The following is a 144,179-nucleotide window of genomic DNA, read 5'->3' as shown; positions in this document are numbered from 1 at the left end:
CTTGCCTGCATATTGTCTTTCTCTAAATGAGATTGTAAAGCATCTCGAAAATGGTCTTGTCTTCTATATGTGATCCATGTGCTGTATTAGATCAGTACAAAAGTAAGAGTTAATGCAGAAAATTGTTTGGGTCATATGCCCCATTCCCCCCCCCCCCTCCCCCCATCTATTTTGTGTAACTTTTTTTGCTAGTGAATTGTGAGGATACTATTTGTGAGAACAGCAGGAAAAATATTCACACAGTGGAGAAACTGTAGTTCTATCTACTTTTGGCATAATGATCTAGTGCATCTCAAAATAAGCAAATGGTGCTAAGGACAGCAGAGTAACACGGTGCTAAGGACAGCAGAGTAACTTATTTTTTGGGGTTGCTAATTAATCCAAGGTAGTTTCAAGCAGAATTTAAGACAAGGCTGTTGGAATTCAGTAGAATCAAAATAAATAAATGCACTCCTTAATATTTTTTTTCTTTTTGAGACAATAAAAATCTGTCTAACAGCATTCTGCAAATTTTTTGTACTGTGGCCATACCTACTGTCATGATACTATGTCTTCTCATTCGAAAGTTACTTGTTTTCTATAGCAAGGTTAAAATTGAGGTCCACTGGCTGCCACTTCACTTTTGGTTTTTAGTACATTTAACACCCAGTCAGAACGAATTAAACGTATTCCTTTTGATTTGTGGAAAAGGCATTCTCTCAGAAAGGGAAAAAAATCCTTCTTTTCCCTAAGTTGGATTTTTGCTGGCTCTTTGAAAGATGTCAGCTGAAGTCTCCTAGGGACGCTCATTCCAAGGGCTTGCAGTCAGTCACCCTTGAAAATAGCACTTGATTGATCTGTCTTGGCCAAGGCTGAAGCAAGTGCAGTTTTGATAAAAATGCCAGTCACTGCTGGTTGGCCAGCATGCACTTAGCTGATAGTTAAGAAATATTATTTCTCCTAAGGAAAATGAGAGGGACCAGCATCCGATTTGTATCGGGGTCCTGAGTTTGGCTGAGGTTTCAAACCTGCCTGCAGGCAGTCCTGCACCCTCGCCTGCCCTCTGTGCACCTCAGCCTCTCCCCATCACAGCTGGGGCTCCCCGGGCAGCCCTGCAGGCCTGTGAAGGACGCCCTTCCCGCAAATTACCCATCTGGTCTGACGCTGAACGGTCCTCCCCACTCCAACAGCAAGGAATGCCAAAGCCCTTCCCAACATCACTTCTGCTTTCTGAGCGTCTTTGTTCCATGCTGCCTGTGGTGAGCACAGGAGGTGTGAGGCTGTGTGGAAATTGCTGCTACTAGACGAGAGAGGCATAAAGTACACTCACCAAGTCTCCAAAATCGTTGATCCGATGAAAGATTTTTCATTCCTGCTGTGGCTAAGAATGCACTATCTGTTCTGTAATAAGCCCTTTATTTTGCTTTCACCTTATCCTATTTCATCTTTTCCCCCCTCTCCCTTTCCTTTTATTGTATTCTTTTCTCCCTCTCCTTATTTTGACTTCCCCATCCATCTTTTTCTTTTCTTCTATCACTGAGTGTTTACTTGTAACTGAGCAATTGAAGTTAAACGTGTCCATCAGACCAGAAGAGAGATATTGAAGAGCTGCAGAAAGAAAACCTATCCTGGGGTCACTGCAGACAGTGGCACACCATGCTTTCATACCCCAAACATTTTACCAGGGCACTCCGAATCACATCATGCCAACAGGACTGCATGGGACAGTTTATGGCCACCCTCTTTTAAACTTACTTCTTATACCTAAATCCACATACCTCATCGCTTCAAAGTGCAATAGGCAATGTGAAGTGTGGGGAAATAGAGCAGAACCAAAAGCCCTCTGCTGTAAGATATTCTCATTCAGGATGGTACTGTGTGGCCTCAGGGGGTCACTGAGCTTTCTGCACCTGTAGCAAACAGAATATGTGAATCAATCATGCTTTATGCTGGGTCAGAGGATCCAGGTTAAATCTCTGCTGACCATGGGTAACGCAGAGAGGCAACATGAGCTCAAGATGCAAATACACTTTCTCACTTCTGCTTCCAGATGGCTTCCTGAGGGTTTCTCTGTGTGCATGCGCTGCAGATGACAGAATTGGCTGATATCTGTCCTTCGGGCCTGCATGGCTGTTTGGGGGACCCACCATGCTCTTTGCAAGCTTCAGTCCTGGGTGACACTTTTGCAAGCACTGCTGAAGCAAAGGATCGGTCCCTCATCATGGACCCAGACTAATGGATTGCAGCAAGTGCCACTGGGTCAGGGGTGTAGGGAACCTCCTCATGGAGTCTGAACTACTTGCAGACACAGGTTCCCCACACTAGTACCCATACCCTACTGATAGTGTGTTCTCACATGCCACAAACTGTCATGGCCCCTCCAGAAACTCATGCTACAATCATGTTCTTGGTGTGTTACAGGACTTTTCGAGTCTGCCTGCATTAAAAGGCAACTGGCAAAGCTGGCTTGTCCCATCAGAAGACCTGGGACTCTGAACAACAGCAAGCTGGGACTCTCGCTCCCCTCCTGCAACCAGTGCTGGTTGCTCTCTGGGGAAACGGGGTCCAGAAGCACAAGAAGGGCTCTTCCCTGGAACTGTGCTGACCAGCTGAAGTAGGTAAACTAAATGTCATGTAGATACCTACAAACAACTTGGAAATTTTATGATTATAGCATTGAGACATGCCCCAGCTCATTATTTATTATGACAAAATGTAATGACAAAAAGTGAGGATCAAGGATCTGGGCTGTTTGATGCTATTCTGGTAACTGAGTGTATCGTCCAGCCCCTCCACGCCTTCATCTACATGTCTGCTAGTGGCTCTAGTAGCTTCTTAACTTCCACTGAGCTGCTAGCTAGATGAACAAGGACACAGAAGTCACAACTTGCTCCCTCTGTGTGGCAACTGGGCTACAGGAGGTCCTCTGGTCTGCAGAGAGAGGAGCAGGTCACCAGCCGGTGTGCGACAATTCACACGGTGTGGAGGTTTAACAGTATGCACAGTGTTTGAGAACCCGTGAAAGCTGACCACAGTTATTTTATGATCACACCTAGCTTAAGTCTGGCATTGGTATTGCTCTGACAAAAATGGATTCCCTCACGCAATTTAAATTAAAAAAAAAAAAATCAAACAAAGGAAAACCAGTTGTATCATATCTGACACCACAGGTGACAAACACCTTGGCCTGGCAATTCTCACAGAGTGATCTTTGCGGGTTGATTCCCAAGATGGTGATTAGCTCTTTTGTTTTGCCATTAGCTGATGGATCTCACATGAGTGAGATCTGGTGGAGGTCAGGCAGTGATGGTGGGGCAGAACTGATAAAAGAGAAATGCTTTTGTATTTTGGACTCACCCTGGCAGAGGCAAGAGCAACTTTCTCTTAACCTGCCCCATCAGTGACCTTGGACCTGATCAGAGGGACCACCCTCAAGTCTGGACGCGAGGTAAGTTAAATTACATGCTGCTGAATACTGCCAACATTTTGGGAAGAAGTTGTAATAATGATAAAAAAGCACCCATGTAATGGATACCATCATAACTCTGTAACTACAGTTTAGGTTTTGAAAATTACAAATATGTGTTTAACTAAGGCTAACCAGAAAGTACTAGATGGTGCTTTAACTGTGGCCAGCTGTCTAGTATTTAGAATGTTTTTCCATTCCAAAGTGGAAAAATTGCTTTTCATTTGTACATATTGAGTGGGTGACCATTTGTCCAGCTCTACGAGGAAGCATCGGGTTATCTGTGGTATCAACAGATGACAAAGTACTTTGTAAAACAACTACACAAAACATAAGGAAAAATGGACTTGGTAGACTTCAATTTATGATGTGCTTCACCTCTTATGGATTCAAGACCTCATTTGCAGCCACTAAATCTCACAGATTTATTATTTTTTTTTCCCCAGACTCCATCAGTTAACAGGTTGTGCTGGTTATGGCTGGGATAGAGTTAACTTTCCTCATAGAGGCTGGTGTGGGGCTGTGTTTTGGATTTGTGCTGAGAACAGTGTTGATCAATCAGGGATGTTTTTTTCATTGTTGAGCGGTACTTACACAGTGTCAGGGGCTTTTCTGCCTCTCACCCCACCCCACCAGCGAGCAGGATGGGGGTGCTCAAGAATCTGGGAGGGGACACAGCCGGGACAGCTGATCCCAACTGCCCAGAGGGATATTCCATACCATATGGCATCATGCTCAGCATATGAATCTGGGGGAAGAAGGAAGGGGGGGGGAACATTTGGAGTGATGGCATTTGTCTTCCCAAGTCACCATTACATGTGATGGAGCCCGGCTTTCCTGGAGATGGTTGAACATCTGCCTGCCCATGGGAAGTAGTGAATAAATTCCTTGTTTTGCTTTGCTTCTGTACGTGGCTTTTGCTTTACTTATTAAACTGTCTTTATCTCAGCCCACGAGTTTTCTCCCTTTTAGTCCTCTGATTCTCTCTCCCATCCCATGGGTGGTGTGGATTGAGTGAACAGCTGTGTGGGGCTTAGTTGCCAGCTGGGTTTAAATCACAACAGAGGTCAGAGTAAATTTTGCTTTCTTTAGTAATGGTGAGTTTCATTTTGTACTGAATTATAAATGAGTGACATTACAGTGATATTTCTTCAACTCATGCAGGTGACTGTTCTTTCCAACTCATGCACCATTGGCTGCTGATCTCTCTGTAAATGTTTATGATTGATTTCTTTTTATCCTTAACCTGAGTAAGCCTCACATCTGACCACTTATTCCACTTCCTCCTCCTTAAGTTTCTCAGATGTGGAATAGCTAGGAACATGGAAAGAGTATTTCAGCTGCTGATGTCTGTATCAGTCAAACAGAAATGAGATGTTCTGCTCCTATAAGCCGCTGTGTTTGTAGAGCTGCTGGCTCGATGTCAGACAGAGACCCAGTGAAGAAGGTCATGTGGATGAGGTGGGCAGATAGGTGCAGGAAAGTACCTATGTTAGCAAGCCAAGAAGCAGGCATTAATACAGTCTGCAAATGTGGGCTTTCCTGAACTCCTCCTAGGCAAAGGTTATACTGAAATTGTTGGTGGTTCAGGCTTGGCTTTGTTTTTGATGTCTGGCCAAACAGTTAGCTGATAGGTGTGGGTGGCTGAAAGATTGCTCTCATTGAAGGGCATTGACAAAATGAACTTTTTTTTTCCTAAACCCACAAGATTTCCCAGAGCTTACTGAGACAGGGTTAGAGGAGCTAAAACAGAGCTCCATGTCTAGGCTAAAGATGGGCTTACCTAGGCGGGGGCAGAAGGACTGAACAGGCACAAGGGGTCAGATGAAGTAGGATCTGGAGATCCCCTCTTCAGTGGTGGTTTTGTACATGATACTTGGTCTAGAGGCTGCCTCTGCAGGAGCCTTTCTATAAGGAGACCGGAGGGAGAACAGCAGTTCAAAAAACAGTGTGGTCAGCAGGGTCTCTCTGACATTGCTGCAGCAAAACTCACCTCCACTTTCTCTGGACCCCCGTCTCCTCTGAAACATGGAGGTAGTGGGTTGGCGAGACGAGCTGGCCACCTGGTGCATCCTCTTTTCCATGGCAGTCAGTTATGATCTAGCAAAATGGAGAGACCACTCCTACTGAAGCAAGGAGGAGGAAAACCATGAGCCAACAGGATTGATCTCCCAGCCAGGACATGTTGGGCAGAGCTGGACATGTGGCTGTGCACCATTCAGAGCTGGTATGTGTGTAGGGGTGTCCAGCAGCAGCTGAGAGGATCTGCATGAGCCCATGGAGGGTAGGAAAGCAATTGTAATAGGGGAAAGGGCTCATTGAGCCTTTGCTTTCTACACACGAGGTGTACAGGGAAGCCACACTGGCTCCACACTGTGCCTATTGTAGCAGACCTGGCTTCTATCTGCTCAGCTGCTGTGGCAGGGGTCTGGATGGTCTCTCCAGTGCAAGCCATGAAGGTCTGGTGGTGGTTCTCAAGCTATCTAAAGCAATATTATCCAATTATTCTTCATTACTGCACGGGGGTCTGGACAGTCTGACTTTTATTTCATCTGATGGCAATAATACTAAAAGCTTAAATCGGTGTCTATTGAAGTTAATGAGAAGTTCATGATTTGTCATCACCCAACATTATAAAGAAACCTTGGGCAAGTGTTTCACCTCTTCACACCACGTTTTACCCATTTCTACAGTCTATAGAGACTGTGTAGATGGGTACCTGAAAAATCCATGTTATATTAATAAAAGCAGGTAGTACCCTTGAGTGGCAGAGACTCCAAGGGAGAACATGCAAATTTTATTAATTGGTTTATCTTAAAATTTGTATATAACTAAAGAAATATATTAATACTGGTTTTGGAAATGTTTTTAAATTAATAATCTAGAAACTTCACAGAAACAGTGGAAAGGCTGCCTGGGACCGCTGGGGAGGCCAATAAGAAAAGTATCTTGCAGTCCTGAGCTCCGCAGAGACCACAGCTCTGCACCCACGTTGCTGACAGGTTCTCAGCAACATGTATGAACAGGGTGGCTTTTGTGGGCTGCTGTGGGCTGCAGTGAGATACCCTGAGCTGGGAGGATCCAGAAGGAGTGGCTTGATCCTGCAGAACCAGTCTAAAGGCTCAATACCCTGTAGCACAGTGCTCCCACCTGCAGCTCTTGGTCCCTGGGCCCTTCTTTCCTTGAACTGACAAAGGTCTTTACAATGATGTAAATACTTGCGTTTGGGGCGGAATAAGTAGTTTTCTCCCAGTGAGTGAGCAAGTGGGAAGCAAAGGTTTACCAAGCAGCAGAGCCAGCTGCGAGGGAGGAGAGGCAGCGTCAGCCTGGGAGAGCAGAGGCCATGTTGTCAAGCCAACTCGTAAGGAAGTGGTGGCTCCCTGGCCACCCATCTTCAGTCTGAAAACACCTGCTGATGGAAGTGCAGGTCTAACTGAAATGCAGCTGTCTGAAGTACAAGTAAGACAGGGCTTTCAATCTTAAGGAGTAGTCTGAGGTCTCCAGGGAATTTGAGTTGTTAGCTCATGGTGCCCAGGCGCAGAGGCTCCTCCCCAACACACCAGTCCCTGTGCATTAGCCCCCTGTAGCCTTCAGCTAGCCCACCCAGTCCTGCCACGATGACCCCAGGTAGGCTGGTAAGCAGAAGAGTTTGGTTTGAATTTTTCCTGTTCCCCTCCATGTGGGTCCAAGACCACATGTTGTGAAGGTGGACATTGTCAGAAATACCACTGTCAGCAAGGACCTGATGGGTGGGATTCAATTGCTGAACCACGGGCTTCTAGTGCCAGATGTCTCTGATACACTGAGACATCTGTGTGCTGCTTGGGACATGACAGAGGACTTCCAGGAGACCCACGTCCTTCTGGAAGAGGGCGGAGATGAGGGGCTATCCAGGCTGTCCTAACTGCCTGAATTTTGGCATCTGAACCCCATACCCAGTGCCTGGTCCAGGGCACCCTAAAGCACTGAGTCCTCCTGAGGGCTGCTCTGGTGGGAAGACCAGGGTGGACACAGCTGGTACGGCCAGATCTAACCCGGTGGTGCTTTTCTCTGTCTCCAACAGACAAGAGCTGGCTTTATTTATATGGGGCTGGGTTCAGTCATCTGTGTCAACAGTTCTACCACTGAATTCAGCAGAATAAAAGCCAACACAGCTTCATGCTGATGGGCTTTCATAACCATATGTCAATGAGCCACTGTAAAAGGGAAAATGAGGTTTAATCTAACAGACATAACATGAAAATACAAAATTGTGTAGACAAAAAAAAAGGCTGTTTTCTGTCATCTCACCAGTTTCTCAAAGACAATAGATGATAGGAAAAAGCAGATGCTGTCAGAGGAATGTGTCTATAAGCAATGAAACAAATTGGAGAAGATTTTTTCCATTATTATCTTACTTTGCTGGAAGATGGACTATGCAGACCAGGAAGTGACTAAGCAAAGAAGCTGACAATGTTCAATCAAGACCTGACCAAAACTGAAGAACAATGTAGGCAGAAAGACTAAACAAGGAGCTGGGGAGAGCTGGCAGTTTGAGTTTTCTTTTCCCTTTTTCATCTGATTAAAGTAATTTCAGCCCAGTGGGTTTACACTTAAGCGGTTGAGTGACTGCCAGCTAGTATCAGTGCAACTGCTCAGGTGAGAGAAAAGCATTTGATAGCTACCTGTATGTAAATCAGATAACGAGTTATTTATAGACCACAAACTCCAGTGTATGAATGAGAGGTGCTATCACTTGGCTGGTTCTTGTCAGAAAAAAAAAATTAGATCTTCCAGTCTGCCAGAATCTGTACCCAGGGAGACCTCTGTGCAAAGTACCTCTGAGGGTCCTGTGGGATCTGTCTTTGAGGATCTATCAGTAGGAACTACTAACAGAAGGCTAGGAAGTTTAAATCCTATTGTTTTTCTGTTATGTATGAAAACCTAGAATTTTTACCCCATTCACAGAAAGCACATAAAGATGATGCTTCAGCATGACTTACTCATGAAGCCCAAATGAAATAAATCTCATCTTTTAAGTCATGCTATTAGTCTCAGTTAACTTGCATCTTTTATTAAAATCATATTTTTTAAAATATGCATATAAAATACAGACATTTTTACAAAAATAGATCATAATAAATAGAGCAATTCAGGAAACCACATAAACTGTAGGCCATAAATAAAGACCATCGCTGTCTTGTCAGAGGAAACTCAGTCATTGAAGGAACTCAGTTCTATCTCTAATCTCTCCTGCCCAGTGAATCGTACCCGAGGGCCAGCAAGGGTCTGTGACTGAATCTTCTTTTAAAAAGGCTGTTGAACTCAATTCACTCTGATATCACTGTCTTTTTAAAGCTCGCACCAGCTTCCATAAATGCAAAACTCTAAATCACCCTATTCTGCTCCATTTAACTGGAATTTGAGGACTTCAGTCAAAAAAGAGTCTGAAAAAATAATCTTATTCTATTGACAGATCCCCAGACTGGGAGAGAAGCTGCAGTCTTGATTTGACAGGGAGAGAGGCTGGTTTAAATGCTTGTTTTCCTTCACTTCTGCTCCCGATCATGAACACTTGGAAAAGTAAACACAGATGAGGTAAATGCAGTGAGGAATAGTGCTCATTCTGAGAGAGGATGTCATAACAAAACCCAAAAAAGATAAAACATAGCTATAACCGAATTAGCCATGACCAATTTACAATGCTGTGGTGGGGGCCATTAGATACACAGAAATTCAACAAATCACCTTCAAACTACAGGTGCCTCACTCAAGGTTTTAAGTCCTACATGTGTGAGATTAAAGGAAATCTGAGAGTCTAATTATTTGCAGTATATTAAAGAGTTTACATTAGATTTTTGAAGGAGGAGTTTGTAAAAGCAGGTATATTATAGTCTGTTTACAGGCTAAATACCAACCTGGCAATTATTTTCTGCTTATTTAACTTCCTTTGCAATTGTAATTGCATACACAAGTCTTCTTCCTTCCTGCCCTCTGCAGCTCTTCAGTGCCTGCCATGCTCTTTCACATTTCTTTGGAATATTGTGTAAGCCACCATGCCGATGTAAACAAGCACTGCTCTGTTCTACAGCTAGTAAATGTTATATGAAATTTAATTCATGCTAATATAAGGAGCGCTCAGGTAACTGCAGCCCTGTGTCTGGTTCATAAATGTAACTTGCTAAAATAACTGAGTAGCATCCATCTCTGAACTTACACTGCACATACGTCTTGTCCAGACAATACGTTTTTATTCTCCTCCTGTTGCAGTTCATGGCCTGAATTTGCTTTCTTGAAGTCAATGGAGCATTGCCATTAATTTTCACCAGAGAATTTCATTAATGACTGAACCTCTCTCTGTTTCTCTTTTCCTACCCCCGTTTTCTTTTTTTTTTTTTTTTCTTCTACAATGCTAAATGCATTAGACTCTATAACACAACAACCTTATGCTTTATTTACCCAAAAAGAAGCTCTTGGGGGAAGGGGGAGGGGGAAGGAATACCCAACAAATATTTGTGTGGATCTGAAACCATTTTCCACATGGCCAGATTTCTGAAGATCTGCAGATGCCTGGTGAGATTGTCATAAGAGTCAAGACAGATCAGCTATCTGTGATATTTAGGTATGTCAATTTTTTTTTTTTTTAAACTTAGCCCTTAATCTCCTCAAAATTTGTCTGTAAAAAAAATAAGGTATGTACAATGGTATTTACAGAAAGGCATTTTAAAAAATACCATTCTTGCCTGACTAGAACATGAAAATAAAATATGTTGGGTTTGCTAGAAAGTAATGTACTTTCCCACTGCCCACCCTTAAATTTAAACCAGATATTATATATGTAAAACTTGAAGTAAATTGGCAATAGCTTTGGCCCCTCAACTGGGCTGAGGAATAGAAATGCTGATATCCTATAAGATACAAAGGCAATATGATTCAACTAACTGTAAACCGCCTACACAGCAGAGCAAACAATTACTTGTTAAACACTGGAAGAAAGTCTACAGATGAAATGACTGGCAGCCTCTTCACCTTCAGCTTATGGTCAATAAATCTCATTTGAAATTTGATACTGCCAAATTATCCTTTCAGCACAAAAAGACTGTCATCACCATGCTATATTTCTGGCCTCACAGTATTTGCACTGCTGGCCTATTATTAGTCAAGTTAATACCATCATCCATGACTAAGTTGGTTTGTCAGAAGCCAGTGGGTGGAATTGTCCCAGGTCACTGTGGAGCTCATTGATGGAAATAAAAGCACTTTTCTGTGGGGAAGAAAGAAAGATGAGAGAGACAGGTCTGTGTGATGCAGGGGCATCTTGTTTGACTGCAGCTGGTGACAGATCAGATGTGCATCCTGATATGAGGCTATATGTAGCCCAAGATATTTGGACGCAGGTTATAATTGCCTGCTTAATTGTGTTACATGTCTCAGAGAGGTAAGAAGCAGCTCAGGAGGGCTGAGTTTTATCTTTACGCTGCCCTTAATGCTCTCTCTGTCCTTGAGTAAGTTGTGTAGGCTTTTTCTACACTAGCAAGCGGTGAAGCATGAAAGGATCAGATCTGGAGACTGAAACGGTTGAAGGTAAGGAGTTGATGTTCACGCTCCACACACAAACCCTACAGGCTGGGGTTTTTTTTCAGAGAAAAAGTCTAGTCTGATCTGTAGCACAACATCCGTGAGGCTGGAGCACATTAGGAGCCCTCTTGGTATGCAACTTGATATAGTTTAATCCAGGATGAATCCAGCTGTTACTCTACCACCTCTCCGCAATATAAATGAAAGCATAGTGGGGGGGACAACCAGGAAATTAACTTCAGAAGTGCACTAATGGTGCAAACAGAAATGCTAAGTCTGATAAACCTTTTACTCCTGCTGTCTCATTTGCATATTGCTATACTAGGTTCATTTATGTGTGACCTGGTTAGCTACTATGATAATGATAGTAGATGTGAGAGCATATTGTATTTCAGCATTCACTTGACAATACATAAGTAAAAATTAAATGATGTTTAGTAGGTGCATAATTAGCAGAGGTTAGGCTGAAATTGAACAAGGAGGTGGTTTCTTACACAATGGGTAATTAAGCTGTTTGGTTCCTTGCTACAGGGTGTTGTAGATACTAAAACTTCACAAGGTTACAAAAGTGACTGCACAGATTCCCAGAAGGAAAATTTACAGAGGGATATTTTTCAAAAGATTTTTCCTGTGTGTTGGGAACTCCGAGCTGCAAACTGTTGGAGGACTGGAGAGTGTCTTTGGGAAGAATCACTATGTGCTTGCCCCAAGTACCCACTATTGGCTGCTGCCAGAGATAGGGTAATGGAGCAAGACAGACCTCTGATCTAACATATTACAGCAATTCTTGAATTGATCACTTCTTTCTTTAAAAGGCTTTAGATTTTTTTCAAATTTAATCATTGAAATAATGATTTCAATGATCCAGGTTTTGAATTATTTTTATATGAAATATAACTTTTTGGAAATTATATTGCAGTTCCCTAAGGAGAGAGAAACTGGATATCCTTCTTCCAGAATAGCTGAAATCCTTCTACAGACTCAGTCTCACAATAATGCCACACGTCTTCCCCCAAAGTTGGGAAGTGATCCATGATGGGAAAGGACATAAACTCTGTCTCAATTATGTTGCAGTACTGAAAACTGAATGTTACTACTTCAGCTTCACTATTTTGGGGACTGGGCATTTACATTTTTACACAGACCTGTGATTTCCCCAGAACCCAGGTGCTTTTTATGAAAACAAACCCATTCAGTCCAAATCTCAGCATCCCACCAAACAAAGAGCCAAAAAAATCCCTTACTAGCTCACATTAAAGCTTTTAATCTGCCACTGGTGGAAAGCCTCAGTGTGCACATATGATGCAGCATAAATCTACAGCCTACATGGACACAAGCAGCTAGTGTTGCTCTTGGCCAAGCTCAGGCTTTTCCATATTCATCAGGGAATCAGATGTTCTGACGGCTTAAACTAGGTCTGAGAGAGCAGCTCCATAATACTCAGAGGGGTTATATATCTCATGACAGGTTTCCTTCTCAAAGTCATATTGGGAAGCTCCTGCTCCTCAGCAGTCTTTTCAAACCCTGAGCAGTGTTTCACTGTCCCATCACTATGGCTGAAGCAACTCTCTAAGAATTTGTCTTGTAAACGAGATCTTTTACATCAGGGGTCCTTAAACTTTTTAACCAGGGGGCCGGCGCGCGGATGAAGTGGCAGGCAGTCATCTGCGGCTGCTGGGTTTACCCCCCAGCCCCCGGCAGGGGGGGGCAGGGGGGTTCTGTAAATATCGGGGGCCGGGTTGAGGACCCTGGGGGGCCATATCCAGCCCGCGGGCCGTAGTTTGAGGACCCCTGTTTTACATGGTCTGTATCAAAAAAAGAAACTACTGCTTTGCTGTGGGAAATGTTTTAACTGAGGAGCTTTTAGCAGTCCAGTAAATAGGTCATTACCTTAAAAGATCACATAGGCACAACAAAGCAGCTATAATTAACAGCACAATGGTTTAAAGAAAGAAAAAAATCACGTTTGCTTTATCATAGGAGTAAGGTACATGCTGTTTGGTATGCCTATGCTTGTAGTGACTGTAATTCCTTTGTCCAAATTTTGGCATCAAAGCAAGCAGCCTTCCTCCACAGTTCCACACACATATTTTTTTGTGCCTTTCAAAATGTGGACTTCATATCAGCCGGAGGCTGGAACCTGGTTGACATTGCAAGAAATACAGTTTAACACCTTATCCATAGGCTGGGTGAGGTCTGGAACTTTCTTGGGATCTGTCTGTCCCAAGCCATAAAACTTTTGCTAGGGGGTGGCAATTCGGAAATTCTGTCTGTAGAAGTGAAGCAGGTGCTATTGATCTATCCCATCCTAGAAATAAGTTCTTGAAAAAAAATGTGTCATTTTGTGACCCTCCTAGTTTGTAAAGCCTGAGTAATTTTTTTTTAAAACCTGACCCCATCCTTTACAGCAGAAAATGCAGAGGTGAGTTAAACCGCTTTCTGAAGTTACCTGAAAGCACATTGGTTTTCTTTATATGAATGTTGCAGGACAAAACTGCATAAGTATGGAGAACATTGTGCTGCCAAAAAGGAAATATACAGTAACTGATAGTAAGAGGCAAACTCCCAGCTCCTGTTTTCTGCTTTACAGGAGCTGGCACTGTAGCTTACCATTACTTCTTGAGAACACTGCCTGTTACATAATGCTCTTTTCAGCACTAGGATTTTTGGCAAAATTTTAGTGTTTGGGCAGAAATTTTCTATGCCTCAAGGTCAGTTTTTGTCTCTTAACCAAAACAAGCTGGACGTTTTCAAGTAGGTGGTTGTGGCAAATCAGAGTGACCATAAACCTGAGCTGATGGGTGCCAGATAGAGGGGGGTGAACATGAATCCTGCCACAGAGGCATACGATGCATTGCCTGTTGCTAACGAAAAGTCTAAATTTGCAGTTTTCCTATATTAAAGTAAACAAGGATTTCTCTCTCTCTCTTCCTCCTCCCCCATCTGCCCCAGGCATGCTCTCAGGCTGCTGAGCAAGTGTTTCCTAGTTCCCAGGTGGGATGGCCTTTCTGTCAGGCAGGCAACTTTTTCCATTTCCAAGAAAGTCTGCAAGAATAAAAGAAATTACAACCTTTCGAAAACCAGCAGCCTCCAGATGCTCAGTCAATAGAGATGTTAGGCTTCAGCACCTAACATCTTTTTAAGCAGGTAGAATTTAGTTGCCCATCTGTTATAGGTGAAACCATCAGTTCTCACCAAGGCTCTTTGGTATTGAATCACGAATTTTCATCAAGTACACTAGAGGCTTAAATCTTTGGCATGGAGCATGCCCCGAAGTGTCAATCTGACCTTCAAAATTCCTGCAGCCTGCCTTAAGTCATGAGGGATTCATGGGTTGGGCATCTCTGCAGCCCCTCAGATCCCTAGAAAACTGTTTGTCAGGTGTGCCAGGCCCTTTTCTTCTCAGGCACTAGACTAGACTAATTATATGCCATCTCTAGCATAGGCCAAATATTCTGAAGGGGACCTGGTCATAATTATTTGTCATGGTTTAACCCCAGCCAGCAACCAAGCCCCACACAGCTGCTCACTCAGTCCCCCCTGGTGGGATGGGGGAGAGAATCAGAAAAGTAAAAGTGAGATAAAGACAGTTTAATAGATAAAGCAAAACTGCACACACAAGCAAAAGCCACACGTGCAAGCAAGCAAAGCAAGGAATTCAATGGCCACTTCCCATGGGCAGGCAGGTGTTCAGCCCTCCCCAGGAAAGCCGGGCTCCATCACACTTAATGGTGACTTGGGAAGACAAATGCCATCACTCTGAAGGTTTCCCTGCTTCCTCCCTGTCCTGCTTTCAGCTGGGACAGAGTTAATTTTCTTCTCAGTACCTGGTGCAGTGCTGTGTGTTGGATCTGGTGTGAGAACGATGTTGGTAGCACACTGATGGGTTTGGTTGTTGCTGGGGGGTGTTATACTGAGTCAAGGACCTTTCAGTTCCTTGGGCCCTGCCAGTGAGAGGGCTGGAGGGGTGCGGGAAATTGGGAGGGGACACAACCAGGACAGGTGACCCGAACTAGCCAAAGGGATATTCCATACCACGGGACATCGTGCTCGGTATATAAACTGGGCGGGCTGGCCAGGGCCGGCCAATTGCTACATGGGGACTGGCTGGGTATCAGTCAGTGGGGGGTGAGCAGCTGTATCGTGCATCATGTGTTTTCTTTTCTCCCTTCCCTTTGGATTTCATTCCTCTCCCCTTCTCCCTCCTTTTCATTATAACTGTTATTATTATCATTATTATAATTGGTTTTGTTTTATTTTAATTATTAAATTGTTTTTATTTCAACCTTTGAGTTTTACATTCCTTTCCGATTCTTCTCCCCATCCCTCTGTGTGAGAGGGTAGTGAGTGAGTGGCTGCGTGGTACTTAGTTACCATCTGGGCTTAAATCATGACAGTCCCTCTTCCCCTAGCTTTATGCTCCTGTTGAACACATCTATCTAGACATGTATATTCTGCCCTAGGGTGCTGGTTTGCAAATTTCTTCCCAACATGCCCGGTCATACTCTTTGGATACCCTACAGAGGGAAACATGGATGCCTAATTAAGAACTGCAGTAAAGCACCTAAGAGCTGGACATTGCATCGTGCAATACTGTCGCAGTTTAACCCCAGACGGCAACTAAGCCCCAGCTGCTTACTCACTCCCCCCTGGTGGGATGGGGAAGAGAATCAGAAGAGTAAAAGTGACAAAATTCATGGGTTGAGATAAAGACAGTTTAATAGCTAAAGTAAAAGCTGCGTGCACAAGGAAAGCAAAACAAAACAAGGAATTAATTCACTACTTCCCATGGGCGGGCAGGTGTTCAGCCATCTCCAGGAAAGCCGGGCTCCATCACATGTAATGGTGACTTGGGAAGACAAAACACCATCGCTCCAAACATTCCTCCCTCTCCCCTTTCTCCCTCTTCCCCCAGCTTTATACGCTGAGCATGATGCCATGTGGTATGGAATATCCCTCTGGGCAGTTGGGGTCAGCTGTCCTGGCTGTGTCCCCTCCCAACCCCTTGAGCACCCCCATCCTGCTCGCTGGTGGGGTGGAGTGAGAGGCAGAAAAGCCCCTGACACTGTGCAAGCACCGCTCAGCAAGAACTAAAACATTGCTGTTACCAACACTGTTCTCAGCGCAAGTCCAAAACACAGCCCCATACCAGCTACTATGAAGAAAATTAACTCTATCCCAGCCATAACCAGCACATTGTTATACAGTCTTTGAACAAAAAGAGGAGATAAAAAGATAAGAAGAAAACTTAGACTGGAAAATGGGTTTGAGGGAAAAATGCCTGCAGTCAATGGGGTTAAAATACTGATGAAATTGTTTGTTTTTCAAGAGCATTTATTTATATAAAATCTCCCAAACCCAAGGCAATTCTCAGTCCCAAAGGTTGTCATGTAATTGTGATATGTCGTTCAAAGTGTTTTGCCGTAAGAGTCTGCCTTTAGCTATATTGCTTGAGAAAGATTAAAGGTATCCTATCTGCAGCAGCACAGAGCTGTGACAGTAATACTGTGGTTGCTTTGGCTTAAGCGATTAAATTTTGGAATGAGAACAATGAATTCAGTGCAGAGCTGAAGAAAGCTTTGTGGTGACTTTAATTACTCAGTTCTAGTTGTGCAACTGGATTAAAATGGCATTGCAGAATAGTAGCACTGTACTTGACATCCCAATTTATCTTCTTTAAAGGGTTTTCCACATCTTGAGCTGCTTATTTTTTCTTTGCAATAACATTCAGGATGCCAGTTTGGATGGGTTAGGTATATATTTCAGCAATATCAGGATGACTTTGTTTTTATTTAGCTTTTATGTTATATTGATCTATAAAATGTAAGATAAAAAAAAGTTATTTTAAAGCCATAATACATGTTCTTTTTAGCAACAGTTCTGTACACAAAGCAGGATAGTGTGCTTGTTGTTAAGAGCTACTTGTGAAGGGACAGACGCAAAAAACTGTTTGCAGTGCACGGAAGGAAGTTTGATCTGGTCTGGAAGAAATAAGTGCCATCTATTGGGACTTTATCCATCAGCAATTAGCATATCTCCACATATATCTCCCAGGATGTATTACTATGCCCATTTTCAGTTCAAGGTTTAAATTTTGTGAAATGGAGCTGTGCAGTATGGGCAGAAAATGGTCAGATGCTCAAAGGAGTCAGCACAAAACAGTGAGATCTGTAGTCTGGAGCAGAGTCCTGGGAGCGCAGGAGGGATGATGCTGTGGTCCCGTTGAGTCTGACTGCTACACTGCCGTGTATTTACCCATGCATTTGTGCAGTATTTTGTCTCGCCAACATCCCAGGGCATACAAATGAAAGGCACAAACGAGAGCCAGACTATCCAGCCCAATCCCTTGCAGAGATACTGTTCTTGCAATTAAGGAAATTCACTCTTATTCAGCCAAGGCGGGTAATGGAAACCAAGTTAAGCAGGCCACCTTCCCTGCTTGCGCTCTCTGTACCACAGATGTTTTCCTGCTTTTACTCTTCCTGCTTCGCTACTGGTCCCCCAGTACCAAGGAGACGGGTCTCCACTTTGTGTGCACTGGCTCCTTAGCCTCTGCTTTTCAAAAACAGCACCTCCCTGGACCCCAGGTTGAATTTACCTAAGCATTTCCCAGGTAGCTGCTTACACTCTGTGGTCCGAGGTGGAGAACTAGACCTTTGGTCTGACCCGCAGCCATTGTGTTTGTTACTGTCGCTGAACTCCTGAGATGTCCCTGAAAGAAAGCGGGACGGGGATGTGTGAAAAGGGGTTCTTGGCTGGGGGTGTGAGGCAGGTTTAGGAGTCTTAGTGCAGCCAAATTTACCTAATGAGAAATTTCTTTTGCACATAGAGTGTAGCTAATGTTAGAGTTTTCACTAAACCAAGATTGGAAAGAATCCTAAAGTCAAAACAATTCAAGGAACAAAGCTTCCCTTTCTCCTCTAAAGAGTTTAACTCACAGGCCAGTAGGTTTAGTTGACAAAAGGATTGGAAAACCTGATACACGCAGACAGATGCAGACATGTATAAGATATGCAAAGTAGCTACCTGTAGGCATAAGGATTATAATACATACCTACTGTTTGTCCTTGCAGAGGTGGGAGTATCAGTATAAACACAGAAGTGCTGGTTTCTATATCATCATATAATGATCCATTTTTTAACTTGATAATGTACCGTCAAACTTATCTGTTCAGCTGATGAGCACAGAAGCAATCTGCCCCTCTGATGGCATGGTGTTGCCTGGATGGGCTGCAGGTATCTGAAATCAGATGAGATCTTTTCAAGATTTTATTACAACCCACGTGGGCTCTGGCTGACCCTCCAGAAAGGTGTGTATCTTCCATAGCTCCTACATCACATCTGCCGGCTTGCTGAAGATACCTCAGCTAGCCTAAATCATCTATTATAGCGCTGCACGTCTGTGTTCGGGCACCTGAATTGCTCTCCTCAGGAGCTCTGCTGGAGCCTGTATTCAGAGAGAATTGCAGCCAGGCAATCGTGGATTTCCACCATTGGGAAGACCAACACACTGTAGAAGGAATAAAAAAGTTTATAACAGATTACACAGGGATTTCCTGACTAAAATGCTACCAGCTGTGCACAGGAGCAGGGAGTTTTGTTGCTGCTAGCAGGAAAGGGAGTAAAATGCCCACTTTGTTAGATGCAGGAGACCCAATTTGTAAAGTTCAAATCTGTATTCAGACCCAAGTCCAGGGTTATTTTGATCAAAGGAGTGACTATAGCCTGCTGCAGAGACAAAAACAATAGTCAGATTGGACTGGCAGAGAGAGCGCTGAAGCTTTCAACCACCAGCTTCTCATTTCTTATGAGCACTGAGCCTGGATGCAGCTGTCCAGGAGTGAATTAGTGCACAAAAAAGCTGCATTTGTGAGCACTGAGACTCAGATAGATAAGACACTAGGACTCAATTAGATTGCAGTGTACTAAAGGAACATCTGTTTTGGGAACAGTGGGAGGAACAGAAAGAAAAAGACAATGCAATGTGCAGAAGTTAAGTTTTTGACAGGATTGTCAGTTATTTGAATTATTGGATTTCCAATAAAGTTCTCCTCGTTCATCTGTTGGTGAACTTCCCCGCTGCTCACTGCCAGCAAGGAGCTGTATCATTGCAGGAGGTGCAAGGAGTTTGCATATAATGGATACTGCAGCAGGGAAAGGCCAGTCCAATGACTGTACTTGATTTAAAGTGGTGAACTGCACCAAAACCAGCATTTATGATGTTGTAAAAGAAGCATCTGCATTGCTTAGGGTTATTTAAGAACTATCTTTATTGAATCACTCATCAGGTCAGCAACATGAATTTAACAGCACAAACCCTGCCTGCTCACCTCTTTTATCTCTCTACATGATGCACTTTTGTCCTGAAAAAAATAAAAATAACTGGTCCTGACAACAACAGTCATTTGAAGAAATAAAAATGCTGACAGGACAGAATTGCTCAGCAGCAGACACCAATTCTGCACTTAGGGCTGCAGAGGCTATGGAGAGCTCCAAGTACTGCATTCCCAATGAGGATAACATCATTGATTTATTTCATAATTTCACCTGCCTCTCACTGATAGATGGCTGCTTGTTTTGATCCCTGGAAAACAGTTCTGCACAATAACATAGGTGCACTGAATGCTCCAAAGGTCAAGCAGCTTGAGCATGGGAAAATATTTGTGAATGAGGCCCAAAAAAACTACTGAAAGAGGTGATTTCTGGCTCAAAGATTAGTCTTCATTTAGAGACGGAGAATTTATTGCCGCCCAAACCAGCATTATCAGCTTTCTGTCAGCAACAATCATCAGGATTTCCTTTCCCAATCAACATGAGCTGTGACCTCATCGTTGCAAAGGTGAAACCCTGACAGGGATTAAAGGCTAATAGAGAGAAATGAGGTAGCCGAGCTAAACAAAGAGGAGATTGTTACATGGCAAAAGCAAACTCAGGCAGAATGTTACAGCTGAAACATGAACCACCAAGCCAAGGGGAAAAAGTGTATTTTTAAGAAGAGCCTGAGTAATGCTGCATCTCTGTCTTTCAGTGGAGAAGGCAGGCAGACTGCCATCCTTGCCATCAGAGATTTCTGAAGCTGGATTAGCATAGCCTTGTGGTTTGTCAAGTGTTTAATTGCAGTTCTGCAGGGACACAGCCTGAAAGACACTGGAAACCAATTTAACAATCATGCCTATCGTTATATACACCAAATTGCTCCTGTGCGCATATAATATTTAGTAGTCTGAAACAGAGATGCCAAGTCTGGGGGCAAGGTTTAGAAGATGAAAGTGATGAAAGGCAAATACATGTCTGATATTCATCAAAGCAATTTAATCCAGGGCTGAATAGTGAAAAGAGGTAAAAAGGATTTTATGTTGTTGATCTGTGAGTTACTAATTTTTCTTCACTCATCCCTCCAGTTTCTGGAACCAACAAGTGAGGATATTTATTCTGGGATGAGTCTCTTTTCTCTTAAAGATCACTCTTGGCCACCGCAGTATCTTTTCATCTTAAAACTCACTGCAGACTTCAATCAAGTCCCAGTGGAAGCCGTATGTCTCATAACTTCCAGCAAACTCCAGCTCAGTCCCTTCAGCAGTCTCCAGCACACTCCTGTTTTTCATAAGAGAGGTAGACTTGTGCTCTAGTCTAAACACAGGTTTTGAACGTCCACAGTATCCAGGTTGCTTTCTGTATGTTTCAAATGCCTTCAGCCCACAAACACAGGGTAACATCTCCTCCTGCTGTGTGCTGGGCCCTCTTTAAAAGGGACCTGATAATTTGACCTCCCATCAGAGCGCAGATATTACCTAGCAGTGCTGAAGGCACTCAGCACCTTACTGCATGAAGTCTCTAGGTTGCAATCACTTGTGAGGCTGCAAGTGGAGGATTAGAAACCAAATCCATCTCTAAAAGTACAAGAATAGTATTGAATTTAATGTGGACCACATGCTGTTATATTTGACATGGTCTACTTGCCGCACATCTCAATTTGGCATAATGATTTCAAGTGAATCTTATGTAGAAAGGACAGATGAAAATGTTTTTATTATGATGATGAGAAGTATATATATAAATCAGGGTCCTTTCTGATACTGATCAGCCTTTGGAAACTGCTCGGAATAAAAGCATCTCCAGACTAATGCATTTTAGGCTTTCTGTGAGGAATCAATGCATCTTTAAAACCTCCAAGGCACTTTATTCTTTACATTTTAGAGATTAATGTCAGCAACAAATACAACAAGGTTAAGCCCTTCTCTAGTGAAAAAATAACCAACTCAAGCAATCTGGTTGATCCTCAGCTCCCAAAAGGTGGAGCTGCAGGAACAGCCTTCAGCTGCTTTTGAAATGTTTTTAAGCTTGCTCCAAAACTTGAAGTCACATGCAGATAATCCTCAGCCCACAGGGAAGCATTAAGATGCAAGGTTCATATCTGGAGAGGGTAGCCTGACTGAAATTTGGTTCCTAACTAATGACAGAAACACACAGCGACTTTTGGAGGCTGGGCAATGTCAGTGCCCTTTCTAGGCTGAATTGTGTGGCTCTGGCATGGCTGAAACTTTTCTCTCAAGGGCATTAAAGTATTTAATTGTATGAAAATCTTAGAAATATTAGGATTTAGCAATGCTCTGACGAGCTCTATTTTTTCATGCTATCAGACTAAGAAATACAAAGCTTACTGGGGTAGAGGTATAAGGAGTCCTGCAGCAAAACCCAAAGCTATCCGAATTGAAAGGCAAGTGGCAGGCTTTAGACTTGTTAGACAACGGTTTTTGGAGAGGAAGACAAGTACATCGTGCTGAACTGAAAAGGAAATTTAAGTAGGGACAATGTAATTACCTTATCTGGAATCAGGCCAGGAAACCAGACTGGGATCCTTATTCTCAATGAATACTGCATGGATTTATGCTTAGCAAACTAATTGGCATGAATAATTTATTAATTTATATGGTCTCTTTTGCTTTCAATTTAATTTTTAGTGACTGAACACCTGCAAATAAAGTTAACTTCTCTCTTATTTTTCTGTCTCCAGTTTTGATCAAGGGCTCATCAGGATCCTTTTCAGTTGCTGCTTTTCTTGAAAGTTCTTGTTTTGTTTTGTTTTATTTTGTTCATGCTGTTTCTGCTTCATGGATGACTGGATCTCCAGGTGCAAGAAAACTAAAAAGATTTCAAGATTTCAGCCTATTTAGATGTCAGGTTTGAATGTTTTTACCAGCATCTGAGTTTGGGGGAAGTGGTTTTACAGATTTTTACAACATTTTATTTTAAAGACAAAATCAACAAATACCATGTCACTTGATAATATGTCTTTATCAGAAATGAACTATGGCATAAAGTACCTGTATCTCCCTTAAAGTATGGGGCATGCTGGCACCATAATTCCCACACAGCCCTGGCAAAACTCTTATCCTACAGAATTAAGATATATTTCGCCGGGGTCTTTGGCTTGGTGTGTTTGATTACCATTTTATTTGTATTACAATCAACTCTAAAGCATGCCAGCTAGGGAAAATAGCTGTGCTTTCCACAACATAACCTATTAAGGGCAGAGATCAGCATTACTCAGCTACAACTACTAGAGCCCTCCTCATTTCCTCCCTCTCTCTGCAAGCACACTTCAATTTGGAGTGAGCTGGAACTATTTTTTTCACTATATATATTGAAGACAGACTTGGTGTTTGTATTGGCCTAGGGCCTGACATGGCATCTGTGAGGATGAACCACAAGCATGTGTACTCCAGCTAAGCTGAGCTAGGAAAATGTGCGCCATAACCAGAAACTACCTTCTCCCTGCACCCCTCCATTTCCAAACTGATAGGGCAAGGAGGAAAGTGCACCTCAGGCTTCTCCTTTCTAACTTCTAGCCATGGCTTCCTCTCTTACATCTCACCGCTCTTAACAGGCACACATTGAGACCACTTCACAGTGTTAGGGATGGTCAGGGCTGCGTGAGTGAGCAAGTTTTGTGGGTGCTTTTGCAGGCGTGGGAGGAACATGGAAGTGGTCATAAATGGATGGCACTTCAGCTTTTTTTCCAATAATTTGTGAGGCAACACAGCTAAGCTTTCATGAAGGAGAGAATAATATGCTCCTAATAGGGGTAGTAATTGAGCACATTCTCAGCTAGAGCAAGGAAAGGAGAATACTCCAAGGAGGCAATTATAACTCTATATCCCATTTTTATCCCTGAGTAGCTCTGCCCCTAGCCCCAGCTAGCAGTAACTCACACATTGCAGTAAGCAAAACTCCACTGCATTATACAAAGACACGTTCTGTAGCAAGGTCAATCTGAAATGGTGTGATAGAGCGGTTTGGCGCATGAAGCAGCTAATGAACTGCAGAACCTTTTGACTTGATGGTCATCAGTTCAGATCTCACTCAAGCTGGTAGCAGCCAAACTCCCCCAGACAGAGACTGTCCTGTTCTTGGGCATCTTTCGCAGAGAATCGTGGCTTTCTCACCACTACCTCCAGTGTCCAATGCAAATAACACCTCCCTGCCTGGTAGCTTGCCTGACATGGACAGGTCCTGTGCCAGCAGAGCCTGTAACTGAGCATATTTCAACAGGCACCATCTTATGGTTCTACCTTTGCTGAGAGACATCAGTGGAAGTGCTAGAAACTGAATGTCAGCTGAGACCCAGACTATTTTTCTCCCTTAGTATGGAAAAAGCTCCTGCCCTAACGGTATTTGTGCTGTACCCGTTCTAGGGGCAAACTCAAACGTTATTTTCCAATAAATTCACACACTGATGTAAGGAGGAGATGAAATTTGTGTTAGTATATATGAGCCAAACCTGATTTAGAGTGTAAGGGCTTTCCAAGGATCAGCCACTATAGAGCAAACTAGCCCAGGTTCAGCTCCTGTCCATTAACAGCGATGCTTAGAGCTGTAGAAAGAGATCAGGCTGTAAGGTGGGAATGGCTCCAGTGCACAGGGGTCACAGCGATGCTTGTCCTTGTTTGAGGTCAGTGGGAGTTTCTAGATGCCCAGGTAACTTCCATTTGCAAAGCCATTTACTTTCCATCTGTGCCTAGTAGAAGGTCGCTCATCTCCTGGAGGTAACTCCTCCAAAATACCTTCATTTGCAGTGTGACTGGAAAAACTACCATCGCTTGAGCTCATTAAGGTCATCTGACCAATTAATTCAGTGAAACTAAGTATTTCTTTTGCTAAACCAGCAAATCTAATCTGTGAAAACCTTTTTCACAATATTCCTTGAGACTATATTGATGACACTTAGTATTTGCAGTTCCACACTTAAACTGTGATAATAAAAGTAGCTTTGTGTTGAGATTTCTACCTAGATAAGGATGTATTCTATTTTCTCTGGGTTTACCCAGATGCTGCAAAGCTCTAATGAAAATTTCTTTCCTTCTTCACATTAAAATGTTCATAAATATTTTTCATCCTTACTTCAAAACCTGGAAAATTTCAGATAATTACATCTCTGAGAAAAAAAAAAATTGTTACTATTTTTGAAAAAATCTGAAAACCACTTTATTTTATCTAAATTCAAAATTTTACAAAGATAACATCATCCAAAACTTGGAAAGCTTTCATCAGCTCTGAGACAGATAGATTTATAAACTGTCATGAAGTGGGTATAGTCTGATGGGATTTTTTTGTGATTGAAATAAATAAAAACTCTTTATGTTTAAGGTTAGCAAGAACTAACTGGAACAGTCCACCTCAGCGTCTGCTCTAAGTAAATTATTAAGAACGTAAAGGCAGATACATCGAGGAACTGCAGTTAATATGTTTCCCTGATACATTCCTCAGTCATTTACACATCCTCTTTTTGTTTAATCATTAAATCAGTCAATCTTTTCTGCTTCATGTGTGTCTAACCTATATTGTTGTATAGGGATCTCATACATTTTTTTCCCTCAGAAACCCTGCAGTGCTTAACAAGACATTTTTATAAATCAAAGAAAAAAAAAACCATACCACAAGAAAAGATGTTTTGTCAAGTTGGCTTTGCTTCTTTGGGAATTTTCTCTCATTTATTCTTGTTAAGAAAAAGTAGTCTACCTAGCTTACTGTGAAGTCCTCTTAACAAATTTCTTAAATGTGAAGGACAAGTAGGATGGTGCTTTTAAGACAGATTCTTGGACAATGTCTGTAAAGGTTGAAATAAAACTTTAAAAAGAAGGTATTTTTTAGAATCATGGATTGAGGAAGGAAGTTGGAAGCTTCTGTCAGCTCAGCGCTTTGTTTGCCAGAGGTCAATGAGGGATGAGAAGATATTAACGCAGCAATTAAATAATGTTGAGTAACGAGCTTTGAAACTTCTGAGCCTTTAAGCTTGCTTTTACTTCTTTCATTTGTTCTGCATCAGTATGAATAAATCTTCTTAATTAAAAAAATCAACATCTGGAACAAACATTCATTTGCCATGTAAACTACAGTGCTCGACAAGTCTTCTTGCCATTTCTGGCATTAGCAGAGGGCTGAGGGTGAGCATGTGGCTGTGCCTGTGCTGTAGCTGCTCAGGGGATGGACTCTATGGTTTTGTCCTTTCGCCCCTTCTTGGGATCATGTTCCCCCGGACCTAATTCTCTAGGGCTTTCTGTTGACTGGCATGTTTCTACCCTGTGCTCAGACAGGTGTGGGCTGCCCTGTGCCAGCAGGGGACAGAAGGGATGCAGATGGAATTTTCTGGTTCAGGAGCTGCGTATGGCTTGATTGGGGTTTAGTTTGGGCTAGGTCTGCTGCTCTAGGCTGTGTCACAGCACTACAGGTGGCCATCTGCCCAGCACAAACTGCAAAGTTTATCTTTCTTTCCAGATCTGACCTGCTTCCCCAAAATCACCCGTCACACTTTGGGAGAAGGGTGGCAATACCAATTCTCACATCCTGCCCTCTTGCACTCCCTGTCCCTTGTTCCTGCAGGCCACCGACTCCTCCCTTGCCTTGAGTGTTGAGCCACCACGTGGTGGACTGGCATCAGGAACTGATGAAAATAATGACAGTAACATTAATATGATATGGTGGAAGTGGGACAGTCAGATCAGGTCACCAACCCAGATGGATGTGTGGCCACAGAAACACTTGGCAGCACAGGGTGGCAGGTGGGGAGGTGTGGGCCACCAGCAACCAAAAGAAGGCAGCAGGAAGGAGGGCGAGTCCTGGAGTTGGGTTCCAGCCTTCCAGCTGGATCAGCTTGCTGACTGAGCTTGTTCTTCCCCCAAGTGACTGTTAGACCTCAAACAACAGAGCGAGGGTGGGAACCGACAGCCGGGGCAAAGCAGGACTGACCCTTTCTGAGAGCTGTCAGCTCCACATCAGTCTGCAGCCACCACATTTGCCTGGCTCAGCTCCCTCAGCCAGATCATTGACAAACACCACCAGTGCAGGAGGAGGCCAATTTCAAGGCGGATAATTTAAGTCATCTCTGGCTTCTGGGAGGTACAACCTACCACAGGGTATTTACTGCTCTTCCCTCCATCCTTGTCTACCTGACAGTGGATGCCATGGGTCAGGACCAGGGCTGTGAGGCTCATTGGCAACCTCTTCTTGATGCTTGCCATTGCACCAAGGGCAATGAACAGTAAAAAGGGCTGAAATATGTTCCAATTAATGATGCCCCAATAAAATACCAGCGTACCAGAGCACAGATACGTTGCTCTTGTTTAAAGGAATATATGGAGGTCAGACTGTGGAGAATGAAGGTGTCCTCTAAAGTAAGGAAAGGAATTTCTTAGAAAGGTTCTTTGCAGATACCAGTATGCATCGATACTGGAGTAAGCAGCCCAACTCATTTAAGACTGGGAACATTGTTAAAGAGTGAACACAGTGGATGAATGTGCCATCATGTTTAAACCTCTGCTATCATTAATGGGATGGGAGAGGGGAGGAAGAAAAGACAAAAATGCCCCATTCACAACAAAACCAGTCATTCTTTCTTCCTTTACAAACAACGGGGAAAAGAGGGAAAAGTGCTCTTATGAGAACCTGTATGAATTTCTTGAAGAGGGTGTACTTTAGATGGAGAATAATTAAAATTCTAAGATATTGGGGTTACCAAGGTAACAATGCCACGTTTTGAATACAAAAGCAAATAGATGAATAAGCCAAAGTAAATCATTAATGTGCATCAGTGTTTTTGAGATGGATTGGAGTGACTTACATATTGTAGTCCCTCTTTATTTAATATTTCAAAAGTGTTCTTTGATTTAAAAGCAAACACTTAATAGACCTCTTTTCTAACAATTATGCTCCCTTTTCTACACAGCACTCTGAGAAAAGACTGGTTATTGATGCCATCTAATAGAACAAACACAGAAAGCTGATGCAGTCAAACAGCACAGAGGGGCCTTGGTACATCAAGAAACTTAAAACACCGGTGTTATTTTAAGGTTGCTAATCATCCCAAGACTGCTCAGTTTCTTGCAAACTTGCACTGTTTTCAGCAACCTGCTGAACTCAGGCTTATTTAGTCAATGTGCATTGCACTTTAATTGCAGTGAACAATTTTTGGTAACAGTATTTTTTAACTAAGTTTTTTCTATAATAACAAATAAAAAAGTGGCTATAGATAGGTTGGGGTGAGACATAACTGTTTTCCAAGCAATTTTCCTTGTTTAATACAATTCACTTCAGAAGACCTCTTCATAACTGCATGATGAATAACTCTTAAAGCAAGTTAAATAGTCAATTGGAGATTACAGAATCGTAACTTGGCCTTGACAGGTACTGAACCTCTAGTTGCTAATGGTTGTTAATAATGTTGAATGATCATGTTTTCCCAGGATCCAACCATTGTTCCAACATCTCCATTTTCATCACTATTCTAGTGCCATACTCAAAGTCTGGGCTACATGTTTAGCAGTGCTAAAACACCATCATTCAAAAATGTTTCTAAGATGGAAAAAAATAGAGCTAGAGGAATTAATTCATCAAAGTTCAGGACCAACAACAGAGGTTTATTTCCCAGAAGAAAAAGAATATACTGCACGCTTAATATTATAGAAGGGAATTAAACTATGATCTGTAGTTAGAAAATCTTTGTAACTACTTTCATTAGTCCAGTAGAGAAAAAAAGTTCTTTTCTGGTATGGGAAATGTTAAATCTGTAGCAGTTTATTCAGTGCTGGAGTTTTTATAGTTCATAATGCACATGAATGATTACAAAAAAAATAAATTCTTAAGAATTTAAGTAGTGTTGCTTCCCAGGACTATTTCTGGAAGCTCCCACTTGCTGTACATTATTTGCGTCCCTTCTGTCTTGATACCTAAGTGACAGTGAGTTTGTAAGCAGCTTCTGTTGCAGGTCTGAAGGATGCGGGTACATAAGAACTCTTCTGGTTTCTGCAAATCTGTTAACAGTCTAGTAAAATGTACTTTTCCTTACAAATCTTGACTCTTTTAGACCATCCCAACCACAGCAAGCTCCTGTCACTTCCAGACCTCTCCTGCTACTGGGTGCAAGCAGTTTCCCTGCAAAAGCACACATCTGGACGCTTCTCTCTCGGGACATCCCACTGACCATGCCATAAAGCAACATGCACATATAGAAGAGAGATGGGGAGAGCAGCTGTATGGCTAAAGCTACACACAAGGAGGAGAGGGATCTCTGTCGACCTTCCCAGGGAAGTTCCCATCCGGATGATGGTGCCACACCACATCACTGCTGACAGTTCCCTGAGCAGATTCCTTCCATGGGTAATTAGCTTTTACGAAGCATGAATGGACTAGTTTTCTATCAGGAGACTGAATTTTAGCTGACAAATTAGACAGATTCCCTGAGGCCAGAGTTATGCAGCTTTGCCAGTCTCACTAAAAATGTGATTTATAACAGATTCTTCGGTAGAGGCACTCCTTGCTTCAGGAATGAAGGTGCACACCATATTCAGACTCTTGCCTAACATGACGGTGTTATAAACTTTTGTTTTCTGCTAGGAAAAACTGACTGTTACCTGCTTTTAATCTGTGAAGTGACTCCTCTTTAGTCCAACTGTGCATGATGGTGTTGGGAAACTACAGTCTGTATTTAGAAGTCAGGCATGTGCAGGTGTAAATAGAATCATAGAATCATAGAACAGTTTGGGTTGGAAGGGACCTTCTCACAGTACAAAATTTCTTCCTAGTACCTAATCTAAATCCACCCTCTTTCAGCTTGAAGCCATTACCCCTTGTCCTAGCACTACACGTCCTTGTAAAAAGCCCCTCTCCAGCTTTCCTGTAGGCCCCCTTCAGGCACTGGAAGGCCGCTGTAAGGTCTCCCCGGAGCCTTCTCTTCTCCGGGCTGAACAACCCCAACTCTCTCAGCCTGTCTTCATAGGACAGGTGATCCAGCCCTATGATCATCTTCATAGCCCTCCTCTGGACTCACTGCAAGAGATTCATGTCATTCTTATGTTGGGGGCCCCAGAGCTGGACGCAGCACTCCAGGTGGAGTCTCACAAGAGCAGAGCAGAGGGAGGGAATCACCTCCCTCGACCTCATGGTCATGCTTCTTTTGATGCAGCCCGGGACACAGCTGGCTTTCTGGCTGCAAGTGCACATTGCTGGGTCACGTTGAGCTTCTCATCCATCAACACCCCCAAGTCTTTCTCCTCAAGGCTGCTCTCAATCCATTCTCCACCTAGCCTGTATTGATGCTTGGAATTTCCCCAACCCATGTGCAGGACCTTGCACTTGGCCTTGTTGAACTTTATGAGTTTTGCACAGGCCCATCTTTCAAGCCTGTCAGGGTCTCTCTGGATGGCATCCCTTCCCTCCAGCATGTTGACTGCACCACTCAGCTTGGTGGCATCCACAGACTTGCTGATAGTGTGTTCAATCCCACTGTCCACGTCGCCAACAATTCAGGGAGTAAGGGAATGTTAGTTTGGGAAGTTAGACCAGATGTAGCTAGATGGAGTTTCTGGCTGGAAAAACAACTCAGGAGATTTTGTCTAAGATACATCTCTGGCTTTTGATGATGCTGGCATAAAACATAAAAGCAGAGGAGCAGAGATTGTGGCCTGTGGAGTTCAGGCCCCTTACCTTGCATTAATAATACGAGAAATAACTCACCCTGCATCTTTCCCTGTACTGGGGTGCTGACCAGTGTGAATCCCCGATGCCTGTTACTTCTGAGCACAGCCCCCGGGGCGTGACAAGCCTGCCATGCTGATTCACCCTGCAGGCAAGGATGGCTATTTCATCAGTGCAGGGCAAGCATGGATAAAAGACAGAACTTAAGTTTAACAGACACAAATGCCATATTCTTATTTATCCGCCTTCTCACCCTGCCTCTAAACCAGACCACACAGGAAGGGAGACAAACGAGGTTTTCCCAAGACTAATGGGAAGACCTAGAGTCTTGCGCAGTTGCAGAGTCCCAGGTAACAAAACTCCTGGGCAAGGAGAAAGGGGAAGAGAGGAGTCAGGAGGGGCTTTAGACTAACATAATCCCAGACCCAGTTCTTGCCAACTGAGGCTCCACCTCTGACTCACCACTAGGTTTTCTCCTTATTCACCCCCTCCAGTGAAACTGGTATTTGTATTCAGTGAATATCAGCACTTTTTGAGATCAGAAAGCAGGCTCGCCCATCCCTGACAGTGTCTTGAACATGTCTGCATTTGCACCATACTAATAGTTAATATTTTTTTTATTATTAATTTATATTACTTAATAACCACATGCAGTGTTACTGAAGTACCAGGCACATTCAGAGGCTGGTAAATAATGGGAGGAGAGGCTAATAAAACCCATGTGGTCTAGATCTAGCAAGTGTGACAGACAGATGTAGACACAGTGGGCTGATTTTCTGAGTTTTGGGCTTAAGGAGGACATTACACAAGTGAACAGATGCACAATCCCCTCCTTCAAAATTTTCTTTTATCTCCATGTGAGCAGGGAAATTTATGGCTCCATAGTAAGTCATTACAGCGCGTGGGATTTGTAAATTTAGAAAATCAGAATCCTGTCATGTAAATACAAATAATGACTTTTGCAGAGGCTAAATCTTATAATCAGTACATGCAGAAGGAAATTAGCTAATTTCATTTATATCTGTGGCTGTTTAAGTAAGTTAAGATGGTGTTTTTAAAAAAAAAACACCAATCTATATATCACTTAGCTTTAGTCTACTGACATGATCTTTTGGGAAAAAACATGTAAAGCATTAACGAATCAAAGCTTTAGATACATAATTCCATGCACTTTATGGAAAGCCTTCACATACTGGTTTAAAAGAAACATAATTTTCTTTTTTTTTCAGGTCCACAGTTATGACAGCAAAGTTTCATCAGGTATTTTTTTGGTGTGTTAAGGTTTCGAAATTAAAAAGCAATAAAATATCCTCATAACCAGAAATCTGAAATCTTCTGAAGATATTACTTCAATAGCAATATTTTTTCCCTTTCTTAAAGTTTAGGTTGTGTTGCATGTTTTTTTCAAAGGAATATGACACTGGCATAGGACAATTCTAAGAAAATAAGATCTGAGATTTTTTAACTAGATCTCCATGAGTTTCATAGCATTATACCAAAATTAATACTCACAATTTTCACTACCCTTTTGTCATGACTATTAAACTTTTCTTATAGTTGCAAAAATTGACAAAGACCTAAAGAATAAGGTTCTGGGAACTGAAGTTTCAACCCTTCATTTCTCAGTTCTGTATCCATCAGTCAGTCTTAACAACTCTATATAAATTGGATATGTTTTGTCCTTAGAGATAGACAGATAATGTATGTGGCCAATTCTGAGTTACCAATAGTATCTTCTTAAATATTATTTCTTAAGGTGACATAACACTGGCTTTCACAAATGCTCCAAAACCAAACTTTGTTGGTGTTTGTTTCCTACCACCCAAAATACAAATCCCAGTCCTGTTGCACTCATCTTACACAGCTTATCTGCTGACACAGTATTGTGGGTACAGAAAACCTTCTAAAGCCTTGGCTTCATGTGATTTAGTTAGATCCCGATCTTACTTCTGTGTAGGCTAAATGAAATGCTACAAATTTACCTATCATCTCCTATGATTTTAGTTCACAATAAAGATTCATAGATGCACTGATGAAATTATTTTATATTTCACAAACAGAATTAACAAATTGAATTAACTGAACATCTGCAGTGAATAATATGAACTCAGCATAGTCCTTCAGAGATGATCGTAGGTTGAGTTCTGCAGCCCATTATTTTACCTCCACTAGATGTCAGTCCATTGACAGAGCTGGAGGGGTTTAAATCCCAGCTTCATAGTAAGCAGCATGGTCAGGATCACAGCTACAATTCTTCACTTCCAATCACCAGCAGTAACCCAAAATAGGAGATACTCTGAGTCACTATATTGGTTTTTCTTGTTCTTTGCTCTTTTAGCCCGTCTTTTCCCTCCAGCAAATTTCTCAGCATTGACAAGGTCCACCAATGCTGACAAATGGGAGCAGCACCGAACAAGACGGGATTCCCTGTGGGCATTTCCCCTTGCTCATCCATCCATAAGGGGCCACACTTGACACATCTGCTCAGAACTACTTCACTTGTGAGTTCCTTGAAAATATTTAAGTGCTTGCCTTTTTAGTCCCTGCCAGCAATCAGGTGGTAAGGAGCTTTTTTGTTATTTCTGTTCCTTGGTAGGAATATTTATTTTTCTAGGAAGAAGATGTAATTCAAGAAAGTATTCTCACCACTCTAATAGTATCTTTATAAAACAGCTGAAGGAGCCAGGCTGGACTGCAGACTTAGCAGATGAATTAAATTTCCCAAGAGGCAGAATCAGGATAGTATTTCCAGTACACAGGATTTTGGAGGATTTTGCTCACAGATGCTAACCGGTGGCTTCTGCAGCCCTGAAAAGGTAAGTTTCCCCTGTGCAGCTCTGCGAACACGATGCAAGCCCAGCATGTCAGGTTTAACGTACATGTGGCGAGTGACTACCCACTGCATGCAAAAGCAGAGTCTGCTTGAACTCCGTCCTGTGACACAGGGTTATTCCATGTATGCACAAAAGCCTGGTGAGCTCAGTATAGAGCACAGGAGTGATTTATGTGCACTTAGTTAATAGCAGCTTTTTGGATGCACCGTTGTCCAGGCTGCTGAAGTCCAGAAAAACTGTTGCTGCTATCAAAACACAGGAAAAGCCAAGATTTTCACATGAGAGACGAGATCCAATTGTATTTGTATGGGAAATCCGTATTATATGGCACAACTTTCAAACTTAGCACTGCTCATGGAAGCATTTTCACATGGGAGTCTAGGACTTAAAATAACACTGGATAGTTTAAAAGGTCATAAGAGGAGACTAGCAACTGCACACTCTCACCTTCACAGTCCTCCTCAAGAATCCTCCTTTCCCACAAAACTTTAAACAAAATGCTCATAACTTATTTCAGATATCCTGTCTCTATGCAGCAAGATCCATTTCTGGGCATGCCTTTCTGTAAACCCGCTGCTTACTGTTATCTTCCCCACATCTATCTTTTCTTCTTTAGTCTCATGATTAGTGCCAAGGGCAGCCTGCCTTGTGGAGAGAGATGTCCTTCCCTGCTTTGTGTATTGCCTGGAGCATCTCTGTCCTTTCCTACAGACACTAAACTGAAAAAATTATTTTTTCCCCTGACACATTGTTAAACTGTATTACTGTCAAATGACACGCAAAACGAGGAAAGATCAGTAACCTTTTTAAGGTTTTATTCAAATTACCTCAGTGTACAGGAAAAATAAAGTCTTACAGAGGGTCTGATAGAGAATGGACTGTATCCTATCTTCTCCTTTATGCATAAATTCTATATTTTGGCTTCACTGACCTCCTTAGTCATCCCAATCCATACTTACCCTGCCTCTCACAAAAATGAGATCACTCCCCATGTGCCAATTTGAATCCTGCTTTAGTGTATACTGTACGATAATAAAAAATAACTCCCTATGCTTTTTATAGGTCTACCTGTCTCTGATATGCCACGTGTCATGGTTTTATACATGTAAGCAGGTATGAACACACATGTAAGCATGCACAAACTGAACAAGGCGTCCACTTCTGTAGTGATGGGTGCTGTGTGCTGCAGACAAAAGGGATCCTGTTGTGCACATCAGACACTGGAGTTCTAAGCAGGTAAGCCCTGTATGCAATGCTGCGCCTGTAACACAGAAGTCAGTATGGGTTTTGCCACTGTCCTGGTAATTAAATCCCAAATATGGGATTTAATGTCAAACCCTGTAATAGGGAGATTGTCCATCCATGAGAATAAATTTCTAAATGGAATGAGGCCTCTCCCTGGCCAAGGTTTTTGCTTTGTTTGTGCCCTTACTGCATGAGAATTGCTTCTTGTCACAACTGCAAACTAACCAGGAGGGAAGAGGTTGCAACGGTAAGGGAGGGAAGCAGTGGAAAGGCAGGCAGAGAAAGGCACTTGTTAGGATCTCCCAAGGACGCCCAGCCAGCTCATATCCAAATTCAAGCAGCCCAAGTGGTATTTTCAGCTGGAGGACAGGAGAGATGGCAGGTGGGAAATGCGTGGAAGGTGCGAGCAGAGCCACGTACAGTGTGCATGGGTCAAAATGGGGAAAGGGAGGGGGTGGCAAAATAGTACGAGCTTTTCCTGTATCTTCAGAGGCAGCTGTTGCCAAAGGCAAAGCTAATGGCAAGCAGAGAAAAAATAATCACCCTTCTCTGGCATTTCTTGGTTGATATCATTCAAAATCAGAATGTTGGAGAAGTGCAGAGGTGATGAGCCAGGGCTGGATGCAGCCCTCACACTCTCAGGGCTGACACGTACTCTGCTGATGTGTAAGATGATTTCTGTGTCCCTTAGACACAGAAAACGGCAGGACTATATAAGTTAGCATAGACACAGGCTCCTTTAAATTAGCACCATCCTTCTTACAATTCAGCTGCGTCTCCTGCTATACCAGACCAAATCCCAGCTACAAATTCTATGTTATATAAATCAACTGATACATCAATGAGCTGAAATTGATATACTATGAAATTCCCCAGTTTATGAAGGAACTAGACTTCAAGTATCAGATATCCTAAGTAGCATCTCTCCAATCCAGCTGACTAGGGCAAGGATCGTGCCCTTCCATGCTCATGCAGTTGCCCAATGTGATGATCACAGCATTACAGAATGGCTGGGGTTGGAAAGGAGCTCTGGAGACCATCTAGTCCAACCCCCTGCTAGAGCAGGTTCACCCAGAGCAAGCTGCACAGAGTCACATCCCACAGGGTTTTGAGTCCCTCCACAGGAGACTCCACAGCCTCTCTGGGCAGCCTGTTCCACTGGTCTGTCACCCTCAAAGTAAGGAAGTTTTTCCTCATATTCAGTTGGAACCTCCTGTGTTGCAATTTGTTCCTATTGCCCCTTTTCCTGTCACTGGGCACTACTGAAAAGAGCCTGGGCCCATCCTCCTGACACTCAACTTTAAGGTATTTGTAGACGTTGTTGATAAGATTCCCCTCTCAGCCTTCTCTTCTGCAGGCTAAACATGCCCAGGTCTCCCAGCCTTTCCTCATACAGGAGATGCTCCAGTCCCCTCATCATCTTCATAGCCCTCTGCTGGACCCTCTCCAGTTACTCCCTGTCTCTTGAACCAGGGAGCCCAGAATTGGACACAGCACTCCAGATGCAGCCTCACCAGGGCAGAACAGAGTGGGAGGATCACCTCCCTCGATCCGCTGGCCACCCTCCTCCTAATGCACCGCAGGATCCCATTGGCCTTGGCCACACGGGCACACTGCTGATAATGCTGATGCACATGGTGATAAGGCTGATCCTGACAAAAACAATCCATGAAGATGCAGCATAAAAACTTTGTGACGAGCGGATGACAGTTATAAAATTCCCCGTTCACTCTGGAAATTGGACTGTGCCTGACAAATGAGGCAAGAGTATCTGCAGTGACTCTGAGCCTGACAACTGTACAGCAGATAGCATTTCATTTGTATTTATTTCTTGGAAGACACCATTTGTTTCCATGACAAACTGCAAGCACTTTGAACATCTTCTCCAGGGCCTTGCAGGCTTTCTTTTCAGATAGAGGGATTTCTTTTTTATGAAGAATTACATTTATTCCTGCTATTACATAACAAAGGAGCGACACATACATCTCAACATCAAATGCAACCACTCTTTTATGGTTCTGACACACGTTATCATCTCATCTGAAGCCAAACAACCTCTGGAGTTGTTGGCTTGGGACAGCAATAAATATTTGTGGGATTAAGACAGTCTGCACTATCCATTTCATACAGATTCTTCATTGCCCTTGTATATCTCCAAAAAGGTTAAAAGCTGGTTTGTGTTCAGTCTCTGACGGTTAAGAAGATGATACTATTTCCTCTCAGATGTGCTCTTACTCCTTTTAATGTAGGTGTTCAGAATTCCTCATCCAATTACTGTAATTTGCCTGGTGGAACACCGGCATGAGGGTACAGTGTGCTCCAGTGGATCTGCTGTGGGCCTCACTGCTCAGCAACAAAGGCTAATCAAAAGCATTTTCCCAAGTGCATCAATCAGTTTCACTGGATCTTATTAAATACTAGACCAAAAATAAAAGCTTTGGTCTAGAGCTTCAAAGCTCTGTGGCCCAAGTCATACTTAATCTAATACAGGCCCAAAATAAGAGTCAGAAAACTAATATTTATGCCGGGAATATAACATGTTGTGGGATTTGCTTCTTTAGTGTAAAGTAACTTTTTCCAGAGCCCAAATTTTATCTTCTGATGGAAGTTACCTCCAATAAAAAAAGGGCAAGACTAGCATACATGTGATGAGAATGAGCGGCCATCTCTCAACATTTGACATGTGAGGGATTCAAAGTCTTTGACCTCCTTTGCCTCCTGCAGAGCCGGCATTTGCTGAAACAGGGCAACTGACTCCCTCCAGAGACTCAGCTGGGATGGATCTTTTTCTACATCCAGCTTCGAATACCTGTGCCTCAGGAGACTGGCCTACCTCTTAATTTGATGCAGAACTCTTAAAAATAAGTTCTGCATAATTTTCTTTTCAGATGGAGTAATCATCTCTAGGTAGATTGTTTCCCTTCTTGTAGTTCTTTAAATCTGTGCTAAGAAAACCAAACATTTAGGTTGTAAGCCTTCTGGGGGAAAAACCGGATCTTTTAAGGGATCTGCCTACATTCACAGAATCCCACAGATCAGATGAGTTCAAGACATAGTATCTGTGAGTACTCCGGTAAAAATGACTGAATTCTATAACTGATATCCCTGAGACCCTGTAGAACTCCCTTATGAGAGGCCTATCTCAAAGTATTGCATGGCCTTGTTAATAAAGGTGGGTTTGAGTTATGTTGTTGAGAATGAATGAAAGCATGGAAAAACTAAAATGAGGAAACCCAAAACCACTGTGGCTGTTGAAGGCAGAAAAAAAATTCAAAAGAGATCACATACATTGGCAACACTGTTTTTCACAAGGATTCATGAGTAATAATCAATAATGTTGATTGAAGAGGCATATGATGAAATAGGCAGCAAGTCTAAACAGGGTAAGGCTGGCCTGTGGAAATTGTTGGAAGATCTCACCAAGATCAGGACTCTGCTACAGTTGCTAGAAAAAAAGGCTTTTCTGTTCTGCATTGCTCTCCAAGTGTTCTTAAAAAGAAAATATTTATATGTGGAGCTGCTGTATCCTATCTAACCTTGCCCCAGGGTAAGCATGAGTTATTTTTGTCATCCTTTATGTCATTTGGGGTCAAGTTGAAGCCTTAACAATGTACTAGTTTGAATTAGAGAACTAACGCATCCCTTTACTGATGTCATGGACATCTATGGTCTAGTCTGTATTTTCAGATATTTGATCCAAAATATTTTGCAGTTTAATGCATCACTACATTACGTGAAAAACCTGTATACTTAATGGAGTAAAAGCTGGTCAACGGTCACCTTAAAACATCAGATTTTTTTTTAGTTATAAGGTATATATAAAAAATTGTTGCTTATAAAATTTGAGTTTGACAAAAGACAGGCAAAACGTTGGCTAAAAGATGAAGACAGTGAGTTAAACTGGCCTGCTGGACAAACCGCGTCCTTTCCCAAATGGGGTAGGATACAACCAAATACAAAATTAGGTATTTGCAGATAATTTTCACAGAGTACATGTGACTGTCCTGTTGGATTTTAGTGTACCCTACTGCTTCCTTCCCTGAAGCTGTGATCTGCTGGTTGCCCAGACCTACCGCAATCAGTGAGAATGTGCAGAGCAACGCGGTTATGTGCTGAGGCCGTTCTCCTCGCCGGAGTCGTCACTGCTAGGCACAATGCACTCGGCCACAGCCAGGGCACTTCTCATGCTTTGCTATTCTTAGTCTCGAGTTCCACCGCATTTGAAACAAATTACTCTTTATTCATGAACAGGCAATTCTTAAATGTAGTAAGAACTGTTAGATGGAAGAACTTGCATGATTGCAAGGAGTCATGCCTGGCAATGTTTACATACTTAATTTCTACTTGTTATTTGAAGGTGGTTTTGCTCTAGAGCTGTCAAGAACGGATTGGCTGCGCATTAGTAACACACAACGATTACCAGGAAGAGGCCTGGAAATGGCACTTACCAATGTATGAATAACTTTGACAGTAAATGAAGTCTGCCCCGCTGGTAACCCCAGACATGCAAGTTTATTTCTAAAAGGATACAACCCTGGGATACCGGCGATGGAGGGGCTCGCTCTGGGATGGCAGCAAGGATGCATAGCCTCAGGTACCGGGGACTTTAGAAGGTTTTCTGTACCCACAACACTGCGTCAGCAGATAAACTGTGTAAGATGAGTGCAACAGGACTGGGATTTTTATCTTGGGTGGTAGAAAACAAACACCAACAAAGTTTGGTTTTAGAGCATATGTGAAAGCCAGTGTTATGTCACCTTAACATGGAGGAAGGCGTGAATGAGGAGAAATCAACCACTGGTGGGTTTTCCTGCCATACGCTTTCTGTGGGAGGTATTGCTTTCAGGTTCCTTCAAGTACCTTTGGTAAACCGAGTTTAGTTCCAGTTTAATGAAGCTTTCTATAGCATTTGGCTACAATTAGTCCCTTTATCCCTGGGAAGCCTGATTTTTCCCCCCAACATGCATATGTTAACTTTCCCTATGTACATTCAGAACACGCTTAAGTATTTATTTGGACCATTTAAAGGTAAGCATCTGCAAAAACAGACGGGAGGAGGCCCAGACCCCGCAGCGTGCAGCCAGCCCTTACCCCGCTCCCTGAGAAGCGCCGGGGGGGCGGCCCCGCGGGAGGGGGCGAACCGAGCGCAGTCCCCACGGCTGCCGTTTCACGGCGGGGAAGGCAAGGCCTCGCACCCCCGCACGACGCGCCCGCCACTCCCGCGCGCGCCCCCACAGGGCGGCAGCCATTTTGCCGCCGGCCCGCGGGCCAGCCCTGCCCGCCGCACCGCCCGCCAGCCGGGGCCGGGCCGCCGCCATTTCCGCGCGGCGGGGGGCGGAGCTGGGCCGCGCCGAGGCGGGCGATGGCGGCGGCGGGAGCGCTGCCCGCTGCGGCGGCGCGGCTGGGGCGCGCCGTGGCGGCCGCGCCGGGGGCCCGCCTGGAGAGCGTGCGGGCGCTGGCGGGCCTGTTCCGGGAGGCGCAGCCCAGGTAGCGGGGAGGAGGGGCCGCCCGCCGCCACGTGTGCCGGGGGAGGGAGCTCCGGCCGTGGGAGCGGTGGTGCCGGCGGGACTGGGTGGTCCGTGTGCCGGCGGGCAGGGCTCGGCCTTGCTCGCAGGCACTGCCGCCGCTCGGGGTGTCGGCAGCGGGCCGGGGGCTCCGTGGTGAAAGGGGCCCTCGGCGCCCACAGAAGGGCGGCCGGATGCTGCCGGCCCTGCGGTGAAGTCTCTGGCCTCCCCCGTGGCTTCTCGTGTTGGGGTGCCCTGTCCCTTCGCCTCCCCGTTCCCTTGGGGACCCATGAGGAGCTGGCAGTCTGCTTGCACCCCTGTGCCCGCTGCGGGGCCAGGGCAGGAAGGAGAGCTTTGTGTCTGCCAGGCACAGGTGACAGCAGTCGCTGTCCTGGGCAGGTACACTCGGGTGGGTTGTAGCTGTGGGAGTAGCCGCAGTGGGGCAGAACGCCACAGCGGGGCCTCCAGCGGGGCAGGCCTTGCCTATGTGAGGCCCTGCTGGGATGCAGGCCCATGCCTGTGCGAGGCCCATGCCTGTGCGAGGCCCAGGCCTCGGGATGAGGGTGGCGGCTGTAGGCCCGGGTGCCTGAGGGCATGTGGTGTGCAGCAGGGTGGGCTTCGGTGGGAGGAAGGGTTGGATGTGCCTTAGTAGGTTTAAGATAGGGAGAGAAAACATGGGGTTACTGGAGAAAGCAAGGGGCCGGTATAGAGTGTTGCTGTGCCTGTAAGGTCGGGGTGTCTGCAGTACTGCACAGACACTGGCAAAGGTTGGGCATGCAGTGGTTTGGCTGTGTGACTGGGCTTAGGGTGACGGGTTTTGCTCTTCCTGGAAGGTGGGAGGAGGCATGGGTTGGTGTGAAGCTTGTGCTCGCTCCTCCCAACAGTAGCTGTTTGAAGAGCAAAGAAATTAAACTTCTTAGCTTACCATAAAATTAGGTGTTTTAATTCCCAATGCTGTTTTATTGAATCCACACTGAAAGTTGGGGGGCAGGGGGGCAGTACAGGGCGATGTACTTACAAGTACTCTCATGTGATCATTGTGGGTACAGGAGACCTTCTTCTGATGTTCATCTCAATTTCTCGAGGAAGAGAGGAGGACCTGTGTACGTTTTGGCCTTACGTGCAGGCTCTCCCTGTTTCTCGCCTTCCTCCCTGAAACATCTGCCACTGTGATTGACAGAAGAGTAGATATTCTCCAAAATAGCCAAGTTTTGTGGATGCAGGTGGGCTGGAAGAGAGGCACTGTAATTGCCCTTCCAGAAGGACAAAGCTGTAGTGCTACCTTACATCCTATAGGATGTGGCAGAATGGATCTGAGAGCAGCTTTGGCAATACATTCGCCAAATGTAGAAAATACTGCTGTTAGTGCTGTTGAACGAGCAGACATGACCCAATGGGTGTTTGGTACTGGAAGTTGTGCTATTTAGTGACAATTCTTTTGTTATTTTGTGATTGTGCAGTACTTGTGGAAACAAAATAATGTGAAAATGGGAGTTCTAGTGGTCTGTAATTCAGAAACAAATAAGGTGAGAAAACAATGCCCCAGCTACAAGACCATGGTGTGGAATTTGGAAGACTTGAATTCAGCTGTGTGCTTTACTCAAGACTTCCAGGGCTTTTGAGCAGAAGACTTGATTTCTTCATGCTTCCATTACAAATTACAAAAGGAAGAAAAGGGCTTTGTTCTATTACCAGAAATATTGTGAAGATAAATACTTTGAAGACTTTTTAGGGACTTACAGGAGTGGAATTGTGTAAGTACCTAAAACATAGAGTGGAAGTATAGAATTGCAAACTTCTGCATTGTTTGTGTAATTCCAGACTAATTTAGTTATTTTTGGAGCAGGGTTACAGTAATGTTTTTAACTCTCTGTTAACTAGGCTGTTATCTTGTACAGTTTCTGTTTGTAACAATCAAGCACTTGGGTCTTACGTGGGGTGACAGTAATCTTTCTTTTGGCATCAATACATGAATTCTGACTCTCTGTTTTGCCTTATCAAGAAATTATGCATCTCTTCCTTGTCTGAGAGCTGGGCTGTTGTACCCTTTGCTTCTGCTTCCTTTGGTATTCCTGCAGAATACTTGATGCTGAAATCAAGAACAGGTGGCAGCAGCAAATTGTGAAGATCCTGAAACAAAACATAGGAACCAGAAGTTTGTGGAATATCCGCAGAGCAGTTCTGAATGAATTTAAAGTCCTGTTTACGATAGAAGGTGGTTTTTAATCTAAAAGCTACGTAGCAGGTTCTTTGATAGTTTTACAGACTAATATTTAAAGATAGGGGAAAGGTTATGGAAGAAAAATATTTTCCTTTTCAAAAATACATTTTTAATACTTGTAGCTGCTATTTTTATCTTATGTGAATCTTTGTTGTACTTCTGGAAAAAGATTGTTTTTTTTAAAAAGGTGGTTATAAGCATTGCTGTGGAACAGTTAACCTGAAATCATTCTTGACTGATTTCTTGGTATTAGCTAAACACTTCCTGCCCTCCTCACTAATTTGAGGATTTCAGGTTTTGCACAGAAGGATAATTTTAATTGCAATTCCTCTGTAGTGAACACTGAAATTGCAGTGATGTATAAATGTATAAAGTACAGGTGTTGCATTTAAACTTCTCTGAATTGAATCCTGCTTTACCAAACAGCCTTTAAGTAATTCTTTGTTCTTTTAGAATAACTTTTGCTTGTTAAATTTTCTTTTCTGTTTTAGGAAGAGATTTGATTTCTGCACAGGAAGACATGAAGCACATTCATTTTTTTTTTTTTTAAAAGAGTGCAAGAGAGATTTGGAGTTCTGTCTCTCCTCACTGATATTTAAAAATCCACATCTACTTCCACATTCACAACAAGGACAGGCACTTCCTTGTATACCTCACACTTGCTGTTAGGACATGCAAGAGTTTCATCTTTGCATTTTACTGGAAATATCTATGCCCTTAGGGTTTTTTTTTTTGCTTTCAATCTAATAGTAAGAGAAAAAGTTGCCACAATGGCTCAGTATGCTTGTGATGTAGTATCTGACTACATCTTCTGTTCTGCTGCATAACTGAACGAGAATAGAGACTTCCAGGGTAAGAATAACTTTAAGATATCCTTTTACCAGTAGAGCACAAGAATGTGCACAAAAATGTTTGCAGCTTTTTTCATTTCTGTTTTGCGAATTTCAAATAATTGAATGTTGTACAGTAGTACATGTCTTGCACTGTCCACTGATTTCTGTATTTTGAAGTTGGGTCAGGAAATAACCGGTTTCATGTGATAATCCACCACATGGCATGGATGAATATAAAGGAAACTGCAGCTGGACTGAGTGATTTTCTATTTTAGAATAATTTCAGTGTTTTAAAACTCAGCTGACTAACTGCTGATGGTTCTACATGGCATCTTCACTCAGGAGAGAAAACATAGCTTTTGTATGTTTGGGATGAGGCCTGGCTGGGTGCTCCTTTACCAGACTGTAGTTCTTCTGATGTTTAGAAAAACTTGTGTCTGGATGCATTTACCATGTGTACTGTGGTGTGTCAGCCACTGAATCTTCTTTTGGCCTGCATGCCTGTCATGCAGCAGCAGGAGTTGCACCAGTTCTTGTAAGTCGAAAGTTCAAGTCCCATGAGTGTCTTGTATCTTGAAAACAACGCCAAATTCCAAACCTTCTTTCTGGTTATGTAAGTGCTGCTTTTTTCTTTATGACTGGGGGCCAGCTCTGCTTTTGGTCCTTGTTGTGCCACTTTGGTACTTTCAGTTCACTATTACACCACTATAAAATGCAACTGCCTCTGCTGCCCCCCCCAGTAATTCTCATTGATGCTGTACTTGGGGTTTTTTTTAATGTTTTAATGGAGATGGAAATTGTGTAAGTGTATTGGTCTTGATCATCTTGGAAGTTGTGGAATAAAATAATCTATTTCCTGGAGATCTGAAATCTAATGTTGCAGTAATTTAATTATATTTGTGTACACTGTTGTATTTCTTAACATACAAGTGCTCTCCTTTCTTTGTAAATCTATTCCACACCCTAACAGACCTCAGTATTGGATGCACTGTACTGTCAGTAAGATGTTGCTCCAATAGTGTTCATCTACAAGAGTGATAAGATGCTCAAAAAATGTGAACTGTGTGTGAAGGCTGGGTGAACCGGTTTTGTTTAGTCTAGGAAAGAGAATATGGCAGGATCAGAGGTGGGAGATAGGATAATCTTCGGATATATCTAAGGGTGTTACAGACTGGATGTGTAGACATGGCACTTAGGAACATGGTCTAGCGGTGGAGTTGGCAGTGTTCGGTTAACAGTTGGATTCAGTGCTCATAAGCACTCAGTCTAAAGCACAAAACCTAAGTGATTTGATGGTTTGGTGTATGGGCAATTGTGATAAAGAGTAGGTGGAATTTCTAATTGTGCAAATGTTTAGACATTTGAGTGAGCATCAGAACACAGGTAATCCACTAATGTTTAATCAAGAAATCTTTAAGTTTTCCTTTAGGAAGAGTTTTCTATGCGCACATATTTTGTTCAGTATTACTTTGTTTTATCTCACTCTTCTGTTCATAGCTTAGGAGGTATTTCTTAACCTTATGTCTCAGATCTTAACTTTCCCATTTGATCTTCAGTGCACAATAAGTCTGTTCAAGGAGACTGTATCTGGATTTCTCTTTTCTGACTCTGGTCGGAAGTACTGGATGAGCAAATTTATGAACTTTCCTGTAGCAATGCCATAAACATTTCTTTGCTGTGGCTTCTTTTCACCAGCATGTAGTATCAAAACTGAGTTTGCAATGTTTGTAATGCGTTGCACTCATCTCCTTTCTGAACATAAAATCAGGGGAGAAAGTATGTGAATAGCTATAGTTTGGAAACGTGCATATCTGTGTGGCAGATCATCTCCAGATGCGTGTGTCAGTCCTGGGGAGTCTGGTGAATCTACATCCATTCATATGATATCTGTGTATATGCATATGGTTTTGTAAATTTTTTTGCTAGGTCTTGATACTCTTAAGAAGTGGCATGGTATTTTTTGTGTTGGGGTAGTTGTCTGCTGAAGTGGACAGTTGATCTTCTCTCTTGGCTTTGATTCACACACTTCAGAATGATGCTAGTGCAGCCACTGGATTTCTTCAGGACTTCTCTTTCTCCCTCTGGTGAAATTTGTGGCAGGCTATTTTGTAATGGAGCTTCTGATACCTCCTTCTTTTGAAACTTCTAGTGCTGCACATCTAAACTGTGTTCATTAATTAAAGCAATTCCTAATTCTTAAAACAACATGCAGTGTCATGTATAAACATGCTAGCTATATGCATTAGGGAGACTTTTTTTTTTTTTAACATTCCAAGGAGCTGTTGGAAAGCTGTGGGGAAAGTTAAGGCAACACAAGTCTCCCTCAGCCCCTTTCTGAAAAGGCTGGTGTGATGACAGTGTGCATATATTTTGCTGTTTCTACTTGGAATACCTTGTATACTACGAACAGTTAAAGATTGTTGCAGAAATATCTTTGGGTTTACAATAGGAAGTGTAGTTGTTGTAATAGAGCCTTTTTGATAGCAGTGCATTTTTTTTTTTTTTTGTTCACTGCAAATTTCTTTCTTTCAGAGAAATAGCAGAAGAAAGTATATTTCGTGACCTCCTGGAAATCCTGACAAGCACCACAAGTGAAATTGAGCAGGCCTGTAAGGACTCCTGTGCATTGGTAGATCTAGACACCTGCCTGCTGCTCATAGCAGAGTGTTTCAGATGTCTGCGGAATGCCTGTGTTGAGTGTGCCAAGAATCAACATGTCATGAGGTATAGTTATGATCCGTTTTAACCGGTACAAAAATACAACCTTCAGATGTTTGTGTGGTTTTATATAGAGATTCTTATTTTACACTGCTGTGTTAGTTGATTTATTAACTGGTATTTCCTGCTTGATGCAATCACTTGAAATAAAGTATGCAAGAAACAAAAATAGCTGACCTATTTGTAGGCCAGTTTGGGGCACTGCTGAATAGTAGAACAAAGTCTTTGTGTCCTTAGTACAAGTTGATTATGTAAATGATTTAAGCCTTCCGTAAGTCTGACTGTGGAACTCTCCTTTTTTCCTCTTTAATTTCTTCTATTTTTTTGGATAACATAGTGAGTAAGTAAATAGTCTTTAACTATCACTTACAGGATTTGTATGTTTTTTATAAGGTGCGTTTCGATTTTTCTGGCACTCATGGCATAGTATAATGTGTAGAATTGTGCGTGTCCACCCTGATATATATACAGGTATACTCGTATTAATAGATAATAAGAAGTCAGTCTGGCTCCTTATTTACCCTCTTTTTTTTGTTTGTTTGCATTTGTTGCAGCATTGAGGGAATGCTTGGGATACAACCAACTGTAATTACTGAAAACCTTGTAGTCTACCTGCTGTTTAAAAAAACCCAAAACAATCAAAAAACCAAACACACACACCCCACCACACCCCCAACCAAAAACCCCCAAAAGAGCAACAAATATCCTTCCCTGTCAAGAACCCAAAACCAACCAATGAAAAACATGCTCCAGAAACATGTTACAAGCTTGTTAGATCACGAAGAATCATTGTGGATTACAGTCTTAAAATTGGATTTCTTGGGACTAGTGAAATTTGGTTTATTGAACGAAATATATTTCCCATTTTGACATGGGAAAAAGTTGCAACTTCTGCGCTGGGGCAGAATTTTGTTAATGCCACAAAAATTGTGGGACTTAGTGGAAGGCATTACTGTTGTGATAAGCTAGATCTAAGTTCAGGCTCTTACCAATTTTGTTGCTGGCAGTGCTAGTACTCATGATCGTGTTGTGGGTCAAGGAACTGGTCTGACAGAATATTTATATGCTTGCTTATAATTTTTTGCTGGGTGGATGTTCAGCCAGACTGGGTTCCTTATTGTAACTTAATGTAGCTCCACAGTTGTTCATGCTAAGTAAACTGGGGGAACAGAATTGTGTGGCTCAGAGTTTGAAGCATTGCCCTTTTCAGTAGCGTGACAAATACAACATAGTTAGAGATATCTGAATTCCATTAGAAAGTGAAAGTGAATTTCTAATGGAATTCAGTTATCCATCCTGTTTCTGGACAAAAGCACGCTGAAAAATTGTGCTGTGTGCTTTCCCTTATTAGGCAGTTAGCATAGTCTTGCTCATTTAAAAAGCTGGATGCTAATAATCCTGCTTTCCTTGAGACTGTGGAGGGAGAAGGCATGTGTGTATAGGAGGTTCTGACCATGTTTCCAAGAGTGAAGGACTCAGTGGGTCACTCGTTGGACAGTGTTTTGGCTTTGTAGCAGCACAATTTATGCTCATTTTAATACTGCACTGGGTGCTTTGAGCCAGCTGTGTATTAGCTATGTGTTTGTGTTGATTTTTAAACAGTTGCAAACGTACAACTTGTTTAGGAATTAAGTGTCCTGAACAATCAAAAGTTGGGATTGGAAGGAAAATTATGTGCCTTTGGTTTGAAGTGTGTAGCATTCAGATATTCCAAACTTCTTCCCCCCCATTCCTTCCCACCCCAAACTACAAGTTGTTTGATCAAAATTAAAACTGATTGTTTCTAGGAAAGAATGCAAAGACTCTAAACAAATGGATTGTGTAACAACTTTTAAAATATTGGGGAATATGAGGCCTTGTTCCTTCCAGAGCCAGTTTTTTCTGCTTTGTGTGCTGTGAAGAAATCTGAGGTCTGAAAGAATGGGAAATGTTTCAATAGATTGTATGTCTACCAGTGTGCATGGGTGTATTATATATTTATAAACGTATCTTTAGCTTCTCTTCTGTGTTAGAACTTAATGAGAAAGAATATGTGTGTATGTTTAGAAAACATCTGCAGAAGGCAATTATTCAGCATTCATATGTGATACGATACCTTTTAAGTAACTCATGCATGGGTGTTGGAGGTTTGGTAGAGATGGTATTGCTATGTTCTGAAGTTTCAGCCACCGTCTTGGCTGATCTGTTCTCAAAAAGCTTGACTACCAAAGTACGAGCGAGTTAAAAATCTGAAAACTTCATCTGTTTATACTGTATTCTTTGACTTTGGGGTTTTTTTTATTCCTGTTGCATGCACATCCTGGCATGTATGTTATCTGCCTCCAGGATTGCTGATCTTCAGCTGTAGAATTATTTTGGTGTTTTTTATTCCAAATGGCTTCACTAATTTTCCTTTACTAACACCATGCTTTTCTGTGTCTGGAAGTATTCAAGGTCAGGCTGGATGGGGCTTTCCACTGCCTTGTGTAGTGGAAGTTGTCCCTGCCCATGGCAGGGAAGGTTGGACTATGTGATCTTTAAGGTCCCTTCCTATCCGAACCGTTCTGAGATTCCAACTATGATTCCTTCTCACTGGAGAAAGGATAAATGATTACTTGACCTTCCCTGCTTCCCTCTGAGGATTTTTTATTTTTCCCTTTGAACTGGCAGTGTTGTTCGTTTGATGGCTGTCACTAACTGCTTTGTTGGTATTTAAAATCCTCAAATTTTATTACTAAGTAATGTACATTGACACTTTCCCTGAGTACTTGAACTTCAAAAAAAAAAGCAAAGTTTTTACACAAATAAAGCTGTTTAAATTACAGGAATAACCTGCAAATTTTTAGCATCTGATTTAGAAGAACAGCAAAAAGAGAGGAAAGAGTACTTAGCTATGAAGGTGCTGTGTACAAAGTCGTTAATATGCAGGCTGATGCAGTAAACCTGTTCATTTTGCTTCTGATGGTAGTAGTGTAGCTACTGATAGTCAGGCACAGTTAGGTGGGAGAAACTGCTTTTTATGTCAGTTTCTAAAGGTGTTAAAGACTTGTTGACTTCAGTGAAAAGCCTTTTCACTTTATTTGAGTTTATTTCATATCAAGTGATTATTTTTTTTTCCCCAATTTTATAACAGGAACTTGGGTCTCATCTCTACATCTGTCCATTTGATCAAATTGCTTCATGGAATACAAATTAAAGAAGAATTGTTATTGACTGGTAAGGCTGTGGATCTTGTTAAATATATAGTCTATGCTATATGTTTCTTACATGGCAAGTCTTGTGGTGGTATGATGTCACCTTACTGATGCATTTTTTTCATAAATAAGCTTAATTGTTTCTTGGATTACAGTTAACAATTGGGAGGGGCTTCTCCTACGCTGCTGTAAAAAAATCTTGGCCCCAAGTCTAGTCCAGTTGTATTTTCCCTCAACTGTTCCCTGTAGATTGTTAAAGGAAAGGTATGTGGAAACTTCTTTAAAATTAACCATTATATTTGAATTGCAAAAAGGAAAAGTCCCTGTAATACCTCCATTCAAAATATGTTCTGAATTTTCACGGTCGTCTTACTTGATCTGAAAACAAAGTGAAATGAAGAGATAGTCCTTTTTTTTATTTATTTGGGTGATGCTTTAAATAATTTAGCTGATTCCAGGAAACAAATTTTGGCTGTGACTTTTTAAAGTAATTTAAAAATTTTTATTTCTCTGCTGTAGTTATGGACCACTCAGGGTAATACCTGCCAAGAGCCTTATAAGTGCTGATTTGAGCAGTGTTCACATTTCCTTAATGTATGAGGCGTTTTGGGGATTTTTTTTATGCAGTGAAGAGGAAATATGACTATAGTATCCTTCCTCCTTAATGGCAGTTATTGCTACCAATTTCTACCAAACTCATTTCACTGGATATTAAGACACTTACAGTAATTCTCTTCATAATCTGCATTTCCTTGTGTGTGCGTGTAGAGCTTAATACAGGGCATTGGATCTCAGTCTTTACCGTCTGTGGTTGCAGAGTAGGGAACATTTGGTTTCTCTTGCTGCTTTATTTCTTTTCACTCACATTACTTGGATGAAGTTTTTACTGGGTTCCTGTTGCTGCTTTTCTATCATTTTCTGAAAGCAAGTGAAACTACTGTCATACAGTAACTTACCCTCAAACACCTTTATGAAGCTGGGAAAAAGAAGTGAAGTCCAGGATACTGTTTTTCCTTTTGCTGCTACATTTGGCTCAAAATGAAGCCCTTCAGGCATGTGATGGTATTATGCTTAAGCCACGTTCACTCCTTCACCCGTTGCTGGAATCCTTTTTCCAGGGAAGGATCAGTGATGCTAGTACAGCCCTTTATTTAGTGTGGGAGGACCAAAACTAAACCCTGTGGGGTGGCGAAAAGAGGGCTTGCTCAGTGACCATGAAGAGGAGGAACTGATAGTATACAGAAGTGGCTTTCAAGCTGTGTCACAGGGTTGGACAAGGAGGACTTGGAAAAGCCATGGAGGGCAAGAATGTCCTGCCCCACAGTTGTGAACCGCTTTGTAGGCCTGTAAGAGAAAAGGAAAAGAGATGGGAGCTGAAATGCTGGTTTTGTCCAGCCGGACATTGTCCCGGTGAGGGTCCTTGACAGCAGTGGGCTCGAAAGGCTGTTCTGGGCAAGTAGACTTGGCCACCTTCAGCTTATTCAAAGCATCAGGATTTGTGGTGTGACAGTACCACCTTTCAGCGGTGCCTCCTAGCATCTGCAGGAGAGTGAGCAGGATGTACCCCTTGTTGGTTACATATGTAGCCTGAGGTTTGCCCTTCTGACCCCTCCTTGGTGGGTTATCATATGCATGTGTGCTGTTCTCCTGCTGCTGGGATTTGAAGAAGCAGTGATGAATGTTGCTTAGCAAAAAAGAAAGGAGAGGATGGAACCCAGCAACTTAACTGGTTCAGGTTCCTTTTCCTAGCCAGAAAATACTGTAAAATCTCTCTGTCACCACTGAAAATTAAGGGGGACATAAAAAGTGTTTTGTGACTATTAGCCATTCAACAAATGAGTTAGAGTTATAACCAAAATTTGATGTATTGTCCCAGGATAGGTGATTTGTTTGATACTGGGTGTAGTATTGATCTGATCAGGAAACGTCTGTGATGAGCATGGCTTAGGTATTCTAAATGGAATACAAAAAATTTTCTAGACAAGCGTTGCTAATCCTTGTTGAGTGATCTGATGAACTTTGTTGCTAATGCCAAGAGCACCAGCCTCTATAGATACCCTTATACAGGGTATACCTCAGAAGTTAAGTTACATGAAACTGTGGATTATTAGTTGTAATTTCAAAAGCGAGACAAATTGGACTTGGATAGCACTGTTGAAACAAAAGAAACCCATGAAATTAGTAAATGTTACTGTGTTTATTAACTATATTTTTGCTTCATGATTCTCCTCATATTTCATACAGGAAATGAGGTCACAAAGCTAGAGTAGCATATGTGTTTTGTTCTAGCAGATAATTAGGTGTTAAGTGGAATATTGCAAGTTGTTCATTTGGATATGTGTTCTGTTTCCTCCCTTAAATGGCTTCTTGGATTTGATGATCTCTCTCAGTGCCTGTTTATATCTTTAAGGCATTCTAAATACCATCATGTTCCTTCCATAGCAACAAAATCCAAGGTTGAAGAGGTACTGCTGTATTGCAGAGTGAACACTAAATAATGTTTCAGTTCATGTCCCTGTGAAAAATTCCCAGAACAAATCATTGTAGGCTAAATAAACTTGAAGTTCCAACATGATTGTTTTTATGAAAAAGAGAGATTGAAAATTCTTTGTACAGACTGAAAAATTAGTTTAACCTGATCTGTGGTATGTTTTCACTCTCTTATCCATTGGTAACTGCCAAGACTGGTAAGTTTGAGTGGTGTGGTAATTTATGTAGGGAAGTTTGGTGTTGTACAATTTGTAATTAATAAAGCCAGAAATGAAATAAAGTATATATTCTCTGGCAACTACCATGACCAGTGTGGTGGTTCTAAGGAAGGGGACATGATCGAAGCAGCAAAAAAGGAGGTACTGTGTAAAGTGGTGTGATTAAAAACTGTTGCTAAGATTTATTCAATTAAATTCAGATTCCTTTTCTTCATCTTTGCTAGGAGAAATACTTTTTTCAATAGTTCATCTTAAGCTGAAGTGCTATATACATGGTTAATTTGGCTCCTCACTTCAGTGTGTTTATTGAAATAACTCTACTGCAAGTTTTCAGCATTTTTTTTAATCCTATAAAAGGTTAGACAAATTCCTGTATGCTTGTAATGTACTTTTCCCAGCCAGCTGTAGAAAAAGCTGTTGTTTAGAGTACATGATATGGCACTGCGTTAATGGGCCAGAAAACCTGAAGGTAAGTTAGTATGTCTGTCCTGGAATAGCTCTCCAGGTAGGTTTAAAAATAACTAGTTAATTCATACATATGGCATTTGTCCAGCCCCACCTGCGAGCCAGCTATTCCTGTAATAATATTCTCCTTTCTTTTTAATACCTGTATTAAAAGAACATTTTTAGGCCTTTCCTATATGATACTGCTGCAGATAGCTGCTTGTCCCTGCTTTTCTTCCCTGCTTATTTCCCAGGTTAGTTTCAGTTGAATTCCATAGTCTAGTTTCTCTTCTTGTAATTGCTTACAATACATAGTAGTAATTTGTCTTGACCATTTAATATTTTGTAATACTTGGGGAATCTGCTCTAAGAAGTTGCACAGTGAAAGCACACAGCTAGATGAGCACAGGGGTTTGATAGGCAATGATGCTGAACAAATGTTTTAACAATTTATAGCTCTTCTTCTGGGCACCACCAACACTGGTTTGTGACAGATAAGTCACATATACAAGTATATGTGCTCTGTTTTCTTGCTGTTCCAGCAGTCATCCCTCCTGCTCTCTGCAAGAGGTAGAACTTCCCAGTCAAGTAGAGAAAAATACAAGTGCTACACTTCCTGGACAGTATCTGAAAACTGGACTTCACCTCAGTGTTCTTAAAATTATACATGCTGAAGGTCTAGGAAGCAGATGATTGTGTAAGGAGGTACTTAACCTTTTAAATTATGGAGCTTGGATATTCCTGGTGGGAGGACAGACAGGATGACAAATGCTGCCCGCCTCTCCCCAGTTCAGAATTAATTTGAATAGGGATTGAAGATGCAGGAACTGAACCTACTTGTGTGGAAATGTTGCATGCAGGAGGATCTTATATTTCTTCACTAACTGATTTGAGACCACAGTCTTCCAACATACAGCTAATAAGATACTCAAATTTTTACTTTTGAGTCTTAGGGGGGAAAAAAAGTCTCTGCAGAATATAGATGTAATGGAATTTTCATAGTACCCTCTCCACATCCCTTTTGTTTTAGGTTTGTTTTGAAAAAGAAAAGCCTTTTTTTTTTATTTTTTTTTTATTTCCCTCTTGCTGTGGGTACAAAGACCAAGAACACTTGCCACAGGAGCAGGCTGATGAAGTTGCCAGATGAACTTTAACTGAACTTAAGCCAGACCCAGATCGCTTAAGAGCTAAGAAGGGTAAGAAGTAGTTCAGTATGGTAGGAATTGCAGCAGTTGTAAGAAGTGTCCTTGTAAGAAGCCCAAGTAGAAAATCTTCACTTCATAGCATGTGTCTCAGTTAGGTTGTAGGGTTAGGATTTGGCTGGTTTTTTTCTTTTCCATTTTCCTATGCCAAATCTTAAGCTTTCCATCAGAATCTAGCAGCCTTTTGGAAGCTACATTGAGGTTTGTGAAGGTGATGTGATATTTAGATTCCAGAGTGTGAGATCTGGGTTTAGGATTCATCTCTGAAATCTGGAAAAAACTGATAGCTTTGTTTCTGCTATGATAAATTGCAAGCAAGGGCATGCCTGTTTTGAAGCAAGTTTATGTTCTATAGGCTCTGTCCCATCCGATCCTTTCACTGATTCCCACCCTCACCCCATCCTGGACAGGAGCTTTAATCTTTTTGTTTGTAAATAGATCTTCTCAGACCTTTCACTGCTTCAAAATACTGCCCCGATGCTGAAGAATGTGCTTTGAATTCCAACATTAATTGCTTAAAAAGTGTTTATCTGCCAGAATACTTTTCTGTCCTCTAGGACGAAAAGGCACCGAATATCAGATAGCTGCTCTGCATGAAACAATTTTTAGGCAAGTTCTCTGAATGAGTTGATTATCTGCTCTGAGCAGAACTGAGCGCGACAGCACCATATCAGCAGCAGAGAAATTCTGCGCTGTTTGTGTGTGCCTGAGAGAGGTCCTCAGAGCATTGCACCAGCATTCCTCAGTTCTAGGCTGCTGGTGATAACTGGAGCTAGCTGAAAACCAAGTAGTGTAGGTATTGTTAATGCTGTGCTGATGCCATGCCTCTTAAGTTTTGAGGGGTTTTAACCAGGGTAAGCTGCATAAAAATGTGCTAATGGGAGAATGGTAACAGCATATGTTCATGCCAATGGGTGCTCCTGCAGGTCTTAATCCAAATCAGGGTCCAGATGCGCTTACTGTTACACAAAGGTTTAGCTCATTTGCAGCTCTTAATGTTAGGAGGTTGGGTAAATTGCAGTGATGATAAGCTTGAATCCTCAAACAGGAATTTGCTTCCAATTTTCTGAAAAGTGTTCAGGTGTAGTGAAACTGCTACAGATACTCTATTCAGAGCAGAACTTAAAACATTATTTTAAAAGCAGTGATGAAAGATGACTATGTAATTTTTTTTAATACAGCGCTTATTATAGTAACTTGAGCATTTTCTAGTAGGATGTTCAACATGAATATCATGTGTCTAACACCTGTTCACACCTCCTTGAGGGAGGATGTGTGGGAAAATATGGAATATCTTATTTTAAACATTTTTCAAATACTTCAAATGTCATGTACTTACAAGGGAGCTATAAAAATGTTTCTTGCTTTGAGCAGAAGAGGATGAAAGCCTGTGATGCTGTTCAGGTAGAGACAACCACAGTGAATCTGAAACTTTCAGTGCTTTTCCCCTGCCCCTCCCCTGCCTGCCAGGAGCATTAATAGTAACTTGGGTTCAGCTTCAGTCAGTGTTCTTTTAGTACTCAAACGGATTTGGACCTGATCAGCTATCATGTGTATTTTTTAGTTAATGAAAAAGCAATTGCTCTTGGCCCACTGCTGCCTTATGAGTTGAGTGTGGCCTAGGAATAAAGTGCATTGGAAAGTACATTCTAATCTGTCAGTGTGGAAGAGAAGAAGCATGGGCAGAAGAAATGGCAATGAGTGACCTTAGAATTCAGAACTCTGTAAAAATAAAAAGAACATCAGTCTTTCATAGATATTAAAAAAAAAAAAAAAAGGCGTAAGGGTGTGCATGTGCTTCAGAAACAAGAAGTAAGGAACCTAGACTATATATAGATTCCAGAGATTATATTTCTTGCAAAAGCCAGATAGGGTGGCATCATTTGATCTTTGATGAAATAACAAGGTCTGCAGGAGAGCATCACACGTTTGAGCAAAGAAGGATACTTGATTTCTTTGTAAACTCTTGGAAGGTGAAGGTATACTGTGTTTAAAAAGCCACTGAATTATAAGCTGTAGGAGTTCATGCAGTACTATAAAATCATGTTGATACTTTGTTATGAGAGATCCTCTGAAAAGAAGCAGGGAAGAGATCAGAAATTCCTAGCAGCTGCACTGGGTAGCTTATCCCTTCTAAAAAGTTGTTAATTCAAAGTCACTTTCAAGTGTTTACAGGAAAGGAGATGCTTAATCAAATATTTTTGTTTTCCTGAAGAAGAATCTGAGTAAAGTCGGGAGCTTTGAGGACTTAGGTTTGCAACAGTATTCCTGAAAACAAAAATGAATGGATATCAGTTAAGCGATTTCTACTTCCTCCAGAGAGGCTAGGAGGACTGAGTCTTTCAATTCTGTCCTCAGTCAGTGAAACAAAACATGAGATGTTTCTTTGCTCTGACCTGTTCCTAGTTCTGCACTCAACTGTTTGCAAATTGGAATTGCACTGGAGAACAGAGGCTGGCTAATTTTGAGGGTATAGAAAAGCAGGGGAAGGTGAGGTTCTCAAACCTGCCAAAGAACACTAAATTGATTTTCCTTTATTCTTTTTTTTAAATGGAGCAGCCATGTGTCCTTAACCATTTCTTGATTCTTGTCAATATTTATCTGTCTATTTATTTAATTTCTTCCCCTAGAATGCAATGGCAGCAGCAGCACTGTTACTTTTGGTCCCATTAAAGAGACTGTACCTTGGCAATAGGAAAATGACATGGGTAAATACTCAGACCTCTTCAGGATGCACCTTTGCAGAACCAGTTAGTTTGAAAATCAGAGCATTTAGGGCTTATGTACTGGCATAGGAGTCTTAACTGTCTGTGGCCTATTTTTGATACTTTCTTTTTTTCCTCGTACCTTATCATTTGGAATGACTGGTCATTCGGCAACATATTTTTAATTAACAGGAAAGAGAAACAGTTGTCAGCCATAGAACCTAAATAGTCTTTAATGCATGCCGATATTGACTGAAGGAGTCACTCTTTCACCTTTTGTGCTTCTCTTTTATTTCCTGTTCAGTATCTTTCATGTTGCTGTTTTATTCTGTAAAGAATTTGCATTCTGCTTTCACTGCTTTTTGTAGTTCTTAAATCATGTTGCACTTGAATGGTGTAATTTCCAAATTGCCCCTTGTATTTTATATATGAAAAATAAATATTATAAATATGCCTGGAAAGTGTGATGGAACAGCAAATTTTTACTAGACAGACATCATAGCAGAGTGAATATCCAGAGCTCACCCAATCCATTTAGGAAACCATTGCTAAGTTTTATTGCCTATAAACAGAGGTCTCTTACTGTCTGAACAATAAGTGTCTCCACACAGGCTTGGTTGTAGGGATTTGATTGTAATGTGACTACAGTTGGAGAAATGTGTAGCTTTTAAATTGTATCCTGGAGACTTTCAAACACGATGGCTACTAAAATTAAACCAACAGGACTAGGAAGGAAAGATAATCCTTCCTCTCTTCCCACATCGGTGCCCTCTATATTTCTGGAGGAGAAGGCATACTGTTTTGTTGGAGATATTTTGTTGTTGTTGTTTTGTTTTTGAGGGTTTTTCCATGAGCAAATCCTGTAAATTATTACACTGCATGGAATGAGAGTAAGTGTTACAAAGCTTGAACCATTTTCCTTGTCATGCAGGGTAAAAACATCGTGAACTGTTAATAGGTGACATTTGTCAATTGAAGTTCATATTCATATTAGCTTTTTGTTTCCTAAGGGAGAGGAAGTGGGAGAGAGTGGTTCTTGAATGGACCCACAGTCCATGGGGTTAATTCCCGAAAAGCAGCTTGAAAAGTGCATGCCTCAGTTGCTTGGAAAAAAATAAGAGAATTTAAAAATCTGAACTTCCATTTATTTTTGTATTTGGGGTTTCTGTTTGCTTACTGCTAGCATAATTAAGCTACTTATGTTTTACAGCTTAAATAAACCAGATGTTAATTTAAACAGACTTTTTTTAGCCATATAAATAAGAGACAGCCCTGATCTTAAGAGTTGCCAATTTCCATGTATGATCTTTGCTTTGTCAATTAGGCTTTTTTGTATGGGGGATTGGTGCCAGTACTTTGCTGCCACTGTTGAAGTAAAAACTATAATTACATTGTCAAAATAATATTTATAGTATTTTTGGGGAATAATTGTGGGAGTGTGACAAATATATTATACTCATCAAACTTTTATGTAAACATAAGCATAAGTTTTTTATTTGAGTTATTGGTGTTGTTTTTGGCCTTTGTGTTTTTCCAATCTGTAAAAATAATATTGGGATTTTCATGGTCTTCGTAGCAGTTGCAGAGCATATGCCCTAACAATCAGTTGATAGGCTATCTGGTAGAAGTAAACTGCTATTTGCACTTGTATTGGGATTTTGGTTTCATGTTTCCATAGCTTAAGAAAATTCTATGTTGTTTTTTTTTAGTTTTGCTGTCCCCTAATTATTATTACTCAGATCATTTTACTACTTTATGAGACAGGAAAGTTTTAAATAATTGGGTTGTTCTCTTGGTACCGTTTGGGGTTGTTTTGGTTGTTTTGCTCCTTTCTGTTTAGCTCATTAATTTTTATTATTTTTTTTAATTGAAAGTGAGCCTGAGTGCTTTTGAAAGGTAACTGTGAGCATCTTCCAGAAACGTCTGTGCTAGGAAGCAAGTATGAGGTTTTCTAACAATAGACAGTTGCCCCTTAGCTAGTTAACAGTTCAGACAGAACTTAGGCATTCTTGCTGCTGGGTGATGGTAAATTACCAGAGGCAAAAATACTTCAGCTCTGCTGCTATTTAATACTGCAGTTTAAAGTTTACAACTTGCTCTGTCTGTACTGTGTTTTGGTGAATATTGCTACAGCTTTTTAATGAACTGTCTGCCTTCAGAACATCTACAGCAAGGATTACAGTTGTACAAGCTTCACCCTTCCTAAGCATGCCAACCTGATGCCACCTTCTGTGAGCAGGAAGGTTCTCTTGGTCCTCATAGTTTGGTCCAAAATCCATTAAAGGCTGTGGAAAGACCCTGATTTGGGTGGGCCTTGGTTCAGGTCGTTGTTCCAGGTCTTTGTTCTTTGGCCTTTTTTCAGAAACTACAAAATAGGGAGCCAACTTTTACACTCTTTCAGCTGTCCACAGAGAAAAAGAGCCAAACCTAAGACGAATCAAACTGATGAATTGTCCTGGGTTAGCAAACACTGAATTCTCTTTAGCTCTTGTGTGTGTAGTATTGCTCCTGTCTGCAGTGGTTAACTCTTGCTCCCTGCACTGACAATCCCACACTTTGAATCTTGTGCAGTGTGTACAGGCACAACTAACTGTGACCCGCAGGGTTAGTACAGTGAACTGTATTTATGTGATAGCAGTAACTGTCATTTTGAGTAAATGCCAGTGTTACCATTATTTTCAGCCTGACATGTCTGTGTTCATGCTCATGGCTTGGCTGTGACTTCTGGCATTAATATGGAAATTTTACATATGCCTGAATTTGTTTTTCTTATTTTATAACACCTGGAGTGGAGGGAGGTTTGAGGACAGCAAGTTCAGATCCATGGAAGAAAGGCAGCTTTAGGACCAGGGACGCTATTTAAATGCAACATTTTCTTATCTTAATGGAGGAGGGAGTGGGCCTCCAGCTTACAGCAGGGCCTGGATCATTATTACTACCCTTGAATAACACAGCAACTGTAGTTATGGGATCTCATGACCGAGTATATTAAGCTCCAGCTTGCTGTGTTTCTCCCTTGTTAGTCCTGTGAAAGACCCCTCTTATTTTAAAACTTTTTCCTAACTCTAGTTTAAGTGTCCTACCGAGTATGAATCCAGTGGTTCTTGATAGTGGGGGTTTTTATACCTTGGGCTTGATTCTCTACTTCAGTCCTGATGCTTCTGCAGTGACTGACTGATTTAAGTGGAGCTGAGCTGAATTACTTTATTTACTGTGGACTGCGAGTATAAAAGTATTTTATTGCTGCAGCTCGTTAAGGTACAATTTGAACTACAGACCAGATCCTGCCTAAATGAGATTCATCTGTCTGGTACTGATGACATGGATGGCATTGGAAGAAGACTTTGAAGTAGTGACAAAAAAGGTGATGCTTTCCAACAATTCAGTGTTTGTTGCACTGATGCTCAAAACTCCCCTTTCCATGGTACTCATGGAAAAGATTTTGATGGCTGTACTGGGAGACAGTGACTGTTTCAGAGTCAGTGTAAATCATTTTGCTCCTTCTAGGAGAGAGGCTAACTTGAGCTGATAGCCTTAAGTTATAAAAATTACTAGGTCAGTGGGCTGTCTTGTAGGTTTCCCTTTTCTTGGTGCTGGTACTGCTTTTAGGCAGTGTGTATAGCTGTTTTGTTTTTTTCTCTTGCTCCTGCAATTTGGAGGCTTTCTAATACAGCCTGCCAAGATGTTGCTGATTTATGACACATGCATAGTGGTTTTATAATGTGGACTGATATCCACTTGGAGCACAAAGGAAATGGGAGGTTGCTGATGCCTATTTAATTAGAATGGGTTTTGGTTACATTGGCTGAGTCTTGAAATGAACAGTGATGCCTATATTTCTGTGGAACTTTAAATACAGTGTTCTGTAAGCTCCCTCCTTCCCTCCTTCCCTCCTTCCCTCCTTCCCTCCTTCCCTCCTTCCCTCCTTCCCTCCTTCCCTCCTTCCCTCCTTCCCTCCTTCCCTCCTTCCCTCCTTCCCTCCTTCCCTCCTTCCCTCCTTCCCTCCTTCCCACCTTCCCTCCTTCCCTCCTTCCCTCCTTCCCTCCTTCCCTCCTTCCCTCCTTCCCTCCTTCCCTCCTTCCCTCCTTCCCTCCTTCCCTCCTTCCCTCCTTCCCTCCTTCCCTCCTTCCCTCCTTCCCTCCTTCCCTCCTTCCCTCCTTCCCTCCTTCCCTCCTTCCCTCCTTCCCTCCTTCCCTCCTTCCCTCCTTCCCTCCTTCCCTCCTTCCCTCCTTCCCTCCTTCCCTCCTTCCCTCCTTCCCTCCTCCCTCCTTCCCTCCTTCCCTCCTTCCCTCCTTCCCTCCTTCCCTCCTTCCCTCCTTCCTCCTTCCCTCCTTCCCTCCTTCCCTCCTTCCCTCCTTCCCTCCTTCCCTCCTTCCCTCCTTCCTCCTTCCCTCCTTCCCTCCTTCCCTCCTTCCCTCCTTCCCTCCTTCCCTCCTTCCCTCCTTCCCCTCCTTCCTCCTTCCCCTCCTTCCCTCCTTCCCTCCTTCCCTCCTTCCCTCCTTCCCCCTCCCTTCCCTCTCCCCTCCTTCCCTCCTTCCCTCCTTCCCTCCTTCCCTCCTTCCCTCCTTCCCTCCTTCCCTCCTTCCCTCCTTCCCTCCTTCCCTCCTTCCCTCCTTCCCTCCTTCCCTCCTTCCCTCCTTCCCCCTCCCTCCTTCCCTCCTTCCCTCCTTCCCTCCTTCCCTCCTTCCCTCCTTCCCTCCTTCCCTCCTTCCCTCCTTCCCTCCTTCCCTCCTTCCCTCCTTCCCCTCCTTCCCTCCTTCCCTCCTTCCCTCCTTCCCTCCTTCCCTCCTTCCCTCTTCCCTCCTTCCCTCCTTCCCTCTTCCCTCCTTCCCTCCTTCCCTCCTTCCCTCCTTCCCTCCTTCCCTCCTTCCCTCCTTCCCTCCTTCCCTCCTTCCCTCCTTCCCTCCTTCCCTCCTTCCCTCCTTCCCTCCTTCCCTCCTTCCCTCCTTCCCTCCTTCCCTCCTTCCCTCCTTCCCTCCTTCCCTCCTTCCCTCCTTCCCTCCTTCCCTCCTTCCCTCCTTCCCTCCTTCCCTCCTTCCCTCCTTCCCTCCTTCCCTCCTTCCCTCCTTCCCTCCTTCCCTCCTTCCCTCCTTCCCTCCTTCCCTCCTTCCCTCCTTCCCTCCTTCCCTCCTTCCCTCCTTCCCTCCTTCCCCTCCTTCCCTCCTTCCCTCCTTCCCTCCTTCCCCTCCTTCCCTCCTTCCCTCCTTCCCTCCTTCCCTCCTTCCCTCCTCCCTCCTTCCCTCCTTCCCTCCTTCCCTCCTTCCCTCCTTCCTCCTTCCCTCCTTCCTCCTTCCCTCCTTCCCCTCCTTCCCTCCTTCCCTCCTTCCCTCCTTCCCTCCTTCCCTCCTTCCCTCCTTCCCTCCTTCCCTCCTTCCCTCCTTCCCTCCTTCCCTCCTTCCCTCCTTCCCTCCTTCCCTCCTTCCCTCCTTCCCTCCTTCCCCTCCTTCCCTCCTTCCCTCCTTCCCCTCCTTCCCTCCTTCCCTCCTTCCCTCCTTCCCTCCTTCCCTCCTTCCCTCCTTCCCTCCTTCCCTCCTTCCCTCCTTCCCTCCTTCCCTCCTTCCCTCCTTCCCTCCTTCCCTCCTTCCCTCCTTCCCTCCTTCCCTCCTTCCCTCCTTCCCTCCTTCCCTCCTTCCCTCCTTCCTCCTTCCCTCCTTCCCTCCTTCCCTCCTTCCCTCCTTCCCTCCTTCCCTCCTTCCCTCCTTCCCTCCTTCCCTCCTTCCCTCCTTCCCTCCTTCCCTCCTTCCCTCCTTCCCTCCTTCCCTCCTTCCCCTCCTTCCCTCCTTCCCTCCTTCCCTCCTTCCCTCCTTCCCTCCTTCCCTCCTTCCCTCCTTCCCTCCTTCCCTCCTTCCCTCCTTCCTCCTTCCCTCCTTCCCTCCTTCCCTCCTTCCCTCCTTCCCTCCTTCCCTCCTTCCCTCCTTCCCTGGCAGACATCAGTGTAGATTTAAGATGGTTGCCATTGGTTGACTATAAAGGGGTGTGTGGGGGGAAAAAGTTGCTGTTCTCTTCTGGATGGAAAGTTTGTTCCCTGCCTTTTTCTTTTGGTGGGAAGGCTGTGGCGGTTCCGCTCTGGTCAGGCACTGTACTGAATCGGCAGCTGCACAGGGCAGCTCTGGTGGGAGCCGGCCATCACATTTCCGATCAGCTTACCTTGCAGCGGCTGCTCGGTGGCCGTTTCCAGCTTCCCTCTATGCCAAAGGCAGGAAGAGGAACTGCTCTGTACCTCGTAACGTGCCACCAGGCTTTGGCCAGGGAAGGGCAGGCATCAGTGGGGCTTGCCAGTTTTATATACTGACTCTTACAGATCCTGTCGTTATTCACAATTACAGGCATAGTGCAGGTCACATGCTTCTACCCTGTCTCACTGCTGTGATGGAGGAGAAGAGATAAGGGGATACATTTATTGTAAAGATTTACATTCTTACAGGATATGATGGGATCTAGGTTGGGTTTGATTTTCCCAGCAGAGACATTGCGATCATGAGATCAAGGTGGGAAGAATGGGGCAAACAAACTTTAAAGCTGACACCGTCCTAAAGATAAGCGTCCTAAATATAATGTAGAGGGAAGGAGCTTAACTGTTTTCACGTGTACTGAGAGGAAATGCCCCTACTAGAGAGTCTCCCACAGAGGCCCAAGAATGCTGTACTTCTTCCTCCTGAGAAAGTGAAGATGGAAGGGGGTTGGAAAGGAGCCAAAGGAAGTTCTGAGCAAAGAGAACAGTATGAGGCATCTGCTTATCTCTGAGTAAACTGTCACCTGTTTGGATAAAAATCCAAATACTGTATAATTGTGTAGAAGTTCACCATGGCATTCTCTCGGCCTTTTGATTATCATTGCCATGGCACAACTTCCAGGCTCTCCAGTTACACGAGCATTCTTCTGGTAGAAAAGTAGAGGGCTGTCTATAAGCGTGGCTTTCCAGTCACATGCTACAAAAATATTTTTTTTTCCATTTTGCGCATCCTTTTTTGTTAGCAGCTTTGGGCTTGGAGAGAAGTGCCTCATGCCTATCCTTAGCTTTTCAGTGAGAATTTTAGGTAATACTGGCCGTGTAGAAAGGAAAAGTTGCAAGATTTATACCAGGAGACATCAAGTTCTTTCCTTTTCTTCCATCCTCTGGGCATATGTCACGTGTGATACAGAAGAGACTGTAACAAGGCAATGAGAAGAGGCAAGCTGCCTTTATAGGTATAAAAAATATATAAATAAATGGTAATGCCCCAAAATGTGGATGATATAACTGTTGCTGTATAGTAATGTGGATATGCAAGTGAAAATACTAAATGTAAGTTTATTTGTTGATCTCTGTCTATTGCAAAAGGACCACAATCCGTTTATTGGGCAGATACGGGATATAAATGGTCCAAGGTGGGGGAAAAAAGGTCTGGTATCCTTTCCACAGACTTACAGAAAAAGATCATTTAGCTTTTCTAGGGAAAATATAAGCTCTTCAGTGGAAATTTTGGTTTATATGAAACAACATCCACAGTATGCTATCAAAAATAATTGGAGAAATTTGCTCATAATCATGGTTAGCATTTTACATGTTAATAATTTTTTTCTGTGTTTTGGTTTGTGTTTTTTTTCCAGACCTGTACAAGGTATCATGTAGTAGTGTCTCATATAGTTAGATACCACGAATAACACATAGTGGGTGGCCAATCCTTTTTGTTGTTTTTTTTTGGTTTCCTGGCGTGGTTTAAGTCCAGATTGAGACTCCCCAGTACTCCAAACCTGCTGATTTTGCTACAGCAGGGTCTTTAAAGAGATAGTGTCTGTTAGATTTAGGCGTGACTTATAGGTTGATTCAAGAAAAAAGATTTTACATCCTAATGCATTCAGGAAGCTTATAAATGCAGTTCCCAAGTCTGCAAGGACTTAGACATGTTTCACTTCACGTAGGAGAGTACTCTCTGGCATGTGTTTTTGCTACTTGTGTGGATGTAACAGGAGTCCTATTTATTATGCCTTTAGACTTTAACAGATAATTTATTAAAGAAATGAACACACTTATGATGAATACTTTCTAAAAATAAAATGATTCAATTAAAGTACCAGAAGATAAAGTGAATGGTCCTGTTGCTGTATTTAATAAGCACTGCTAACGCTGTATGAATTTGACTCAGTATGAAACTGATCTCATGTCAGGCAGTAGGCTGTCAAACTGACTTTCTAGTAAATGCACAAACTGACTTTCTAGTAAATGCACAAATAAATTTTTTGAATCTACCATGATGAGATCTCATTAGAACTTAGTTTACATCAGAGGCTTATTTGATGAGTGGTCTGATGCTTTTTTCCGTCTTCCTTCTAATTCATTTGTATTTCCACATTTTTAATAGCATGGTGGGGATTTCTCTTGCCTTTGAGTCAAATCCTCCTTTTTCGTCAGAACAGTGTTGATATTTTGACTAGATGTTTATCTACCAAGAACAGAATGGTTGTTGAGTCAGTGCACATAATGTTCTGTTAATGTTAGAGCTGACATTTTTGAAGGGAAAGAAAGAAAAATTGTGTACTTTCTTTTGGAGGTAGAGGAGATGAGGAGTGGGAACAGAAACTTACTAAACACAACATTCTTGGTATTCCACAGCTGATAAAAATGGGTTACTAGTCTGCACTGCAGCAAGTGCAGTGTGATCAAGGTGGAAATATAATCGGTAGCAAGACGTTCATTTTATTTACAGAAATGAAGTACTAAGCACTATTTTAATAACTGTAAATGACAGAGCCCGTATATATATTGTGCATTCAATTTGAGTAGTCTAGACAGACTATTTTCCAAGGAAAATACGTTTTCATCAGTATTTGCGGTATGATTCATGGTGGTGAAGAGGCAAATAACTCTTTATGACTGGAAGTTGCTTTAACTCGCAGCCACAAGGAAACAAGTCAATGACCGGATGATAGTGGTGGAAACTAATGTTTTATAGTAATAGAGGTCTACACCTTATGCTGAGTTGAAGGTTTTATTTTTCCAGGGATGGCAATATAACACAAAACATTCTGCCATTGTTTACAAACAACCAGGGGTGGTCTGTGTAATGGCTTGCAGTCCACAGTTTAGGTTTGCAAAGCTTACAGGCAACTTAAAAGGTGTACAAGCTGTTGGGAGGCTGTAATTTGGTTTAAGTACTTGTAAATCTTTGTGCATGCTTCCCCCCCAGTGTAGAGGGAGCATGCCAGCTTTATCTTTCATGCATAGTTAATGGTTAACAAAGCATTAAAGAGAGATATGCAAGTTCACTAACCTTGTGTTTGCAGTCTGGCAGGTGATGTTGTACAGCTTAGCTTTGATTGGATTTATTTTGTATCTCTATGTAACTCCAATAAAGGCAGAGGATTGTGCTTATGACTATCTCTGTGCTGTCTGCCCCAAGTAAAAAAAATGTCTTTTCATGACTGTTGTTAAGACTCTGTAGCTGAGGTCAAAGTGATTTTTCAAAGTGATTGGTGAGCAAGTTCACAGGCTCCTCCCGTTCTTGACGAGGGAAAACGTAGAGGAATTTGGAAGATAAATCTGATTATTGTTAACTCTATCAGCAAAAAAACTCATCTTCTGTAAGGAAGACATCAAAATGTGTATGAATATAAACATTTAAATAATACACACTACAGCAAAATATGTTTTACAATAAGGTAAAGGTTGTGTGTAGACATGTAATCAGGAAAGACAGTGGAGGGGACAGATTGCAGCTGATAGAGGCCTACCAGCAATAAACTCTTCTAACTTTAGTACTGAAACATCAATAGATTTTTTTGTAAATATTATCACCTAACCACGTGGAGCCGAAAGAAACAATGTGTTATGTTTTAAAATCATAATGCTTAATATATTTGTCATAATAACTTCAAGGGTTTAAGTTTTCATCTGATACACAGTCTGATTCAGCAAATGATACTGTGTGAAATGATGTCTTTGTGAGGAGCAAGACACAGGGCCAGGCCTGTGAAAGGTTCGTGTGTGTCCTTCAGACCATCTGGGTAGTACTGCAGTATAATTGTGAAATGAAAAGTGTGTGCTAGAGCTTGGTTCAGTTAGCATGTGATGGTAAGAGATTGAAATGAACAAATGGAGCTGTGGTCTTGAAGGTACTGAACTGCTGGAGTGCGTTTAAGCCATCCTCATGCAGCACCATAAAGTGTCAGCTGCCTCACCTTTTGCATGGGTGGCATTGAGCGACTCTAAAAGGTCATTTTACATGTAGCCAAAAATTTAGGTACCAGAAGTTTCCCCTTAAACACATTACCTTATTGTGTAAAGAGGTTATTTTTGTAGAACCTAGAAAACTCTCCATAGCCCATTACAGGCTGGTTATGAAAGCAACATGTAATCTGAGTATTTGCATTTGCTAAAGGACATCCTGCTTTTATAGGAACCATTGACAACTCAATGGGGAAAAAATGTCTTCAGCTCTAGGGTCAATCTATATATCAGAAGTTACATCTTAGTATGTGTAATTTGACAGTGGTTGACCATCAGGTTAAAAATAGTCTTGCTGACCACACACAGTGTGATATTTTTTAAATTAAAATTTAGCTGTGCTGATAGAATCATTTGTAAAAGTCAGTGCTTATAGACAGCAGCAGCTATGGAGTGGATTAAGATGTTAAATAAATCAGTCCTATGGAAAATAATACTTTTTTATAATTATGAGTAATGTTTCCCAAATACTAGCTAATGCAGCTGGAAAGAATACTTGACAATTTATTTAGCTTCATAAAGATCTGTACGTTTTCAGGGAAAAAGTGAAATAGTCTTAGGGTTTTTTTTGTTTAATTCTTTTCTGAAAAAGAGGAAGAAAAAAAAGGAAAACACATGGCTTATTGAATGGATGGCAGCAGTTGCATTGTATTGTGACAGAGCACATAAATTGATTGGACAGATTGTGAGCTGCTGTGTGTAGTCTATTCTCAGCATAGCTCCGTTAGTTACCTCAGATGTTTGTAGTATCACATCTTTTGAATTGCCAAGATTCATCATGTGAGACTATACTTGCATGGGGAAATGTTGCATTATCAAGGCATCTTTTTCTGCTTAGTTGTGAATAGATACACTAACTTTTGTCTCACAGATTATTTGCTTACCCATATATTGATATGTGTCCTTTAAAATAAAAATGTTAACCACTACTGTTAAAAAAAAGCACTTACAGATGAAGCTGGTTTATTTCCATGGTACATCCACAGAATCGTGCCCTTTTCTGGGATCCTTATTGCTTGTTCAGGACATCAACGACTGAACAAGGGCAGTGTTAGTTGCTTTCACAAAAATTAAGACTCCAGTGTGTGATGGCTGGAGAACTTCTAGATATTTATTATTGTATTGCAAATGTGTTCATAGCATTTCATCCTTGTCACAGTAAGGATGGCTACTTTTAAAAGATCTTTAACTTTTTATATATATATATATATATAGTCTGTAATATTTTTTGAGACCTTGATCTTTTAATGACCAAGGTGTAATTGATAGCTGAAGAAGATCAAGCAAAATTCAGGTAAATATTGGAGTAAAATCAACCAACCTCATGTGTCTCTGAAAGATCTTTCTCATAGTAGAGTAGGTAAGGAGTTCACTAAAAGAGCTAATACACTCTTCCTAGGAGTGACTGCCTTGTTAGTTTTTTCTAGAAGGGAAGTATTTACATAAAATGTCTGCTAGAAGAGTTGCGCGCCCATGCTTGCTGTCCTTCAAAAAAATTCTGAGTCAGCAGGATGGGAGCCAGATGGATGGGAGAAGCGTAAGCATAACGACAAGCAGAAAATAATAAAAAAGTGCAGATGTGCAGGGAGAGGGAACAGAGATATTAAGAACTAAAGCATAAAGGAGGACATGATTCAAAATACATTATGGAGAGGACATACATATTTTGGGATTAAAAAATATATATGGAAAAAAAAATTACTATTCCCTACTACCAAGTGACCTTGTTTTAGACTTGCTTTCTTTTTGTTCTCAAGAGGACATATGCCAAGACCTCTGTAGGAAATCTGCCTGCCAGCTGGCACAGCACCTTTCAAAGAGACCTAATTTTATATTTGCAGAACCTGGGAATATCAGCCACCTCCATCTGTAGTAGGCTGCTGTTTGTAATATCTGTTAAACTGCATTATAACATTTAATTTTATTTCTTTTCCAACCTATCAATAATGGCCAGGCTGTTGAGAGCTGTCAATAGGGCCAAAGAATTGTTTTGATTTTGTGACGTTTGTGGGTTCATGCTTTTTTTTTTCTCATGAATTATGTACTGGCTTTAAGTTTTCAGGGTTAGAAATGAGAAAGTACTGAGCACATCATCATATTATATAATGATTTGTCCGGCCAAATAGAATTTAATGTGGCTGGCAAGGGAACAGATTCAGTTCTTTTGCTGTGGCTTTACCTGCTGCAACAAAATTTTCAAGCTGTCTCTGGCCAGCTTAGGGAAGGTGTCAGGGGAATTCTCTTAGCAGTAGGCAGAGCTGCTCTTGCGGAGTTCAGGTGATGACAGGCAGACTATTTGTGTTGATTTAATATGACAGGGAAAGCCACCTCAGGTCTGGAAGAGGCAAAATGGCTACTGCTATGTGGCAGGCACTTGTTCAGCATGGGTCTGCTTCAGTTTCTACTGACTGTAGCTCCAAGCTTTCATTGACTTCAGCCTGTCTTAAACCTTGACAGTCAATTAGTTCTTGTAATCACTGGTAACCAATGTTTCATATTTGTATAAGTCTGAGGAAAAAAAAATGTTTGTTTTGGGTATAACTCTAATACATAGCGTACAAATTATTCTAGAAGAGAATGCAAGTATTTATGTACAGTAGCAGTGAAATACTCTGCCCAGAGCCTAATTGAGGTGGACTCTGCAGTGCATAGCTGTAATACTGAAGTTTTGTCATTTATATGAAATTTATTAGTGTTTCTTTGAATTCCTGTTAATATATTTTTCTGGTTTTTTTTCAGCTCTTCGTTGTAGTCTCCAGTTTCTTGGAAACATTGCAACAGGAAATGGAGATTCCCAGAATAGCATTTGGAAGTGCGCTTTCCCAGATCTCTTCTTGTAAGCATGGATGCGGGTTTTTTTTCTAATGTAATTTCTGTGGTTATAGTCAAATCTTTTGTACATGATAGCTGTGCTTCCACTAGCACCATGAAGCTTTGAAAAATAACTTTGAGAATGGGATGGTTGAGACCATATCCTGTAGATGTTTTTTTTGTTAGTCAACTGCAGGGGTCAGGACCTTTAAAAAAACCTGCTTGTTCTAAACTAACAGTAAATTGATTTCATTTAACAGAAACGTGAAGAAAACTATTTAAAAGTATGGGCTTCAAACATAAGCTTTATTTCAGATGTGTTTTCAAGTAGTTATATTACTTTCCAAGAACACAGCTTTTTCTTTGTCCACTTTGCTGCTGTGCAGACCTGTCAGTATTTGTGGGTAAGCTGGAATCTACGGAGGTGACTTAATCTTTGTCTCTTGCAATCATTTTGCTTCCCCTCCTAACCTCCCCAGAATATATTTCTGGAGGTTTGATGACATATGTGTAATGAAATATTACATAAATGATTTTGTGCAGATGCACGACAATATTGTTTATGAGTTTGGCCAAATTTTTCATAGTGAGCTAGTAGCAAAGACACATTCATTCGATTTGATGACCATTCTGTGTGTTTTTGGAGCCCACTTGTCAGCACTGGATATAGAAAGCCCTTATGATAAGAGAAGCAGACAATTATTATGGTTTCACCCAATTTTAGATCTCCAGTTAGCTCAAATTGAGCATTAGTTTTGTAAATTGCCTGTTAAGTTTGACCTTCACCTAAGAGTTGGATGTTTTTCTTTGCAGATGACTTCTGTCCCTCTTAGGCAATGACAAACTCATGATCCTCTAGAAGACAGTAAAGAACAACAACTCAACAAGCTGAATGCCACTAGTCTGTTTTTCCAGGCTCGGTTTTAACATGCTGTCTTCACTCTTCTCTTTGAAGGACATGCTTAACGTACAGTGATGAGAAAATTGTTGCCTATTGTTGTATGGTTCTGTTCACCTGCCTTAATTCAGAGAAAGTGAGAGAGCTACTGGATCCTGGGAACTTGGCTGTGGCTCTTCATGTCCTGAAAGTCTACAAAGAGCAGCTGGAGTCTGAGTGGTCGTATGTATCTTTAGATTTATTTTTTTCCCCTCTTAATTAGGTGTTTCTCTAGTGCAAATCTCTGTATTAAAATATCTAAATTTGTGACACTGCTTAGTAGTAAATGAAGATCTATTCAGAAGTTAGTAATTTGGTATTATGTCCAGGCTACTTTCACTGACTATTTTGATTGCTGCTAAAATAAAACTACATTTTTGTTGAGGATATAGACAGGAATTTTAAAGTCATGGTCTAGAATGCAAACGAATTTGTACTTGTATGTTGGTTTGTGGGGATTTTTGAAATAAAGTTAACACAGAAAATGGTCTTACAGACTTGAGTTAGTGGGTCATGCTAGGAAGACTTGTATGACTAATGGTCGTGAGCAGTATATAAAATGTAGTGGGTTTTTTCTTTTTTACAGGTCTGTTGTCTAGTGCAACATGCAGTCATTTTTATACCATAACAGAGGTGTTTTGTTTTGTTAATATTGCACGTTTCATTTTTGTACTTTAAGAGCACCTAATCGGTGGTTTGATGCCAATGAGGTTTGGTGTTTTGTGCTAATGGGCACTCTTGTAACTATTGCTGTCAGTTACACATCTGAGAAATTCTCTGCCCTGCATCAGCAAGGACACGCGTTCAGTTAATTGTTACATCATGCATTCCAGGGAGAATAAAAAGGATAGTTTGTATGTTCTTGTAGCATTGTTTTGAAGGTCATGTTTAAATTAAAAACTTTAATTAGGAAGAATTATTGGTGTTTTACTAGCTATTTGGAAGGTCTCTAAACACAGTTAAGATGATTGAATGCAAAGCAAATGCCATTTAATTGTTTGCTTTTGTACTGAAAAAATAGTTTAATATTTGTTAGTGGCTGGGTTTTTTTCATAACCAGGTCAATTTGCTTAGGACATAAATAGTTTTCAGAAAGCAAACTCAAAGTTTGATGGGCAGGTGACCAGACTTTTTCAGAAGTGACAAACTGAGTCTTTAGTTTTGCCATCTGTCAATATAAACACGTGAAAGATTGCTTTTCAGATAAATATCTTGATTATCCTTCTTTTTCTTTGTATTGAAGATATACCGAAATGAATTTTGACTGAGATAAGAAAGCCAGGGGGAGCTGGAAGAGGTTGTCATGATGTTAAATTTATATTTTAAAGGTGATTGCAGAATAAATGCAGTATCCAAATAAATGCGGAGGTATCAGTTTCCTCGATCTTTGTCATCTGAAGTGCATTCTGTTGATGTTACAATGAAAATATCTTACCTCCACTATGAATGTTTGTTGTGGCTGGGAAACTGTCTCTCTTCAGCATACTCTTGAAATTAAAAAGGGGCAAACTTCTATACAACGTGTAAGACCATGATGAAGGAAAAGAAATGGGTAGAAAAGAGGAATTCTACCATAAGGCACTTGCAGAATGTTTGCCCTCTGATTCCTGTCAGAACCTGAGTTCCTCATAAAGGGAATATACAAAAAAGCATTGGAATATCTTCCAGGCATTAATTAAATAATACATTTGGGGTTTTTTCATGGTACTTTATCATTGCCTAGTTAAGTCTCAAACTGCATTAGCGGTTTTCCCAACTGAAGGAAAAAGTAACAAGTTTGTAGTATAAGCTTCTTGGCATTTTATACAGTCACCTTAAACTGAAGTATACATGGAAATCTTTTAGTAATGTTGGCACTGTTTTCAAGTCAACACAAGTAACATGCATTCACAAGTGCAAAATCTAAACCAAAAACTGTACTGCAACAGTGCAGTATCAGACATTGAGTAGGTATTCAAATGGTGTTAACTTAGAAATGGCAAAGATAATTCCTTGCTAGGAAGGGGCTGATTTTTCTGTCTCTTTGTAGCTCCAGAGCCCTTTTGTGATTCATCTTGTTCTCATTTCCCCCATTTCTTGATCCCAACTTCATTTTTTCTTCTTCTCCATTATTTTTTTTTTTTTAATATCTCCCATCTCAAGAAACACATTTACTCTCTGGTTCTCCCTCATATTCATCAAGAAAGTGATTTCCATCCTGAAAGAAACTATCATATTTATGTGTTAGAATACTTTTAATATCTTTGGTCTACTTGGTGCAGAGAGGAGGTAAGAAAGTAACATTTTCACATACTTTTTTATTTAAAAAAAAACACCTGAACACATTGGTGTAAGAAGTTTATTTTTTGTATTTTCAATGGAAATCTGCTAGCGTGTACCAGCCCTTATGCAGCACTGATTTAAACAAAATCGATTTTTTTTCCTGACTTTAGTTATGATTTTTCTTTCTTTTTTTTTTTTTCTTTTCCTCTCTTCCAGTTGGCCATAGGTCAGTATGTTACACTAATGTAATGCTTTTATCTTAGACCATACATGCATCTTGTGAGCATGTACTGCATGGTGTATTTCTGTGTAGTGAAGGGTTTGGAGGAGCCTACAAAGTTAGTAGTCTTGATACAAGTAGAACAATCATTGTAAAGTCTTGCAATACCTTTTTTTAATTTTTTTTTTTATTCCCTCCCCCGCCCCCCACTCTCAAGAGGTTTTCTCTTGTTGGCAGTACTAACACAGCATGTATTTCTTAAGCAACAAGTTGTTCTTACTTTAGCTTTAATTACAGAGGGTATTTGTTTAGTCCTATGAATGACTACATTTTCACAAGGTACCTGCAGCTTGTGTATTGGATTCTTCTTTGCATTTTGCTTTCATTTTCCCATTTGTAAAGCACATACTGTAAGAGTGTTTTAAGAGTATTACACCTGATGTCACACAGCTGAACCTCCCAGTCCAAATAGTCTTCTTTTTTTCTGAATTATTAGAATTGGTTTGTTTTGAAGGAAGTCTTGAGTTGAGTCTGAAAGCCTGTTTCTTTTATTAGCATGAGTCTTTCTACTGTGAGATAAACATGGATGGTGTCCTGGTTTTGGCCAGAATGGAGTTAACTTTCTTCTTAGTAGCTGGTACAGTGCTGTGTTTTGGCTCTGATGGGAGAACAATGATAATAATGCACTGATGGTTTTAGTTGTTGCTGGGTATTGTTTATACGAAGTCAAGGATTTTTTGGTTTCTTGGGCCCTGCCAACAAGAGGGGTGGAAGGGCACAAGAGACTGGGAAGGGACACAGCCAGGGGAGCTGACCTGAGCTAGCCAAAGAGGTGTGCTCTACTGTGAGATACAATCATGTAATGTAGTGATACCTTGTGTTGCTTGCTTGCTTGCTGTTTTCCTATTGCTGAGCAGCAGGAAGCAAGCTAATCAGCTCTTGTGCTGTCATGTCCTGCCTACTCGAGCTGTTTTCTCTGCTGGTTCAACAAATGTAGGGTAAAGCTCTACAGATGTCAGCCACATTGCATCTATTTTCTGTAGGAAACTGTTGGGAACTTTTTACTGTTCTCCATTTACTAGCATGAAGTGCTGCTCTGTTCCTGTGATGAAGCAGAGCAGGCACTGTCCAGAAATGGCTAACAAATACTTTGCTGTGAACAGAAAACAGGATTTCTTGTTTTGGTAGAAGTAATGTTATTCACTTTGGCTGTGACTTGTCTTGACTGTAAGATAATTTTTTTTTTTTTACAATAGGTGAAAATCTAAGGTTTGTCCTTGGGTCAGTGTTGGTCCTGACATGTAGTAACGCTGTCTCTTTAGGACAGCTTTTGAAATTGTCAAGGTTTGCATGTGCCTTGTGCTGATAATGCCTATTCTTTCATTGGAGCCTTCTATTTCTAAACTAATTTTGGATATTGAATGGATTACAGTTTTCTGCGACTAGGTGTTTGAAAGAGAGACACAGTTGTTGCTGCTTTGGCAATATGTTTAGAATAAGTTTAGACTCTGGTATATTGCTGCTTTTGGTTTGGTGTCGATTTTTATCATCACATATAATCTTCCTGTTTTTAACTAATTCTTGGTTGATTACTAGAACACTTCGTTTCCCCTCCTCATCGCAGATCTGTGTTACTTTCTGATCAGAAGAATACGCGTGAGAGATAGTTAAGTAAAAGTGCATGAAAAGGTTTCTGTCCCTTTTCTTACAAAGTCAAAGCTAAGCTTTGGGACGCCTCTCTGGCTGGACCGTAGAAAAAATATTTGGTCAGCAATTCATTGAAAATTTGGAGCTGTACTTTAGTTCTCACTGAAGTACATACCACTAGGATTGCTTAAACGAATTTACATAGCCGCGGTATTTGCAACAGAGCCAGTACTCTGTTGTAAAGGTTTGGGTCCCTTGCACCACAGCTAACAAAGTGCACAGCAACCATATTTAAGCAGCTGTGATGGCATTATATGGTTAGAGCTGAAATACAAACTGTTCTTATTTCAGGAGGTTATTCTCACCACTGGACTCACAAATTACTGAAACTAAGATGTTCTTACTTTTAAAGTTAAAAATATTACTTAATTCCTGCCTACCTTCTTGTCTCTCAGCTGGAGCATCCGGTTTCTTATTACACTGAATAAGAAGTGAATGCCATATGTGTTTATTCCTCTTGGCTGGGCTTTCTTGCTATCAAATGCTGCTTTTAGGTATTGAAAACCTTTTTTGAATAACCAGGCGAGTTTTGGTTATAGCAAAACTCTTATTCACTATTTTATTCCCTTTTATTGTGCACTGAAATTTATGACTTAATGTTCCACTAAGTTAGTATCCAATGAATTCCACAAATAAACACTTACAATGCTCAAGTTATTTTTGCAATTGCTGCCATGAACTGTTAGGACAGACAGAGGACATCCAGGGCAAATATTTGAATTTAAGTCCACTGGTTGAACTGTAGTCTCTGCCATGGGGTCCTCACTACTCCTTTTGGCTAGCTCATGTTGAGTTTTCTATTCTTCACCTATCACAGGAGGGCAAGCACATCTTTAAAGTCTTTTTTGGTGAGTTGGCAATTCATCCTCTGTTCATGATCCCACATTCATGGTTAGAGTCCAGTTTTCCATCTCCAAGCTGGAAAAGTCCTTAGGGAAGGTTCAGGAGGAATCTCTTTCCAACTGTGACGCCTTTGGATTTTCCCTCCAGTCGCACAGCAGTTCTGTAGGGAGTTTTTGTCAGAGGAAATGTGAGATTATTCTGAGCAGTACCTCAGCTCCTTTTTTAGAAGCAGCTGTGGGTAGCAAAACTTTTGCAGTTCCTCTGTCTGCCATAAACCCCTCTCTTAGTTAAAGAGAGCAGAGGAAGCATCTTTAAAGGCAGGATATAGCTTTTTAGAACTTTCCTGTTCATTTGCCTACTTTTCAAATCACAAGACATTCAGTAGAAGACAAGGATTTTCTGCAGGGGAAGAGGGAATAGCTGAAGTGTTGGCTATGTTTCCTGAGAGGGGTGAGTTATGGGAGATAAGGCCTCAGTTTAGCAACTTCTGAGTCTAATCAGTGGTGGGAAGCCAAGCCATCCACTTCTTAAGCAGTTTTTGAAACAGAGCTATTTTGCAGATCAGCATAGTAAAATTTTGAGACTGTAAGCACTGATGCATTTTTTAAGAGTTTGTGATTGACAATGTAACAAAAATTGCCTCAGAACTTGGAAGAAAGGGAGGTAACAGTGCAGTGGTGTGCATCTATGTGTGTCTTCATGAGTGTACACTTTTTGTTATTTTCTGTGGCATGCTATGAGCTAAGAATAGGTAATAAATTTAAAAAGGAAGTCAGTTCTATACGGATTGCCCTGGTCAAATTTTGTATTCAGTCCTTGTATGATCATACCTGTTCATTCAGACCATCTGGTCTGAAGGCTCATTTCATTAAGCCTGTGGTTACTTGTAAGCATCATTAATTGCTACTATCTTTGAAATCTGTGAAGTTGCAGAATGTAATTCACACATTTAATACATACTGTCTTGATTTAAGAACTGATAGCTCTTCCTCTTGCTCTTTTAGAAGCTTCATTCTCTAAACAGCTCCAAGATTTTTGTTAATGTTGCTACCTTTGCCATCTTTAATACTAGAAGCTGAGTGGCTTTTAAAAATAGTATTAATTAACATATATTAGACAATGTATTTTTAAACTCCTTCTAAACTTCTAATCAACACAGCTCCTGAACTTGGTTCAGGTTAGCAATCATGTAATCTTGAATACTAGGAGCTCTTCCCAGTTTGCTGCTGCTGGTCTAACTCCCAAGAGCAATGATCTGAGGAGGCAGATTGTGTATCTCCAGCTGAGGTTCTTCAAAACACTGCCTGCCTTGGCTGTATACCCCTTTGTTTTGTAGCTTTTGGCTAAAATCTTAGAGCAATAAGAAACTGGAAGTTTTCAGGACTGAAAGCCGTTGAAACTTACCTGTCTTGTCCTGAATGTTTGGATCTGTAGTTGGGCTTGCAAAGTGCCCAGAGCTTCCTGCTTTCAGAAAGTTTCAGGGAGTATGATGTTACAGAATATACTTCAAAGCATATGTCTTTGCAAAGACACTGGCTCTGCAGAAACAAGTTAGTTTCCCTTCTGTGATTTGATTTATGGCATACACTAATTAAATGATCCTATCTCCTTGACAGTTCTTTGCTGTGCAGTTGTCTTCTAGAAAACATGTTGTTCTTTGCAATATGCAGCTGCTACCTAGGCTATTAGCTTAAGAATACCCTCTAACTTTGGTGAAAGACTTCCATGCTGCTACAGCCTGGTGCATGGGTGACTGACCATTCCTGTCCTGTTGTTAGTCCCGAGACTGTCCTTTAATATAGACTCGCCCTTTCAGGGGTTGGTTACGATCTTTTGCTTCCAGCTTGCTCTGCTCATGATTGCCGTTGTGGGATTAGCATTCCCTCTGAAATACTGCCTTGCACATGGAAGGTTTTTAAACCTCTGAACTTCAGTTCTGTTGCTTCCACCTTCTTGTGATACTTTTTTTTCTTTTTAGTATTACTTAGTTCCTTTCTATCTCTTCCCTAACAGCAGATCTGTCTCTTAAACTGTGATTGGTTTTTCTGCATGATGCATCATTTGTTTCTGCTTCCTCCACCCTTATGTTTTCATCCTCTTTCTATTCAAAGGAATGAGCACAGTTTTCAAGCCCTCGTGAGACAATTTATTTCTGTGTATCTTCCATCTTTCCAATATACCTCTGTAATGGTGTGCTGACATACTAAGTTGAACATATCTTACAAATGTAAGCAGATATACTTACTCCATAAGCTAATTCTCTTTTTTCATTGCTGCTTGCTTTCAACAGTTGCTGCCTACCGAAGGATGCTATCAGGGAGTCGGTCATATCCTTCATTTGGGAAACAAAGCTGCAATACACTGTTCAGTAACTGAAATGTATTTCCTACGCACTCTATACCAGGGTCTGAAGAGTCCAGAGTTCTCTGTAACAAACTCCTTGCAGTTCCAAAGGAAGAAGCAAGCAAAGCAATATCCTGCATCATATGTGCATTGTGCTGAAAAGGCAGTGCCTTTTTTGTTTCGTTGTGTTTTTAGTAAAAACTCTTTCTTAAAACATGCAGAGCACTATGCCTTAGATCTGGCAAATTGTGGATCCTTTACAGAAGTCATTCCTCTGTTTTCCCACACATCCACATCCACTCCCTTTTGGGTTGGTATTAATCAACAGCAGAAAAGTGTGTGACAGTTTAGAAGCTACTGTATTTAGAAGAGAAACCAGCACAGAATGCCACACGAGGTCTATTTTAGAATATTGAACCTGCAAACATATGTGTTTTGTAAAATAATTAGGAAAAAGTAGTACAAAATTACATTATAATTTATCCTAACCGCGACCAATGTGTATTCTAAAAGCTGTTTATTTTAGAAATACTTTGGTGGTTCCATTAGAGATGAGAGTATAGCTTGTGTCATCAGTTTTTCCAAGCGTGTGCATGGGGCAGCGTAGCTACTATGGAAAGAAAAAACAGGTTGTATTTTTGATTCCTAAAGAGCAAGGAACAAAAATCCTCCATTTTAAAATAAGAGCCATAATAACGTTTTTCTGGAAGCCAAAAGAGTATTAAGAGTGTGGTCAGCTGTTTGGCATTGGAAGTAAGATTTTCTGAACATCCACTTTCTCTTTTTGAAACCACAGCTCAATGATGACTGTAAAGATTAGGATGTGGGGCTCCCCCTCCCCATTTTTTGCCTTTGGTGATTTTTGTCCTGGCTTATGGAAAGAAGTGTGGACAGAAACTAGTGCTCCTGTGGCAAGGAGTCTCGCCCATGGGCACAGATTTAAAGGCAACGATGGATCTCCTCAGTAGAGTGCTTGTTGCTTAATTGGTATGCATGTGGTAGAGAAACCAGAAAATGTGACTTTTTTTTTTTTTCTTTTCATTTTGGGCTGGCAACTCTCTCTCCTCTTTGACAGTTTAGGGTGTCCCCCACCCCCTTCTTGTACTCTTCAGTAAGTAATTCCTTTTTTTAATTCTAGGAAAGTTGGAGTTATGTTGCAGGTTCCAAGTTCAACTGTGGTTTTAAATAGTAATGACAATTGAAAAAGTTTCCTTAATTGTAAAGATCTGAGCAGCTTCTACTTTCTCTTTGCAGTAGCAGTGTCTTGGCACAGATGTTCTCTTGTCTTTCAAAGCCCAGTCTCACATGTTTGTCTTGTCACCCTTTCTTGTATATTTTGTGGAGAAGGAGGAGCAAGAAGTGATTGTGTTTCTAATAGTCTTCTAGTTTTTTCTTGTTACCTTTTATGAAAAAAAAATTCCAACTTCACACATAAGTAAAAATCTATTGTTAGTGCCTTTCAGATGTAGCTATCAGATTGAATGGGAGTGTCTTCTGAATCAAAGAAATGTTACAGACAATCTGAATTCAGTCTTCTAAACCTGAGAGTTGACTTGGTGACCAGTATCGTGGCCTGTAAGGGGAATGCATTCATTATGGGTAATGCCTTTTGAGGATGGCAGGATATTCACTGTTGTGCTTGATTCAGCTCAGGAGAGGAGTATTGTGGTCCTTGATAACTTTGGGTTGAGCCTTAGTATGGAAATGTGTTTCCTTGTTCTTTTGAGTGCTGGTGTTTGGGGTGAATTACCTAGTTTCTTTGATCTTTGTGACAGGGCATGTGTTCCTTTTGTTATTAAATAGCTTTATACTTGTTTCTTAGTTTTGGTAGGGTGCATATTTTCTTGTACAAGGACAAAAAATACCTCTGCTTCTAATATATGTTCTGGTCCCAAACCATTTCTCATGTGGCATAATTGCTTTTTTAGCATCTAAAAAGGCTGGTGATTATGGCTTTGAAAGGTTAGCTGTCTTAAGTTTGTGGGTTTTTTTCCTCCAAAAGTGTGGATGATTTGTTGCATTTGTTTGTTAAACTACAGTAAACATAGCTCTTTTGTTCTTACTCAATATTTTGGACAGAGTGACATTATTTTAGGATGATGAAAAATGCTTTTGGTTTTGAGATTGGAAGAGAAGTTTGCTTATCAAATAGAAAAAGACATGATGATTCTCTTCTAAAAAATTCCTGGGGGTTTTCTTCCTCATTTTCTGAGACTGAGGACACTGTTCTCTAGACTTTTAATGGGATCAAATCAACTTAATATTGAGCATGACATTTGATTATAAAGTTGATTGCTTACACCCGGCTTTGATTGGAGCAAGCTTAGTGGTCATTTGGAATATACTGAGCACAAACGTAGCTTATACTGTTTCATCTTGGCTTCTTCTCAAGTTCAATTTGGTACAATGCAGTCCTTGTGCTGTTGTAAAGTCTTTGAACTGAACATCTCCTGTGTTTATCTACTATGTAAGCACTTGATTTTTTTAGGATTTTAGCCAAACAGTTTTTAAAAAAATCAAGAAAATTGGCATATTTAACACTGTTCATTTGTTACTGTGTTACGCTTGCATAACAACTTTAATTTTCACCATTTCCTTCGGTGAATTACAGTGGTCCTCAGTATATCCCAGTGGTTCTACTGTTGGCTCCCAAAGAGAGTTTAAATCTCCTACCAAAGCCTTTTGTGTGCATCTGAAATGCCATATACAGTTAGTATCCCAAAGCTGAAGTCTCTTTTTATTTCAGAGTTGTGGATGGTCTTACTTTTCCTCCTCTTCTCCCCTACCCCAAATGAAAAACAGGAGAGCTGAGGGCTAAAGATACATTTAATTTGCTGCACTCTTGCTTAACTGCCACCAGAATTTCTGGGCATGGTAGCAAGAGCTGAAAGTGCTTTACTGCACGGCTGATTCTGTTATCTCTTGGTGATGCTCTTGAAAGATATGCCAGTGCTCTATTCTGTGTGACACAGTAATGCAGGAAGTGGATAAGGTAAAAGAGAAACTTAAATACAGAAGCAGAAATTTCTAAGGTGTTACATCATGTCATGAAACTAAAAGTGTTAGAAGGATATAAAGAGGTCTGTGCTCTTTCATAAGCAGAAACGTTATTCTGAAATACTGCAAACTCCTCAAGCAGTAGAGGTCTAGTCCACAGAATGTGAAAGCGGTGTGTGAATAAATACAAGAGTGTAGACCCAAGTAACGACTAAAATACAGGACTTTCACTTTGCAATAGTAATCACTAATGTGCACCTAGTAACATTAGATCTTTTTGTGATAATTATCGATCTCTTTTTTTAACTACAAGACAAATAGTCAAAATCTCCTTGAAGTAATTTTAGTCAAGAAAATTAAGATTTAAAGTCTTAGTTCCAACTGCAAAATTGAAAAATCAGACAAGACTGTTTCCTTAAAAGCACTTTTACTGTAATTCATTATCAGCTGGATGGCTTGTATGCTGTGAATTGTCAGTTCAGGAACTGTAAAAGTGTTCCCCTTGACTACCCTGCTGATGGCTTGATTCAGTTGTTATGATTGAGTCTGTGCTGCTCAGTTGGAATACATTTGTGCTGTTGACTTTGGGGAAGTCTGCAGGTTCAAATTTGTGTTGAGAAACTCTTGAATCAATGTTACACTGCTCAGAATGCCAGAAGTTGATGATTCCCTACACTTACACTAATTTTTTTTCCTTGAATGTGTGTACAAATGCATTAAAAAAAAAAAAAAAACCAACAAAAAAACCCCACTGCACTAAATAGTTTTTCTTGTCCCTCCCGCTCTTAAAAAACTCTAGTTTACAGTAACTGAACCAGATGCTGGCTAAGTCCAGAGTTACTGTTAGAAATATAATAGCTATTAATCTTTTGGACCTCTTGTTCTCCTATTTTCCCAATTGTCATTGAGCATTCATCCAAAAAATACTCTATCACAGCTGGAAGGCTTCTGTGTTCTATCTTTCTGTTAGCTACGTAGTAGATCACAGATACACAAAATAAAAAGCTGTCAGCAAAGTGAAAAAGGAGGAGGAGGTGGAAGGAATATTGAAATCACTTGGTTTTCATATTATTTTAGCTATTCTTTCACAGTAGCTTCATCAGCTCAGAGGATACTCTGAGATTTTTTGACCTGTAATTATTTTATGTTTAATAGTTAGACATGCTGCTTTAAAAATGCATAATTTAGTATGCGTACACCTATGCAACATATATAACACTCTCAGTACTCCTAGGAATGTAATTTGCAGAGAAAAATATTTTTACATACTTTGTTTTTTCCGCATAATGCTGCAGGTAGGTGCTTGGGTTGAAATTAAATAGCTAGCATCTGCTGTTGACTGCTGTGAATGGTGCTTGGGAAAGTGATTGGTGTAGATACTGGCTTTAGCACAAAGGTAGACTGACCATACCTACCTGGCTTGTAGAGTAAGGAGTAAAGTTTGGTTATCAGCTTAGGTTCCTATTACACAAGGAGGGTATTTTTTGTAAGTTGTGAACAGTGTTTTGCTGCCTTGCATCTGACAAGTTTCTGTTTGCTTTGATGCTTTGTTACAATATTTTTTTTAAAGAGAAATTATTTGCACTTTTTTGACTGTTTGGTGTTCATAAAGTGTTGTGACAAGTATCATAATAGTTTTCAAGCTTGAGTTTGGGCTTTTTGCTGACGTGCATAAACAATTGGTTAAGCATTTTATTATTTGAATTGTGGTGTGCCTTTTGTATAACTGGCAAAACACTCTAACCGGTTTCCCTTCAAGCATTTGAGTTAAAGTGTGCTAAATTGATGGGAGCTGGCCATTGCTGTATTAGCAAAACTACTGCAGAACAATGTGCAATTATTTTGGGACAATGTGTATCTATTAGCAAACAGACCAGAAGCGTATCACATGGTCATCTACAAGTAAAAACAGCCATCACTATTTGGAGTAAATGTAGATGCTGTTTGTGTAGCACCAGTAACACTTTTTTTTTTTTTTTTTTTTAGGTTCTTGATTGTTACAGACCATTTGCTGAAATGTCCGGAGTTGGTAACAGCCCTCTATGCCAAACTGAGCAATCAAGAAAGGTAACCCCAAAAACCAATGTGGCTTTTAGTATTTAGCATTCCATATAGAGTATCCTGTTCACATGATTGAAAAACTGTGTGGTTTCATAGTTGGCACAAAATCTCTAAATACATGTTTCTATGTCAGTAATGGTTTTAAATTGGTTGGTTAACATTACAGCTTAGCCACAACTGGCAGTGATTTATGTAGGGTTGCAGAATCCAGGTTGGCGCCATTACTTGGTAAAGAAATACTTAAAAAAAAATAAAAAATAAAAAAATTTCATGCCTGTGTCTTGATTTCATAAGAGCACCACACCCTGCAGTGTTTTGCAGCTGTATTTGAAATGTCCTCAGCTGTTCATACTCCTGTTGTAATTACAAGAAATTAAAAGGAAGCCTTTACTAAAGTTGGAAGTGTGTCTAATACTGGTTAGCAGAATCTGAAAAATGTAGATGTACAGATGCCCATGTTTACTTAATCTTTTAGTATTTCCACTATTGAAAATATAAAATGCTTCAACAAACCTTAACCCTGAAAGAAACTGGCTAGTTTTCCTTCAGGTGTTTAAATAAATTTATGCTGAATGGATGAGAAATGGCCACTGCTGTAATTGGAAAAATGCTTGTTTACAATTGTGTTAAATGAGAATTGGGAAAGATTAAAAATTTTGTTAGAATAATCAGTTTTGGGGAATCCTGCACTAGAAGTCTACAGCTTCTGCAACTACTTGAAGATTTTGAATCTTGTTTATGTATTCAGCATGGCTGCTTTTATTCCCCATTAGCCCAGGGGAATATAGCCCATTCCTCCTATAGTTTTTGCAGGTGAAAGACAAAGCAGTAAACAAAGCAATGCCTTAGTGGTTTATTTCCCTCTGTGTTTTGCTGTGACTAAAGCTACAGTGTTGTTACAAATGCTGATCAGAGATTACAAAAATGAAAAGGATGGCAGGCAAAGACAGAGTGTATGATAGGTTGAGAGCCATACATAAAATATTACTGATGTATAGGTAAGGGATGGAAAACAAGGAGTGGGAATGATAAGAAGGGAAATACTGTCTTCCTCCTTTATTCAGGATGACTAGATAGGAGTGAGTGAGCTGTGTGCTTAATCTATCTTAAGGTAGGGGCTCCGTAACCAGTCACCCAGAAAGACTGTTTTAAGTGAACAAGCTAGATTTAATTCTTTTGGTGGATGTCATGAATGGCAATTTGTTTGTATGTTTTCATAAACCCATTGAAGACAGCCAGGACTGGGTTAGGATGTTCAATTGTACTTAAAGCAGTAGATGTAATCAGTTTTTAGAAAGGATTCGTTGCACATGCTGTGCTACAGATGGTGGTTGGCTACCTTGACTGAAAGAAAGGCTTTTGGTGTAGGTATGTCATGTTTAACCCCAGCTGGTAGCTACGTACTACACAGCCACTTGCTCACTCCCCCTCACCCAGAGGGATGGGGGGAGAACTGGAAAGGAATGTAAAACTCAAGGGCTGAGATAAGAACAATTCAATAAGCAAAGCAAAAGCTGCACACACAAGCAAAGCAAAACAAGGAATTCATTTGCTACTTTCCACAGGCAGGCTGGTGTTCTGCCATCCCCAGGAAATCCAGACTTCATCAGGCGTAACAGTTACTTGGGAAGACAAATGCCATAATGCCAGATGTCCCCCCCTTCCTCCTTCCCCCAGCTTATATACTCAACATGACGTCATATGGTATGGAATACCCCTTTGGCTTGTTCGGGTCACCTGTCCTGGCTGTGTCCTCTCCCAGTTTCCCATGCCCCTCCAGCCCTCTCACTGGCAGGGCCCAAGAAAAAAGTCCTTGACTTAGTATAAACATTCCCTAACAACAACCAAAAACATCAGTTTGCTGTCAGCATTGTTCTCACACCAAATCCAACACACAGCACTGCACCAGGTACTAAGAAGAAAACTAACTCTGTCTCAACTGAAACCAGGACAAGGTATCATACAGACGATCACATACAGGATAGCTAGTCACAGTGTATTTACTGAATTTGTTATCAACCCCAAGAGTTCTGCAAATCAAGTAAACTCAATTAAATTTTTAAAAAACATAATCACAGTACAGTTTATTATGAATTTGATACTGCTTAATTTACTGTCAAACATACGTAAAAAGTGGTGTAGAAATACTCCTCTCGCAACTGAGCTATAGAAGAAAATTCTGCTGTGGCATCTTCCTGTATAATGTTAGGATATTTAAGAATGCATTCTTTTTGAGATATATGAGGAGACAAATCCAATTCAGATAAAAACATTCTGACTGTCATTAACTGGAGAAAAAAAATAACCGTATAAACCAAACCATGGGGCATTCATTGTTTCAAAGCGAGACAAGGAGCCTTCACCGCAAGAGTTGCTGCACTGGGTGTCCAGTAAGGCTGACTAAGTCATATAAATGAAGAAAGGACAGATGCGGTATTGAGGTGTCTGGGGAAAGCAGCTTGAGCTCATGAATATGGTCACTCGCTTACAGTATTCTCTATCATGCACATTAAATACGCTTATTTTAAATGTATTTACTGAACGACATGAACTGTGCTGAGAAAGTTTGCGAATACATACATTAGTGGTGACTCTTAAAGTTGGCAGTTGTCTTAGATAACCAAAGTGTATGCAGTTGCATAACCGCAGTTATTTGCACTATTCACAGAATTCGCACTATTCAGAGTATTTCCTGTAATTGAAATCTAGAGCATTTGTGATACAGTGGCCATGGTGCATGCCACGAAGTAGTTCTTGTAGAAGTGGATCTGGAGTCTTGATTTTTCAATTAAAATTCCTGACTTTTGGACAACTTTCCCTTTCATTTCCAAACAAATTTAAGCACTTTGGAGTTGCATGTCTGAGTTTGCAAATGGCCTGAAATAAATACTGTGATAATATGATCAGCTTTTTTAATGGTATTCTGGGTTTGAAAAGCATATGATGATGTGACGATGCCTGTTGTTTCTCTGCAACTGATTATTGCAGAAACATACGGCTACGGTATTGCGCCAAAGGATTGTAGATTCTTGAATTCTTTGCCAGATTTGAGATTTCCCTGCATGTGTGTGTAAGTATTTGGCAGAAATATTTAGAACAAGCCTGTTTTGCTTTAATTCAAGTTAGCCTTGAGCATGGACAATGTAAGTTCATGCCTTGATAGTCCTAATTATTGTAAAATCTTCAAAATTATTACATCTGTGTTGTCCCTTTCAAGAAGGGGTCTTGCTTTAATTAACAGCAACAAAAATGCAACTGAATTGCTTCAGGCATTTTTAAGATGCATCTTTGGTTTTGATTTTTGCGTTATTTCATGTGAAGTGTGCTCAGTGAATGACGTAGCCGTTGATTGAATTACCAGCATTTATGGGGTATGGAAATGGGCACTTAAGTGGTGTAAGCGGCACCACTTCTTGTTTATGTTCAGCTGCAGGGCTGCTAATGACAGTTTTGTGGTGTTTTTTTGTTCTTGGTAATGTTGACAGACACAGAATAGTAGAAGGTAGTGTGGGGTTGTAGTCCTTTGCAAATTTACCAATTTTTGTTTAATAGGATGCTTACAAGTATTGTTCAAAGATGAAAGAATTGGAAGTTTTGAGGAAGGACCTGATTTGTCTCATAGAACTGTTGCTGCCAGTGAAGTTTTTCAGGAAGAAGTCCAGTCACAGAGAGATAATGTTTCAAGTGTCTGGCACTTACTAAGAGGTTATGTAAACCAAGCATGCTTGATACAGAATTGTTTGGGGATAATAAAATTGGTAGAATGTTACAACAGTATTTTTACACAGGCTTAGCAAGACTTCACTTTATTTTGTAATGATGAACATCCAGAATTAAATTGCACTTTAATGCTGTGGTTTATTTGCAGACTGTAGGAGACAGAAATGTGTTTTAGTGATGATTGCATATTTTCTAAGTTCTTGCCAATTTGTTCAGCTTCAGAAAGAACTGATGTAAATTTGGTTAGGGGGAAATAAAGCAAGAGGTCGACAAAAAAATCTTCTTAAGTGGTGCCTAAAGCAAAGGAAGATGACACTTAATGCATGATCATTTCCAAATAGAAATACAATCATAATTATAATATACAAAATTATATTTTAGATGTTGAACTGAGGGTTACAAAAATTTTTTATGAGACATGCTAAAACTGTTACTACCAGTTGTCGTATCTGTTGTGTTTAGCTATGGGCAAACAAGTAGGAACTGTCATCTGAGTGGCTGACCAGTTGTGAGATTATTTAAAAGAAAAGAGTAAATTGCTTTGTGTGGGAGAACTAACTTGGAAAATTTTGAGTGTCTTGGAAGAAAACTGAGAGAAACAATAGAAGAAAAGAATGTAAGGGAACTTGCACCAGAACAAAAAGAGTTGCTCTCAGGAAATTGGTGGCTGAATGGCAAGGCTTGCTTGAAATTCAAAGGAAAGATGGGCATGTCCTGAATGACTGTGCCTGGAAGAAAACTCAGGAAAACAGTTTTGACATGAATGCCTAAAGAGAACAGCAAATTTTAACACACAACCTGTATGTAATTTCTTTTAATGCCAGTCCTGCTTCTCTGGAAGGATTATGGTTGTCCTAAAGGGCACCCCAATGATTTTGCAAGAGGAAGCGTAATGCAACAGTTTTCCCTATTGGCAACAGTTTCATCTCACTAATACAGTTTATGGAAGTATGTTGTAATCCTCCAGCTTCTTTACAGATGGATTGCTTGTCATTTTTAAACATGTATTATTTGGATTATTGGTGCAACAATAGCTGACTAGAATTCTGTTATGCAGAAAATATTTTATTGGATTAATTCCTGTAATCATAAAGTCTGCGAGCAGCCTGTTTTCTTAGCTGAGCATATGCTTGAAAGGCTCTAAACCTGGTAAAACTGGCATGTAAAATCTAGCCCTGTCTTGGGGATGAATGACGCGTCTGTGCACTCAACTTGATCTTTGTATAGTAAGCCAAATCTGAAAGCTGTCGTTCAGTTAGGGGTGTTGGGTAACTGGACTCTGGTAGTTTGTAGATAGGTAAGTTATGGTACCCAGTTGTAACCTACAGAACAAACAGAATGACTGTTCTGTGTCTCTGCTGTGTTGCATACATAAGCGAAGCCTGTGAGAGAGGTTACCAGTGTTTGACAGCTTTCTTTCTGGAGTCCACCCTTTCCCAAATGTGTTGAGCACATTTCTGTGCTACTGTGTTGAAAAAGCTTTTTTGTCGTCGTTCAGATAATTGTTTGCTGCAGCTGTCTTAATGACATTGAGGGTTGAGTTTAGCAAGAACTGAGTAGCTGTTATGTGATTAATAGGGGTGAGTTCTTGGAGGTTAATAAAGCAGTGACCGTGCTTTTTCCACAGAAAAAGACATCTCTCTTCCCCTTGTGACAACCTGCTTGGTAAATTAAAAAAAAAAGAAAAAGCATTTGAACTATTCCACATGTTTAAATGTCAGTCCTTCCATCTGAATTGCAAATATATTAGCGAAAGAAAACCCCAAGCCTGCTCTTGAATTCATTCAATAAATAGTGCTCTTTCAGGTTGAGAGAATTACAGTGGGACTTCACTAACCCATGTGCTCCTCTGCACTGGAGTTGAACAGGGAAGCTGTAGGAGGGTCTTTGCCATGTTAAAGTCCTACTTCCACAAAATACTCCTAGTTTGCCATAACAATACGAAGGTATATTGGTAATAAAATTACATTAACGCTGTTAAAATAAATGACCCCAGTACATTTTATAGGACAGCTTTGTTTATGTATCTGCTTACTTGCTAATTTAATACACTAAGGCTTGCTGGGTGTATGAGTAATCAACTTGGCTTTATTTTAGTCCATCTAGCGGCAATTATAAAACAGTTATAAAGAATGCAGTGTGCATATCAATTTTTATTTCTTCTGTTTCTGATCAGAATTGCTTTGGATTTGGGGACGAGAATTAGTGAAGGACTCTGTGCAAGGCAAGGGCTGTGAAAAGCTGGTATTTTCAAACGGAAGCTGGCATATACTCTGTGTTTGTTCTGCTGAACTTAACAACAGCTTTTAAGAGCTGTTTTGCTGGAAATTTTAGACATACGGAATATGCAGTCACACTAATGTTGTGTTACAACATAAGAAATTAGAAATTTAAATAGACTTGACTGTCTGGCCAGATTGTATTAAATGAATGATGAATTAAATTAATAGCGTGCAGAAATAAACCAGCAAGCAGGAACTGATTGCTGTTCATAAACATTCTTATTTTTAAAAATCAGCTCTGTTACTAGCATGCTAATTGTTTGTATAGTTTTTAACAACTGTATCTGCTTATTTTCCTGATAATTCTATATGGCTTACTGAATTTGATTAACAGGTTGTTTTCTAATTCTAGAGTTACTTTGTTGGAGCTGATGATGGAGAAAGTAAGTGAGAAGAACCCAGTTACCAGTGAAGAAATTAATGTGTTTATGAGACATGCTGACTTCCTTGTAGGATGTTTCCAAGAGAAATGTGAAGCAGTGCTCAAGTTAACTTCTGGAGAAGATGAGGTATGACTGATAAAAAGCCATTATAGTACCAGAATCTGAAGTGGTGAGTTTTCACTGCCACAACTACCCAAGTGGCACTTGTGTACATTCCTAGTTTATATAGGGAAAGTAGTAGCAGAGTTCACAATAGAATCTGTGAGACAGAAGCCCAATTTTGCTTTTAAGGATGACAAAGAATACAGTACTTTGAGATAAAAATAAATATACCACATTGTTAAAGAATGTTCAAGTTGTCATGTGTTTGGATGTTTTATTATGTTCTTTCTAAGGATCACTTCTGTAACTTATTTGGGTTGTGAATTACATTTTACTAAAATATGAATCAAAACCTAATATGTTTATTTGTAGGTGGGAAGCAGCATTTCCACACCCAACTGGGGTAAAAATGGAGTAAATGCCTTTTTTTTTTTTTTTTTTTTTTCTTTTTTTTTTTTTATCTAGAAGTACTAAAGTAAATCTTGGGGGAGTTTTAAAACAGAGATAACTGATGATAACTTGATAATTAATACATCATTAAGTTCCCAAATAGTTGTTCTTTGAAAATGTATTTGGCTGCTTGTAAGGCAGGCGCTCCTGATCTGTTTGTGATGTGAACATCAGGTTCTGATCATGGAGAACTGCAGGGTGTGTGACTGGCTGAGCGCAGGGGAGCTGTCTGAAGTATATAGCCATCCTCCCTGCAGGAGGGGGCTTTTGTTATCGACTCTTCACCATTTCCCAATGATTTGGGGCGCTCTGGTGGACCTTACGTCCGAGAAGGCAGCAGTCCTGGGGCCAGCTAGCATCTGCAGCATCGAGTTGCAGAGTTTGCTGGGCTCTTAAGTGGCAGACAGCTCTTGTCTCCTGAGCACCCAGACACTTGCCCCAATTCCAGTCCACTTGGAAGAAATCCGTTATTGCTTCACACTTAATGAACTGGTTCTGTTGAGGGTGGCCACAATGAGGTCCCTTTGCAAGCTAAATAGGAAGGCTTTTATGGGTCACAGATGGTTTGTGGGTTGCACTTTGGGAACCTCTGATGCAGAGCTCTGTCCTGGATGGCCTTATTTTGTTTCCTCCTTACAAAGTATCCAAGAGTTGCTGGCTATTGCCACACCATACAGGGCAGTAAGGAGGTTTAGGCCATCTAAGGGTAGAGGCCTTTTTAATACGGTGTTCTGTTTTTCCTCTTGGTACCAACAGCCTGCTTGAAGATCTAACAATGCCTTTGGGAATACAGAAAGCAACTTGCACCATAACTTGCAGTGGCCTTATTTGTGTGGTGTTAAGTCATCATATTGTTAGCAGGCAGTGCCAGGTTGTACTGGTCTCAGTTCTTGATTACTCTCATAAAGTTTTAATACTTTCAGCTGATTCGGGGGTGAGTCTTTTTTTTTTTTTTAAAGACAACTACCTAGAAAACAAAAAGCCTGAGAAATCTAGTATGTTTTAGTCAGGCGTAGAATTAGTTAATGACTGATTCTCACTGATTAATCATGCTTAGTTTCAGAAGTGTAATTAACACATTGTCTTAATAAGATATTTTAAAAGATGTTTCAAAATAAGTCACACCTAGCTTCTATCTTGCCAAGTGACCACAGTGGTATGTAGAAATTTTTTTACCCAATATAAATGTAGTAAGAAGCATTTTCCTGTTAAAACAAAATTAACCTATAATAGTTTAATTTGTAGAAACTCTTGAGAATGGCTGTCGTGATTTACTGAGTGAAAAAATACTGATCTTTAAATGCTCTTATGATAGTTACACAGTGCTGTACATGCCAATTTTTTTTGTATTTGTTTAAATAGAAGAATTTTAAATTATATTGAGAGGTGTTATGAAAAGATATTAAAGATATTAAAAAAAAAATTTTAAAAAAACCAAAACAAACCCCCCCAAAACCCAGCAACCACACAGCAGTCTCTTCAATCTCTTCTTATCTGTCCAAGAAGCACAGCTTCCCCCAACTGCTTAGGCAAAGTTACGTTGGAAAACTTAACTGTCTACTTCTGGAAAAGTTATCAGCTTGGCAGTAAGAGGACATATACTGAGATGATTCCACTCCCGCTCCCACCACCTTTTTTTTTTTTGTTTTGTTTTTGTTTAATCCTGTATGGTTACTTTTCAAGTATTCTGTGGTTTCAGTTCTTGGAAAAAAAAGTTTGTTTGCGCCCAGCAGAAGGAGGTCTCTGTCCAACTTGAAGGTGCTGGGACAGCAGTATTCAGAATATTACTGTATAACTTGTCTTGGTCGACACTGACTTTTTATTCTTCTCTCACATAAACATGATGTATGACAACTTGAGTTTCACTGTTTGGTGGGAAATGTGGATCATTTAATGAGCACAAAATATAAGTCATAATAGCTGAATAAATGGAGAGCAATGACAAAATAGTTTAAAAATGGTTTTTTAAAAGTGTATTTAGTGTATAGATTTATTCATAACATGTGCTTGCCTTGGGAAAACAGAAATTCCAGTTTAATTTATAAAACTATTTCTTTTCCTACTGGAAATTATCAAAAATTGCACCAATTTCTCCTTGATTATATAAATATTGTAGTTTCTGCACGAGTTGTATTTAACTGAAAAAAAATCAGTTGCACATGTAGAGTCTGTCATTAGAAATGCTTTAGGCAACAACTGTGATATTAAACTAAGTTCTGCCTGGACTTTTCTGTGACTCTGAAGCCAAGTGCCTTGGTCAGGCTATGTCTGTACTAGTAAGCTGTCACACACTTCAAAACTGCATGACCATGTTTGAAATCTGCGTTTTGGGACAGTCCTTGAACTGGCCTGACTCCCAAAAATGTTGTCTGGGTGTCCCATCCACTGTTTAATTTATTATATGTAAACACTGCCTTTTTTCCCCAAGGAACCTCAGGTCGTCTTGCTTCCATCTTAAGCCAATGAAAAGCTAATCATATGCTTCTGCAGTGCTTAAACCAGTGTTTAAAATAGCTTTTCCATTATAAGCCTGCCTTCAGCATCAGTTTGCTTTCGCTAACTTTCAACCATACTTGCAAAATAAAACCCATCCCTGGATTTTAAGTTCTTATTTCCTTTCTTTATAAGGAACATCTTTTCTGAGTCTCTCTCAAAGTAGGTTGATTTAAAAACCTCTTTAATTATTTCCTTACTTACTTTTCAAATTATATCCACATCAAGATGGCTGTCAGATTTCAAAATGTTCCAGGTTTCAAACAGCATCTTGTCACTTAACTTAAAAAGGAAAAATTATGCTTTATTGCCTTTCTTTTGTACAGGTGTAGGGAAAAAAAAAAAAAGCATAAAGATTGGGAAGTTGCTGGGGAGAACCCAACCAGAGATGTTTAAACTGTTTTTTGGAAGTATTAAGTTGCAAATGTGAATAAGAATTTAGAGGTTCTTTTGTCCTTTTTAAATAATCTGTTCCTCTTCTCAAATCTAGGTGGAACAGTTGCTGAACTAAGCCAGATTGTGGGATAAAAGAAAGGGAGAGATTGTAGTATAAAACCCTGGGAAGGAATATGTAGAAGACGCTGAAGAAAGACATTTAAAAAAGGCAGTGGGGTGAAAAAGGGTAAGGCTGAGAAAAGAAAAGCCATACCTCGTGGTATCAACTGCTATAGAGCTTGCATTATGTGCATAGGTAATGGGGTACACATAGGCAACAAGGGCTGTTGTACCTTACTGGTGTGATTTATCGCTGCCTATTGATATTTGTGTGCTTAAAGCACATAAGCTTTTCTTGTGCAAAGGTAAGCGTTAAGTATATGAGCTGAAGAGGCTTTTGGTTAAGCTACTGTCTTGTAACAATGCAAAATGGCCTTAAAATTGTAAATACCTGCTTACTGAAACACAGTTTGAGTATTCCTACTTCATAACAACACAATGACCAAAGTATTCAGAGGCTGTGTGTGTGCTGTTGAAAGCAATTTATTGGATAACTCGGTGCAAGACTTGAACCTTCCTACACCTGCATGAGGAAAAAAAAAAATAAAATACAGCTTTAGGACCTGGATCCTATACTGATTTGTTGTCTTCAAGGAGCATGGGAAGGAGCAAAGAGTGTATGTAATTGTAGTACTTAACTGAAATAATCAACAATAGTGTTCACAAATTGTGATATTGATTATATGGATTCAAAAATATTACACTGTTGGTAAGAAAACATCTCTTTGTCCTAGACCATACAAGAAAGGAATAGTTACTGTGGCCTGTGTCTGAGCCTTTTCAAGGCTGCTTGCAGTTTACATACCACACCTTGTGTGGAATCATCTTGCAGTCAGAGTCTGGTTCTTGAGCAATATGTGGTGTTCCAAATTATGGCATACATTCTTAAGGTAGTTTCTGTAAGTGCTGGATTGTCCTTATAAGCACATATCAACACAGTCTGTGAGAAAAAATAGTTCTCTGGCTGAATAAATAATATGCAAATAAAATTGTGTGTCTCATACCTAACCAAAATGCTGCATCTATGATCCCAATCCTATTTACCCAAGAATAATGTAAATTCTCGCAGCCAAAGTTCATTTGACCACAGAACTTTACAGAATTCCTGCGGACAACAAATTGGTGTCTTGCAGGCGGTGTTTGTGTCTTTAAAGTGGGACGCTCCTACTGAATAAACTCAAAGAAAACATTTATACAGAAATAATTTTCTCAGCTAGTAATTTTCTGTATTTCTCCTTTTGGAAGCTACTGTGTTTTTGTTAAAATTTTATCCCTTATGGCTCTGTTTTGGTTTCCCTATGATTTTATAAGGCACATATAACACTGTTTGACTTTTGAAAATAATTTATTGCAATGTAATACATTATTGTTATTGTAAGAAGCTGTCCTTGTTTTATATAAATTTATTCTTGGGTGTTTAGAAGACCTGCAAGGAATCTGAGGTGCTGAGAGTTCCCGTCCTCTGTTTAGATTGTCAGTTTTATGTTCTTATGGTAATCTTCATAAGTCATTTTCAGAAATTTAAATTTCATTTACAGGAAGCACTGGTTACAGTTCGTCTTCTTGATGTTCTTTGTGAAATGACATCAAACAACGGACAGCTAGAACATCTACAGGCTTTGCCTGGTTTGCTTGAAACAGCCATAGGTGAGTGAAAAGCCACAAAGTTTATGAACTGTTGGCTTGCTCCAAATCATGTTGCTCTGTGAATGAAAACATGTTTTTCACAACTGGTGGTAATTATGATTCTGACCTTTTAATAAAATAAATAAATAGGAGATTAAGGTAATCTACATTTTCAAATATTTGATTTGTTCCTGGAATTTTTCTGCTTCTCTACTTGCTCTGTTAGCTCCTATGACTCAACAGAGCCTTGATTCAACTGTCAGCAATGTGCTATTTATACAGTAAGAGTTGTGCAAAGGACAGCTGCTTCCAATGTTCTTCCACTGGCTGAATGTGTGTGGAAGAATTTCCTCAAGAAGGAGAAAAAGGATTTTTCCATGTCTGTTCCCTTCTGTTTCCCAGATTCCTGAAAACAAACTAAGTACAGTCTGAATATTCTTAACCAAATTCAGTGACTTGTAAAGGTCAGTTTGAAAGAAGATTTCTTCTGCTAAGAAACAACAGGGAAAGAAGGGCTGTACACAAAGAAAATTAAGCCAGGATGGTCCAGAGAGACACTATATACTCAGGGAGTAAAGAGGAGGAAATATACATGTACTGACCAGTGCCTTCCTAAATTTTAGCGCTTTGAGACTGGTGCATCCCACCATTTTCTGAGAAAATTATAAAAAGTTATGGATTTTAAAGAAAAACATGTAATATTTTGGCTAAAAAAAAAAAAAAAAACACCAACCAAAAAAAGAAAAAGGCTGTTAACTGTGACCATTTTGATATAAGGGTCCTTGTTGTAAAAAAAAAAAAACCAACCAAAAACCAAAAACAAAGCCAAAAAAACCCCTACCAAAAACAAAATCACAGAAAAATCCAACCACCACCAAACAAACAAAAAGAACCCCCAGCCAAGCCTCTGTTTTTTTATGACAGGTCCATAGTTTTATTACTTATAGTAAGATGATGAACAAGATCTATCTTGTGTCTGGTGTTTTGAGGAAACTCAAGTTACTCATTGTAACATCTGAATACTTGTAAAAGTCTTTCAATTTAAATGGGAATTTCAAGGAGCTGCAGATCAGTTAAGTCTGGAAGCCTACAGGCCAGTCCTTTCCGTAGCTGTGTGCAGAATGGCTTTTCTCTACAGCTGTCTCCAGGCTAATGAAACCGGTGCAGGCTAGAACATTGCTACCATCCCACGTGCTCTCAGCCAAGAGGAATTTATCAACTCCTATAGTTTCTCTTCTTTAAGACTACGTTTTGGCTATAAGACTCCAGACTTTAATCCTGGATTAGCAAAACCAGCAAGAAAAATCTGTATTGTGTTACATCACCTTCAGTATTTAGTTCTGTAGACCAAAAAAAATAAGGATAGATAGTGCAAAAGATTTTCATCTAACAGATCTTCTAATGGAGCGGTTCTTTTCAGTTTATATCATGAGAAATTTCTTTTGGGGAATTACTAAAAGATTGATCAAAAGATCTGAAAAAATATCTGAATGATCTCCTAACTGTCAACTAAGGAGTGTGTTTTGCTATTTTCATTAATCTGGGGATTAAGTTAGACAGTAATACTGCAGTGTTAACAATATTTTTAGTGCTGTTAACAGTTTGATTGCATGGTGTTTGGGGAATATCACCAGGGGAGGTAAATGTTTTTTTGGGTTGGGAGGCATTTTGGAATAATTGCTTTTTGGGTTAATGAGAGAATGGCAGACTGAGGTGTCCTTTAGTTGAGAGTATGTGTGACATCCTGGCAGCAGTTGCTGTGTTGTGCTGCTGTACAATGTGAGAAGAGCACTGTTCTCTCTGTGTTGGCATCATGCATGGACGGTGGCTGTTTGTCTTCTACCTTCTCCTGGACTTCTTTTTCCAGTAACATGCACTGCTCATTGCATTTTTGTCTGCACTGTAATAAAATTTCAAGGGTTTTATTATACTTTTTTTTTTTTGGAGGGGGTGCCTTTTTTTTATCCTTTTGTTCAGGGGTCCCTTTTAAGGGCAGGCAGAATGTTTGGGAGGACCATGGAATTCCCTCTTACATGTTTGTGTGTGGGAAAAGACTAAGACGATAACGCAAGGAAGCACATGAAGTAGAATGCCATGAGAAGGATGTGAGACACTGCCAATTTTCATGGATTTAAAACACCAAACAAATTCCAGTGAGCGAAGATTGTGTTCAAAGCTATTTTATGATGATATTTTTTAGGTGCAATCAGGAGATTGTTTTTTCCTAGTAGTTCAAAATACGAACAAATATAAGTGGTAGCTGTCATACGGGAGGCCTCTAGGCCCTATTGTAGTTTCATATTAAAAAAAACCAACCTGCCAAAAATGTAGTTTTGTCTTTATCAGGACAGAGGTGTTTTCTTTTCTTCTCCTGTATCAGCTATCTGGGAGTGAAACTATGATATGATGACCTGTGAAGTTTCTTCTAATTTAAATCCAGGAGATCTAGTGCCCATTCCAATATGGATGTTACATTTAGAACAGAAGGAGCACGGTGCAGAATTACTGCCCTGTGCTGTAACTTGGGTTTGCTATATCTTTATTGTTTCGGTGTAAGTTGCATGAAGCATCTTGGGGACAATGGCATGCCAGGGCATTTATTAGTATTGCAGGTCACTTAGAGGAGAAATTCTTCTTAATTTTTAAATATAGGCGTGGCCTTTATTGAATTGGCTTCTCAGCTGTACAAGCTCTCAGGCATTCACATGATTCCAACTTTTCTTCTGGGTGTGCTCTCTTTGTGGAATGTTGTTTTCACAGATTTTAGTTTCCCTTCTCTCTGATTTCTCTCTGGAGCACTGTAGAAAAAAAAATCCTGGCTGCTTTAAGCTAGCATTTAACATACAGGAACACTAGTGTTTCTTGATTGCCAAGGTTGTGGCACTGAAGGATTTGTAAAGATGTGTCAAGGTGCTAGATGTACTCAAAATCTATTCTTATACTACAGAGCTAGGAGCAGACTGGAGAAGAGAGAAAAAAGTAATTCTGTGATTGGTATGTGTCGCTGTGACAAGCTTGAACTAAAGGAAAAACTTGGTTTTAGCGGTGTATTTACAGTGCCAGAATCATCAACAGCCCACAAGTTCTGATTCTTCAAGTAGCGACCTATAGCACCAACCTTCAGACTTCATGTCTGAACTACGAAAGTGTGTCAAAAAGATGTGAAAATACCTTCTGACCTCGGGATGGCCTTTATGGTTATACTAGCACAAATTAAGAAATACAGAAAGCTTTCAAAGTTCTTTTGACATATTACTGAATATCTGCAATTGTTGGTTAACTTTGAACCTAACAACTAGTACTAAAGCTCTGTGCAAAGTGAATACTAATTTTCATCTGGTAATTAAATAAAGTGTTCTTGTTTTCTATAGATACCCTGAGATTAACTCATCTTGCTGGGAAACAGTCTGTAAATATTTTCACTGCTACACACGCTATGGCAGGGCAGGAAGAAATTTCACATCCAGCTGTGGATTTTAAATCTCATCTCATTCGTTTGATTGGAAATTTGTGTTACAAAAATAAGGAAAACCAAGATAAGGTAAGTTTGTACATTTTTGTGGCAGAACTCTTACATGTGAACAGATGCGTTATGGCTGACCATGACCTTACTGATGAAAATATATATTGTTGATCTACAAATAGAGGTTAGAATTGGTCATGTAAAGGAGTTTTTTTTTTTTTCTCATGTCTTTGAATTACTATCACAGGTATGCTAACTTTTTAATAACTATTTAGTATGTGCCTGTCTTCCTTCTACTTCAGTCCTAGAGAATGCAAACCAGTGCCTAATTCCTTTGTTTTCACATTTGCACTTACTTGAAAAGAAAATGTCTGAGACTAAACCTCAACTTACCTTTGAAGGGAAATGGATGGGAATTGTTGCATGAACTTAATGTTTGAATTAGTCCCTAACGCTTCCCCTCAACTTAAGATTTTTTTCATGCTGCTTTAAAAATGTCCATCTATTTCCATCAAATCACTTTGAACAATTTAACTTCAGAATTCTGGTGTGGAAAATTAGTTTTGTTTCCACACTTAGGAAAAAGAGGAAACAGCAGCATGTTTTTAAATACAAAACCTTTTTTTCGTAGGGTGATAAAAGATGTGGCTTTCCTCCAGGACTTGTTAGACTAACCTAATTTCAGCAAGAAAAGAAATCATGAAATAATGTTGTCTTACAGTTCAACTGGGCACTTCCAAATACCCAGCAGATTACTTTTCTCATTTGGCCTAAGCAACCACGTAGCATATTACAGTAGCCTCACCTCAGTGAGAAGCTTATGTTTCTCTAGTTCTTCCTTGTGAGTTTCTGGTAGAGAAACCTGGTGTTCATTCCCATATCTTCCTTTTCTCTTAGAAGTGTCTTTCCTTATGGCAGCCTTATCCTGGAAGGAAATGGTCTTGAGTAGCTTCTAGTATTGATATTTGTTATTGAACAGGGACATTTGGGATTGTTTTCCTTTCTTTATTTTGAATCAGTTTCACCTGCTCTCAAGGAAGTAATTTTTAGGCTGCAAAATGGAAAAGACAGAAGAAAGACTATATCAAAGTAGGAACAAAGGAGATAACGGAGTATTTTTACTTCTTTCTTGTGTTGGCAAATGAGGCCCATGTCAGTGAGTACCCAAAATACAGTAATTAATACTGGTTACTCTACAGGACGTTCCATATGATGAGATACTCTGAGTGTAATTCTGTGTTGCCAAAGAGTGATTGAGACACTGAGTACTGAAAAATCAATCTCTTAGGAGCTTCTCTGTTTCTTAAGTTTTAAAATGTTTTATTACTTTATTTTGTGGAGATAATAGATTCTTTTGTACTGGTGCTATCAAATCTGGTTTCAACTGCTTCAGTGTCTACCAGGTTAGACTTTTATAATGGCAGCAGGGCATTTTCATAGCAAATGGGAGGAATGCTCCCATTTCCTTGTATTTTTTGTCTGCAGAGTACAGAAATGTAAAATCTGAGGAATGCTCCCCTCTTTGTCTGATAAATGCTAGTAATCTGGGCATATAGATGGGAAATACAGGAATGATCCTCCCTTTTCCCATTCATACTACAGTATATAATAAAATATTTCAGTATTTCAGAAAAATACTATTAATCCTGTTAATCATTTTTGCATAGCTCTGTCTCTGACCCGTTATGATGTAATATGTGTTTTATGTTAGTGAAATACATTTTTTGTGGAATACCTTATGATAGTGGAGGGGAGCGGGTTGCTTTCATTTTGAAAGGGTTGATTTACTGCTTATTGTTCATTTCTGCTGGGATTTTCAAAGGCCCCTGGAGCAATTAGGCATGCAGGCTTAGTGTTTTCAATGGAAGTTGGGTATTAACTTGCCTTAAACTGCCTGCAAATATTATTGCTTCATGATGTCTTGAAAATTACTTAGATTCTTGTGTGTGATATCATGGAACATTATTTAACTGTTGTTGAAACTTTAGAAATGCCAATATTATGATATCCCATCTGTACTTTCAGTTTATTTCATACATTTAAATTGGTTCTAATAAATGCACTTGTCATCTTTAAGGCATTTTCCATACATAGACAAGTGTTTGTGAGGATGGGGCAAGCAACCCATCTGAAATTTTGAAATGATCGAAATGTTCAGTGATGCATGGGTTAGACCTGGACTGAATGAAAACAGGCTTTGTGGGTTCCCACATCTCTTTTCAGAGAACTGTCTCACAATATAGGTCTTATTTTATATCCATTATTTGGTTTACACACAGTTTACTTTCTGTATTCAAGCAAAAATAACGTAATACATAGTAGTTGTGTGGTTTACATAACAAGCAAACTGACCGTGCATCTGAGAGACCTTGGGTTTTTACCATTAGCTGTTGCTTTTGTGTGACTTATGTGTGAGTTGTAGGTACCAGCTGGGGAAGGGGCTTTCTCTTCAGCCAATGTAGCTGCTTGCCTGGCATGAGAGGGTTGCACATAACTTACCAAAGGCTCTTTAACAGCACTTTTAGTATCCTGACTCTTTAATGAACCGAGGCTTTCACACTTGTTTTCTCTAAAATTTTTCTCTTAACTTCCAGTCCCAGTAGAGCTTTTTCCCAGTAAAAATGATAATGCGCTAATAAACAGAGTAATAGTATGCTACTAATAATAAAAGTATAGCCCCTGTTTTTATAATATAACCTTAGTGCTTGGTATTGGTCTGCCTGACTTGTTCTGAAAACATAAGTAGAGCCCAAGCAGTGACTTGGGCAAAGCCCTCCAAGTCGACAGAGCTGCATCACTGTCTTCAGGAGCTTCTTCAAGAGTTGAGTGACAACCTGTTTGTTCTCTGGGAGGTGCATCTTGAGCCAGGCTACGCCTTATGTGTGCGTGTCTCCTGAAGTACAGGGGTGCAGTCCTGCTGCACAGGGTGCTAGCGACAGAGTTAAAGCAACAGAGAATGCCTGGAGTGGGAGGATAATTGCTCTGCAAAGGCTGCTTCTCTGTTCATGGTCTCCACCTGCTATAAGAACAAAAATTTCAGGGGATTAGTGCACTGGTTTGTTGGCAGTGTTGAAAAATCTTGTAATGCTTTGGAACAGAGAGTAGTGCTTTATTGCTTCTTCACTTTCTGTTTAAAATAATTCTTTGCTTTTAAAAAGAATTCTTTAGCTTGTACTCTGGTAGCATTAGGAATGCGTTCTTTACATCTTTTCTTCCTCATAGTTTTATTTACACAATTGTGGTAAGTTCTTAAAGATACAAGGGAGTGGGCAGACCTTTAAGCTGTAAACTGAGGTGCAGTTATTAAAATAGGTCTTTCCAGGCTTACTGCCCACTTGCATGTTTTGAGAAGTTGGATGGGTTGGTATTGTAAGAAAAGTGTCTGATAAAATGTTTATTCTGGGCTGATAAATGTTGGGTACCTGCATGTCCTGAGTTGCACGCACTCTTGCATGAAGGGAAGAGAAGAACAAATAAAAGTGCTGTACTTATGACACCAAGTCTTGAGCTAGTTCTGTGTCAAACCCACCAGGAGCCTGCAATGCATGTGCAGTTCTCCTGTGCTTTCTTTCCTCTGTAGGAGGAAGAGCTGCAAGAATTATTATCATACATGTGGGGCAGTCCGGTGGCTTATATTTTGGTATGTGTCCTTCACAAAGATACATTGCATGTTTTTATTAAATATACGGCAAGGAATGAGGTGGGTTCTCAGGCTGAGCAAGGAGTGGAGGTTTTGGCTGGTGCTTGAAGAATGAATTTATCAGAAGGGAAGGTGAGAATTCCTCCATACTCCCCTCACCTTGTTTGACTTGCCTCCTTGAACACCTCAGTTTTATCATCTGGACAGACGTAATGCAGTTTTTTCAGGGGGAGGCTTTGTACACTTATTTTCCACCCTTAAAACTATGAAGTGATGGATTCAGCGCAGTTCTTCCTGCTGGTTTAGTGTAATAGAACCATTTTATTAAAGAATAAAACTTACAAAAGAAACCTAATGAATGAAGGGGTTATAATCCTTTATTATAGAAATGGAGCAAATACAAAATAGGTCATAGCAATTCATCTGCACCCCTATTTCTTTGTTCATTTACGAGAATACATACTGGAAGGTGAGATGACTGCTGTCTGCCTTATTGTGACAGAAAGCACTGCTCTGCACAACCTTACTACCTTTTCCTAAAGCGGTATGACTAGTTTAAAATACTTGATCTAATTGCAAATGTCATCAGTACTTGAACAAGCGACAGAATAATCTAGACCTTATTCTGCAATGTTTCCTTCCTCCTGTACAGAGGAATTACATAGACTTCAATCACATAACCTTGCTGGAGTTAGCAGACAGGGAATTGGGAAGTAGAAAGCTTGACAAAGTTTAATTGCAGTCTTTATTCACTATTCGCTTTAGTTCACTATTACCTCTGAGATCAAACGAGGGAATCTTAATTGCCAGGGGTTTCTGTCCTTTGAAAACTATTACGGAAGGATGCAGCGTTGTCTGGAACAAGCTAGATGTGACACACGAGCTGTGTTCCTTGCAACGGGGGAGCAGCCAGCTGGCAGAATTGGCACGCTGAGGTCATGCTGTACTGTTGCCTTTTGAAAGGGATGCGGAAGAGAAAAAATGTGATGTTTCTGAATGCAAAACTGAGCCTAACTTAGTAAGAACAAAGCATTTAGCTTGGGTTTGGTGCTGTAATCTGATTGCATTGGCTTTTCTGTCTTTGACTCTTGTTGCTGATAGGATAGGTAGTTTATTACCTCCTTCTTACTTTGTCTAGCAATACAGTTAGTATGCTGGGACAGAGATCTCTGTCCCCTGCAGAATACTGAATATGCAGAAGGATGTTTTTGAGATGTCTCTTTACTTAATCAGCCTGTTAAAAGCAAAACCAATCCCCTCAGGTGAAGAAAGCAATCTGTACCCTTATGTGTCAAGGACATTTTAGATGATGGGGATGCTGATGGACCCAGTGATATGATATTCATCTCAGAATGTGTGTAAAGTTGTTCTGTTTGTTATAGGGGGAAAAAAAATTAAATACAGAGTTGTCTTTGGTACTGGCACTTGGCACCTTCTTACCTAAATGGAATCATTTTAATGAGGTGAACAATTTGAGGGAATTTTTTTCATGTGCTCTTTTATTTGAGGTGGCAGCAGTGCTTCCTTTAATGAAATTATATAATGGATTTTGCCAATGCAGAGTTGAGAAATGAAGTCTTCTGGGAGAAAAGGGAGAAGAAAAAGAAAAGCTTCTACAGTTAAAATTAGTCTTAAAAAAAGTAGCAAGTAAAGCATCTGGATACCGTTTAATGTAGCTTAGATTTATATATATATATCTCTAAGCCAAATTGTTTTATATGGGATTAGCTCCCTAATTTGAAGACTGTTCTGCCTGAAAGTATGAACAAGATGTGACTTGTGTGGAATTCAGTTTTTCATATTTTTTTTTTCACTGGGGCAGGGTGTGCAATGAATCCAGTTACAATACAGTTAAGAAAAGGTGCCAGCATCCATAGATCAAATTATCACCATTCAGCTCCTTAACTTACTCTTCTTGCTGTAGTGAACATAAATTAGAAATTTTCAAATTAAGGACAAATACTTTGTTTTATTTAATAATTGGCTGTTTCTCACCTAAGGTTTTCAGAAAGACTGTATGAGTCTATATGTTGTTTTCCTTCAGGATCAGTTTAACTTTTAAAAGAAGTAACTACATTCTTTCTAGCATGGCAGGATTTGGAGTTACTTGTGATGAAGAGCATCCTGCATTTATTTGCATATGCTGTTGAGAGCGGGAGGAGAAAAATAAGCCACTTTGATTTCCTCATTAGAAACCTGCATAACTGTGACTATTATGTTTTCCTAACATTAAGCATAAGCCTAAAATGAAAGAGATTCTTGGTTTAGAGTTGAGTGAAAAAGGAGGAGCCTTTTGGATCTGAATGCTCTGAAGTGATGAGCTTCTGCACACCTAACTGTAAAAATTCTACATGGTTCCACTGTTTGGATAGTGTTGTTCTCATGTTGTAGCTATCTGTGTGTTTTAATGCTTTGCTGGATAAGGACAAAACATTCAGGGTGTTGCAGGACCGAGCCCGTTAACTGGTGAGTTTTCTCAAAGTATAGCACTGCAAAAGTCAGCAGTAAAGCTGAAAATGGTCTTTCTCACAGAAGTGCTTTAAAAGCCTAGGTTTTGCTGTTGAAATGAGATCTCTACCTAACTATAGTGATACCCCAAGTAGAAAAGTTTCTTTCATTCAAGAGTGTCTTTTAGAACTATCTGTTGTGACATATAAGTAGTTCTGGTCCCATATATCACGTGAAAGGGGGGATGGGGGTGGGTGGGAAATCCTCTCAACCCCAGGTGTTTGATTTATCTGTTAGCGCGCAGGAAAGCTGAGACCCCTGTGCCTAACGAGTCTGTCAGCATCCCATTACAGGGACCCTTATCTGAACAGTCCCACTGGATTGGAGGGCAATTCAACTGCCTTGTTCAGGGAAACACGCCAACAGCATCAGGGGTCCCCTCAGCAGGTCTTCCCACTTTATTTGAATGTGTCACACACTGCCAGCAACTGCTAGCACCCACAAAGGACTAACACTAACAATTTATGGACTAACACTCTTTATTAATATAAAATCATGACAAATTAAGGTTTGTGATTGCCAGTGATAGGGACTGTCTGCAAAAACAAGCTTGAAATCATATACAACCAAACTACAAACAATTGAATTATAATCACTAATAACAGCTAGTGTGAGTTATTTAGCCTGCATCAGAAAAAGTTCTTACCCAATAGGTGTCCCTATGGGGGAGAAGACAGGGTTCAGCCCATCGACTGATCACAGAAGTTACGATGGAGCCTTCCCTAACTTCTCCCCTCCTTTGTCCACTTTTTATACTTCATAGCATGTTGCATATTCATTCATCATACACAGCATTGGTTACAAGTTTCACACTTCTAATGCAAATTAGTGCACATCCTCGGATAGCACTACTGAAGTTCTTTACTAACTATGCATTATCCTCAAGAGGGGTTTTTGCCCTCTTTCAGGCGGGCTGTTTGTTAGTTGGAGGTCGTGATCTCCACTACCACAATTATCTTTGTCTTATTTTCAACTAATTTTCTGTTGATGCCAGTGGATAGCAACACCTGATCATCTTGTTTCCTCTCATAGCCAGAACTTTCCGCACTTAAAGGCTTCTTTCTGCATAACTTAGATAAAGGTGGTATCTTCACTATCTTTTCTTTGTTTCTCAGCCTCCCCATGGCTGACTACCTTGATTAGAAGTCCCTTCATAACAACTTTAGAGAGTGAGTCAGCTTGACCACCATCACATTTAGGTGGAGCTTGAATGACTCTAGTCATACATCTTGTTGTTACTAACTGGTATGGTGTGCCCAGTGAGGTGTAGTAGTATCTTGGAAACAGGTAACTTTGACATAGAGGTGTGTATTAGTATTACAATGATACTATTTCATCTGAGGAAGTTAATTTTGCCACAGTGGTTGGCTCAGCCATGGACATCTCATGGATTCTTGATGCGACAACTAATATGCAGCTTATCAGCTTTGTGGTGCCATTGAATTCCCATTCCTGTAGGGAGCACAACAGAGCATGGCTGTGGTGTCTCCACTCTACTCCATCCTCTGTCACTCCTACGCTCCTATCAGCATGTGCTGAGCTGGCAGGATGTGTTGCTTGGGGAACTGTGGTGATGTAGATTCTGTGCATGCCAACCATCCTGAAGGTGATAGCTGTATTTTACCCTAAAAAAACTTTCTCTAACACTATGCTTCTGTTAGGACCCAATTTTCTCTAATTCCCTCCCCACAAGGTGATTTTCCCACACCATACGAATTTTATGTTGGTCTTCAGCTCTGTTGCAATCATGAATCCTTAATGAAGTGCCAAGATTTTCATCAGTGCTAGAGACTATTAGAGAATTGTGAGATGTCTTAAGTGGTAGGACAAGAGGAGCAAAAAAGTGTGGAGTATTTTTGCCCTGAGGTCAGAAATGTATGCCTAATGCAAGTATAGTTTGTAAAGCACTGAATTATTTTTATAACAATGCAATTCATTTGTTGTTGGAGAATAATACAAAACTTTATGCTGTTGTTCTGCCCTTTTATAGGCAACAAGTTAATGTTCCCTCTTGTCCTGCTCCTGTGTCCCCTTCTGCCCCACCATTTTTTGGCAAGTGATACAGTTGTTCCTTGTAATTTCTCTGGTTTGACCAATTTCACTTGAAGCCTCGATTATACAATGCATAGAAAGTTTTTATTGTACGGGACTTAGATGCACTTAGATACACTCAAAGTTTCATATTAAAGGTGGTTTTAATAGTTTTAATAGAGTATAAGCTTTGTTTATTTGTTTGTTTTTCCTTAGGTTTTATTTTAAACAGCTTCCATTTGATACTTAAATTACATACTACGTAGACACATCTTCACATACTGGTTATCTGGATATCCCCAATGGTTAGGTGAAGGCTGACATAACACACAGTACTATACTTCCCTGCTAGTATATTATTGGCCTGCTTCATGTGGAGGATTATTACCACAATTACCATGTAACAGATAAAGGGGTATAAAGATCTATCTATATATTATTATGTTCTCATGAATCATAGGCTGAGACCTTGACCAAACCTTGAATACACATAAATGTAAACTACATTCACTTCTGCCAGTGTGAAGATGTCTGTAGAACGATGATTTTATGCATCGTGTATATATATATATGTACTTGCCAAAAGCAGTAACATGGTTTTGGCAATTTGGAGTAAAAGATAGATTGTGGGAGGAGGATTGTTCTTGTGAAGTTTGTAGTGTATTAAAATAAGATATTGGATAGCTCTAGAAATTATATTAATTGCTTTGATTTATAGTGGAGAGGGAATATAGAAAAGAATAAGATGAATAGATATTTTCTAACATTCAACATTAAAATGAGTTGTCTCTGCATACATTTCCAAACAGTCAGTACCAACTTACAGGCTTGTTGGCCTCTTCTTGACTCTGAATGGTTTTTTGAACCCTATTTGGTTTTGAACCCTATTACTGTCATGGCACAGCACAGGACTCAAGCCCTTTTTAAAGGAAAGCTCAGCATGTCATTGTCAAACAGCTGTTTCCAGACCTTTTTGCAACTCATAATAAGCACTTTGTCTAAGTGTTGAAACTACATCTATAGCACTGATATTTAATGTGCCTGCTTGAGATGAGGAGCTCATGTAAAAATACTCATTTTAAGCCAGAATGAAACCTAAAAATAAGGTATAGACCATTACATGGAAGAATTTTCAGAGGTACTGCGACTTTTTTCCTGCTCAGATGATCTGAATAGTGGTTATCGTACATGTGCCAAACATGAATTAAACTTGGTGCTCACTAGAGGGTGCTTCATGCTACTGCAGGCTTTTTGACTTGCTGGGTTGCAGAATGGCCTGATGTAGTACTTACCTGAAGAGTACCTTGTGTGGCAGTCCTTGCTGCTTGGAGTAATTTCTGTAAACACAGTGTGAACCATATAACGAAGGGGTTACAGCTGTGCTGTGGATATTGCAGGTGGTTCTTGAATGTTATCTCCTTTGTAAAACAGAGGAGTGTTCTCCTGGGCTTTGCAGGTGCTTTCTGTCTTCAAGAATAATGTCAGCATCTGTTGGGCAAAAGCCCTGGTTTAAAGTCCACTGAAATCAGAAAATGTCTTTGCTTTCCTCAGTGATCTTGATCAGCCTAGTCATTTCTTTCTTTTTTTTTTTTTTTTGAGGCCTGTAAAGATGGGAAGCAATGTGGCCTAGCTTCTAGAAGGAGGAGTCTGGGAGTCATGACAACTTTTTTATTCCTTTCTCCAGCTTGGATTCAGATGCTTCAGTAAGACATGGGATATTAAAGTTTCAGTAGATTGCAAAATGTTCTGAGGTATACAGAGATCTTTTTCTTTGCTTGTTGTTCCGTATATCGTTCTCAGTTAAGTGAAGAGCACCGTATCCACCAAAAATGCCTCTTGCTAGTTTACTAGATGGTAAAGAACCGAATTTGTTGGGGTACCCATTGTTAGGAAAACTGTTAATAACCACCTTCTGATGTGGCTAATTTTTGATTAAAAAAGGCTCACAAGACATGCTGTACCCTGTCTTGTGGGAAGGGGGTTTGCCTGTGTTTTGTGCTTCTTGCCAGTGTTCATATTGCTGGGAGCAAGCCCACCATGTGTGTAAGAATGTCTACCTTTCTAAATACTCAGATCTGAGCTGTTAATCCAAATTCTTTCTGCTTTTACTGGTGTCAGGTACAAATGACATGTATTTTCCATTACTATAGCAAGGAATTTCATTAGTTTTCTATGTTGTTTTTCATTTTTTTTAACCTCAGCATGAACTTTGAGTTTCCCTGTCTTTTCTTAACTGCCATCCTAGGTACAATTTCTTTGGGGTTTTTGTTTGTTTGTTTTAAAGCTGCACCAGACTTCACAAAGGGCTGATGTTATAATGCTGTGTTGAATGTGATCCCTTTTGGATACTTAAAACTTTCTCTTCCTTTCCACTTAAAGAGATTTTTTACTGCTTTAATTACCCTGTGAGGCACAGGAATCAGTCATCATTTCATCTATTTCCTGGATAGTTACTGAGTTTTGGTTACTGTGAGGTAGTATCTCAGCATGTATTTTTATGGCAATTCTAAAGCCTATGAACATAGGTACAAGCAAAAAAACCTGAAGATTTTCTGTTTTGTTGGTGTTGAAATTTGGCTGTCGCTACTTGTACTTTGTTAGTTCAGTTCACATTTTGGAAGTGCCAGTAAAATAGTTTCATAGAGGAAAGAGTAGAGCATGAAATATGTGATAGACTATGATTTGTGATGAATTTACTGCTCTTGGGTTTACTGGTACTCTGTGCTATGTTCAGGGTGAGAAGGACATCAAGGAAACTTCGTGTGAAGGCTGGTGGAAGGGGCTGGTGGAAGATCCCTTACCCAGTGATCAGCAAGCAGGATTCTGAACGCATGCCACTGAGTCCTGATACTCACTTTCCCACCAAAATCAGAGAAGTGTTGAGCTAGACAAATGCTTACAAATGTGCTTACAGAAGTCTGGTGTCCAGTTTCTGTTTCATCAGTGAGGTTCAGTTACTTAACTCCCTCCATTCCTGTGTAGCCCATCATCGGGTTCAGCAGAGGTGTAATGTCTTGCAGCAGTCAGCTTGGCTTTGCCTTAAAAAAGCAGCTGTGAGCCTTCAGTTCTCTGCCTGTGTGCCTTCAAGGCAGTGTAACTTCTGTAACCAGCCCTGAAAACTGTTCGCTGAAACTCCTGTCGAAGCACGTGAAGCTGTATCAGAGCACCTAGTCTTCAGGCCAAATACTTGCTTTTTTTATTTTTTTTCCGCACTTTCTCCTGTTTTTCTTTGTGTCTTTGGGAAGAGAAAGTGCAGCGACTGTCATCTGCAGTTTGGAATGTCTGCCGTTGGGTGATGCTGTTTCTTCTAAATTGTAGGCGTGCGGTATTCTGCTCCTTGCTGTTCAGCACGGCAGTGCTTGAGCGAAGTTTGGTGATGCCAGTGCCCAAAGGGAACCAAAGTTCTAATTTGTAAAGGCTGCAAAAGCAGGGGAAGGAGGGAGAGAGGGAAATGAGAATACACATGTCCCTGTAAGCAAAGGTTCTGCCTGTTCAGCTCTTACTTGCAAGATTCTGTTCAGTTATCTTTTTGGCTTGAAATGCAGGGCTTTTTGAAGAACCCTAATATATAATATATATATGCTACCATAATGTAAAAATAAGTAGTGATCACTTTTGCATCCTCTTCTTAACTATAGAATATCTACTTTCCTTGCTGTCAACAGCCAATGACTGGAAGAAACCTGCCTAGCTTTTCATGCTTTCTTTTATATATGCAATGGTAAAACAAATGACAAGAGGAGAACTTCCTGTAATCTTTAAGGAGGTTTCAGAAAAATGTCTCGGTTCTCATGTTGTTTAAGAACTTCATAAATAGTGAGGATCTTCTGTCTGTATTTTGAGGGAGAACAGACTTTAATAATATCCCTTTTGAAGTCTACTGATATCTTTGTTTTAGCAATTCACAGAAACTCTGCTTTTTGAAAAAAATTCTATTATTAAATCAAAACCCCTCAATATTTCCATAAAGAAGTGGCAAAGATAAAAATTGCCTCATTAGTGGGCGTTTAAATGTTTAAAACTGTATGTCTCCAAGTTCACACATCATAATTGCAGTCAATCAGATTTGCTTAGATTGTTTTGGCAGAAGTGATTTGCTGGAAGGATTTCAAAGGGACATTGACCAAACATCTAGTAAAAGACAATTGGAAAAAACAATTGAGTTTTAGTTCCTTAAATGGAGCACTGCCTATATTTAGATATTGTAGCAGTGGGAGCAATGTTAAAGTGCTGTGTCAGATCTCTGTGCTGGAAGTCAGAGCATCAAGATGTTGAATTAATCCTCTGCTGTTTGTGAAATGCACAATGAACTAAATCTGCAAAAGCCAAGATCATGGCTTGATTGTATGTCCTAAGCTTAGTTGATTACTGACCACTAGAAATATTCCTTCCATCTTCCCTCCAAGCATTTCCACTGGAAAACACCACAGGACTGATTGTTCCTATCACATATCTTGATGCAAAGCTCTTCTCTAAGGAAAAAACAAACCTGCGCCTCCAATGTGATTTTTCTTCTTGCTCAGAAGGTTATAACTCAGTAAGGTAAGATTAAGTGCTTTCTAATAATCTGTATATTCAGGTGGAGGATCCCCATGGGTTTAGCGTGAGAGAGAGCAGCTGAACAGACAACGCACTGCACATCTGTTTATCCATGTTCCAGTCACTGATACAAGCTCCTGTGGACTCTAGCAGGGTTGTATCTGCTTGGAAAAGAAAAGTAATAATACAAACGCAGCATGTCCAAACAATCCAAATCTTCTCCAAGATTGACTTACTAGATTTTCAAGGTGCATCCTCACAGTCTGAAATGCACTTTGCCAGTGACTGAGGATTGAGAGAAAACAACTGTGTGTGCAGGTTCCAAATGGCTAAAATAGGTATAGAAACTGTTGGCAGTTGTGATACACAAATAAAGGATGGTTTTGACCAAAGTCATTCTTTGCAAGGCAAAGTAAGATTGAAGTTCAATATAATAACCCACCAAAATGATTACATATTACTTACCATAAATATCCTGTAGGTGTAAAAGTTTAGCAATCTGAGGAGGTACAGAAGAGACCCCTACTTTGTTTTGCATGTATGTTGAGCACTAACCCACACACCTGTAACAATTTGTTTCTGAAATAGCAAATACAGCCTTTCTGTCAAGATGGTGTTCTTTTCTTGTTGTTCATTGTTCTCATTTATGCATTTGAATCTTTTCCGTAATCCTAGAGAATAGGGAAATCGATAATCAACAGAAATTGGCTATTTTCTTGTTTATGATCTGTAATTTGTATAATTATATATATAGACATATGCATATTTTTATATCTATTTTTATATATTTTAATATATAGGTGTCTGTGCACATATGCAATATATAAAAATTCACATTAATATAAATACATAATATATACATGAAAAAGAAGCATGAGCAGCAATTACGGAGCTCAGTGAATTCATGTTGAGGTTGGCAACATTTCTGTTGAGTTTTACTAAGGGTACACGGCAGCGTTTACCTCAGTTTTTATCCTGCCCTTTTAGAAAAGGAGCGGTGCTACCCATGGAGCTGTTCAGGGCTTGCAGTTTTCCCTAGGACAGTTTCCAGCTTTTCTAAAAATCCTTTCACACTTTAGTTAAGCAAAATTAAGGTTGTGCATTTGGCTTTGGAAATACTGAAATGCTTTATTTCAGGCAATTGTTCAGTATTGTAGTAAAAAAAGGAAATAATTTTAAAAAAGTAAATGTTTTACCCACAACAAAAATGGAAACGGTTCACTGAAAATTAATAATAAACTGGGAAGCTCGCTTGAACTTGCACCTAACTTATGTTCCCTTGAACTTAATTAGATGTCACTACCTTGATATTTTCCAACCAGGTCTGTTTAGTTGTCTCAGCTCTGCCTGTTCCTGACAACTCCAGTTATGAGAAGCTGATGCAGTTTGAGAGAGCATTAGCTACTGCCAGTTCTTCCAGAACTTGCAATCCAATTGGAGTATTTGGTGGTTGGTAGTGTCACCTTTTAATTCAAGCTCTTGAATCATACAATTTCGAGAGCGCCTCACCATTCAATGCATTTTTTGAAAGTGCTTTTAGGATATGTAGCTGCTGAGGGGGAAAAAAAAAAAAAGCTTAAAAATGCTTTCTTAATTTTAAAAGTAAAAATGTCATTTTTAATGCCCCTACAATAGATCAATCTGGTGGCAGCTGATTGAGGTTCTGATTCAATGCTTTTACTCCTCTCACCTTCTGACCCACCATTACTGTCAACCTGCTCCTGCAGGCTTTTCTATAAAAGTGTCGACTTGTCCCTTTGAAAATCAACTTCAAAGAAAACAGTATTTATTAATAAACTCCTATAGAAGTTTTCTTTGTTCTTTAAAGAAAAAAAAAATAGTGACTTGCAAGAATCATTTAAAAATGTTTCTAATTTTATGGTTGCATTTATTTTGGTACAAATTTCAGCTACTGAAATGTACCCTCCAGCTCTGTTCATATGAGATCTTTTTTTCTTTAAAGGACTCACGAGGAAGAGTTGCTGTGCATGTGTAGTTTTCCTTTAATGACATTTTATAACATGGTGTGTATACATATTTAATGTAGAGTAATGAAACCATGTCTTGAAACAAGAACTCTTTCTAGTTCTCAGTTAGAACCTGCAGCCTTAACTTTATAGGTACAGACCTGTAATCAAATAAATGATCTGTTGCAAGAAAGGAAATAACAATATAAGTAAAGCTAAACAGAACATTTAAAATTTTATAAACAGCTTAGTGCTTGAGGATATTTATTTTCATGTAAATAGACCATATGGAAAGGATACGTTTATTATGGATTTTTTAAAACAATTTAAACCACATCTTTACAAATTTAAAAATTAGAATTCTCTTTATCATGAATATATGAGTTCAGCTAGAAGCTGGGAATTTTACTTTCATAGTATCTGCAGTAGTTGTTACCAGATTGCAAGACACTGAGACACAAATACTCAAAAATCCTCTGGTAGTTGTAGCTTAGAGGTAAATTAAGAAACTACTATGCAGTCTCCTTATGTACAGCTTCATGTATCATCTCGCTCAATAGCCTGAGGCATTAGCAAGCTTTCAGCATGAAATTTAGTGCTAGAGCATGCATACCTGAGTTATTGTATATCATGCATACTAAATATATGGCTTTTATAGACATATAAATCACAACATCAGGATTCTTGTGTTTGCTAAATGTAAAGTTGATCTTAATCTCAACAAGGTGGCTAAATTTATCTTAATAAGCGAATCTGATCCTGTGCAAAGGTTATGCTTGGTGAATCATTAAAGGAAAATGCGTATTCTTAGAATTTTAGGTAGTAGAGAGTAACTGCTGAACTTTCTGTAAGTCTTGGATCATCAGCAAATAAACACAGTCAATGTCACGAGGGCTGGGCCAGTCCCTAGTGGGTACAGCTAGTAAAATGTGTTAAGGACCATTTCTAGCCTTGAGGGCAAGTTGCAAAAATTGGCATGGCTCACATCCCTGTGACAGCATTCTCCTTTATGGGCTTCTCTTCCTTCACTTTAATCTGCCCCCACCAGAATCAAATCACAGAATTCAGTTTCCCATACATCTACGCATAGAGCTCATAGCCTATACTACATACCAAACCATTCCTGAATGTTGTCCAGAGGAGTGCTAGTCATCATGAGTCAACAGTCCTTCAGGGACCGTCTGAAAACTACAGCAAGAAATGGCAACTGCAAGCAAGTGCTGAAGCCTGGCATCTCGTCTCTGCATCTCTCCTGATGCAATTAGAAGCTCTGCTGAAATGATTTGGAATGACCCAGATTTGATGCAGCTTTCAGACTGCACTAGTGTATTGTTCACCTAGGATGAGGTTGATACTTCTTTTCCTTCCACCTTCTTTTCTGCATCGCCTGTAATGATTCACGTACTTACTTTATATGACAGTAAGAGGAATTTAGACCTCTTATCCCATTGGCTTGGTCCACGGAGACCCCCACCTCAAAGACTTTCTGTACAGGTCAACCTTTGACAACTCATTGCAAGTTCATTTGCAGATCTTGTGAATTGCAGCATGGGGTTTTGAAGATGCTATGCCCTGCTCTTGTATTAACCTCATGACGTTTTCTAGTTCCTAACTTTTTCAGTAGTTTGTTTTCCTTGAAAATGGGTTTCAAAACACAGATATCTCTCAGCCTACAGGAGAGGTTTAAGTATTAGTTTTATCTGTTTGTCAAAAGGTGATCTGGGTGATAGGCAATTGGAGTCAGCAATGGCAATTCAAAATACAGCTGGGTTATGGAACAAGTGGCCCGTGTCACTTAATAACTGATTTTTCTCAGCTATCATGGGGGTGTAGTGTAAGGCACAATGATTTATTCTGCTCTTATATATTGGTATGTTTGTAGATAACTGCTGCAAGGGGACAGGTACTGTACTATTATGCTACTGTAACCTAGAGTATCATTTGGTTTGCTTTCTGAATCCTTTTGCAGTTTGGCAATTTGGGACTTTCCAAAACTATAATGGAAAAGTTATGAAAAATTCATGCTGCCAGAATCACGCTTTGTAATGATTGTCAGTGGGGGAGCGCTAGCAGTTATTTTTAACTGCAGTTACTAGCAACCCCTTTTGCTAACGTATCAAGAATGATGAACGGTCGTTAAAAATAGCAACATTCAAACTTCTTTTTCCATTAAAAATGAAACACCATTATTAGCAAAATCCTGGAATGGTAAAGATTTGGTCTGTTTGTGTAAATGGTGTAAAAAAGACCCCAAATAAAGTAAAACCCTTTCTGTTCTGCAATGTGAGGAAAGTTAAATGCTTGAATAGTATTGTGCACAGGGATTTCCCCCACTTACTTAGTTAAGCTGATAAAGAATAACACCTTAATGCAACTATACTGGTTTACAATCCTTAGGTTAATATTTTTCTCTTTAAATGACAGAAAAAGCTGGTTTGTCATCTTCCCATACACTGATATTTTCAAAGTTTCATATTAGCGTATGGTGCTGCTAGTCACTCCGCAATAGGTTGGCAGTTCAAAACACCTTCATCAGTACATTTCTATTTCTCACCAAGTTACTAGTTTATATAAGACACAGATAATGAGAAATCAGTTTTATTTAAAAAAATAAATTTATAAAATAACATTTGTTGAAAGTCAATTGTTTTTCACAGGGTGCCATAAAGTGAGAACAGACACATGATGTTACTGATTAACCTGAATATAGACTCTCAACATATTCGAACACCTTTTCCATTGCACAGTGTTTCTCTCATGCCACAGCTTTCCTTGCATTAATACTATAAAATCTTTTAAATACGACACTGAAAGTCTTCTGTTTTCTTTTAACATTTGATTTCAACATGTGAGAAATCATTTAGCCTGTCTGCAATATTCTGTTTTCAAGAGAGTATCTTCTTCAGGCAAAGTTCTTAACCATTGAGGGGTTTTTATTCATGAATTTTGTGGCTAATCTCAGTAAAAATGTTGCTGAAGTAGTTTGTGGCATTGTTTCAGTCATGAAGAAATAATACTATCTGACTTGCAAACAATGCTAAACTGAACCAAAATTTTATTTTATAATTACTTAATTTATGGTAATTTATTCTTTTTGATACTGCTTACAAACAGTTTGGTTTACTTTGCAGTAATGCTTTCTACAAAATCATAATAGCAAAAAGAGGCATAAGAAACTTAAATGCGTGAACCCCAGCACCAGTCTGTCAATCTGTTATTGCTGCGTATGAAGTAAATGTGGTAGCTTTTGATCACTGTTCTTCTAGGTGACATGGGCAGAAACTGATAGTTGAGTGTACAGAGCTTGTGAAAGAAAGGAGCTTAGTGTTTGATCATGTTTAAAAGAGGACCTAGACCTCATTATGAAGCTGCACACTTCAACCCTGTCTTACTTTTCCTGAATAATGAAACAGTGAAAGTTGTTTGTTTTTTTTATTTACATTTATTTTTGTACTGAGCATTGAATACATTAAAAAATTGAATACATAAAAAATGTGCTGAATTTGATTATAAAACTACTTGGAGGAAGAAACGTAAAGGGTTTTCCAGGGAAACATAGACCAGGGTTGATGTTTTGTACAGATTATGGAATAAAAAGGAAGCCAATTAATTATTTTGGAAAAATGAAAGTAAGTGTATTTGCTTTGGTTGTGTATTTGAAATGACATGTCACCTGTTCTGTTTTGGATGAAGAATACTCTGTGACTTGAAGGTACCACAAAGGAAAAAAGTTACTGGGAAGAAGATACGAATCAGCCTCAGTAGAACAGTGTATGTCTAAAGCTTCTTTCCTCCTGATGCAAGACTTGATTTGCACCTGCATTACACTCCTTTGAAACCATCCCCAGTAGGCTGTACGTATTGCTCTGCAGTAAATTGAGAACACATCTGTTAGTTCTGAAACAAAACAATTATTGTAATTGCAAGATTGGGGTGGGGGGTGGGGCGTGTTTCTTTCAAAAAGACCATAGTTCTGTTATTTATGTGTTTCTCGGAAAACATAACATTTCATATAAATTGGAGTGTGAAGTTGGCATTGCTCAGTGAGAAGTATTATTTACTGCAGCATTAAGCAATGGCGTTGTGTGGCTGGCTGAAGCCTTCTGAAGGCTTCCCTGATTGGCCTGATTTAAAACACAAGCAGCAAATACCATTAAACTGTCTTCCAGCTTTAGTAGTCAGCTGGATCCTGCAGTCTGCCATTTACAATTTCTGTAGAGTTCTAGAAAGGCATTTTACAGTCCTTTCCTGAAACACTTGCTCTATTTTACTATGCTTTAACCTAGTGAAAAATCTAATTATCGGTAAGGTTAGTTTTATACTTAACATGTAACAGAGTGCACATCCTTTACACACATACTAGAAAATTAATGGTTTGTTCTTTGACCCATCACTAAAATCTTGGAATCTTTGTGTACAAGGGAGTGTGGAAAAAGAGACTAGTGAATGCCATTAATAATGTCTCTGCGCTGTTTCCAATCTTGGAGCCTACTAGCTTTCTCCTTTTTTTTTAATTTTCTTCCATCCCATCCTTGGCTCTGAAGTTTGGGTTATATAAACATAATAACTTGATCCTTACAGTTCCTTAAAAACTTTTATCACTACTAAATTCACTTAATAATTGCAATAGGAAACTGGGGAATTATGGAAACTGCCACCACTTGGGTGGTTGTGGTACTTGGCTTCCGTCTTGAGTCTGTTGCTGCACTCTAAGCGCTGCAATTCAATGTGGCATGCTGTTCTATTTAGCTGCAGAACTTTACCATGAAATGCACCAATCATTATACATTTTGAAATAATGCTAGGTCTTTTCTCACACATTATTTTAATTATTAGAGTATTTTGTGTTGCTGTTTTTGCCACAGATTAATTTATATGTCTGACATTGAATTTTTTTTAAATCCTTCATTTAAAGTGAAATGAGACTGCTAAGTAATGCTGGACACAACAAAAGACATCAGAGTGCAGAATATCTGACTGGCATTTAGTTTTTCTTGCTGAATTCAGATGTTTCCAAGGAAGAGTTGTAGTCCCTTGACGTTGGGAGTGGAAGCAATTTTGGAATACTGTAGTAATGTGGGAGAGTGATGACACGTGGCTGCAATGAGGGTGTGTATTCATCAAAAGAGGGTGTGAATTTGAATTGCTTTTCCTCCTTTTCCATTCCCACTTACTCTTAAGTTGTAAGCAGCTGCCTGTTTTGGGGAGATATTTCAGCTGAACTGGGATTCAAGGACTAATTGGAATGTTGAGAGAAGGTAGCAGCAAAGCAGGTGTGCAGGCTGTTGGGGCAGAAGTGAAGTACCAAAGTTGGCGTGAGTAGTCGAGCAGGGATGTTAATAAAGAGTCACAAGACTGTTGTGCTGGTTTTTGGCTGGAAGAGTGGGTTATCACATGTAGAATCGTAATGAGGAAATAAACAGAAACATTCTGTGGTAATCTTTTTTCTGTCAATATCAGTGATTTTCAAAATCAGGATATTTTATGGAATGCCTGGAATTTTGTTCTAGAAGAAAAGCTATTCCAACACAATATAAAATGTGAAACTCAAAAGAAAAGAAACCACCCCAGTACACACAACCAGCAAAACTAAGTCCCTCATTTTAATTGAGAGATGCTTAAAATGCTTTGTTAAGCTTGACATGGAAGACAGAAATACTGTAGCCACCAAAACAGGGGCAGCTTGCCAGAATGGCTTGGAACTTCCTGTTGCAATGGTGATTAAAACAGCTGAAATGAATCAGCCTTTATATCTGTATTTATTTCAAAGTTTGGAGTAATTTGAAGTCTTGCTTTGGAACAAAATACAGTTTTGAAACGTTGATGATCTTGTATAAGTTGTATCCTCAGCCCAGTTCTAGTCACATGGGTAATCTTTACACTTAATTTCCAAAAATTAAAAGGACCTCTTTTATAGCAATGATTTGAAATCAGCAACTCAAAGCTGTCCAATTACTGGTTTTAGGGGACTGAGAATAAGACAGTGAGTGACTAGCAGAGAAACATATACTCTTGTGATGCAAATTTGTACAAATTCAACTGATAGAAAGCACAGGGGTTTAATACTGGATGATGCTTAGCACCATTGTTTTCTCTTGCTGTTGCTGCCAGGACAGACAAAGACTACACGAGCAAATACTGTGTGTTTCAAGCAAAATCTGTCTTGTGTTGGACCTTACTTCATCCATGTTAAGTAGCAGATCTAAACCTAAGAAGGGCTAAGAGCCTGCTCCTCATAGCGGTTTCTGTTTGTTACGGAAAAGTGGCTTCTGTTTGAGGAACTGTACATAAGTGAATGATGGAAGCTGAACTGTTTAGAAAAGAAATTCAACCAATTGTGTCACTGTCTCTTGTGGGAATCTATTCTGAATTTTGAAGTGTTTATGTTGTCTTCTCAATGGCTGGAAACTCCTGTGTTTTGCTCTTGGAAAGACTAGTGGAAAAAATTATTCAACAACCGAGATGGCTTGTTACCCTCTACTCATAGCTGGACACTCTAACTTCTGCTTGTTTTGGCTCAGGCCTGATTGTGTGCTTGGTACCTTTTGTCTTCTCTTCCCTTCCCCCTTAGTAAGGCCAAAACTGTCATCTTCTAACCAGTTCTCTTCAGAGGGTTCTAGGACATCACGAAAGAATTCCACTTTTAGTTTCTAAGATTTTTTTTATTATTTCTAAATTTTTTAATAGCCAAAAAAGAGGGCAAGGGTCACCTCTTTTGGGAGAGTTGAAATAAACTTTGTGTCTCTCCAGGAAATAATGCTGAAAGAGGGAGAATACATTTGAAATCAATGTAGCAGGAGCAACAAGTTTTGTTGCCATGATTTCTGAATTTCAAACATTAAAATGTTAAATATATGCTTACCTAAACAGCAGAGTAGGCGGAAGAGTATTCTGGGGACACTGCCTTGGCTGAAACGGGCATAAAGATCTCTATTAGTTCTCAAAAGTCATTCACACTGGTGCAAGGAGCTCTCAGACTAGCTAAGCAAGTCTGCTGTGATGTCCTGGAGAAAGGAGTCTCTGTCCACAAGTATTTCAGTAGATCTGCAGGATGTGGTGAACTCCAATAATAGACTTGATTGCCACAAGCCACAGCTGCCTCTATTCTAAGCCAAAGTGCTTGTAGTCTGCAGTAGACCTAGGAACCCACTAGCACTAAGGGATTAAAGTGTTCTTTTGTCCTTTGAAGTATAATCTCCCGTGTATCTCCTGTCACTTCTGCTGTTTGAAAAAAAACAAACAACATAAACCAAAACTGAGACTCACAAATGAAAAAAGTGAAGTAACATTTTTTTCAGTACCATCACAGCTGCAGAGGAGCCAATTTGTGAACCTTACCAGTTGATATATTCCTGGTCTTATTAAGCTGCTCTGTTCCTCAAATCGAATGCTGGATTCTGCTCACATGTCTAATTCCTAATTACCTATCTCATTGAGCAGGTCTTGTAGGAAAATTGACTCTTGTTGGTCAGCCTGTTTGGTGGCAGGCTTGAAGGATACATCTCTCATTACACAGTCATGTAGTCCTCATGTAGCACATTCAGAAGGAATAAGATTTAAACATACCTTTAATGGTGAACAAAGACTGGCAACAAGTCCCCAGTATGTATTTCATTGCATCGTTTTTCTTTGGCATGATTCATTCTAGTATGATTTTCTAAGAAGGTCTTGTAAACTTAGAGACAGAAGGGGTTCAAAAGGTTTCTAACTATTTACCTGTCCAGAGCAGGACTGGTTAGAGTATTCATCGTTAAGATTTGTCAGGTCATTTGTGGAGACTTACTGCTGCAGGAGTCTTTGAGACAGGTGTTTCAGTGTATTGCAGTGCTTGACTAACCATTGCTGTTAAAAATATTTTATGAACATGTAATGTGACCATTCTATTTTAAGTCCATTACTTTTTGTGCTCCTGGATTTAGATAATAGAGCATACTTTTTTCCTTGAAGTTGATTAAAGGTTACTGTGTTCACTAGCAAGCTTCTGCCATAGGTTAGTAATGTTGCTTATGCGTTCACTGGTTTTCGCATGAGATGTGGGTTTTAGACCTTACTTTTATTCCTTCCTTTACTTTCTTCCCAGCCAGCCCAGATATTTCTTCAGTATATTTGATTGTGCAAAATTCTTACCTTTTACTCTAGAAAGCCAAAGTTGTCTTACTTTGTACAGTTGAGGAATCCTTTTTGTTTTCTCCCAGGCAATAAATAGGAATAAATTTATATGAATGGTCTGGCATCAAAAATACAAATTATTTTAAGATTTCTCTGTCATGTGAAGTCAGTGAATATGCAGGATTATTCCACCAATGGGCAAGAATAGTGTTGTGGTTTTTTTCTAGAACTGTTTCTGTTTGTTACATACTCTGATAAATTGTTTCTGACAACTTTTTCCAGCTTTATAACCAAGAAGAGGTCTTACCAGAGTAGAAAGAATCTGGTCTTGAACTAATGTGAGGACAAGAATGGACTTACGCTTCTTTCCATGGTCTTAGTCTTTTCATTTTTGTTGAGAAAGATGGAAGAATCTTAGACGCGCACATTCAGGCTGGAAGGGATTTCAGGAGACCTCCTTCTTGATGTTGAATTCAAAGCAGGTTGCTTGAGGCTTTTCTAGACAAGCTTTGAAGAACTCTGAGATGGAGATCCCATGATGTCTGTGGGCAACCTGCTCCATATCCTCATAGTAAAAAATTTTTTCCTTGTATCCAGTCAGAACGTTCTCCGTTTCATTTTTATGACCATATTTTCTCAATTTAAACTACTGTGAACCTGAGTCAGGAGAGCAGCTCTGTCTTTTTAGTAACCTCTCCAAGCTAAAAAAACCCCAGTTCCCTCAACCTCTCTTTGCATGGCGTAGCTGCAGCCGCTTGAGTAGGTTGCTGTCTAATGAATATCAAGGAGAATAATTGCTTGCCTTGATCTTGTGGCTATGCTCGTCTTGATACAGTTTAGGATGGTACTGTTTCATGTAAGATGGGTGTTAGTATCCTGATGATTCAGCTCTTGTAGTATGTTGAAATGTAATAATTTCAGTAATGTGGGGTGCTCAAAGAAAACAGAAAATATAGTCGATACATGTGTTTTCTGCAATTTAATATACTCTTTATTTTTTCTGTGGTCATGCCATCCCAGTTGTGTTATTTTTCCCCTTCTCCTTTACTTCACCTCTTCGAGCTTTTGTATCCATTAAGCCAGTTTTAATCAAATTTGTCAGAGAAATATGGGTATCAGAAATATTTGTTGTACTCTTACTTTGTGCTTTATGAGAATCAGCAAATAGGTAAATGAGAAACGCAAAGTAGTGCTCCTGAGCAAGGAGGTAGGGTAGTGGCAGTTTAATCCTGATCCACTGCAAACTATGGCTGACTTCTGGCACACCTGCACCTCTGAACCATGTGCTGCTACCTGCATGTTTTTCAACTCTTCTAGCTGTATGACAGAACTAGAAGCATTGCAAAGAATGCAGTAAAGGAGCCAAGTCCATAAAAATGTGGTTTGCCAGTTTTGTTCTCCCAGAAACCTTTTTTTCTTTCAAGTTCCATAATGTGAATTGAAAGTTAATACGCCAGATCTAAACATTGTTGGAGATGACTTTTACTCTGGTAGGAAACAGGTGATCTGTAATGAAGGTCATATCTGCAAGTTTTTCCATAAAAATAGTTCTTGCTTGTTCCTGTTTTTTCACTTCTCTCTAGCATATGTGTTTCCTGCCCCCAACCACTTTTTAAACTAGAAATTTGTCTATTTTTAGATGTACTTACCAGCAACAGGTGAAAGGGACAGTAAGTGTTAGCATGGATTACTCCAAGTGTTAGTAGTCCACTTCAGTTTGTGAGAACTCATTTCCTTTTGCTTATCTATAGTTTGACCAAATAAAACTTCTAAGAAAGAGAGGTATTTCTGGGACTGAAACACATATATTTCTCATTCTGTTTTCTGCATCAGTTGAAGACTGAGAATTGGTCATATTCTGATGGAAGGATAATTTATGATTAAGCTGTTGTTATCTAAAGGCATAATGGTTGTTTTGCGTAATAGTACTGATTAGGTAATGTTTCTAATGCCTGAAGTGTTAATGATTCTTTGAAGAGATCATTTTTGCTGGAGGTTTTTTGTTACAGTCTGTATAGTTGCCGGACGTGGAGATTGTAGTTGCATTTTACTAGATGCACGCAGATTGAGCAACAAGCACTGTCATGCTCAGAGAATTTGCATTCTTACCCCTGAGCTTGGCTCTGTTGCTGCTAGAGGGAAAGATTCAAGAAACAGTCTATGGTTAATTTATATACTTTTTCTGGGCTCTGCTGTGAATGATTGTGTTAATGATAATTACTTCTGTGAACTTCATAAGAAAATACCAGGAGATTATCAGAAGTAGGTCTCTTCAGGCAAATATCCTTAATTATGTTAGTGACCTTATTTATATATTGGTCAATAAATGTGAATTCTGTAAGATAACATAAAAACTTTAATTCTGGTCTTAATATTTTCATTGGTTATCAAGGAAAAAAGCATAGCTTTTTCCTCAGGACTGACATGTCCCAGACCATCCAAGTAAAACCCTATATTATTCCTTGGCCATGAGAGCAGTGGGCATATATAGTGTTGGCTGGTCACCTTCATAAGCTCTTTTTTAAATAGCATCTCTGCCTATATGGGCTTCTGTTTAGCATCTGGTTTAAGTAGTCAAAATAGATTATTAAATTCCATGTACAGAGAAAAAGAAAAAAAACTAGCAGTTGCTTTGTCACTGGGGAAGGCATTTTTTTTAAAGTGTAATGCATTTAAATTTCGCACTGGCATGATAACCAATCTTCATTATGTTTCAGAGGCAAGTACAGAAAACAAGTCGGACAGCAATATAAAACTGTGTTGTGAAAAACACCTTTTTTAACTGGCAGAGACTGGTACCTGCCTTTGAATGCTGAATGTTCTGTTTTCTGCTTTTTAGAATACAGTTTCAGAAATTGACAGCATAACATTAGGGTGAAGATTTTGGTACTGACTGGACTGAAACACTAGATATCACTAGTCCAGAGCTGTATTTTTTTAAATTTTAAACTTGTCTTAGGTAACTTTTTTTGTAATTAACTTAAATGCAGTTGAGATTTCAGCCTACACATAGGTTGCAGCTTCATTTACTGTTTCAGCATAGTTCAGAATAAAGCACTATAGTTCTTCATAAGAAAATACCTTGTGGTTTTGTTACAGTACAGTGCAGTTCCATGTTATTGGCCAGCTATGTTGTCAGTAATGTAAATGAAGAAAAGGTTTAGTGACCTTTTGTAACACAGGCCAATGTGAGTAATTATGTTTACCACACAGAGACCAGAACTTCCCTATTGCTTAGGTTCTGTCTATAATGTTTTCTAAAATCTGAATGAATTGCAGTGAATTTCATACCGACCACTACATATTTTTCTTCCCAGGATATTTTTGTGCCCTATTTGAGGCTTGTGCAGTAGACTTCTTTCCCAAGTCCTGCAGAAGATCCCTGCAAAAGGTCTGCTGCCTTGCTCTATACTGTTGCATTTCAGAGATAATTCTCTTCAAAGGAAAAACTCTGAGGCAAATAATTAGTTGGAAAAATTCACTAACTTTTTTATATCGGGCAGTATATTAAGAAGTTGAGACCTAGGATGATGGTTTCTTGGTATGTACAAAATCTGCTGGCATGGGAGATTACAGGCAGGTGAGAGTGAGATTTGAGAGAGACTCAGCATGCAAGTGGGACAGCCTGGTTGGGGGACAGTGATTCCTTCCTTTGACTATCTGTGGCACTTTTGTTGCAGAAATGGCGCCGCTACACGTAGAGCAATTCCAGACTAGCTCACATTGCAGCCCAGATCATTACAGTACACTGGCATGAATTTTAGGTTACCATAAAATGCTATTTCAGTGGATCACTGGTGGTACAGGAACAGCTGACATGCACTGGAACTTCTGTAGTAGTGGTTGCTCAGGAATCAGAGCTTTTCGCCTCACAGGTCACTCTAGGAAGTATATAGGTTTGTCTTGGATGGGTTTGTTGTAAACTTTCTTTTCCTTGCTTCATTTCACTGTGTAGTAAGTCCTAGGTGACATACTAAAGCTGGCATCATGGTGACAAAAGCTATACCTAACTTGCTCAAATTATATGCACAGTTTAATTGTATGATGTTAAGAGACTCTCAGTGGGTATGTAAGGCAGTGGTAGTTGACGTTTGGGTTTTACATTAAGGTATCACTTAGGCTGTGATTTGCTGCTTCTGTTCCCACTTAACTTTGAAGGAATCTCATCATATTCCTGAAGTAACTTTTTGAAGCATGTGTGGATTCTAACTAAAATTTTATTTTCCCCAAATGCTTACTTACTCTGTTAAATGAACTGAATTGAATTGAACTGGAACAGATTGCATGGTTTATTTCAGTTGGCACGCTTAATCTAGATTAATTTGTAGTGTTCAGCAGTTTGAAAATAGGAAGCAACGTTGTAGGCATGTCAGAGTTCGACTACAGTGTGAAAATCAAAGAACTAATGTTTCCCAAGCATGCAGAAGTATTGTATTAGTGAAAGGTCACTGTTCAAGGTTTGAAGTATGACATCATACATGATGCGTGACCTGTGGAGAAAACATGAAAATCTTGTGGAAGGAATGGGTGTTTTAAAATTTGCGTTAACTGTATTTTATGTAGATATAATTATGCATGTTAGCACAGGTGTGCCAGTTAGATATTAAAAGCTGGCAATGATCTCTGATTCTTTACATGTAAGCCTTGCCTGTCTGTATATCTATCTCTGTTACCTTCTCATTTTATATCTTGAGACTCTGCAACAAGATTATATGAAATGGAGCTTGTAAGAGTGCTCAGATTTGCCTCTGAATTCAGTTTTACTGATCAATAGTCTATTCTGGATTTCCCATCTAAATCTCCAACTACCCAACTTTCCTCTCTTGCCATACAAATTGCATTTTGGGAAGCTGATTCATCCTGCAGTGTAAACTTTATGATTTGTTGATTTACATGGTACATAAAAAAGCATCTTATTTTGGGCAAAAAAGATGGAAGAGAGAAACCCATCATCAAGCCACAACCTAAACTGACATTCCGTCTAAATTGCTTTGTTTGCCAGTTCTTGGTTTGAAATTAAATTTTAAGGGGATAAATGATTTGGGATTTGGACAAGTATGGTTTCACTATCACAGAATAGCTGGGAGGGACTTCTGGAGGGGAATGTCTTGTCCAGCCCCCCTGCTTAAATGCAGATCAGGTTGCCCAGGACTGTATCTGGAGTGGCTTAAACAATGTAAGTAATGTATCACTATAAGAATATAAACAATCTTTATGCCCGGAAGTCTTCTTAAAACTACTTTTGTAATGTAAAAAAAAAAACCAAAAAAAAGCTTATACGTCTTAAGAAAATATTTCCAAGGTTGAAATTTTGCAGATAATTTAAAACAGGTTTTCATGTAAATAAGTAACACTATCTAAAGCTATAAATACGCATGATGATGTATGGTGTTACAGTATACCTTAGAAGTCTAGATAAATTTCTTATGGAATATACTTTTACTAAGATAATTATGCTACATATTTATTGTTAACATCAGCTTCTGAACTCTTGGTAGTGTTGGTGTGTTATGTACATATGACTATTAGGATTATACATTATTATCTTATCCACACACACAAATGTATTAGTGTGATTTGTGAATTCACATGTGTATATATGTATCAAAAATAAAAAATTACAGATCTCATCTTTGCTAGTTTGCTAATAACATAATGAACACCTTATTAAAGGAAAAAAGTCAGTGGCTCTTGATATAAAGAATTTGTGCTTAGGTACATACAGGTAACACAGTGCTTTTAAAGTTTGCATAAATTCAGAAGGTACAGAAGACATGTGACCCCATGCTAACTTGTGTGCATGTTTATAGGTTTTTTTCAACTTTTAGTTTCCTATTTTTTCACTCCATATTTTTTTTTCTGGTTCTTCCTTCTGGAAGCAAGCATGAGCTGTCAATAAACGGCTTTTCTGGCTCAGTGCGAGAAGCACGACACAGAAAATACCTCAGTCAAACACATGCTAAATGAAGGAAGAGTGAAATTTTTGTCCGCTGGTGTTACTGTTTTGTGATACTTACTGCTGATAATACCAGATTCACTCTGCAATTTATGTTAACGTGTTTAATATTTTTGATGAAACACACATCCCTGTTACGTTTTTGCGCATTTCTTGCAGGAAACATACTTGGTATTGTTGAGACATCCATTAAATTAATCTTTTGTTTGTATTTAGGTTTATGAGTTAGACGGCATCCCCTTGATCCTGGATAACTGCAGCATGGATAGCAACAATCCTTGTATCCTTTACAAAAGAATTCTAATTACGGAAGATGACTCATAAGAAAAGTTGTGGGGGTTTAATATGTTTTTGCCAGCATTGCTTTCACTTGGTACCTAAGTCTAACTTGTCATGTGTTTCTAGGTTGTATTTAAACGCTTGGTTCAGAAGCGAGCAAATTCATAAAAATACTTTCAGGAACTGGATTCTAAGGAAGTTGAATTGTGGTTATTCAGTTTCTTAAAATTATATTACTGGTGTACAAATGTCAATTCAAAGAGCTAACTGTGATAGAAATCTGAATTAAGACTGTGTTTGGTCATTGCATCAGATCTTGGAGCTTTTGCTTCAACTGAAATCTATTCAGTAGACTGAAATAAGTATTCCATCAATTCTATACACTTATTAAATCTGACTGGAGAACTTATTCTAAGCACAGAGACAAGGCCAGCAAGCTGTGATGAAAGTGTGTATAATTGAGAGAATTAATGATGCAGATTACTTATATGTTGGGGAGATTTTAATATAAATGACATTGTGCTTCATATTCGGGATTTTTTCTCCTCGGGTTTAAGTGCAGAGACTTTCCAAGATAAATTGCTATTAGAGGGAAATAACTTTATATTGAAGATAAACAGTTGTTAAGCAGACTTACCAATCTCTTCATGAACTAAATAGTAATCCTGCTGGTGTGTTCAGTGGGTGAGTGACTATTTTCTGTCATCAAATCATTAGCTTCTTGTAAGTTTCTGGTAAGTGCATCTGGAAATCAAATGCCTTTCCTGTCCAGAGTAATGTCAGCTTTCTTATACGGAACACGTGAAACAGGTTTTATAAATTAATTTGTCAGAAAAAGCTCACTTCTTAACAGGTATCATAAAAACAAAATAGAAGTTGTGAAAATGTTACATGTTCCACAGCACACAGTTATGAGAATATCTGCATATTAATATATCTTAAAAGGATAAAATAATGTAGGGACAGATGATAGCAAAATGTTAACAGTCTGGGGGGAGGAGCAATGGGTGTTAAGTATCCTCTGAGTTATTCACTTTGTCGCTTTAAGTGCAAGGTGTTGATGTTCATCACTGTTCCTTTAGTTGGAGACCTGACAGTGCACTGAGTAGCAGAGCTGTACTTCCCCAGTCTGCTTCTCGTAAGGGGCAATGCTGGATGTGGTGGGAAGGGCAGGGGAAGTAACCTTTCCCTAAGCAGAAAAGCAGCCCTGAGAAAACCTCATAAGCAGTTTTGGTCCTGAGTTATTCTTCCTTTGCTGGAAAACACAGCTGTGCAACAACTTTTAGAATTTCTTTCTAAGATTAATCCTTCATTTTAGCCGTTAGTAAAAGAGGATCAAGTCTGAGGCCTTCAAAGGGTAGAGTTGCAATTTACAATCTTGAATGAAATGAAAATAAAATATCATGGGAACCTTTACTGCATTTTGAGCAATGTGGAACTTCATACCTTTTGATACAGGCTGACATTTTATGGCTGTACTATAATTTTTTTACCAGAGGATAAAACTTTGCTTACTTGGGTTTTAAAGACATTGTGACACCTCTTAATATGAGCTTTCACCACTGGTCCATAGCGTACAGTATTCAGGTGTATGAAAAAGTAAGTAGCACTTTGGCAGAGCCAGGGACTAGCCTGCTGTGATGGTTTGCTGCCATCAGCTTTTTGAGCACAGCTTCTGGTTACTACTGTGTTTATTGTTTTGACCTAGAGCTATTTCAGGTGCCCCTGTGCTACGTGAAGTTAACGCTTCCTGCTTCTCTCCTGCCTCTGATCTTCCTCACCAGCTGTGTTCTTCGTATGTCTTTATGCAGGGAAGCAGAAGAGTTTGCAGTTTGTATCTTGTTTCTACTTCTAGACGCTACAAACCAAGTCCTTAGTAGCGTGTAGGTACCTGACTCCATTGCATAACATTCCTTTGAAGAGATTTGACTGTTTCTCTCCTCCCTCTGTGCACCCAGTCCTGTCTGGCACAAATCCATTTTATAATGCTTGCAAACCAGAGCAATGGTCTTACTAAGATTTGAAAGCCTGCTTGCTTAAAATTGAAACATCCTAAAATTGCCTCCATTGTTAAACTTTGTGATCCAGAGTGAATATATTTTGTCTCTTTTCTATTTTCAAGGAATATTAATTAAAAGGAAATATTTAGGTAGCTCTTGAGCAGGGTGTTGAGAGAGTTGCTGAAATTTGAATATGATCACTCAGTGGTGCTACAGTTTGCCAAGGTGATGTGGAAAGCTGCAAGGGAAAGCTCAGTGTAGCTCTTCAGCCACAGTTCCTTTGGGGAGTCATGTCCAGAAACTTCTCTTTACGTTCTTGTTTCTAGTGCCTCTTTTTGTGGTTTCAGGCTGTGTTACTCAGATTTCTCCTTGGATAAAGCTGACTGGAAAAAGTTTCATCCAGATTCCTTTTATATAAGAACTTCTTAGGTTTCTTTGCAAAGTCTTTGTAGATGTACATTTTTGTTTGAACTTTATCTGTTTTGGAGACACCCAGGCTCTACTGTTAAGATGTCATTATGTTTTCTACTGAAAACAGAGTTGATATACCAATTTTCTACATTTTACTAACTAATTTCTGCCTCCAAATTACACATACAAATTTTTCCAAAGAAAAATGTCACTTTTGTGGTAGAAGTGATAAAATTGTATTTTTCTAGACAGAAAAAAAAAATTACCTAAAGTATGCAATTCATCAGGAGAAGCTGGACTGCCATGTTAGATGTTAAAAGAGCTCTTTATTACCTTTGAGAGGAGAAATCCTTTGATAAATCTTTTTATTTGTAGTGTATGGAAGCATACTGAAATAGGAAATGGGTCTGCTCTTACCCTAAAATAAATTCCTTTGTAAACCTGTCATTACCTTAAAATTGCATCCTTTGAGATCTTGAACAGTTCTGTAATGTGCGAGGAAATACCAGGAGGTTCATCGCTTGCGAGTTTGCTAGCTGAAGTTCAACTAACATGCTTGCATTGCTTTAACTTCTTAGGTTTGAATTCATCTTTCAGTGATCAGTTTGGGAGAACTGTTATCTAATTAGATCTTAGACTTCTATCCTTTACACTTATACTAACAAATAGCATTTTTTTCCTTCAGGATATTTCATGAGTAAAGGCAACAAAAAGCCTTCACCCTCATTAGTAACAGACATGAGGATGATTATGGACAGTTAAGAACAAATTTGCTTTATCTCTTGCAATTATCTGAACTGGTATTTAAAATTTTCAGCTACTATAACTTTGCATAGTTCCATGTAAATTCAGTAGAGAGATGCTGAAAGATGCTATTAGGCTTTTAGCACAGGGGAAAAAGATAAACAGTGAGACTGGGGAGATGCAGTTCACCTACAGACCTTGGGGTCTTGAAGAGTTAAATGTCAAAGAAGGTTGAATGTCACTTTAATTTTTTCTATACCCTTCAAATCTTCCATGTTGGATTGGCTGTATCCTAATCACAACTGTCCTTCTGTATTCAAAAGGAAAAAGGTGTTTCAAAATGCAAGTGGAATTGTTTGCCTTTAGATTAAGGAGACGTTCTTTCATGAGATGAATTTTTGGGTTTGAAAATTCAGTTTCATGTTCTGCTTCTGAAAAGTTGGGAGTGTTGTGCTTTACTTATGTAACCTGTGTTTAAAAAATAAATACATTAAACATGCCACAGGGTAGGAGAGTGAGTTGGAGATGCCTATCTGGTTAATACCAGTAAAAAATTTCATCCAGTTCCTGCTTTTCAGGTTATTTGGGTTGAAAAGGTGTTCTAAATTAACATATCTTGTATTTTGCTCTCTGAACCACCATCTTCCTCAGCTCTGACAGGCTCTAGCATCAGACAGGCCCTTTTTGTTCTTGTCTTTTACGTCGTCCTAAGCTCTTACTGCTCCTTCCAGCTTCCACTTGCTTAAGGCAAACATAAGGAGAGAGGCCTGTTCTGATCAAGACTGTTGACCATAATCATACAAAAAAGGTGCTTATGCAAGACTTTAAATAAACTAACCTGTTTATTATTGAAGACTTTAGTTTAACTTGGCTGTTTTTTCACTACTTCCTAACAATTGTGATTGTAACACACAAAAATGTGCCTTTTTTTTTTTTTTTTTTTTAAATTTAATGGCTGTCCTTAGAAATATTTTAGGAAAAAGCATATTATCCAAAGTACTGCAATGTAATACCTGTTATTTAGTGGTAAAACTTGAAAATCAAAAGTGAAGTGCTGTTTTGAAGATGAGATATTCTTGTTTTTTCAGGATGCTTGCCACTTTTTTGAGATTCCCGTAGTAGGTCTCTTGATAAATTTATTTTGTGAATGTCTGAATCTAATTAGAATAACCTTAAGTAAGTGTCCATATTATATTAACCCCTAATCAGGCATGTTTCTCTGTTAGCCGATAAAGCTATCACAATTGAAGAAAAAATATCCTGCTGGAGGTTGTGTGAGTGTGAGATACACACACATGTATGTTTATATATATGAGTAAACACCCAGCTGGCTATGTTTTAGGAGTAAGAATTTTCAGCTTTTGTGAAGGGGAAAACCTGTGATCATGGATATCCATGCATAAGCCCCTTGGTTTGAATAGTAGATGAAAATGTAGAAAAAACAAGTTGATTTTCAGATACTCCTTCCCTAAGCTGCTTCTATTATATTCAGTCTGAAAGTCATCTGAGAGGTAGATTGAAAATACTTTTGACTTCATGGCAGCAGCAAGTATAATTGTGGTTCATGAAACTTCTGGCTAAAGCTAGAAGAAATCGAGTTGCTATGGTCTACAACAATGGCAGTTTGTTTTTGTGTGATGCCAGCAAAGACTTTTGGGGGAGCTGACAGAGATTTTATTTCTAAGTTACAGAGTGCAACCTAAAACAGGCCGCATGCTGTAAAAAAGCCTCACAGCTGAATAGAAGCCAGTAGAAAGCAAAAATAGGAGTGTGAGTTGACTTTTTAGAGTAAACCCTCATACGGCTGAGCATTTTCACATAAATGTGGCTATCTCATCTATGTTGGCAAGAAAATGCAGCATAACGTTAAATCAGTAATGGTTGTCTGTCTTTGGAAAGCTCACTTTAGGCACTGCCAGTGTATTTAGTAGTTTGAGGTGACCTATTTGATTTTGTATTTTCATAAGCCTACATAAAATCATTTTATTTCAGTGGATATGGTCAGTGTAGAGGACCTAGACTGCTGATGAAAACAGTAATGACCTTATTATGCCCAATCAAGTTCTGCCCACTTGGAAGAAATCACCCTGTTCCTCATTGCATTGAGACTAACTTTGCTGCACAAGTAAGTTTAAAGTCTGCTTGGGCTAAATGGAAGTGTATTCTTTGGTAGAGGGCTTTAATTTTGCATTATCACAGGTTACTGCTGCTGCAGCACTTACCCTTGGACACAGAGCACTATTAGAATCTTATTTTCTGTAAACCACTACTGATTGTGTCACTATAACTTTAACAAAAAAGGTAGATGGTAAGTTTTTAGTGACCCAACAGTGATTGAGGTCGAGAGTAAAAGAACGGGACTTGCCAGCACAGGTAACAAGCAGAAAGTTGTTGGCCTGAACCTTTAGGTGCATAGTGCCAAATACAACACAAAATACCAGCTGAGGGGGAACCAACTACCATGGATGGAACTAGGATGAAAAACAATGGTCAAGGAAGAAGAAACCACTGTATTGCCATATTCCTGTTCAGACTAATTCAACTCCCAGTGTGCTGAGAATTCTTCTTTAAAGAGAGAGTGCAGGATTTCTGGCTTGTGGCATGTGTGCAGACCTTAACTCCTCCCTGTCTTACAATTATATTCAGATGAACTGGTCAGACTGGAAGCTGGAACAGGTACAAGTGTGGTTATTCATTGAGCAAGAACAGTCTGAGGGGGGCTTACTTCTTTTACCTTATTCAGCAGACCAAATCCTATCCTGTTCCTGCAAGTTGCTGTGAATTCTTTATAGCTGTGTTTTGTTAGATACTACTGGAGCCTAGGGGTCTGTGTGGCTCACAAGGGAATCCCTCGGTATTGTATGATAAGGGTTGGGGGGTGTTGGCTGTAGTATTGGGCCAGTTTCCTAAGTAATTCCCAAGAGGCTTCATCCTTTTCTTTATTTCTCATGGTGAAAGGGGAGAAACACAGCTATTCCCAAACACTGCTTTTGATTTTACTTGGGAAGGTCATCTGCTCAGCAATGTCTATTTCTATGTATCAGGGTGTTTTGACACTCTTGAAAGAAGCATTACAAGTAACCGGTCTTGTTCTTACAGAAGTGTTAATGGACTAAAAAGGTCTGGATTCCATTCTAAATAGGATTTTTCTGTGCAATATTGAATAAAGTGTCCTGAGTGGGATTATTATAAAGCTCTGAAGGGGGGAGGATATAGGTGCACGCGCCCTGTTGAAAAGGTTACAGGAGTCATTTGTGTAACCTAATCTTCTTTTATATCACTCTTGACATTGGCTTCCCATCTGAAGAGTTGGGATAATACAACTTCCATGTCTTAACCCATTGTTTATCTTTTCTGTATGTTGCAAACTCTTTGGAACAAAACTCAGTTAAAGGTGGAGAACCAAGTAAATAACCCTACCACAATTAAGCATGGTAGTAGGTAGACCTAAATTCTGACTCAAAAGACTGCACTTCTGAAATGTTAATTGCAAGAAAATGTTTACTTTAGAATGAAAACAAAAATGTTAAGTTTTCTTGTGAGGTGTTCTCCATCTACCAGCTACCTCAGTAATCCACAGCTACCCAAGAACAAATTTTCTCTTGTCAAATGCAGTATTCTCCTAATACAAAAAAGACTAAGACCACAGAATGAATGTGGTGTGCAGCACAGGAAGAGATACTCTGAGAAATGAAAGTGCTGTCCCTTTTTTTTCCTTCTAGAAATGACCACAGATTAAATTTAGTGCTTGGACATTTAACAAAGTTGTAATTCCTAATGGTATATTTCAGGTTGCTGATTCCATAATTTCAGGATGCAATTTATTTAGTGTATCTGCAGGATGATTAAAATAGTGAAATCCAGTGGGGTTGGGGGGGGGTGTGTGTATTAATTTTCTCGAGAATATATAAAATTCTAAATCAAATTGGGAGAAATGTAAATACAAAGACTGTTCTTCAGTATCTTACTTCTACCCACCTCCAGTAAGTGACAACTACCATCATTAAGAGACTTGTGTGATTCACAGGGTCCCTCTTAGCGCTGGAGGAAGTTTAACAGAGGTATACAGAATGCAAGAAGGCTCTTTCAAATGCTACATTATAATATTTCTAATCCCTTGAGAAGAGTAATCTCTGTAGATACCAACTCATGCATGTAAAAGTGAGGAATTGAAGTTAATAACTCTTATTTCTAAACCAAATATTGTCATATTTGTCCTCTGCCCTAATCCTCTTGGTGGATTTAAATCCATGACAGGCTTGAATTCTTGAAAGAAAGTGGATCTTTAGTTACCAGGAGCACCAAAAAAAAAGAGAGAGAAAATATAATATTTCACTGCTTTTATAGCTCAAACAGCTTTCTTGATTTTTGTGTAGACTTTCCTTTGAAAAATTCCCCTCTGGGCTGAGACAGAGCACTAGAAATTTGAGACACAAAGGTTTTTGTTTTTTTAAATAAAGCTAGGAGTGGTTCAGAAATATTGTTGAGAATGGAATGCCTTCTGCAACTGCCTTATCATATTTCAGTCTGTCTTCTTGACATTGTTTCTTGTATTCTTATATTCATATGTCATATGGTCAGTGCTTTGCATAATATCTTTTTTCTGACATTTTTCTTTTGTCCTGTTTCATTATTATTAAAACAATCTGTAATTTCAGCTGGCAAATGCATTGTCTTATGTAGCTCTTTTCTGATCCCTAAATCATTTTCCCTGACTTTCCCAGATCTGTCTTTACACTTTGTTCTTTCTATTTCTGTAATGGTTTCCAAAACATAACCTTTCCTTTCTCACTAAGGATACATTTGCAGCCCATTCCACTGACCTTGTTGATTTGTTCTTGTCTCTTGGTGTTCTGAGTTTCCTTCAAGGAGGTGCAACCATTTCCTGAAATTGTAGCAGATATAATTGTGGCTAATGGCTATTTTGCAAAACATGGGAGAAAAACCTTAGTTGGTTATAATTTAGTTGCATCTTTCAAAACACCCATTTATTTAACCATTGTTATTTTTGGATGCACACTGAACATCATTTGGTGTCTATGAGAATGGAGCTGGAGTTTCATTTACCTTCATTGTTTTGATTATTTGTCATAAAGTGATGTTTGAAATTACTAAAAGCAGCAGGGGTGAGAGTTATGCCACATAAATTGTTTAGAGACCTTGAATCAATGAAATGCTCAAGTACAATGCTGAAAGAGAAACTGGCTCACAGATCCTTATAGAATCTACATGAATAGTCTCTAGAGATTATAAATAGAAAAAGAGCTTCTGTTCAGGTTGTGATTCAGTTTATCTTGTCATCTACCTTAGAGTGATAAATTATAATTAGCTTGACCACATCTCGGGTATTAACTAGGTTGAGCTTTTAAGTCTAGTGCCAAATTTTTGAGAGTTTTATTTGACTTCTATGATTTCCATTTTAAAGCATTTTAAAGCTCTTTATTTCTAATATGTATGCATGTAAATGCACTTGAATATATTTCTCTGTATAGGTGACACTTTTTTTCTTTACATTTCCAAGGAAATTTAAAATTATTGGAGTCTGCATGATATTTAATTAGCTTGTGAACACAGTTGCCATCGCTTTATGCTGTAGTGCTTTACATCTCTATGTTTGCGGTAGGTTTTAATAGTAATTTGATATACAAGTTTCAACTTAATGGAATTTTGCATTTTTTTCTGTACCTGGAAAAAGAAGATAAGCTAAAGCATTTTTAACAGCTAGGTCACAGCAATTGAAGCTTTTTCTTTTTAATGTAACAACCTGCTAACTCTCTGGTACCTCTTATAGATAATAACAGATTTATTTGTCATGAATTCTTAAAAGGGGATTAGTGTAATAGAAGGCAGTGTAAGAACAGAATATTGTAACTGTGGAGCAGTTAGCTTGAGATTGATCAAAAGTGTCATTCTTTCTGTTTTAGAACCAGATGATTTATAGCTACTTATAAATTACGGGTTTCTATTAAAAATGTAAGTCACAACTTAAAAAAAAAAATTGGCAGCCTAAGCAGCAAAAATGAATGTGTCATATTGATGGTTTTTAGCTAATTTTACAGGTCTGAGTATAGGAAAAAGTGAAACAAACTACAGGTTATGGCGCTTTTTTTTTTTTTAAGTTCTGTAAGTTTTGGCATATGAGGCATTATAATAAAAATAGCCTGACATAGCTGAACATGTACTACGGCTTTTGTAGCTCTGAAGTACCTGAGTGAAATTTTGTTTGGTTTCATAGTATACTAAGGTGTGTTGGCACTGTACTTTTAAGTCCCACAGAGCGTGAAAGGAGGCACATAGAATATGGATTAAATGTTGTTTAACTGGCAGGCGTTAAAGACTAATAGCAATCTGGGCATGTAATACTGTTCAATGATGTCTTGTGTGGTCTGTTAACCTTGAAATACTGGTGATCTGGGGAGAAAAATCCCCACATTGCTTTAGGTAAGAAATGTCTTAGTAACCCAAATTGCTGAAGTAGTAAACAGCACTTTGATGAACATTGGATACCATTTAGGTGGACATCAGTGGAGTATGTAGTTAAATACAGTCAAGCCTAAGAAATGAGCTAAGAACTAAGAGTGAGCCTCATAATTTGGCTCTGGATGTCAGAACTGGACACTGCTGAAAATGTTTCTCTAAATGACTTGGAGAACGTGGACCTTACTTGTGGGGCTATAGCTAGGAGTGAGAGAGCAACTGAGTATTATGAGCTTTTGTTTTTCATTTTTTTCTGAATTACTAATAGCCAGAAGGAGCAGGCAACTGTGTTGCACCTGCAATCAGCCTTATAGCAAATTTTGGCAGAATTTGTAACATCAGCTCTGGTGCCTATACTTCAAAAGGGATGCTGGAAAATACAAATGGAGGGAAGAGGTACAAGAACTATGCAAAGCTTGGAATATCTCCATTGGTTTCTCTCTTTAGTTGATGCAAAAGGTGCTTACCGAATACCTTGATTATGACCTGTGAATTATTTTTTTTTTAATCTACAGTGAAAGTCAGTGTTTCAAAACAATTCTAAACAAATCTAAATCGGAGCTAGATCACAGATTGTAATGAATGAGATTCTTACCCACTGGAACAATTTATTTAGGGACACAGTGAAATCTCCTCATCAACATTGGATGTCTTTCAGAAGGAGGCATGAAAATATCTTGTACATGAAACAGAATTGACAAGCTCAATTTCAAGAATGGCTGACCTTTGGTCGTCTGTGTTGTGTGCAGAAATGTTGGGCAAAAGAGGTAGAATCATCCATTCTGGTCTTAAAGTATATTTCTTGGCCATAGATACTTAAAATATGTGAATTTTCACTGAAACTTATAGCTGAGCTATAACATGCCTGTCTGTTGATTATACAGAAGATATCAGTCCCATTTGAAAGAAACCTGTATCCCACAAGGCACACTTCAGGAAATGGGTTCATCATTATAGATGATGGCTAGAATATCAAGAAACTGATACAAATACAGGTAACCAGAAAGGTGGTATTTGCTAGAGGAAGAGATAACTGCTGGTGTGGGAGGTTAGTGGAGGCTTAGGAACTGGAAAATATTATTTAATGTACAACTTTTTTCTGCTATGGATGTTTCAATAGGCTGTGAATTACAGAGAACGTTGCCTTGGTGTTGAAACTGTTTTGATCCCATTTGTCTGTTCTGAGATGGTATCGTTTGAGATCTTTCTCTGGCAAAGCAGTGTTCTTGTACAGAGTGGAATTCGAGCTGGAAACCCCAGCTCAGGTTTTTGGGGATAGGGTTTCTGTCTTTACCAAACTATTTTGTGGAAGCCAGTTTGTATGGGGAGTGCTTGCAGTAAGCATCAGCAGCCCACCCTGGGCTTCCTGTCCCAGTAAGGAGCAGGAAAGGGCTGGCTGCAGGCAGCGGATTTCGTGCATGTCCAGTGAAGCTTTGCTGCCACGTAGTGGTGGAGACTGCAGCTTGTTGGCCGTGAGTGGTCCAACCCTCCAACTCATCCCTTGGACCAGTGGAGAGTTACCTGTAGCAGAAATGAACCTTTGCTTTTTAGGTTCCCCACTCTTACAAATCTTAGCCCTAAAAAATGCGATCAGGAATAAATGCCTCTTCCAGCATCCAACGGTACCTCTCCACCTTGGAGGCTTCTAGGGTTAGGTGCATTGTGCCGTCTGCTCTGCAAGGCCTAGGTCAAGCAGGGGAAGGAAGGAAGGTCGTTCCCAGCTGATACAGTGCTGCCTGTTTCTAGCTCCTAAACCCAGAATGTGGTGACTGCGATCATAAGTGATAATAACTGCTGTGGAATAAATAAAAATGCAGGCAACTAAAATATTCTAAACGTTTTTATTCTAACTTCTAGGCAAAGTATCTGAGGTTTGTATAGGCTGAATTCCTGAAGTTTTCTAATGCTGATAAGTTAATATCAGGTATAAATAAAGTCCAGGCATTAATTCTAAACCCATGAATGAACTTCTTTAGAATAAGTAAATAGATTAAGATAAAACTTTTAGTTCTTTACATTTTCTGTAATTTACTTTTTTTTAGCAATGTATTAATATTAAGCACAAGTAAAAGTTACCCTGAAAAGGTAAAAAGTTGTAAGGAATTGCTATCGTCCTAAACAGCTTCTAGGGCTTCATAAAGCTACTACAACCCCCAAGAGGAAGAAACTTAGAGAACTGTGTAAGCAATCTGGCTGACCGTGAGGGACGAAAATCCTGACTTTCTACTACGTGTAGTCAATCACAGCACATTGATCCAAACTCTGATTAACAGTTGTGGTAGCTGCCTAGAGACCTCTTTTAATGGTGAGAAGAATTATCTTCAAGTTGCTGTGAAAGAAAAGTACTTAAAAGGACTGAAAGACTTGAAGGGGAAATAGTTTATGTCTTTTCAGTGTGGTCCAGTCAGATCTGTAAGTGGAAGTGATTCATCTAACATGACACTTCAGTATTTCATTCCTATCTGCAGAAGTGCTAGTGGCAATTGGATTACTTGTTGAAGACCAGAAAGAAGTATAATTAACAAGAAATGTATTTTCATTATCTAGTTTTTAGCCCTATAGACTTGTTCCAGAAGAGCTCCTAGAGAAGTTGGGTGGCTTTAGGTGTTGCATAAACAGCTGGATTGAGTAGGGTTCCAACCAGTGTGGGTTGTCTTTCTTGATAAGGTTTTGTATCTTTCTGTATTTGGTTAAAATATGGTCAATATTTAAATAGTCAAAAATCTGATTTAAATGAGGTACTGGAATTGGGCAAAGGATATCCTGTCTTTCTCATTATGCCAAATACTCTTAAGGAAGAAAGTTTCCTAAGTAATCATTTAACCATTGAAAACCAACTGTAGTGCAGGAAATGGTCTTAACTAAAAGAAAAAAAAAGTATCTACACTATGTAATAAATCAAACTCTCCATCAAGGATGTTATATTTAGAAATGGCTCAGTATTAATAACTATCAAGGGGACTTAAGAAAACAGATGTATGTATTTCATTCTCCTTGTCACCACTCTTCAGTATCCTATACTAGTTAATGATAATACTTAACTTTTAACACTTACTACATGCCTTTTTCAAGCAACATAGTTTCCAGTTTACTTATGCATTGCTGTATGTCTACCTCATCAGATTCAAACCTCATTAATAGTTATGTCTACTATCTTTCATCCGTAGAATCCACATCATTTTATAGAACAACTTATAGAGGTCCTGATGGCTGCAATAGACTTGCCAGTAACATTTAGTCCAAATTGGACCCCCTGATATGAGAATGAAAAGCTGGAGTACTCTCTTTGGGAAATGGTTTGTAAGTCCTCCTCTCCAATAATGCATCACAATAGGATATTGTTTAGTGGCTCCTGACAGTTTGCAGTTGTGTTTTCACACACCACTAAATTTACAAAACAGTCACTGTGCTATTGCTAGCGTTGACTCTGGCAACCTCTTGTAGTAGAATCCATGTGAAAAGAAACGAGAATTGTGAAAACTTCCCTTTGCAGTCAATGGCAAAATTTCCACAGGATTTAGTGGCATAAAATTCATGGTTTATCTTGATTTCAGATAGTAAAATTTTTCATCCTTTAGGGCAGATTGCTAGCACATTTTCTCCACCTCTCTTCCTTTTTTCCTGTATTCCCCCCTCCCTGACAATTGAAGTTACGACCTAGAGGAGTGTAGATGATAAATTTTAAATTGCTGTATGAAAGTGTTACACAAGTATGGAACACCAGGCAAGTTGATTCAGTTTTGTTATTGTTTGTGTAAATCAAAGTAATACAGGAATCCCATAGCATACAGTGCTGAAGGATTTTGAAGAGTTGCTCTAAAGGTGTACAAATGTTTGCTTTCGTTCCCTAAACCCAGGTAGTCTGGTAATGAAGCTTCTGCAAAATAATAAAAAAAAAAATCTTTCTTTTGTGTGCCCTCTGCACTGTGGCAGAGATATTGTAATCTACACTTGTCTGTAATATTAATTTGAGAATGCAGTATGTCCTGTTGGAAAAATCTGGACAAGTCTACGCAATCAGATCTACTATGCTTGCTGCATTTCTTTTCTTTTATGCAGTTTCACAACAAACAGGCTCATGCTCTTATTTTGTAGTAACTATGGAAACTTTAGAAGCTCTCTTTCTAAAGCTGAGCATACAATAAAGTGCTTAAAGTGTTGGTAGGATTAGAGACTCTAGAATATGTTTAATTTTCTCTCTGTGTCTCTGTCTTTGGAGAGAGGAGCAAGAGGGTAATGTGAATATTAGCTGGGGACTAGCTTTAATCTCTGCTGACACTTAAGTCTGTCTAGGTCTACACACAGCCATCCAAAGGTCTTAGCCTCACACAGCATGCGAACAAGGGAAATCATGCATATTCATGACTGAATTTACAATGGAAAACCTACATACAGAAAAGGGTTTTTGAATGACTGAAAATGTTATTGAAACCATTTTGCAGCTTCAGCTACAGTAGTCAGTAATGACAAATGCCATAATGATGATAGAGTTCATAAGATAATGGGGATGTCTTAGATATTATGTAAGCATGAATGGATATGATAATAGGAAAACATCATTTGCTGTGGGGTTTAGCAGTTGTTTTGTGTTGAAGGACATAAAGATGATGGTAACAGGATTATTCCCAAGGCTAATACACAAAAAAAATATTCTAGAGAGTACTTTTTTCTCTGTGTGGCACTTCGGATGATTGAGAACTGTCACTCTTTGAAAATCACTTTTATTCTTTTCAAAGGTATTCTTTTATGCAAGTGCTGTATTTCATGCAGAGCTGTATTTTAGAAACACAAGAGAAATCTGCTACTCGTTCCAGGAGCAGAGCCAGGGAGGGTGGTAGCATGTTTCTCACAGTCCATTGGGAGAACTTCATGTTACTTTCTGGCACTCGTGAAATGCTCTGAATTAAACCTCAAAAAGACCTGCTAGGTATCAGCTTTTGTTCCTCTGCATTCATCAGCTTGCATATTTTACTATGCTGAAATTTATTCTTGCTGTTGGAGCTGATGAGTGAAATTCTGCTCATATATGATTTTATTTATTTGGTATTTTATTGTTGTTTTATATACTTAAATGTAATCATCAGTGGAAGTATTCAGTTTATGTAACTTAAATGTAGCTTGGCACTTGTCTTTTCATTTAACTACAGTAATGATGCACTGGCAGAAGAGAATACATTGATATTCTGTCATGTTCGCCTATTAAGGCTTTGTTGTGATACATGATTTTATTTTTTCTTCTGAATTTCTCTCGTGTCATGACCTCATGCCAGAATTTTTTATATGAGGGAGGTGTGCAGCAGGTTTCCTGACAAAGTCTGAAGAACGCTGTCAGAAAAAAAGTGCTATAGTTGTTACTGCTTTGCTATTTTTGATTTTTCAGTTTTGGACTGCTTGAATGTGAAAATAAATGTAAACTACTATTAAAAAGCAGGGAGGGGGTTGTTTCACTGATGCATGCCAATGCAGGATTGTTCCCTAGCATGTGTGTTTTCTGTGATGTTTGTCCAAGCTACTCTTCATTTAAACCCTTCCCTCTCTGTTGAGGATTCCTCATGTGCTTTTTATTTTAGTCCCTTCTGTATTCTGTTTTGGCATCTAAGTAGTGCTGTGGTTAGGTATGGTCATAAGCTGCGCTTTTTTTTTTTTTTTTCCCCCCCCCCCCCCCCCCCAGTCTCTTGCACTCTGTTTGTCAGTTCCCCTCTCTTAAAATGTGAGCTTGTGAAGGCAGGCCCTGGTCTTGCATTAAGAAAGCTGCTTCTGCTACCTGCTGTTGTTCATCCATGTTGCCTGGTGCATCCAACAAGCCAGCATGAAAGACTGCTTCTGCTGAAACTGTATAAGCCTGAAGGGTAGTCAGAGGTGGTGATAAGGTAGGCACAACAGTCGGTGCAAGGTGCACAGAGAAAATGGCAAGATTGCCACTGTGAGAATGTGCATGCAGGGGTACTGGATTTTCTAAATGCTGTCGTGATAAGTTGTGTCAGAAGGTCCAGTTCCTGCTTTTTATTATTTTGGCTGAAGTTCCCATCTTCCTGAAGGGAGACATTTTCCCCTCCAGTCACCCCCTGGCAAATGCCCATAAGAATACTAACTTATCTCTGTGCTTAGACACTGTCCAACTCTAAAGACGTCAAGGACATGAGTAAATTATGCATATTCCTCTACTGGATGTGAAGCTACATGTAGTAAATAATTGGTGCCCTGCAGGCAAACCACTTCTGTGTGATTCAGAATGGCTTGCCTCCCATATGGGTAACTTGTGAAAGATTATATCGTAACATAGCTTTTCAGCTGCAGAATTGGGACTAACATCTCTGACACTTCATAAAATGAACACTGTAGTTCACTTGGAAGATGCTTGACTGATAATCCTGGGAATTTAAATCGTTTGTCTGTGGCCCTGACATGTGCCTCAATCCTGGCCTCAAGGGACCACCTTAGAAGGTGAATGAGTTGCAGCTTGTGCCCATTTAAACATGAGCAGGAGCTACCTACTGATGATCTTAGTGTCTGTTCTGTTTGCGAGTTTGTAAAACCACCAGGCACAACGAATCACATTTAGATAATACTAGAAGTATTTTTAAGTGTCTCCCATATTACTTGTGCTATTTTCAGTTGTTAACCTGCATAAGATGTGTTTTTCTACATTTCTTCAACTTTTACAGTGAAAATAATAGTTGTCTTCTTTCTTGTACCAGATTTACAGCTCCTTTTGTTTGCCAGGTCTTGGAAGCGTAGTGTCCAAGTGTTCAGATCGTAACACAGTGACTGACTTTTTGTCAGTAGGAAAATCACTGGAACATTTCAGTTAACTGCAATTTCAATTTAAAACAATACATCCTTTTAATTCCTGCCTTTCGATTGTATTTGTGGGGTTTTTCTAATTCTAGATATAACCTACTAAATTTGCCTGAAGTTAGTGGCCATATGTCATTTAAATTTAAATTACCTCATATGCAAGTATTTTCAGGTTCAGAGTTATTGCCTCTAAATGTCTTTTTCAAACCCTTGATTTCCACTGTTTTTCTGGGTTTGAAGAACTGGGGAGGGAGAATGCAGTAAATAATTAAAATAAGCATTGTTTTGTCTTTAAATAAATACGTGATCCTTAACTTTGTCCAACAGTTGTGAACCAGTGGGCAGTATATGCTATCCGAAATCTCACTGAACAGAATGAGAGAAACCAAGAGCTTATTGCGCAGATGGAGGAGAAGGGGCTGGCTGACAATTCTGCCCTTGAGAGGATGGGTTTGGAGATAGAGAAACGAGATGACAAGTTAATTCTGAGATCTGCCAGGAAAAAGCCGTCATGAACAAAAAATTAAGAACAGTCAAATCATGAAAGGAGGATTTCTCTTTTAAAATATTTACCCCTGCCTGGGCAATCAAGATTTCTTCAGTTCCAGTCTGCTGGAAGTGTTATGTTCGTTTTCAGAAAAACTGCTGAGTGATACTTCTGCCTCACTCTTGTAAACAAAAGGACACCTATATATTTTCTAAATACCTAGGTAAATTAATCTATGGAAAAAGATCTTTTCAGATGGTTTACATTTCATTACTTATTTCATTAATAGAAAGATGTCATGCGTGCAGTATTGGGTTGTAATTTCCATTGCTGAACCTGGAGATAACTGTCATTAAAAACTCAACAAAGAAATAACTGCCTTGCACTCTGCTTTCTCCATTTAAAAGATCTGTGCTGAGTCAGGGCTAAACAATGAAAGTTACTCATTTTCAATCATGGTGCTCAAATATCTCTACTTACATAAGGATCAGCGGAACACTGCATGTACATAAATATTCAGTGAATTAAATGTGGCATGCCTTCTGTGTATTTAAATTATTACTAAATTGTCTTTTCTACCTTGCTACCTTTCAGTCTTCATGACAAGTATATTAAAAGCAAAGCTGAAGCTGTTGTGGCAACAGATGCTACATTCCTTTGCACTGGGGCATGTCTCTGTTTTGGAGACTTGGGTGTTTGTTTGAATTTTATTTGTTCCTTTGGATGGTAAGTCAGCCCACTTTCCTTTTATTTTGCACTCTTCATGGGTTTTCTGAACCCTGGCAGACTGCTGAAGAGGTAGTTTCTCACTGTGATTAATTCTAGCAGTTTCTTTTCACCCCTCTGCCTTTCCAAAACATTGACAAAACTCATTTCCAGTTAATTAATTCAAGAGAGGCAGAAGAATGGAAGGCCCTGCCTCTTCATTTTGGGTACCCTCCTATACTGTTGTTGGACCCTGCCACTGTGGAATGTGGCATGAATGAGATGGGGGGGAGAAGGGGGGTGAAGAAAGGGTGGGGAGGCATGGTTAACTCTGTGTGTGCCATAGCTTTCCCCTAGTAGCTGAGAAATGTGATCCTCCATGCATGAGGAAAACAAGATTTAAAGTTTTATTATTAGTGCTTGTGTATCACTGCTGTCATTAGGTTATCTTCAGCTGTGTGTAACAGGAAGGTCCCAGAAAAGTTAAATTGTCCGTGGTGTTGTCATTTAATCCCATTCTTAAATGGAAAGGCAAGTTTATGTCCTAAAACTACACGTACATGTAACAGAC

At 39.7% G+C, this 144,179-nt stretch overlaps 1 protein-coding gene across 3 annotated transcripts; it reads left to right on the top strand.

Moving 5' to 3' along the window:
• Positions 1-39,368: 39,368 nt before the first annotated feature.
• ATXN10 (ataxin 10) lies at positions 39,369-143,588 on the top strand. 3 transcript variants are annotated; one of them, XM_055712035.1, is made up of 11 exons: positions 39,369-39,537; positions 45,141-45,332; positions 48,439-48,521; positions 68,502-68,598; positions 69,529-69,693; positions 81,869-81,949; positions 88,298-88,454; positions 93,407-93,515; positions 96,866-97,035; positions 125,924-125,987; positions 131,788-131,934. In XM_055712035.1, exons 1-11 carry the CDS (start codon positions 39,413-39,415, stop codon positions 131,838-131,840), a joined length of 1,296 nt encoding a protein of 431 aa, XP_055568010.1. In that variant the 5' UTR covers positions 39,369-39,412; the 3' UTR covers positions 131,841-131,934. The 3 variants fall into 3 exon arrangements, with proteins under 3 accessions (XP_055568010.1, XP_055568009.1, XP_027661355.2); XM_055712034.1 differs by lacking the exon at positions 131,788-131,934 and adding an exon at positions 142,744-143,588 and having other exon boundaries at positions 39,371-39,537; XM_027805554.2 differs by lacking the exons at positions 39,369-39,537; positions 131,788-131,934 and adding exons at positions 39,632-39,953; positions 142,744-143,588.
• Positions 143,589-144,179: the final 591 nt, after the last annotated feature.

The sequence above is a fragment of the Falco cherrug genome, chromosome 5 (assembly GCF_023634085.1).
Source record: "Falco cherrug isolate bFalChe1 chromosome 5, bFalChe1.pri, whole genome shotgun sequence".
Classification (NCBI taxonomy): Eukaryota; Metazoa; Chordata; class Aves; order Falconiformes; family Falconidae; genus Falco; species Falco cherrug.
The sequence above is the reverse complement of the archived record's forward strand: the minus strand, read 5'-3'. Positions and strand labels throughout refer to the sequence as shown.

Excerpts from the sequence above, each read along its gene's own strand:
- ATXN10 (XM_055712034.1), top strand. The coding sequence starts at position 39,413 with ATGGCGGCGGCGGGAGCGCTGCCCGCTGCGGCGGCGCGGCTGGGGCGC. Across the intron at positions 45,333-48,438 it reads AAGAATCAACATGTCATGAG|GAACTTGGGTCTCATCTCTA; the intron begins GTATAGTTATGA and ends ATTTTATAACAG. Across the intron at positions 68,599-69,528 it reads GCTTTCCCAGATCTCTTCTT|GACATGCTTAACGTACAGTG; the intron begins GTAAGCATGGAT and ends TTCTCTTTGAAG.